The sequence below is a fragment of the Suricata suricatta genome, chromosome 6 (assembly GCF_006229205.1).
Source record: "Suricata suricatta isolate VVHF042 chromosome 6, meerkat_22Aug2017_6uvM2_HiC, whole genome shotgun sequence".
NCBI lineage: Eukaryota > Metazoa > Chordata > Mammalia > Carnivora > Herpestidae > Suricata > Suricata suricatta.
In genome coordinates this window covers 38,224,105-38,368,283 of record NC_043705.1, presented here as the reverse complement: position 1 = coordinate 38,368,283, position 144,179 = coordinate 38,224,105, and the positions used below count along the sequence as shown (strand labels likewise).

Here is a 144,179-nt window from a genome sequence, read left to right as displayed (position 1 = left end):
AAAGGAAAGAGGCTGCTGTCATGGACACAGAGGCCCATGTGGAGATGGCAGACCTTACCAGGGTGTGCCACACTCCCAACTACTAATGCTGTTTTAGGGACTCCTAATTCAGTATCTGCTGAGCAGCTCTAGGACATCTGGCCAGAAAATACACAATAAGCTTCTCCATGGTTCATGCACATGAGCCATATGTAACTACTAGGGAGCAGCACAAGCCAGTTTCCTTGGCAAGGGCCGGGTATATACCAGACACCAGAGGATGCATGCAGAAACAGACAGCCCTGCTGGCTGGAAGTGCATGCAGGATCGATGTGCCTTCTGTCCTCACATCGTGGGAAGTATGGGAAGCTCCAGAACTCCAGGTGGGAGAGGCTAGGCTATGTTTCAAGGGGAGAGAGTAACGTCTGGTGCCTACCTCCTGTCCTTTCCATGCTGCATTTGGGACACATTTCTGCTGTTTTGTGAATTGAAAAAGGGAGAATCTCAAGAGGAAGACGAAGAATAAATGCTTCAAATACATCCTTAAGATCATTCAGAAGCCCCTGAAAGTAAACTTCAGTCTTAATCTACTTACGGACATAAAAAGTACAAGACCTAAATGCCTCTCTGAGGACAAACATTGTCAAAGACAAATAGTGAGTAGGAAATGCAAAATAGTAAAAGAATGAACAAAACTCAGCCTCAACATGTGGAAATTTTGCTCTAAATTAGAGCAAAGTGTGCTAGTTGTAGAGTTGTTTCATCAGTTCTTTTAAGAATTGAAAACAGAAACAATCAGGCAAACCGAACTAAGAATCCTTTTGCCCAAAAACTAGCCAAAATGCTTAAAAATGCTAATGTCATAAACAGCTGAAGAGTATACTAAAGGAACCAAAGAGGCATGACAAATAAATGCAATATTTGATTCTGTGCTCACTCCTGGATTAAAAAAAAAGGAAGCTCCAGTATTATTAGGACAGTATTAGTACAGTATTAGGATGGGTGGAGAAATCTGCATATAGAATGAATAATAGATAATATTGTGTGGTGTTAAATTTCCTCCATGTGATATTTATAATGTAACTGTGTAGGAGATTGCCTTTGTTCCTAGGGAAATTCGTTGAAATATTTAAGGCCAAAATGTCACAATGCATGCAAATAATTCTCTAATGGTTCAGCAAAAAGTTAATATTGATGATGCTAAGACACATAGAGAACAAATTAAACGGATGTATAAAAATGAAGGTAAGTGAGTGTTCATTGCTTTTTGTTTGCAAATTTTCTTTGTTTCAAATATTTCCAAATAGAATAAGGGAGGAGAGGAAAGAGGAATTGTTACAGACTAAAACACACTTAAGAAACATAAAAATATGTAATGTCTAGGCCATATCTGAATCTTAACTGGAACAGACCAACTATAGAAAAGGATATTTTAAAAATAATCTTGGAAAATTGAACATGAATTAAGTATCAGATAATATTAAGGAATTGTTAATTCTGTTGGAGTTGATAATGGTATCTTGTGGCTATGGGAGAAGCAAAGTCTTTATTTGTTAAAGAAAGTAAACCTATCATCTTTTACAAGTGAGATGATACATTGTCTGGGATTTTCTCTCACATAGTCCAGAAAAGAAAAAAACATAGAGATAAGTGAGATGAAACAACCATGACAGAATGTGGATAATGGTTGAAGCTGGATAATGTATATATGGACGTTCTTTACACTATTAGCATCTCAGCTTCATGTCCCAAAATCTTCATAATAAAAAATGAAAATACATGCAAAGTGATACTATAAAATAAAACAATTCTTTCTAAAAGATAGGGACAAATGATTTATATAGATTTGTAAATTGCAGCTTTTATATCTTAGCTTTAAGAATTTGAGGGTTGGCATGCACATGCATGCACACACACATGTGCTTTTTTTAAATACCCAAAACACTGTTGTCCACATCCCAGCCCCAGAGGTAATGCTGTGATATGTAGACACTTCCCATTTGCCAACTTAGCTTTCCAAGTTCAATATTTTCTTAAATTTACTTTATGTTAGACTCTCTCTCTCTCTCTCTCTCATTCCAAAATCTTCTATCTCACCCACTCCTAAAAGCAAAATATAGACTATGTCTCCCCACAGCACTCCAGCAAAGGTGTTTTTCCTTTCTACTTAGTTAAGGCAGGATTATAGCACAGAGCGTAAGTTAGACAGGCTCACAGTAAGTCTGTGGTTGGACTAAGACTAGGACCTTGGACCTTAGACCTCTGCTCTAACCATTAGTCAACATGTCCTCTCTTGACCATCCATAATTAAGGTGGCTCTAGTCTCTATAGTAACCAATCTTCCTAAAATAGGAATTATGTGAGGAACAAAACGTTTAAAGCCAATTGGATCCATTCATAGTCAAACAATGTCTATTTAAAGGCTGTTACCCAAGTTTGTTAGCTTTTTTGAATGTTCTCCCACCGTGGGTTCAACGAAAGGAAGTGGAGGGGGACTCTGCATGCTCCATTCCATACAGAATCTCACATGCTGTTATCCCCTTTCCTCTTCAAACATTTCTTTATGTCCCCAAGTCATAAGCCCTTAAAACAAACTTTTTGTCAAGGCAGTTTTATGACCACAAGACTGAAACAAAAGTGGGAGTCTGAGAATCCTTTATGGGCAAAGAAAGCTTCCCAATGAAGAAATGGGACCAAGTCCAAATCCCTCACAGAAACCTGGCAACTTCATGCATTATTTTCCGTTTACAAGGTGGGGCTTTGAACACTTCTCCTACTGTGTCAGCTCCCCTGGGAGTCTTTGGGAAGGAAATGGAATACTGTTTGGGACCAGAGCTAACAGGGCACAAAACTGGAAAGTCAAAGAGTCCAGCGCCTTGCAGTGAGCACCTGCCTCATAGGGTTTGTTAGGATTCAGTGGGAATGCCCTGAGAGTGTGCTGGTATGTGTTCCATGTAACTAATATTATTTCTTCATCATCATCATCATCATCATCATTATCATCATCATCATTACTTCTGTATGTATATTAGGTATAACTTTTGGCTTTCACACTAGAAAGTACCTATTCATTCTGTCCCTATTTTTTCATGCCTCACTTTGGAACAGGTTTTGACTTCTGAAACACTGCTAGGTGCAGAAAGCACTATGACCTATATTAATCAAGTCACCCAAAGTTTTGTTACTGGTATTATTGTTGTTATTTTCTTAGTTGTCCTAAGTGGAAAAAGACAGACAAGCAGTGACATTTCTTTTTTTGCCTTTCTTCGTTTTCTTTATTCAAGAAGCATTTATAGAATGGGAGCCTGATGCCAGGACTGGAGTCTAGCTGCTTACTTAGATATAAGTGCCTTCAAAGAGCTCACAGGGCAAAGTAAGGAATAGACTTATACACAGTTGAATTACAGCACAGCTAGTCTTGCCATACTTTGCAAACGAACATCAGGATGCTCCATTGACTTTGAAATTCTGATAACTAACAAATAATTGTTCTGCAACAATGTATGAAACCTACATATAATAAAAATTATTTATTATTTATCTGAAATTCCAATGTAATATAGCATCATGTCTGATAAACTCAGTATGCACAACACAGCATTTGTTGTCAATGAATACAACAAGAAAGGGCTGTGGGAGCAAAAAGACCTGTCCCCTTCACAAAGGAGGTAACATAAAGGAGACTTTTAAATAAGGAAAAATGTTTGCAGGTACCAAAACCAGGGAGAACCCAAATCTACCAGTGGCCTGAAGGATAAGTCAGGTCACATGTGTGGGAAAATGTGAGAAGTTTATAAAAGCTGGAGCACAGGGCTCCATGTGGATAAGTGGCTTGAGGTCTGCTAGGTAGGTCCTGAGGGTCCTCAGAAAATTTTGTGCTGGGGAGGGACAGGGTCAGACTTGTTTTTATGGTGGGAAAGGATGAACCACAGGAAAAGGAAAAAGGTTAAAATGAGCAGTTAGACGGCTGTTACAGTCATTCAAGGAGAGTTCCCGATAAGGACTGAAACTAAGCCAGTGCCTCTGCAGATAAGAGAAGAAGGCAAATTGAAGAGACGATTAATCAGTGAAGCTTGTCAGAATTTGTTGATGGGCAAGGCAGTTGGCCATGACAAGCATGCCTCTGTGGTGTCTAGCTTGGGAGGTGGGGAGAATAACGATACTGTATTTGGCTACAGATTGATGTAAAAATGCAAGTTAACTGCAGTCTAGCAATTTAGCAGCAGTTGGTTAACATTCACAGTATCTAATGAGAACTATGCCCTTCAGAGGTAGTTAAAACATTTGAGAATGCCAATCAGGAATCAATACCTTTCAGAACTGTCACTTAGCACTTCCTATATTTTGTCTAAATCTACCCCAGTGGTTTGTTGCTTAGCATAAGGGAGGGAGAGCATTTAGGAGTAAGAATCTGTCATGCTCAGCATCAGATCTCAAGTCCCACTGTATCTTTTAACTTCATGAGGAGCATGACCCTATTACATACAGGGCTGGCCCATTCTGTCTTGGAAATATCTCTGTATTTTTTTCGTGGTTATGAATAAATATGAATATATCTGCCAAATTTTGATCCAAGACTCACTATCATTTTAACATAGCATGCTCTCTGGTAGTGAGGCTATCAATAAGGAATTATATACATCTCCCTATACCTACCTCTTGCCACTGAGTGATATAATAGCATTAATGTATATAAGAAGAACATAAGATAATTTGCTGATGATCAAACTGACTTAAGTCCATTCAAAATACATGCCATTGGAAATTGATTTTAGGTTGAAGTGAGGAATTACCTTTAAAAATCATGGATCTACTTGCACCCTTCCCTGCAGGTTTTAGATTCATCCAGAATATACTGTTTACTTCACACCTTATGTGAGGTTACCCCTTATCCAGCTCTCATGGAGTCACATTTAATCAATGAACTTCAGCTGAAGAAACGTGATCACACATGATTTTCACAAAAGTCTGGAAAGACTTAAAAATTAAAATAAAATGTACTCAGGCATCCCATCACAAATGTGGGCTCCAAATAGAAGATTTTATTGTAAACCTTCCAGACGTTCAGACTCCACTGTTATTTTTGAAAAGGCATTCCAATAACAGATGCCCCTTCAACTGGGGCATGGTTTGATACAAAGCAGCAGGCATTATTTAAAAGGAAAAAAATAGGTCTCTTGAGACGTCAAAACAAATTAGCTGTTATGCTAAAATTATTTCCTGTTGGGTTTAATAAAGTTAACAAGATAAGTAAAATGAAAAACAGCATTAGGAAGCAGGGAATAATTTCCTCTCAAGCATGGAGCTCTTGCAGACGTTGATAACAATAGATAAGAGACTTCATTTGTCTATTTTTATTTATCACAATGCCCTCATTCCATTTCTATTTTCCAAAATTTTCTTCAAGATTTCTTTTGAGATGAAGTTGTTTGTGATATTATGACTATTTTTAAACCTAGTTAGAAACCCATGGTTCAAGCATTTTGCTGGTTTTTTCATGTTCTGTTTCTACATTGAATGTAGTACTTCCAAAAAAATTTGATAGACAATGATTCAGGAAAAGGTTGAAGCTGTTATTTAAATAGACTTTGGGCGTTATATGTGCCTTTCATTTAGCCAAGTTTCCTTGGTCCCAATTAGCATAAGTAATTAAGTTTTGACATCAAGGTAAAGAGACATGGTGCCTTCTCCCAGTAATGATCTAAAAATAGGCTGCTCCAAAGACAATTTTCTCACTGTTTCTAACCATGATGCCCTTGATTTAGTGTAAAAAGTCTTAAGATTTGGGAAGACACATGGGTCATGAAGTCATCAGACTGGTTTCTAGTCAACACTTTCACTATTATTTCATCACTTTATCTCTCTGATCCTTAGCGTTACCATCTGAGAAGTGAAGGGATGGAATCCTTGATACTGATTAGCATTCACTGAACTTAATAAGTGTGAAGCCCCTGACTATGAACACTGCACACATCATCTAATCGTTGCTGGCAATAACTTTTAAAGGTATTACCTCTATTTTATAGATTGAAACTGAGGCACAGAGAAGTTAAATAACTTCCCAAAGGTCACTCAGCAAGCAAGAGACTAAGCCAGTATTCATATCCAGTTCCACTCAACTCCAAAGACCATATATCTGCTTTTAGCCACAATGCCTCCCATTATGAGTTACCACCTCTAGATCCTTTCCTGATCAAATGCCCAAGGTCCTGTGATTCTTTTAGTAAAGAAGAGAAAATACCTTTAGCAACATGGAGTATGATGGTACAATGGACAGAAATACAGAACATGATGGCATAAAAAGGAAAATTTTGAATTCCTTATTGATATGAATTTTATATTTTGGCGGATATATCCAACGTGTATTTGGAAATTTAGACTAGAGCAAAAGACGAAAGTCAGAGCTGAAGATAAAGAACTAAATCTCCTGCAAGAGAATACTGATAGAAACTATGCCAAAAAAAGAAAGTGTCAAGGGAGAAAGTGTGCAAAAAGAAAGGGGAGACTGCTAAGAGCAGGTCCTTGGGATCAACCACATGTGGGTGAAAAAGAAAAAGGCCAGAGAAGGAGTAGGGAAGCCTCAGGCTACATGTGGAAGGGGTGGCCTACCATGCTGGGTGCCGTTCTTCCCAAAGTCAAGAAGGTTAAGAACAGAGGCATCTGGGTGGCTTAGCTGGTTAAGCGTCCAACTCCTGATCACAGCTTAGGCCTTGATCTCAGGGTTTTGAGTTCAAGCTCACTTTGGGCCCTGTTCTGGGAATGAAACCTACTTTAAAAAAATTAAGAATAGATAAGAGGCATTCAGTTGGGCCATTTAGTGATCAATTTGGTGATGGAGAATCTAGAGTCAAGAAATATATGATTACATTAATTCTAGGCCCATACTTTTTTCTACCATACTACTTGCATATGAGTAAAGCCTTTTTTCAACTTTCTTTCAAATAGTTAACCCATGAGGTTTTGTGATAGGTATGGAGGAAGGGGGGATTTGTATTCATCTGACTTTGTGGAATGAATATTTCCATTTTCCTCATGATACATGCTGCTCATTATAATTTGCTTTACCATAACTTTGATAAGACCTTAAAGCCACAAGTTAGAAGCTTATTTAGGAAACAACTTGCTAAATGAATACAAGACAAGCTGGATCACTGGTCTTACAATCTCTGAATCTTCTTAAGCTAAAGAAATCTACTGACCTTCAGCTGCCCATCACATGGTAATACCCTAGGCTTAGTCATCACCTAAGTCATCACCTTCCCTCCTGAACCTCTGACTTTGCCCACTCATATCCTTATCCTGCCATACTTGCCCTTCCACTTGGATGGGGACCACAAATCCTTCATCTTCTATCTTTTTTCCCATCCATCAGCCTGATCTATTCTGAAATCTTCTCTCACAGGTTCCTAAGCTCCCTTGCTCTGTAGTCCTTCCACTGCACTTGCCTAAGAAAACCCACGAGCTCACCAGAAACACAACAGCCTGCCTTGGCCGCTCTTTTTACCCTGGCTGCTAATGCCCTGAAGTATCATGGTCTCCAGTGTTGCTCTATCCATCAGTCTTTGAATTTGTCTGTCATAAGCTCCTTCACCATCTCGAAGCTCCAGCTCAGTCTTCAGGTGCCTTCCTTCTCCTTCCCATTTGTCCTACCTGGCCTCCTACTTACTGGACAGAGAGTAATCAAGGTAATTAGGAAGGCTCTTCTTCAACTTCCCCTTCACTATAAATGTATTCATATGCACACTTATTCTTTTTCCCTTTTTGCTAGTTCGTAAAGCTGAGATTGCTCTCTTCTTGTTCAGAGTTTGACTTCTGCCATGAACCACATACTGTTCTTCTCACTCTTTCTGCTATTTCCCCGGCTACTTCCTCTCACTGGGCTACTTCCTCTGAGCTTCTAACTATGGGATCACTTCCATCCTGAAAGACCCAGCACTGCAGCAGAGGCTCCTCTAGCTCCTATCGAATCTCTTTCTTCCCCTTTACACCCAAACTTCTAAAAACTGTAGCCTACCCCCTTCTTCATGGACAGTTCCTAAGTCCACTGAAATATGCCTTCCGCCCTCCTTCCACAACTGAAATGGGTCTCCCAGGCCATGAATGACCTCCTGCCTGCCAACCCAAAGGTTACTTGCCCCTCTCTACCCAGCCAACCCTTCTGCTTTGGTACATGGATGATTACTCACTCCTCAAAACTCTTCTGTGATTCTACACTTTCATGATTCTCTTCCTAAATTTCACTCAGCCACTCATTCATTCCAAAACGCATTTATTTGGCACCTGCCATAGTAGGATTAATCCAGAGGATTTCAAGGATCTAGAAGTAAGGAAAACATGATGCCTACACTAATGGAGTGTACTGTCTGGTGAGAGAGAGACAATATAAACAGGCAAAAAAAAGCAAACATGGAGTCAGTTCTCGTGATTCATGGTCATGTTCTATAAAATCACTGTAAACACTGAATTAGCAACTATTAAGGCATTGCTCCTAAGGGAAATTCAGGGTCAGATTCCTACAAGCCTGTGGTCACATGTTTGCCAGCTGGTCAATACAGAGTCTTGTTTTATGTGTGTTTCTGTTTCAAGACGCCTTATTCAATAATTCAATTTATTTTTTTTACTAATAACAAATTCTATACTGTATTTCTTTAGAATAAGAAAAACTTAGAAGAGTTTAAGACTTTCTTGATTCTGGGTATTCCCTCCAGGCCAGAGTCTCTGTTCATTAAAATCATTTCCTAAGCTGCTGTCTCATTGTGCTCTAGCATTCAGGACACTAATGCTTTTATTAATGTGCTGAATGTGTTCCTCTCTCCCTCTCTCTCTCTCTCTCTCTCTCTCTCTCTCTCTCTCTCTCTCTCTCTCTCTCTCTCTCTCTCTCTCACACACACACACACACACACACACACACACACACACAGACTTAACATCTTTCAACTCAGGTCAAATTATCAGAGCTTATGTCTCATTCTACAAATTATCTTGACACATTTATTTTTGCTTCTCCAACTATAATTTATAAGATGCTGTGATTAAATTTGAACCTGACACATCAGATTTCCCTGAGTATCAAGATGACATTGCATCAGCCAAAGATGGTGGTGAAGATTACACTGGAGTCAATGAAGTGCTGAAGTGTGGAAACAAGAGTGAGCTCCAGACTCAGACAGACCTGAAGTAAATTATGACTGTCATTTGCTAACCAAGACTTCAGCTTAGGTACTTAACTCCTCTGAGCCTCAATTTTTTCATCCATAAAATGGGAGTAAAAGTATCTCAGAAGACTACTCTGAGGACTAAATCTACATTGCATGTAAATACCCTGCCTCAAAGTCAGGGCTTAATTTATGCCACTTTTTATTTCTTAAGATGTGTTTACTTTTCAGAACCATCTTGATGTTCACTCACCTGGGATGATTCCCTGGGCCCACTGGAGTACAATCTGGTATTAAGAGCATCCTATGGCATGGCAGAGGAGGAAATCTTCATGGCTTGACTACAGAGAAAGACTTAGAAGAGGAGGCAAGGATCTTGGGAAAGGATGATAAGGTACAGAGGTGCAACAAAACTGTCTTTAGCATCTTAGAAAGAGGAAGACGAGATGATGAAAAGCACTGTGATGGGAAGAAGAGGCTGGGAAAGAAGGACAGGAGTAGGCCTAGTAAGGCAATCAGCCAAAGTGGAGTAAGTGAATGGACTGTCCGCGTGTGAGTAACCATCCCTCGGCACCCAGGAGGAGCCAAGTGCCCTGAGATTCAACACCCAAGAAAATGAACACTGAGGAGGAAGGCCCAGGCAGACCTTATCAGGAGGCTCAGGATATGTGGTTTATTCCCATGACTGGGCTGTTGAACCCCAGGTGTGGAGAGAGATGGGGCAAAAGAGAGTATCTGGAGAATTGGGGACTCCAGCTACCAGGCCTGGCCGCAGCAGTTCTGACTCCATCTAATTTGAATACAAGGACCCAGATAAAAGTCAAAAGGACACCTCCTTCATGAAAGCACTTGAACTTATATTTAGTACACAAATACTGCTTAGTTCAAATGTAGATTTTTGAAGGCCACTTTCAACAATGTTGACAGTCTACTCAAAGATTTAGAGCCCCTGGTTCAGCATAAGGTGCAACTCCAAGAAAACCCCACACATCTTTTATAGCTCTCTCTTCTTCAGTTTTCCAGAGGGAGATTGGGTCACATCAATTCTTCTAAAGGAAAAGACTGTCTCCTCCCCTCTTCCTCTGTACCCCAAAATGGTGGAATCTGATCCTCATAATTACATTCTGGCTTCACTCAGTTTCATCTCATTCATTCCCCACCCCCATTCTTCCTTTTGCCAAACTCCTCTTCCTGATGAGTCAGGGATTTAAAATGCTTGGCATCCTTGCTGAGCAAATAGTATTTGTGCACAGTGATACTGGTCAGTGGTGAACTGCCTTTGCTCTGTGATGAGGAGTTCTAAGCACGCAATTAGCAAGCTGACTCTTTAGGACATGGCCAAGACAAGGCGCAGGATTGTGGTCCTCTATGGGCATCACACTCCTTATGTCCTTGGCTTTGCTTATACTCTGCTCTAACTGGACGGCTGGTACAGAAGAAGTACAGTGCAAGGGGAAACAGATATGCTGGTTTCATAAATCTTCTATCATTTGATCAGACCTGTAAAGCTGTTCTGATCGTTCCCATTTTACAGATCCAGAGAAATCAAATCACTTGTTAAACTTTCAAGTGTCAGAAAAGCTAGAATTTGAACTGTCGTTTTCTTAGTGGGAGCCTATTGTCCTTTCTACCACATCAGGCCATTGATGGAAGTGAGCAGGTAATTGACTGAAATTGATTCTGCCCACCTCGGGGCCTTTAGGAGATAGTCTGCCCCAGATATAATAGAAGTTGCAACGGGCATCAGACAGCATTTGCCTCTTACCCCTTGGCTTGGCGTCAGGCTGCCGCAGAGGGGATTTCTTGTGTTTTGGGGCATCTGCCGTGTTTTAGGCCTGTGGAAAAGGCACTTCCCCTGGAGTGGTGGATACTACAGCCTCCTGCTGCCCCTAAAGATCCCCCCAGGGTGGGGATGCGGTGAGGGGCGCAGCCATGGCAGGAATTTTTAACTTCCTTTAGCAGGTTCTGACCATCTCAGGTGGTCATATTAGCTCAATGTTCTCTGCCAAGTAGGCTTTTTGTATTTTTCTCATTTTTACATCTTCAGGCACCTTTTTGAATGCTCTTTAAGACTTAGAAACTGATGGGTCATTCACTCCTGAAGATTCCATTTGTATTCATGCCTAACAGTTAATGCACATGGTGACCAAAGTTCAAAGAAGGAAGTTCCTCAGGGTCACACAGCCAGTGAATGACAGAACCAGGCCAGAACCAAGACAACTATGATTTAGTGAGTCATTCAACAGAAATTCCTTGAGTGCTGCATATCCACTAGTATTAGGCACTGAGCTGGATGCTGGTGCCCAAGGTTTTAGTAGAAACATGCTGTGCTACTGTAGCTGGTGCTTCCGTGCTCCTCCCTTTGAGATGTTTTCCATTCCCAGCCCCAGTCTAACCCCAAGACTCCCAGGGCCACTCACCACGGCATTCCTAAAGACTTAGAAGAGGTGCCTTTGTGTGCTGACTTTTCCTCCAAGTCCCTGGAATGTGCATTACAGGACTTGCTGATTTATAGCCATGTTGCCTTTCAAAGAATTCCCTGGCCTGCGTTAAGTCAACAGATATGAGAAAAGGCTTGTTAAAAGTTCTGTCACGGGAGCCAGTTGCTCCTTGTGTTAGCAGGGTGCTTTCTTTAACCCGGGGCCCCTCGGGCCTGCAACAGCACACCCTGGTCCTACAATAAACTACCCAGAATCTACATGGAAGGCTTGGAAACTCCTTGGAATATAAAGGTATTCAATGCCATCTCCAACCTTGCTACTCTTTTCAAAAGCCCCATGCCTCTCTTCTCTTGTTTGCTGCTTTTTGTTTTATATTCGACTATCTTAAAGGTTTCTCTGTTCACACTGACCTATTTTCTATTTTTACACTCTTGTCATTTTGCTTGTCAACTGAGACTGGTGGACACATCCTGTCTGTGCATGCTGACCTTTTGCGAGAGGAATTCATTCATTCATTTGCTCATTCTTTCATTTACCCCCCCATCCAGTCAACAATTCCGGCCCTCTTCTGGGAGCTAGGGACACAGAAAGAGACAAAGATACTGCTCTAGTGGCTGCTGCTAGGGTGCACTGCCCAGGTCCCCCATTCAGGATCACTCTGCCCATTCCCCAGCTGCCAGGAGTGTTGCTGGCTGCTGACACATGACTGACTCCTCCTGGGAACTGCCCTTGGCCACAGGGAGCTGTGTTACCCAGGGCAATGCCTCTTCCCTGGTGCACCCTCTGTCCAATGACTGGCTGCTGTGGGGATACAAAGGCCCAGCCCCTTTGTCTCAGTTCAGAACAGGCCGAGGCACTACCCTACCTCCAGAGCTCCCCTTGGAATCAGCTGAGACCTGTGTTCAACTGCACTTCACTTTCTGCCCAGCCCTGTTCCCTCAGTCCCTTATGGCCTCTGTTCCTAGGCACATTAGCCACCCCAATAAGCATCCTGTGCACAAATGTCCACCTAAGAGTTTTTTCCCAGGGAACTTGTCCCACAGCACTTGTCATTGTGAAGTTTATATACTGAAGAAGGGAGATAGAAAAGAAACATAATAGTAACACAATATGTGAAAAGTGACATTGCTATGGGAGAAAATAGAGTGGGGTCAGGGGATCAGGAATATGAAATGGAGAGATAATTAACTTTAATTTTTTAACATTTATTTATTTACCTTGAGAGAGAGAAAGAACACAACCAACCAGGAAATGGGAGAGAGAGGGAGAGAGAGAATCCACATTGTCAGCACAGAGCCCAATGCAGGGCTTCCACCCACAAACTGTAAGATCATGACCTAAGCCAAAACCAACAGTCGGACACTTAACCAACTAAGCAACCCAGGTGCCTCTAATTTTTATTTTTTAATATGGTGATCAGGATAGGCCTCCCTGAGAATGTGGTATTTGAGCAAAGACAAAATTAGCAACCTGAAGGATCAAAAGCTTCTGAATTCAAAATTGTTATTGTTATCAAGCAGGATTTACCAGATAAACAGAGCTAATAGAGTGTGTGTGGGGGTGGGGGAGGGTATATGTGTGTGTGCACGCACGTGCGCGCAAGTGCATGCCCTCGCCTGCATGCACAAGCACCCTCTAAGGAGATTTGTTTCAAGGAAACGGCTCAATTTGGATTTGTTTGCAGCTTCTTCATGATTAAATTAAAGTGAGATTATGCATTGGGGGCAGGAATATCACAGATGGGTTGATATGGCAGCCCATAATATGACACATGATCTTGGTTTATCCTATTAGTGGTGAAATAAACTTTGCGCTCTTGTGTAGCATGGTGTCTACTAGGATTCTCCACTATAAGATTACTCTTTTTTTCCTTTGCAATTGATAAGGGTTTTGTGGGAAAATATTTTGAGGCTATGTAAATGCTCCATTCTTTACTCAACTGTTACCCACCAGTTTGGGGATATTTTTGATAATTTTTGCCTAAAATAATGATCATTATGGGTCTCAAACTGTGCTTTTCTAATTTCATAATTTTTGAATATTTATTAGCAGGTGTTGTACTATAGGGAAGATTATTCTTTTCCCCTTACATGTTAATTTACATATTAATATTAGGAAACACTAATGAATACCATTTTAGTTAATGGTACTTAATCTGATGCTATGATTTGATTTATGTCAAATCATTCCAAATTGGACCATTTGGCACCCCTTTTCACTGTCTTCTGGGTCCCTTAGACATGTCTCTGTCACTCTTTGGTTATCTTCTGGAATTATGAGATGTTCTAAGCATGTCACACTTTCCCTGTTCCAGCCCTGGAATCAGCACTGTTTCCTTTTAATGGAGGTTGGTGTTTAGAAACCAAGATCTGGGCTCTAGGAAGATTCTTTATTATTGGGGTTTCACTACCCCCAAGTTCTCTCAGGGATATTGGTAGGAAATATATATATTTATACATGTGGAATACACATGTATGCATATGCATACATATGAAGATATAGATAGATGTGTTTGCACACATACACAAAAATGTATATCACTATTTCTCTCTATATCTAACTCTACATATTGAGAACTCTAAGTTTGCACTGAACTTCCAATTCTAACTCTATGCCTCATGACTCATTCCAGCTTTCTCCCTTTCTATATTTATTACTCCCTTTTCTACTGAGGAACTTGGTTCTCATTGCTTTATTACATTCACTCATTTTCTAAAATCCTCTTTATCCTCTGCTTTTAATCTATCTCCCAAACCCAATGAGCTGCCATGCCTGTTCGGCCATCTTCATTAAGTTGCCAGGATCTTATCAGGCCAATACTCTCATTTAGACACTTGATTACAATGATAAAAATACAGACTATGAACTAATAACCTGGACACATGTCTTTTGTGGAAAATGCTACAAAAATTATGGTACAACAGACTTTCAATGTGTTTCTTCAGGGAATTTTGATGATTGGTGAAGTGAGAGTTAGTCCATACCTGTGAAAGAGTGTTTTATCTAAGAAAAGCTGACTAATTAGTGGGTTTAAATCTATGAATTATACAACAAATGTATAACATGAGCCATTGTTAAATGTCTCCTGGTGTGCCGCAAAAGAGAAAGGTGACCTCTGCTTTCTTCCAGATTGAAGCAAGAAAATGCATGTTACAGACATTCTAAGGAGGCTCACATTTTCCCCAAGGCCCAAAGTTAGAAAGAGAAAAAGCATACATGGGGTCATGGGTGGGCCTCTTGGCATTGCAATTTAACAGTTAAACATTATTTAGGAATATGTTATTTAATTTTCTCTTAGTCCTCGATAGGAAAGATATCTTTATGGAATTATTGACTGTGGTTTCAGGAATGGTTCATACTGAAAGATCCTCTAGGGTAATCAGATATTTTTCCTTTTTCTCTTTACTAGATGCATTCTGGTCTGTGCATGATAGATGATAGCGCTGAATGATTTACTCTTAAACCTGCCCTGGAATCATTACATGTTGAACGAACTCAGCTTTCTAGGAGAAAGAGCCCTGCCTTGCAGCATTTGCTCATTTCTGTAAATACTCTCACCATGACCATGTTAAGCTCCCAGCACAACACCACTTAATTAGGTGGTTAGAAGAAATGTACAAAATTGGCCCTCCTGAGTTTGCATAAGCACCTCCAGCCTGGATGCCTATGAAACCTACAAACCAGCTAGACCTATCCATCCACTTGAGCATTGTCTTTAAACTGCCACTGACTTACAAGGAAAAGTTTGAAGGGAAGTCCTATGCTTTGGAGAGATAAGGATGAGGGATGTAGACTAGAGTCCTTGCTTCAGTGTGTTTACATGCTTGACTCTGAGAAAGATGACTGCCCTGTGTCTACTAACCAGCAGAGGGTTCTTGCTGCAAGAATATAAAATAAGCAAATTACTTTGAAGTGAGAATTAATCTTTATGGTAAAGCATCTGAAGTCAGCCGCCTCCTATGTTTTCATGGTTCTTCTCTTCCTGAAGAGAAGTGTGGACTCACAGGGAGTTCCTGCTGAGTTCCTATTAGCAGGATTTGTCGATCTTGAGGTTAAAGGTGCCAAGCAGTAGACTGACTCAGCCTGGACTCTCTCTCAGACACAGACTACCTCTGACCCCCATTGGCTGCTGGCGTGTGTTGCACCGTGGGGATGGCAGGGCTTTTCCAAACACTGCCCTGTCCCTAACTGCTCGTGACTCCTCAGAGTTTGCCTGCCTGATTTATTTTCTGTTGTGTTGTCAGTATTTCCTGGGTCACGTCTACCATCTCTCACTGGTTTTCTTTAAAATTTTTAACCTCTTCATCTATTTCTCCTCTGGAGTAGTAGGTATATCTACTATCATTATTCTGTATATGGGTTTTATTTCATTTGATTAGAAAATAAACCAAAAGAAGGTTGTCGCATTTGTGGTTGGTTTTGGTTTCTCTTGCTCTGGCCCTTTGGGTGACAAACACCAGGTGTTTCTTCTTTGTTTATGAGAAGCCCTTCAGCTGGGTGGGCACCTGGGCCCATGATCACTTGTGGTCCCTGTGGTAGAGCAAAAGCACTGGCCACAGCAACAAAACAGGCACAGGCCAGGCCGTGAATCTCTGTAAGGAGCCAGAGCAAGGGCTGTTAATGAAAGCTTGGACCAGTGGGCCACAAAGCCCAGTCTATAATCAGAAAGCCCTGCCTCAAATATTGAGTATATTTGAGTGTCTGATTCCATCCATTCGTTTTGGTATTTCTATGGCATCTCTCACCATGATACCTTGGCAATCTGGTGCATGAGTTAAAACAAGCCCAGGGGCGCCTGGGTGGCTCAGTCGGTTAAGCCTCTGGCTTCGGCCTAGGTCAGATCTCATGTTCGTGGGTTCGAGCCCCGCATCAGGCTCTGTGCTGACAGCTAGCTCAGAGCCTGGAGCCTGCTTCAGATTCTGTGTCTCCTTCTCTCTCTGGCCCTCCCCCTCTCATGCTCTGTCTCTCTCTGTATCAAAAATAAAATAAAACATTAAAAAAATTAAAAAAAAAAAAAACAAGCCCAGAGAAAGGCAGAGTGTTATTCATTAAGGAGCATGCTTTCCAGTGGGTTTGCTCAAGCCAATTTAGCAACCTCTACTCATTTCTGACTCTGCCCTGAAAACATTACAGGTGTTCCCTATAGGAGATACTTTTTAGTACTGTGAATTAAATTAATTTCAGTTTTTGAACTGAGACCTGAATCTAGATGTTAATCCTCTTTTTAGAAGGATATTTGTATTGCTATTTCTAGCTTAGTCTTTTCTCCCCGTTTTATATTGTAACCCAAGTTGTGACGGCCCTGCTGAAGATGAAAATTCTTGGCGCTCTGTGTATTGTTTTCAAAGACAAAATTCAGGGTTCCTTATTCTGAAGAACCCTTTTTTGCTTGTTTCTCACCGCCAGCAGAGGGCCCCAGGGTAAGGCTCACATCCAATGTGAGATTAGGCTTCTCTAAAGTGGTGAAAGATCCTCTAACTCTCCAGAGAAGTGACATTTCACCCGAGGGTTTCCCAGCACACACACAAAAGGCTTGAGAAATAGAACTAAATCTCCTGGGACCACAGGTAAAATAATCTTTATTTGGGACTGAGAAGAGCTTTGCAACCACATCCACCTCTGGCATGGAGAGAGAAAGCAGGTTAGCCCTTCTTTGAGAATCATAAAAATGAAAGGGGAAAGCAGCAGAATCCTGGACCTGGGCCATTATTCACCATCATCATCGTCATCACACAACTCAGAGTTGGGGTGTAGAGCAGAGATATTTGGGAGATCAGGGACGGGCTCAAGCTCATTATGGTTGATGAACTTTATAATGTCCTATTTTTCATGGGTATTATTTTGTCACCTGTCACATTTTTTTCTGTTCTGTTTCTTCCTATCCTGTAGATAATCCCCAAACTGTATAAAAAGTAATCTTGGGGCACCTGGGTGGCTCAGTCAGTTAGGTGTCCCACTCTTGGTTTTGGCTCAGGTCTTGAGATCAAGCCCCACGTTGCGCTCCATGTTGGACATGGAGTCTGCTTAAGATACTCCTCGGCGCCTGGGGGCCCAGTCGGTTAATCGTCTGACTTCGGCTCAGGTCATGATCTCGTGGCTCGTGGGTTTGAGCCCTGTGTTGAACTCTGTGCTGACAGGCCTGGAGCCTGCTTCAGATTCTGTCTCCCCCTTCTCTCCTCCCGCCTCCCCTGCTCACCCTCTGTCTCTCTGTCTCCAAAATTAAATAAGCATTTTTAAAAAGTTATTTAAAAAAGATTCTCTTTCCCCCTTTGCCTCTGCTCATTCCCTGCATGCATGTACACATATTCACTCTCTTTCTCTTTCTCTCTCTCTCTCTCAAAAAAGTAATCTCTTTGACTTAATAAATTGTATGTTACAGTCATACATACTACTCTGTGAAATTTGAATGGCCAATTTCTAATAATCAGAAAACTGTGTACAGATTCCTGGCATGTTTCAAAGGCATCTTCAACCCGTGTCTGTGTGGCTTTGCTAAAAATTAACTTGAGGGTCAGTTTTATTTCTCAACACTAGGTAAAACTGAGCAATAAAAAGATGTGGTGTATTTATCATGATCAGAGAGGTCTTGAGACTATGCAAGAGTTACAGAGAAACATAAAGCATGGTCCTTGAATAGAAGAGGCTGACTGCCCTACTAGGAAGAGGTGGCAGAATGCCCTACTAAGAAGAGGTAGCATGATCCAAAAAAGCAATAAAGAATATCTATTTAATGTTAATAGTGGTAATAATAATAAAATACTGTGTATTGCGTGCTTACACTTTTCCAATCACTGTACTAAATGCTTTGTAAACATTTTCTCATTAAATCTTCAAAACATCTTTATGAGGTAGGTACTATTATTTTTTTTCATTTTAAGAATAAAGAAACTGAGGCACACAAAATTTAAATAACTTGCCCAGATGTGATTCCAGCCGTCTGACACCCAAAACCATGCCCTCTGATACCCAGTGATCTACACTGTCTCATGAGAGCAATGGGGGTTGTAAGGTAGGAGATCAGTATGGGCTAGAGGAGGCCTTTTTGGAAGAAGGGTCGAGGGATGAGTGTGGTTCAGGAGATAACATGGAGAAGGAGAGGGAGTGAGAGCATTCACACAGGCAGAGAACTGAAGGTGCTCAAGGCAGGTTGGGCTTCCAGGAAGCTGCTGCCTACTGTGGATGCTTTGTGCGTGTATGTGAATGAGTGGAAAATGGTCGCTTGGGAAAAGCAGACTGAAGAAAGGTCATGGAAGGACCTCCTTGAATAACACTTTTTGAAACTGGTGTTGAAAAAGGTAGCATTGGGGTCAAGACAAACAATAAGTAGAGCACTTCAGTGATTCTCCATACGAGGTGATAAAGGTAATACTTGAGCTGTGGGCAGGAAATGACAACCAGAGATGAGATGTCCCCAGCAGGATCTGGCTTAATTCTGGCCCCAGTCATTTGATGTTCTAACCCCTATCAGGGAGTGTCAACCATGAGTATATTTTGCAACTTTGGCACATTCACCTAAAAACTATCTCTAGCAGGTACTTTATTAAGTCCTTTTCATATGCCTGTCACTGTCACACTAAGGGGGCTTAGGAATTATCATCACCACCACTACCACAACCATCATCATCATCATCATTACCATCATGTTACTGATGGGAAAAGTGAGGCTCAGAGAGCACATAACTTACTAAGAACATCCCAAATAGCTCAAACCCAGGTCCTCCCTCTCCAAGACGCACTCTGCAAATGTCCACTGAGTAGTCACTATACACCTGTGTGTCTGGTATTGGGTGTCACAGCTTTAGGGAGCTCACAGCATTTAAGTGAATGAAACAATGCAGTTCATAACGATAGGTGAAAAAGTCTGTTGTAAGCGTCTCAACATTTGTTAAGTGGGATAAATGTGCATATAAAAGTGAGAGCACTTTTTAAAAGTAACAAAGTTGATTCACATGCAGTTTATCTCTCACTTCATGCACACGAGAGTAGCTGAAAAGAGCCAGCAGCCCTTCCTAGAGAGTGGGACCAAAAAGTGTTGAGTCTGATTTTTACAGTTTGCTAAGAAAGTCATTCTCACTTCAGTTGCTTGTGTAGTAGAGGAGGCAAGTGCTGACTGATACCAACCTGCCACCTGCTGGAACCAAACAGAATTACCCAAAGCTGCAGGGGACAGGCTGGTGTGAGATCTCACAAGACTCTGTTCTCTTCCGTAGAGTGTGAGTTGACACCCTGCAGTTAGTTGCTCCCAGCTACGCTTTTTTAATGGGTTAAGCTTGCATAAATAGGACCCTGAGGAGGCTTTCAGGAAAGTAAGTCATAAAGGATTTGCAAACTGTAGAATGAGACCTAAGCACGTATCTAACTTAGCCACTCACTTGCTATGTCACTTTGAATATATTAGTCAGCCTCTCTAAACCTACTTCATTGTCTGTAAAGTAAGATTACTGGCAATCAAATATATGTTGAATGAATGAAGAGAATGCATGAATACATTTTTGGTAATTGGTTTAGAAATTATATATGGCACTTATTGTAGCATATGACGTCAAGGTAAAAATAGGGGTGCCTGGATGGCTCAGTTGGTTAAGCATCCAACTCTTGGTTTCAGCACAGGTCATGACCTCATGGTTCATGAGATCAAGCCCCACATTGGTCTCTATGCTGACAGTTTGAAGTCTGCTTGGGATTTTCTCTCTCCCTCTCTCTCTGCCCCTCCCCTGCTCTCTCTCTCTCTCTCTCTCTCTCTCTCTCTCTCTCTCTCTCTCAAAATTAAATAAATAAAAGACAGGGGTGCCTAGGTTGCTCAGTCAGTTTAGTATCTGACTTCAGCTCAGGTCATGATCTTACAGCTCATGGGTTTGGGCCCCACATCAGACTCTGTGCTGACAGCTATATATTTTATTTTATTTATAAATAAATTAAGTGTATTTTTTATTTATACATAAAAATATTTTTTGAAGAAGACAAAAGTAAATGGTATCTGTGAAGAATTACCAATAGAATTGAAGTGTAACCAAACCCAAGTTATTATGCCTGACATGCAGCAAAGCCAATCACTGGGGCTTATATGCAGCAAAGAAAGAATTTTTCTGAGAGGCAACCAAATGAGGAGATAGAAGGGCAGGCCTCAGATCCACCTCCCCTAAGATTAGAACAAGTTTTACAATCATCGGGGTTGGGATTATATACAAAAGGCGTGGAAATTTAAGACTATTCATGAGGAAATTGCATCTCCATTGAGCAAACATATATGTAACATACATCCCATGGTCACTTTGGGTTGGAGACTTAACATTAAAATGAGGAAAAATTTGGCCCTTGACATCAGGAGGTGATCTGTTAGACAAGGAGAGGACTATGTACATGTTCCAAAAGTTGGTATAAACTGGATGGGGTCTAGAATTCCTTATCTCTGGGAAGGAATGCAGAGCCTAGCTTATTCATAGGCCAGAATTGTGTCAGTGACCTTCATGTGTGTCATTCCAGGCCTCTTTGGAGACAGACAGTGGATTTGTTAGTGGGCTCAGAAAAGAAACAATAACTGATTAGGGAGAAACAAGTCTCTGAAAAACAAGCTTTAAATTTTCTGTTAGTCTCAATCTTTAGCCCTGTGGGGCATGGCTTCAGAAGTTGTATAGGAATACAAGTCTAACAGGAATTTTTGGAGGAATAACCCATGGGGTCTTGCATTTAATCCTTTATAACAATCTTATAAGCCACATACTATTATTTCTTCATGTTGTAGACTCAGCAAATTGAAGTGTAGTATACACCATTGGTTATCTACCTAATAACCTTCCTTCCTTGTGGGCAGAGTTCACTTTTATTCTGATGCTCATCTCTCCCCAAGTGCCTCTGGCTTATATACAGATTCAGGAGATTGGTCACAGGAATCCCCTTCTCCTTACTAGAGATTGGCTTAGGCAGGAGCAAGGGACCTAGTTATGTTCAATACATCATGAAATGAGGTTTCTTCCTTCAAGTATTCTGTATAAATATGACTCAGGGAACCAAATAGCTAAAGACGATATCAATACATAAGATGGCAGAGTAGAAAGAACCTAGATTCTTGGTGATGTTATCAAGCAATTTAATTTACCAATCCTAAAAAAGTTCTATCTCAGACTCTAAGGTAGATTTGATATAATGAATTATTCTTTTTAAGCCTTTGAGACTTAGTTTCTATTACTTGGAATCAAAACCTTCTTGATAGAGGGATTAAGTAACTTGGTAAAATTCACACATTCAGCAAATAGCAGATCTACATGTTAATTTTTCCATCCCCAGCTGAGGTCCTTTGGACACACATGGGAGTGCAGGAACCCCCTCAGGACTCTGGTGCCTCTGAAGAATCACTGACTATAAGGGGAGGAGACATAGAAAACTGAATTGGATCATCCCTGGGATGATTCTTGTAGCCATTCTTGTTCCTTATACCAGTGCTCTTCCGGATCTGAGAAACTCTCCTTCTAAAAAACATCCTATCTAGTCTTTTCTTCTCTGCTTTACCCTTCACAATGCTTCACATTGCCTCTAAAAATTTCTTGCCATGGGGTGCCTGGGTTGCTCAGTCAGTTAAGCTTCTGACATTGACTCGGGTCATGATGTCACCATTCCCGAGTTTGAGCCCTGAGTTGGGCTCAGTACTAAAGCTCAGAGCCTGGAGCCTGCTTCAGATTCTGTGTCTCCCTCTCTCTCTCTTTCTCTCTACCCCTCCCCTGCTCATGCTCTGTCTCCCTCTCTTTCAAAAATAAATAAACATTTTAAAAAACTTTCTTGCTATGAATTCTTAAGAGTTGACTACTCTAAATTACTTTTATCACAAAGTTCTAGAACAATTATGGTTACAAATGCTTTTACTTTTGACCAGTGTTAAACACTGTGGATATGCCCAACTAAAAACATGACAAACTCATTTTTCAGGACAGTTTTCAGAGGAAAGTTGTGGAGCGATATATGGTTTCATCTTTTTTCCTTTGAAAATGAGTGTGAAGCAGCATGAGTTTTGATTCATTAAGTTATCATGGTTAGTCTTTTAAATATCATTTTCACAGGTTAGGTAGTCATTTATGCATTGTCTAAGCCCCATTTTCCAGTATTCCTGCATGAATAATGATTGATCTTTTCTTGTTTCTCCCTATATCCCACCCTGACCCCCAATCTTAGATGAGTTGAAGCCATCTGAGAAACTTAGCATAAGTTTTGTTTTGTTTTCCCACAAAAATAGTTCTGCATGACCCAGCCATCATGGAATAGTTGGCATCATACTAACACTGTCTTTGAAAACAACCTAAATATTGCACAGAATACCTAAAGCAATGAAAGATACACAATACACAATACTTTTACATTTAAAAACACAGAAATGGGGCGCTTGAATGGCTCAGTCAGTTGAGCATCTGACTTCACCTCAGGTCATCATCTCACGGTTTGTAGGTTCCAGCTCTGTGTCAGGCTTTATGCTGACAGCTCAGAGCCTGGAGCCTGCTTCAGATTCTGTGTTTCCCTCTCTCTCTCTCTGCCCCTCCCCTGCTGGTACTCTGTCTCTCTCTGTTTCTCAAAGATAAACATTAAAAAGAAAAAAAACCACAGAAATACAGTGAGAAAAGTAGAAGACCTAAATAAATGAAAGACTATACTATGAACATGGAATTCAAGGATGTAACATTGTTAAGATATCAGTTCTCTCCACATTCATCTCTAGACTCAGTGCAATCCCAATAAAAATCTTAGCAGCATTTTTAACTGGTGAAAATTGACAGGCTATTGGTAATATGTATATGGAAATACAAAGGATCTAGAATAACCAAGTCAATCTTGAAAGAGAAAAATAAAGCCAGATATCAAAGCTACAGTAATTAAAACAGGTGGTATTAATAGACAGTGGCTGATGGAATAGAATAGTAGAATAGAGCTTAACAGATCCACACCCATATGATGAGTCAATTCATTCATGACAATGACACAACAGAAGTTCAGTGGAAGAAGGATGGACAGTCTTTTCAATAAATAGTGCTGGATCAAATGGGAAAAAAAGGAAGCTTTGCCCTTACTTCAACCAATATACAAAAATTAATGCAAGATGGATCATATGCCCAAAAGTGCAAGTAAAACAACAAAACATGTAGGAAAAAACACTGGAAATACCTTCAGGACCTGAGGGAAGGCCACACTTTTTTAAACAGGACAAAGGCAATACTGATAATTTAGATTTAATTAAATCAATAAATTCCATTTAATAAATTACACTATTAAGAGAATGGAAAAGCATGCACACATACACAGACACCTAGAAATGATTTATATCCAAAATATCTTTTTAAAAATTATCTAACTCTGTAAGAAAACAATAGAAAGCACAATTTTTAAAATTGGACAAGAATCCTGAGCATGAACTTTGCAAAAGAGGTTATCAGAATGGTCAAATAGCAAATGAAAAAGGGTTCAGCATCATTACTCATGAAGAAAATGCAAATTAAAACCACATCTTGATACCATATGTTTCATGTAGTCCAGAAACAACACTGTTTTCTCCTTGAGAAAATGATTGCAAAACCACAGCTCTAAATTTACCAGAAAGTGAATTAAAATAGGTGTCAGTAATTATAAACAGCCTAGTTTAATTCAGAGTGAGGTTTCTGGTAAAAGTAAGTTACAGTGAAATTAATTTTAATTCCCCATTGTAATTACATAAGAAACTCTTGCCACCCTAGTACAAAAAGTGAAAAGCTATAACAGAAACTTCACTCTTGGAATTAAATGTCACTGTTTGCAATTATTGAAATCTACCCAAAGTCATTTCTTCATATTTAAAACTGTGGTTTTAAAATTGCTTTCTGATGAAGAAGCATTGGACAGACTTGGCTGCACAATCTTTTCAAATCCCTCTCTAAGGGCGTCTGGGTGGCTCAGTTGGTTGAGCGTCCAACTTCGGCGCAGGTCATGATCTCATGGTTCATGAATTTGAACTCTGTCAGGCTCTGCACTGACAGTTCAGAGCCTGGAGCCTGCTTCAGATTCTCTATCTCCTTCTCTCTCTGCCCCTTCCCCACTCACACTCTGTCTCTGTCTCTCAAAAGTAAATAAATGTTAAAAATTTTTTGAAAAAAATTCCATCTCTGAGATGTGGGAATTTAGTGTCAATAGATCCGTAGTATCAATAGATGTGATAGCCCTGCACGAATGTGCCTATTTAGTGAGTTGTGAGAAAACCAATTTATTACAAAACAATGATCAGAACTAGTACATGAAAATGCACAGCAGGATGAAAATAACTATACAGTCTACAGTCTCTGGGAATGAAGCATAGAGTTGGATGAGCTGCAGAGATATGAGAAGCAGTTTGGCCTCCATATCCACTTGGTTTCCCATAGCTCTGGCCCCTCAGTACCCTCTGCTTTCCTCTCCATGTTACTGGTTCTCAAAATGGTGATGTTTATGATGTGTTAATATAAAAGCTTATATACCACTATATTACAACATTTTAAAAATTTACTACATTGCTATGTAATTGGTTTGCTTTGCAATTCCATGCTTTTTATTTTATGCATTTATCCTGATAAGGAGTCCATAGGTTTGACCAGACTGCCATAGAAGTCCATGCCACACATGCACACACACAAAAAGATAAAGCTCCCACCCTAGCCTATTATTAACTTATTATTTATCATGTGTTATTCCATATGTCTTCAGATGTCAAGACACCTCATCTAGGCTAGAAGCCCCACCTTTCAAAGAGCCTTGCTGAATGGCTTGCATATGGTCAGTGCTCAAAATGTTTTTGTTGGCTTATAACAGTATGAGTCAGTGCTTAGGCCTGAAGTTAGACTACCTCAATTCAAAAATCTAGCTCAGGGACCTTGGCAAGTGACTTACCCTTTCCAAACCTTAATTTCTTATCTGCAAGTGGAACTATTAATACTGCCTGTCTCAAAGGGCTTCTGTGAGAATTAAATGAGAAAAAATACACATAAAGAGCCTGGCATAGCATCAGCCCCATAATAAACTCTTAATGCACATCATCTCTTAATTATGAATATAGTATTATCCATGAAAGTTTTCAGTAAAATACTGTGGCCAGATAGTAACTAGGGATCATGGGAGTTAAAGGGAATTATAAAGGTGGGGGAAGAGATGAGACTTTAGGTTAGGTCCTTCAAAGTGAATTCAGACTTAGCGGCCCAATGGGGCAATCAAGGCTAATAGGGCTAACTCACAGCTAGTAGGAATCATATCTTTGTGTTGAAAAGTGTGATAAATTATTCCTGCCCCTCCCATTACCCAGTTCTCAAAGTTGCAGGTCCTTGGCTGGGAGATCATCCCCAGAAGGTATAGTAAACACAGAGGACTTGTTCTGGAAAGTGGTCTATAGGGGTCATAATGTAAGACTCATGAGTCAGCAGAAGGGATAAGCTGTATACTTAGTTTATATCTACCTGTGCAGAGAAAATTGGACTAAAACGTACTTCTCCTGGCAGTACAGTAGGTGTGAGGATAGATAGCTGATTCATGAAGCATGTTGGGGTAGTGAATAAAGGCACCAAACATTAGTCCAGGTACTCAATGACTATGTTATACGTATTTCTTCATCAGTAGTCAATGAGTGGTCTCCTCTAATACATCATTCTATCTCAGCTATTTGGGTTTTTGCTCAGAAAAACTGAAGAATTTTTATTTGGATTCTCTCTCTCTCTCTCTCTCTCTCTCTCTCTCTCTCTATATATATATATATATATATATATATACAGTAAGCATAGTAAGTAACATACAGGAGTATGTTCTATGCAAACAGAATTACATGGATAGTATTTCAACAGGCTGATTTCCTCTTGTAGAGTCTATCATTGCCAGAAGGGGACTCAGAAATCATCATCTTTTTCCATCAATTCTTAATTGCCTGATGATGAAAATCACTTCTCCCACATCTCAGTATATCCAGCAAATAGCTAAAGCCTTTCCCTATATATTCTTTGTATCTTAAATTATAACAAAGGCAATATTATAATAAAATGACAACTATAGGGCCGCCTGGGTGGCTCAGTCAGTTGAGTGTCTGACTTCAGCTCAGGTCATAATCTCACAGCTCATGAGTTTGAGCCCGCATTGGGCTCTGTGTTGACAGCTCAGAGCCTGGAGCCTGTGTCAGATTCTGTGTCTCCCCCTCTCTCTGTTCCTCCCATGCTCACGCTCGGTCTCTCTCAGTTTGTCAATAATAAATAAATGTTAAAATTTTTTTTAAATGCCAACTATATTCCTCTGCCCATAGAATTTCAGTTTGTTTGTTTAGCTGGATGAAGGAAAACTTATACTTGTTACTGGAGATACAGAGATTGATTCAGGTTTTTGTTTCCTTATACCTTAGCATACCTAAAGTCTCATGCTGCAAACTAAGATCTCTTCCCCCACCCCCTATTTCTCAATTTAGATTTCAATAGAATTTCTTCCCATGAGGGAAAGAAGATGTCAGAATATAAGCTCTGGAAGCTTAAATCCTACAAATAGCTGAAATGTTCCATCAAGGAAAAGTTGCCTAAAGGCTGGTATATTGCTGCATGTGTAACTTCTTCAACACATCTCTCATTGACAAATAGCACAAATTAGGCCAAAGAAGGACTCAAGCATTGTTTCACCCAGAAACATGCAGCCTAGCTCTATATGATACTAAAAAGATTATTACTTTAGGGACTCAAAGCCTTGAAAACCAGTTGTTTAGTGTAACTTAGACCTAATAAGTTACATGACAATTTGGTTAAAAATTTAATTTTCTGCTTTGTAAGCTTAATATAAATCTGTTTGCCCCAACACTACTTCCAGTGGAGAAGAAAATAGATAGGTTTAAATTGTGTCTTACAAAAAGATTGGGAAATCATAAAAGGGATGATGGATGTCACTCAGCATTTCAAAACCCTTATCTGGCATAAGATAACATTTTTGGCTCATATGGAAACATCCTTTTGCATGATGTGTAATGGAAACCTTCAGACCCTTGATGTCATCAAATTGTTGATGCTGTATTCATGCAATGGGAGTGTCACCTCAACCTGCTGAGCAATAATCCAAACTTCCCTATTTTTCTTCCTAAAAATGAAAGAAAATTATTTTCTCTAATGAGTATTGGTTTAGTTATCAACTCTCTGGGTCTGTTTGTAAAATGAGGGTGGTTAAGATAACGTTTCGCTCTACTATGTTTTATGATTCTCTGAGCATTGGTAATTTTTCAACACATATGACAGGAGGACTTCAGGGGTTAAGATTCTTTTAAGAGGAAGAAGAGATTAGAGGCATAACTAGAAAGGGATAATATATATTATAGATGATATCAGAAAAAAAACCAGACTGATGTCAAGCAGGAGAGGATTTCATCTGAGCCCCCATTTCTTTATTTAAAAGGTGAGGTCTGAGTCCTGTGACCAGTTTCTTCTTCCTGCCATAATCTTTCTTCAGAGAGAAAATCCTTTCAAAGCCCTTGGGTTTCTTCACTCTTTTGCATAAGGGCCTGAGTTTAGGGTCAGACACATAACCTCCATTCAGCCAGAGTCAGACTCAACCTGGCTAACTGATACATGAACATAAAAATATGAAGGCAAGAGCCCTGAATGATTTGCTTGGAAATAATTCACTGCAGTTAAACAAATATCGGTTAAGCATTTACAATGACCTACAATGTTTAGAACAGAAAGAAAACTTGAGCCAAGTCTCGTGATAACAAAATTCACCAGTTTCCCCCACAATACCATGTTGTCAAGGCTAAATTGCCAAGGACCTGCCTCTATCCCCCAAATAATACTGGATGCTCTAGTGGTAGAAGCCCTGAGATGTGTGGAAAATATTTGAGCCTTTTCATAGCAGGCATTACCGATCAACTCCACCAGCCATATGTGTAATGAATCCTAACTTCCATCAGAACAAATGTCCTTCAGAGTACTGCATAATAGTGCCTGTACTGAGCAGCTGTAGAACTGAAATTGTGATGGACCAGGGAAAGATAGGGTGGTCAGGAAAGAAAGAACAAATGTAGACTTTTTTTCTCCCCCAAAAGCATGCTGGGAAAGGAAAAGCAAACTTGCCTGAAGAAACATCACAGTTTTGTTTTATAAATTGAAAGATGTGAGCATACACATAGGCTAAGGAAAGGGATCTTGAGGAAATAGGATAAAGTTGCAAAAGAGATGGAATAATTGATGGTGATAATAGTAAATGTATACTGTATACTTTACTGTATACTGTATCCTCTGAATTACTCTGTATAAGGCATTGCTTTTAAGAGCTTGACATATTTAAATCAATTTAATGCACTGAAAAAGCTTATGGGATGTCACTAATATGATTCTCACCTTACAGATGAGGAAAATAAGGCATAGCTTAAACAGTATCAAGTTGCAAGACTGGGGTTTGAATCTAGCCAGTCAGGCTTCAGTCATTGCTTTTAATGGTTGTGCCAATCTGCCTCACTGGGGCAAGTTTTTGTGTAGAATGAGGTGAACTAATGGTGGCCTAGCATTCTCAAGGAGAAAAGACATTCTTTCTTTGCAGCAGAAGGGATTGAGGCTAGGGGAAGGAATAGAGAAATTTAGATAAAAAGGAGAGGAGAGCTGAGGGGTTTTACATTAGATGGCCATGCTGATTCTTAGATCTAGTTGTCAGCATAAGTACACAGGGGGACATTACCTCCCTACTTGCTGTGGCAGGTGCCATTTTTGAATTAATCTACCAAGTACAATTATTTTGACAAATGTGTGAAAACTTATGACTGGGGCACAGACCTATCATAGCACTTATATATATTACTTTCTCCCTGTTCTGATTTTCACATTATCATTGAAAAAACTTTGGAGAGACATTACTATCTTGGGATCTGTCCTGAGATCATATAGGTTGGACTTCAATTCTTCCTGTAAAGGGAATAGGGCTTTTGGAGTAATGGATCCAAAAATTCTGTGGGGGTGCCTGGGTGGCTCAGTCGGTTAAGCGTCTGGCTTCACCTCAGGTCATGATCTCACAGTTCGTGGGTTCGAGCCCTGCATCAGGCTCTGTGCTGACAGCTAGCTGAGAGCCTGGAGCCTGTTTTCAGATCCTGTGTTTCCCTCTCTCTCTGACCCTCCCTTGCTCATGCTGTCTCTCTCTCTCTCTCTCTCTCTCAGAAATAAATAAAAACATTTTTAGAAATTCTGAAATTATGCTCAGTAGTCTCCTTTAAGAGGTCAAAAAGCAAGACATTGATCAATCATGGGATATGGCAGAATATGATCATACCTCTGCAGCCTCCAGTTTCAAATAACCCACTCTTGAGAAGACCCCTATTATAGAATTTATTGAAAAGGAAGTTGCTATAAAATTTCCAGTGCTAAATGATGTGTTTCAAACCACAAGTGCTGGAAGAATTCAGATAAGGTAACTAAGGTAGTATTCACAAGCTCTTTAGGCACTAGGTACTTTACACAAAGTGGTATGCTGGTAAATCAGCTCTCAAAATAACAAGAAAGAGCCCTTACCAGTAGCATTTGCTGTTTTCCATAGTGTAAATATTCCCACCATTGCCAATTTCAAGCTACCAACCACTTCACAAAATTCCTCAATATTTAACAGTCAGCTCTAGAGAACGTAGGTGCTGGCTTCAGTACACCACTGTTTTGTTATCCCTTTCCTCCTCACAGCTGCCTTTTAAGGTGAGTACCACCATTATCTCCAGTGTGCTTATTAGGAGAAGTAGAATTTACCCAAATGCACAGAAGTAGAATGGGGGCAGAGCTCCGAGGGATGCTCAGGCTATATGACCCTAATAACATCCCGCTATAGGCCTGTACTTCTTCTTTAACCTAAAAACAGCCACAGATATTCAAGGTGGTAATTGTTGCCAATCATTAACCACTTCCCACCTCTGGCTCACTTCTGTTACAGATACATTTTTTGTGGCCCCTTAGGGACTTAGGTAATATTTCTAGATCTTTACCATTCTATAGAGAATCTTGGTTTAAAAGCCTGGTAAGTGTATATTTTACTTAGTATTTGAAAAATATTCTGACCCCTTACTACATAAAGAGTGGACCAACTACCAGCATTGTCTGAGAACTTGGAAGAAATCTAGAATCTTTCTTACCCAGAACTACTAAATCAGAATCTGCCCTGTAAGATGATCCCAAGGTGATATGTATGCCCACTAAAATTTAAGAAGCATTGCTTTAGCCTACAACAATCATATTGGGGCTCTCATGTGCCAAGAATGTGCCATGTTGTATGTTGTTTTTGCATTTGGCAGTAACTGGCACTGACACGATATACTCTATCATATCCCATCCCCTTTGTAGCTGATAGTGGTACAGTCTGTGGTCACAAAACATAGCAACTCTACAGAGTGAGACTTGGCCTCATTAGCAACTATTCTGAGCAAACAGCCACAGGCTTCTCTTCCATTAACCTGCTTCATAACCTCAAATTTTGTTTTTCTTATTCTACAAGAAACTTGGGAGAGCCAATTCCAACTAGATTCCTCACAAGGATTTCCTCTCAGAAAAATTACTGCAAAGAAAAATAAGTTCTAAACACTTGAGAGTCCATCAAGAAGTGGTGGGGAGGAGTGAGCTTGTTGGAGCCAGAGCTCTCTGACATGCTAACTTAATTCAAACCACAGGACTTCATTTGAACTTGGCCAATCATTCCTGAGTTGAAAATAGAAGGAAAGGATCTGTGGGCAAACTTACAACTTTTAACAGCATTTTTTAGTTGTTCAGTAAATTCACCATCCACACAGACATGTAAAAGCATTGTGGACTGGGTGTCTATTATGCTTTGTTTTCTGTATTTTCCCAAACCATCAGGTTACTGAGGAATAACCATAGCCCAGATGCAGTTGAAGGTATACCCCCATGGTTTCTAGTTGAGATGGAAATTTAGAAATGAAATAAATACAATTCAGAGAAAGAAAATTTCAAAAAACATCTATTTGGCATTTTAAAATCATGGCCAAAATTATTCTGATCTGTGGACATCTTGTAATATTAGTGCTCAGGGTGAGAGACAGGGTGAAAAATCCCTTAGCATTTTTCATCTTGCCAAAGTAGGGTAGCAGACCTACCTACTGTAGAGCCAAAGAGCAGCATTATTCAGGAGCATAGAAGGATAGAAAGAAGAACATTCTGTCTGCCCAGGTATGGGGAGGGTTACTGTGTTCTAAGAGAAGGTGGTCATTCAGAGATATTTCTTTAAGTTTCTAGTGATTAAAGGACTCTGAGGTGCCAGGAGACCACAAAAGGTAGTCTCCTAAATCATCCCTAAATGGAAAGCTTCTTATGAATGGGGACCACATGCCTAGTTTGGTTACCCAGCACCAACACCATTGCCTGGTACATAATTAGTGTTCATTAAATGCTTATCATGTGATGGATGAATGGATAAAGCCATTGCTCCAGATTAACATGAGCATGTTAGAAATGCCTGAAAAATACTCACCAATTTCCCATCATGATATGCATGAAGGCAAAAGTTTACAGTAACCTAGAAAACTAAATAAAGGGAAAACATAGGGCAAAGTCAGACATGGGGATGTCTGCACCAAATAGGAATGGGATTGTGCAGACTGGGAAGGGGAGATGAGGGGCACCCACTGCAGAGTAGGAAGGCTCCATTATCTAACTCATCATTTTACTGAAAGTTGAATTTGTCCATTTGGGCATTTAACAGTTAGCATTTGACAAATCAGTATCTGTTACTGGTTGCTCTGAGCATAGCACTGTTTTAGCACTGTGGGAAATGAAAGACCTATCATTCAGCTCAAATGTTCTGGGGACTTAGAACTTAGTTGCGAATGTAAGTCTAACGTGATTATTTAACAAATTTTAAAAAACACAGTGCAAAATATCAGTAACTTATGATTAAGTGCCAGATAGGGTAATGAATGTTAAATGGTCAGACATCTTTGTGAAAGGAGATCTATTTTAACCTCTAAGAGTCCCTGGCACACAGTAAGCATTAAATGTTTGTGTAAATGAATGAGTGTTAAAAGGTACAAGTTATAAGATCAAAAAACATGAAAACTTTTAAGAATAATGTGTATATATATATATATAAAGTATACACCATAGTTTATAGGGAGAAAGTTCATATTGCTGCTTCATGAAGTGAGTATATACAGTATAAATAAATAGTTGGAGATCTGAAGTGACAAAAAGCATCGATTTTCAATTCTTCCAGAATTTCAGACAAGAATATATTACTGAGTATACACTGGCAACTCTTAGTTGTATGGGCTAAGCTTAGGAAAGGTCCAAATAAGCTATGGACAGTATCCCTTGATTTTAGAAGTTGTTTAGAAATCCCTTGACTCCAGGGATAGCAGCAAGAACTCTTTTGTCATGTGCCCAAAGTTCTTTTCCACAGTTGATAATATTCTTGAGCAGCACTGCTTCTTCATCTGTAGCTATGCTGGTTTATAGAAATACTTAATCAAGGGTCCTGCAGGGGAGTCACATCAAGGAGAGAAGTGGTGTGGGATGGGAAGGGATGACAGTCACAGAAGCATCTGGGAGTGATAAAGAGAAACACACATCACCAAGAAGCAACTTCAGTACCACAGGGACATAAGCTAAAGCAGCCTCTAGACTGATCCAATAGGAAGGTGATGCTTGAAGGGGTATATAACTCTTGTGTAATATAATGATAATGGTAATAATGAAAATGATAATGGTTTCTTGGGGCTCTTCAGTGTTCCATGTTCTTCAGTGTACCCATGTTTCCTTTCCTCTTCTATCCTCTTTCACACTGCACCATTGTTCCTGCTGGAAATCAGTGATGTGGCTGATAAACAGCTCAACAGCCTTTCCTTAAGATTATGCTGAGTCCTAGGGGTGCTGGGTTGTTCAATCAATTAAGCGTCTGACTTCAAATCAGGTCATCATCTCACAGTCTGTGAGGTCAAGGCCCCTGTTGGGCTTTGTGCTGACAGTTCAGACCCTGGAGCTTGCTTCAAATTCTGTATCTCCCTCTCTCCATGCTTCTCCCTCACTCATCCTTTGTCTTTCTGTCTCTCTCAAAAATAAACATTAAAAAAGTAAAAATAAATAAATAAAGATGCTGCAGATATCTATAAAATAAGTGTCCAGTAGAAATAAAATGCAAGCCACATATGTAATATTAATTTTTCCAGCAGACATATTCAAAAGTACGTAAAAAGAAACAGGTGAAATTAATTTTAATGATATATTTAGTTCAGTATGTGTAAAACATTATCACTATATATAATTTAATAGAAAAATTATTAAGGAGATTTTTCATATTATCTTTTTCATATACGTCTTCAAAATCCAGTATGTATTGTATATTTCCAACACATCTCACTTTGGACTAGCCACATTTCAAATGCTGAATAGCCACATATATTAGCTGATGGTCACCATATTGGACACAGAAACTCTAGAAGCTCTGAAATGACTACTTATATGGATCCCATTAAAGTCTAAAAAAAAAGTCTCTTAAGAGCACTAATCCTATTCCTAATGGCTCCACTCTCATGACCTAATCACGCCCCAGGGTTCCAGCCTCCAAATACCATGATGTTGAGCGTTAGGTTTTAACACATGAATTTGGTGCTAAAACAAACATTCATCTACAATGAGCACTGTGGAAATAATTATGAAAGAAACTTGAATTATTTAAGTCAGTATTAATTAAAATTATAATTGAAATTACACATCATGAATCATAATGGAAAGTACTTTGAAAATTCAGAGGGTTGGTTAGTTTCAGCCTCTAAGTAGACTTTAACAAGTTTCAAAAAAAATTATGTGTATATTACCATAAAATTTAAGTTTAATGTACACATAGGTGTCATATTGGCATTATAAAGTTGAGTCTGCTTCATAATGGGAGAAAGAGATATAGTATTTCAAGTTTTGTTTTAAAACATCCAAGGACTTTTGATTCTATAACACTTTATTCGTTATAAGAAACTACAGGATTTGGCAAGTTTGTGGTAGGGAAATATAATTGTTCACTTAAAGTTTTAATCATGTTTGTTTTGAGACATTGATTTTTCTCATGAGTCTTATGAATAATTAACCTACCAACTGATTTCTTTGGCCTACTTTTAATTAATTCAACCAGGAGAAAAAGACTGTGCATATTCTTTTACAATCAGAAACAAACCTAAAGGCATTTTTTAAATAATATAGATAAGTGACTTCTTTAGATAAATTTCTTTAGAACCAGAGCATAATCTCAATTTCCCACTGTAGCATTTTACATACATACATTATTGGGTCTTAATTCTTACAACAATGCTATGAATATTTTTTCCCTCATTTATAACTAGTTAAATGGTTTGCTTAGTATCACAAATATGCTAAAAATGTGCTTGAGCTGGGACCTCAACTTAAGGTGGCCTGAGCCCTGAGGTCCGATACACTGCCTGTGGTGCCACCATTACAGCGCTTGCTTCCTTAACCTGAGTGCATTGCAGGGAAAGCTCTGGTTTCACGTGAGTAAAATGTAGCACTACTTAAAATCATTTTGCGAGATCACCTTTGGTTTACAACACAATCAGAATATCATTAAAATGTGAAATTCTCAAATATATGATTTCTTGTTTATATGGGGAATTTTCATCAGAAGTTTTTACAGAAAGTACTTAATACAGAATTACCCCAAGAGTGAAGTTTAGTCGGGTTTCAATGGAAGGCCATCAGCTTTGGCAGGGAGAGTCATTCAGTGATGGTCTTCATTCTCAAAATAATTCAATGAAGTCCTTCATTCACTAAATATTTATCGAGCACTTTCTTTGTGCTTTGCTCTGTGCTAGAATGTAGGGACACAGAGTGGACAAAGCAGACAAGGGCCCTGTCCTTATGAAGTTTACCCTCTAGTGCAGAAGTGTCTTAATTTGGGTTTCCTTAGCAGCGGATCCTGGCACAATGATTCTAACATAAGTATCTTATTAAGAAGCGCAGGAAATACCACTAGGAAAGGGGGAAAGTGATACGGGGAGGGAACAGCAGCCCATAAAAAGCATATTCTTGAACCATTTATCACAGGTGGCAACAGAGATTTGTCCTGAAAGGGAAACTTAGGGAAATGTCATAAAACAGCATGCCTCAGAACCATTATATCCAAAGGGAAGGCAGCTGGTAGGTACAGACCAGCTTCCAAGAGTCACTGGTTGAGGGCTGCTATTGGTTTGGGGAGAGGGGGATTAAGCCGCTGGAACTTCTGACCTACCCCAAGAGCTGGCAGAGTAGCTGTCTGAATTCTGGAAAAATGCCCTCAGACCAAAATATAAATATGGGCATTTGAAAGTTAAAACGGAAGCACATTAAAAGTCATCTGGGGACTGACAGATTCAGGGTCAGGAAGACATAATGAAGATATAATGAAGATTAATTACAGATAGTTATAATTTTAAGAAGGGAAAAGGAGCACATGGTATTAATTGTAACTGGGATTGGGCGGCTGCTGCTTTAGGTGGAATACTGAAGTCAGCCTCTCTGAGCTGAGACCTTAGAGTAAGAAGAAGCCAGCTATGGAAGAGTCAAGGGCAGAGAGATTTTAAACCAGCCCCAGGTGAAGAAAGGGGCATGGCTAGTGCCAGTCCAGGAACTGCTTGTCATCATTTGGAGACCAGGTAAGTACAAAAATTGAGAGTACTTGTAAATGGTTACATTATTTACATTTATAAATATTACATTATTTACACTTGTAAATGGTGACATTGGTTACAGCAATTTGACATTGCCACAACCTCTAAGTCTGTGGTGATGGATTTGTCTCACATTGAATGTTGTGTGGATCTGGTTGGGTGTTGTCAAACTTGAGTAGAAAGTCATGCACTGAAGGATATTGTTAAATATGTGATGTTTTAAGGTTAGTTTGTCAACTATAACCTAAAAATGAATAAAAATCTGACATAAGCTCATTTATTTTTAAAACTTGCTATTTTCAGTTTAATTTTTCACAAGTTAGGATAACATTAGTAATTAAAGAGGTAAAATGTGTATTGTTGACTCTTGCTGTTTTATGGAGATACGATTTACATCATCACCCTTTTGAGGTGTTTGGTTATAGGAATTTGACAAGTGAATACAGGGTGTGCAACCATCATCTTGATCAAGATGAAGACCATTTCTATCACTCCAAAAATTCTCTCCATACCCTTTGTAGTCCCTTCCCTTCCCCTGGAAATCAAGCTTCTGATTTCTATCTCTCTAATTTTTGCAAGAATGTCTTATAAATGGAGTCATGCAGTGGGTAGCCTTTTTTGTCTGGCTTCTTTCCCACAGCATAATGCATTTAAGATTCATGTGTTGCCTGTATCAGTGCTTCTTTCCTTCTTGCTAAGGAGCATTCCATCATCACGTGTACCATGATCTGTTCATTTACCGGTTGATGAACATTTGGGTTATTTCCAGTTCTGGGTGGTAATAGAGCTGCTATAAACATGCATATATATTTGTGAACACAGATGTTTTCATTTTGTTTCCTTATTTTCCTTTCTTTTCTTTTCTTTTTTTTTTTTTTAGAGAGAATGCAAGTGGAGGAGGGGGCAGAAGGAAAGAGAAATTGAGAGATGGAGAATCTCAAGCAGGCTCTACACCCAGTGGGGAGCCCGACATGTGGCTTGATCTCAGGACCCTGAGATCATGACCTGTGCTGAAATTAAGAGTAGTACACTTAACTGACTGAGCCATCCAGGTGCCCTGTTTTCATTTTTCTTAAGTAAATGCTAAGGAGTTGGATCACCGGGCCATATTTATGTTTAAGTGGCTAATAAACTGCTGAACTGTTTTTCCTAAATGGGTGTGTCACTGGCCATCAGCAGTCTGTCAAAGATTCCCCATCCTTACCAGCACCCAGTGTGGTGTTAGCTGTTTTGTTTTGTTTTGTTTTGTTTTGTTTTGTTTTAGAGAGAGAGAAAGAGAGAGCACGGCAACTAGCTCATGCATGAGCAATGGGGAGGAGTAGAGGGAGAGAGAATCTTAGGCAGGCTCTACGCCCAGCACTGAGCCCAATGCAGGGCTTGGTCTCTTGGCCCTGGGATCATGACCTGAGCAGAAACTGAGTCAGATGCTTGACTGACTGAGTCACCCAGGTGCCCATGTTGTCATCTCTTTTTAAACCTGTTCCAGTTGGTGTGTGGTGCTATTTCATTGTGAATTTAATTATTAATTTTTTAAAAATACTTTTCTAATGATAATGCTGAGCACCTTGTCATGTGTTTATTTTCCATCTAGATCTTCTTTAGTGACATGTCTGTTTAAATGTTTGCCCTTTTTAAAATGGGGTTGTGTATTTTTTTGTTACTAAGTTTTGAGAATTCTTTGTATATTCTGGATACAAGTCCCTCATCAGATATATTTTACAAATATTTTCTCCCCCTCTCTGGGGTTTGTCTTTAATTTTCTTATGAGATTTCTGTAAGAGCAAAAGGTTTAATTATGACAAAACACAATCACAGTAGCCACTGTAACTTAGGGAATAAATTTTTAATTTTAATTTTAATTTTAAATAAATTTACATACCACATGTGGCTAGGGACTACATGTTGGACAGTACAGCCTATTAATGCCTAAATGTACTTTCAATGAACAATGTGTATATTTTATGTAATTGTTTTTTGTATTCTATGTTTTGATTATTTTTATTGGCCTATAACTTTATGCTTGCTGAATCTAATAATAAAAATTTGGGCTTGCATTCTATAAACTTTCCTTTTTTATGTTTCTATTATTAATTTTCATCATATTTTATTAATGTATCCGTCCATGATATTTTGGCAATTTTAAAACTTTGTCCTTTGCGACAGGTAGGACCTGAGAAACAGTGAGGTACACAGGTGTCATAGTATTGGCAGATGCCCAGTCTCCCTGAGAGTGGTATTTCTCAATGTAAATCTATGTAAATCCACGAAGTGGCATGCCAGAGAGGGAAGTGACTCGTGGGGTGAGGGACTGGAGGACTGTTTCAGATAATGTGGTCAGGGAAAACCTCTCTGAAGTGGGGGCATGTAAACTGGAGAAAGACATTCCAAATGGAGGGATAGAACAGCAAAGTTTGGTGGGGGTGGAAGAGAGCATGGCCTGTTCAGGGAACAGAAGGGAGAGCAGTGTGGCTAAATGTGAGGATTGGGGATGGAGGTGAGAGATGAGCTTCAGTGGAAGCCAAGAACCAGGTTTGTAATCACAGAGACCTCACCTCTCTTCCCCTCCTACGTTACAGGTAAGATTTAATGAACCACATATGTCTGAATGAGGGCCTTATTCAAAATGTACTTGGAGAAACAACCAAATGTTATCTTACACCTGGCTTTAGTTGTAGAACAAGAATTCTGTGTTCAAAGCCCAGGAGGTAGATGAACACTGATAATTCTTCTGGTGCCTGAGTGGCTCAGTAGGTTAAACGTCTGACTCTTGATTTTGACTCAGGTCAAGACCTCACATTCGTGAGTTTGAGCCCGCATGGGCTCTGTACTGACAGTTTGGAACCTACTTGAGATTCTCCTCTTTCTCTGCCTTCCCCCATTCACACTCTCTGTCTCTCTCAAAATAAACTTTTAAAAAATGGTAACTCTCACAAGAAGTTAGGGAGTGGAGTTTTCTTGTCACAGATTAAGACCCTTAGGCTCAAAAAGTTCTGTAATTTAACAGCTCATGAGAAACAAACTCAAGCCCATATCTTTTCCACTGTTTGACTGCCTTTCTTCAAAATGAGCCCCAAACAGCTCTTTTATAAACATAAACTTTTCTATATTTTAATTTGTTTTGGTAATGTTATAAATGGGCACAGAAATGGAACAATTATAGAGATTTTGCATTTATTTTGAGAGCACTGTGTTAATGTCTTGAAGCCACTGTGATAAATTAGCACAAATTTGGATGAAAACACAGAAATTATTCTCCCATCGTTTCTAGAGACCAGAAGTTCAAAATTAAGGGGGCAGATGTGTTTCACTCCCTCTGAAGTCTCCAGGGAATAATCTGGTTTTTTTGCCTCTTGCGGTTTCTAGTAGCTCCAAGTGTACCCAGCTTGTGTCTGCATCATTCTAATCTCTGGTCCTGGTCCCATGACCTCCACTTCTCTTTGTGTGCCTCTAATAAGAACCCTTGTATTGGACTCAGGGCCCTGCTCAGATAATCTAGGGTGATTTCTACTTAAGATCTATTAACTCTATTACATATGCAAAAGCCTCTTTTCCATATAAGGTCACCTTCCCAAATTCTGAGTCATCCACATCCTTTGGGGGCCCACCACTGAGCCCACACCCTCCCTGTGCTTCAGCCTGGAAACTCTAGGCAGTCAGGTGAGGACTCAGTTTCTGTTTCTCTTCTTCCAGGGATCACTGCCGCTATCTGAAAATGATTGTTTCAGATATTTTGCCCAGTTTTCTAGTTGTTTACCCAGGAAGTAAATCCAGTATCTGTGACTCCATGCATGGCCAGGAGCAGAGCTTGCAACCAAGAATGTTAAGTTCATTGAGTGTGGAGACCTTGCTCATGCCTGTGTCATCAGAGCCTACAGAGATGACTGGAGTGCAGTAATCCTTCCACAGAAATTGATGAATCAATGAGTAAATGAATTAAAAGGAAGTTAATCTAAATCTGAGGTAAGTCATTTGGGCAAGCATGAGCCAGCTTTCCTTAGCTAGTGTGAATCACTTTCTTCACCAATCCACTGAGCCTTCTTGCTTTGGCTTTCATGGCTAATGCAAAGAAAAAACAACAACAATAACAACAACATTGAGAAAGTTAAGAGACTTATATATGGAGAACATTTTGCATAATGACTTATAAGAAGTAGTTTCTGCCTGTGTTTTAAATAAAAAAAAAACACAGGGTATCTTGGGGAGAGGGACTGACATGGGAAAGGTAAATGAGTAGTGATATTGTCACAGAGAATTGAGACCAGACAATGTGTTTAATGGAAAATAAATGATGAGGCAGTGAGCAGCTATGAGAAGGAAGAGATAAGAAAGAACCTTTTCTATCGGGGTGCTTGGGTGGCTCAGTCAGTTAACTGTCCAACTCTTGATTTCAGCTCAGGTCATGATCTCACGGTTTGTGGGATCTAGTCTTGTGTAATGGCTCTGTAGGGATTCTTCTTGGGATTCTCTTACTCCCTCTCTCTACTTCTCCCCAGCTCCTGTGTTCTCTCTCTCAAAAATAAATAAATAAACATTTTAAAAAGAAACAAAAAGAAAGCTGATATCAAAAGCTGATATCATAAATCATATCAGTCTTTATAAAACAAACTCTGGTAATATATGAAGAAAAATGGCTTCTATTTTCATTTCCACATTCACACAAGGTTAAAAAGAAAACAGTACCATTTTCAACAGCATTGATGAGAGCATCTGCTATATGGCTGTGTGACTTACCCCAAAATCTGACTGAGTGTAGAGCTTTGTTAGTTTGCTTTGAATTATATAAAATTTATAATGACAAATATAAAAGTATAATAGACATTTATTATGATATGACTAAAATACAAAGGTAGATGGAATTAGAAATCTACTACTTTAATTGAATTCCTCTGAGGTAACCAATATTAATGGTTTGTTGGGTATCTTTCTATATCTTCCTTGATGTTCCCTAGAACATATATATATTTACATACACAGTGGATAGTTACTATATTTATAAAAATGTGAACAAATAAAATATATAACCTTTTCTTGATTTAACAATGAATTAGAGACCTCATACCAGATGAATATATAGAGAGATTTTTCTCACTTTTTGATATCTAGTGTATGAATTTACTACCATTTATTCAACTATTTCTCAAATGATGTACATTCTGGTATTATCAGGTTTTTTTCCACCACATAAAATACTACACTGAACACCCTTGTAATTGCAGACTGTTAATTTCACTGTCATGGATATATGAGCCTTGAAATCTCACCTTTAAGTGCCACTTGCTTCCCTTCATCCTCCCTGTCATTTGGAAGATGAAGCCGAAGAGAGACTGCAGATGAGCTATGAAAGCCGATAACCACTCCATACAGCACATGGCCAGCAGCTTCCTGCTACACTATTTACGTCCTATTCCATTGAGATGGCACTCTCCGCTCACATGACCCAAATGCAGCTCTCACTCCACCAAGAACACAGCTGAATCCAACTGCATTGGCAGCTCTGCACATGCTCCGTCTGGCCCTGTGAATCCTCACTCACCCATTGAGATTTCTTTTGGTTTAAAGCAACATTCCAGCTGCTGAAGCTCCGTTGACCTCCAGTGTTTTCCTGGCTCAGATCCAAGGCAGGTGGCCCTCTGCAAATAATATTTTTTTAGAGTTTGAGCTTTTTTGTTTTTTTGTTAGGGGATAGAAGGTGTATAATAATCACCCATAAGCATAGCCGATGAATGAAGCCAGAAGAAGTAACTCTTTTCCTGGCAGGTATCACAGGAATAACATTTACCTATTGCCATCATTTGCCTCGACAACAACCTGCAGCTCTAATGCACAATTAATTCTCAGACAGGGGTCTTGGCAAGTGATGCTGTAGCTGACTGATGTGTTGACTGTAACATGTGAGATGGTGGGTTTTTTTTTCTCTCTAGAAACCTGGATGCTTTTTGCCACTCTGATGGTAAATGATGAGACAGGCAACCATGGATTTCAGCACTCCTTCTGTGTTTGATCAGCAAAAAGGTAAAAATCCTTCTCTAATACCTCCTTTGGTTCTTCCTATCTTTAGTTCAGTGGTAGGGATTCTGCAATTCTGGGGGGAAAGAGCAGTGTGTGTGTGTGTGTGTGTGTGTGTGTGTGTGTGTGTGTAATATGAAAAGAGGATTTCATACAGAAAACAAACCGGTTCTAAATATTCAGTTCTTATTTGATAAGCATTTGGAAGGGAAAAATAAGCTTATGGTCTGTTTGTCTTGTTAAAGTATTCCTATGTACAAATTTTAAAAATTGGGTTTCAAGCACAACCTTTATTCTCATTAGTTTTTTTCACATCTTTAAAAAATATATTATAGTAACTAATATAAAAAGAATAAATCACATGTATCTTTTCGCTCTATAAACCCAATATCTCATTGCTACAGTTTCATAAATACTTTTTGATTTCCTATTAGGAATAGATGTTACCTAGATTTATACTATAGCTGATAGAATATCACAGTTGGGGTTGTGGTGTGACTGATCACTATGTTATTTGTAATGACAGGATATAGCTTTCCTACTCATAATTTGCAGAGTGGAGGTCATTTTCCACCTGAAAAGATTGCTATGGAACCGGCCCATCCTCATAAAAAGCATGTATCCAGCCATACAGTTTATGTGTATGCATTTTGCATATGAACTGTATACATATACACAATACCTTTGTGTAATTATGAATCTTTTCTATGTCTGCACAGGGAATTTCCACTCTGTAAATGTAATGAGTATTTTTTAGAATATTTTTAAAAAAGACCTGATATTTAAACCACTTTCTGTAGTCTGTGAATATTCTTCAGGACTTAAAGCCCTTTGGTCATTTACTAGTTTGGGCTACAACATGAAAGAGGTGATTTGTAAAAGCCTCAGTAAGAAAATTCATTGCTACTTTCTTTTTCCTTTTTCCTGCTGTAGGCCCTAGTATGTTTACTACCCTTTAAGCTGTATCTGATATCATGGGTGAATTATTTTAGCTCAGTGCTTTCTCAAATATGAGATTTACTTTTAGATCTCTGAGGAACTATATATAGTTGTATATATAACAGTTGTATATATAAAGAGAGAGAGATCTCCATGTCTTCACTCATTTGGAATTGCATGTGTGTGTCCCTTCAGAATATGCTGGTTCACACTGCATTTGATGATGAACACCATAGGGAAAGTGATTGTTAAAGCTGTGCCTACCACTATTCCCTCCCCTTGGTACATTTTATATAACTGAAGAGCATCAGCAAAAATGAAAGTCTGCCTAAATCCAAAGACCTCATACTGACTAAAAAATGATATTGTTATGCCATGCGATCCAAAGAGGAACACAATGAGTTTATTTTTTGAGACTAATCTGAGGAAGCTGGAATTGACTGTGAGGAGGTAAGCCCTTCATAATGAATTCATCTGTTCCAGTTTTGTGTCCCCTAATAGGCCTGAGCCCAAAGCAGAGTTAACTAGTTAACATATTAATTTGTCAAATTTATTTTCCTGTAGCACCTTTCATGTGAGTAGTTCATAGCATTTCCTCTACCCCACACCTGACTCTCCCTCGTGGAAGTTCACCTTCTCCCTGCCATCTCTATCTCCATTTCTCAGTCCTTCTTTCTAGAGGTGCTGAGGTATGGTCTCAGAAGCATGGGTTGGAATGGCAGATCTATTTCTTAGCTGTGTGACCTGAGAAAGTTACCTAACCTCTCTGGGCCTGCTTTTCCTCAGCAATAAAATGGAGGAAATAATGTTTGCCTATCAAGGTTGTTGTGAGAATATAAAATTACATGTAAAAAGTACCAGTCACATTGCCTAATGTGCCATAAGTACTTTAAAATTATGGCGGCTTTTATTATTGCTGTTTTAATTGCTGCCTTAGAGACTGAGTTCCTCAAATGTGAAAGGCTCTTCCTTCTCTATCTCCAGCTTGAATTTAGCAGTCTTCAGAACAAGCAAGAGCTTAGTTAATACTAGTTGACTAGAAAACATTATTTGTTTTTCAGAACTCCAGGGTACCATTTAAAGCAATCTCCTAGAATAATAATTAATTAAATGATACCTGAGTAGTTCCATTATCACATTAACCTTTCCACTCTCTTAAAAGCATGAAAGGCCATAGTGGTTTAGGCCATTATATATAGCTTTCAAATGCAAATATGGTATTGTTGGCAAACCACAGCAGAGTGATTTTCTCTCCAAAAGTTGAACGTGAGCTTTATTCAAGGGCTTTCCAAGAATTCTGAATATTTGAGGAATCAAAATTCTAGTAGCCACTGACTTTCTGTGGAGATATTGAGAAAAGAAATGATATCTGAAAGGCTTTCAGAAGTCATGTAATCCACTGGTTCTCAAACTCAGCCACACTTAAGAATCATGTGGACAACTTTTGAAAATTCTGATGCCTAGATCTCCCATATAATTTGTGTGGGAGGAGGCCTGACTAAAGCTCCAGGAAGATCTCAGGAACAATAAGGAATGAGAACCATTCATCCAGCCCATCCCCCTAACATCTCAGATGGAAAGAGTGAAGCACTGAGAGGTGAAAAGGCAGGACCTGTTTGTACTAATAACACGCAGCTAGCGAGAAATAGAGGGGCTTGAGACTCAGGTGTTCTCTATTCGGACAACAGAAGTGAGAAACTTGTTTTCAGGAATGGTCCCTGGCCTTAGTAGCTACTTTGGAGTGGTGGTAGGGCTCAGGCAGCTCTGGTTTGTGGTTTCCCAGGTAATGGTTAGCATTATGCACTTGGAAAAAATATGACACAGAATGACCCTCAGGGCTCAAATGATGTGGGTGTGTTAAGTCTGAATCCCTCTGGTGGCATTTTCTAGATTTCTCTTAGGTAGAGGTATCAAGGCATCCTTATGCTAGGGGCTCAGGGACATACGGAGCTTGCTCATGTTCTGTCTCAGTTTTCTTCCCATTTGCATGAACCTGGGCAAACTGATCTCCTTGTCTGTGAAATGTGCAGGGTTGCTGGGAGGCTTTAACACACAGTTATGAGAACTGTGTTCCTGGCTTGCTTTCTGAAATTGTGACGCAGGAAGCCTGGGTCTTCAGAGCTCCTGCTTTGTGCTTTTTGCTTTCACCATAGCAACACTGTTTCTGGTCCCACGTGCTCCTCCTGGCTGTCTTCCCTCTCAGAGCCCACATGCAGGAAACTACCTGTAGTAAAATCATTTACTACACAACACAAAGGTTCCTACTGCAGTGGAGATGTTACATAATGGAAGATATTTGCATATTAAGCTTTGTCTCTAACTGTGGAAAGAAAAGGTTTGCTCTGCCTGAAGCAGGAACCTAAGGCCTCAGAGAGGATGGGAGCTGGATGAGTGGTCCCAAGGGTCTCGCCCATACCCTGCCCTGCCCAGGGTCTGGACAGAAACGTGTTTCATGAGCAGTGTGTTTGTGGGCACCTTCGGGGAGTGCAGCCCACCCAGCAGGCTTTTTTTACTGGTAGAGTTGCTGAGAGAATAAGAGGAGGGCCCAGCCCTCCAGTGCAGATTGAATCACTGCAGTGGTGTCCTAGGCCTGCATTACAAAGTACCATAAACTGGGTGGCTTAAAACAACAGAAATGTATTGTCTCACAGTTCTGGAGGCCAGAAGTATGAAATCAAAATGTTGGCACCTGCTCCCTCTGGACTCCGCAGGGAAGAGTCCTTCCTTGCCTCTTCCAGCTCCTGGCTGTTTGTGGCCTCCACTCCAGCCTGTGCCCCTGTCTTCACATCTCCTTGTCCTCTGTGTATGTCTCATTTGTGTGTGTCTGTCCCAGATATCCCTATGCCTCTCTCTTATTGTTGTAATGCATGGGTTACCCACATAATCCATAATCTAAGGTAAACCACTCTCTCAACATCCTTTAACTTGATCATCACACCTTTTGACATATAGGGTGATATTCACCCTTTAGCCATACACAGTAAAATTTACCATACCCACCCAGGTTCCAGGGATTTACGACATGGATATATCTTTAGGGCCACCATTCATCCTGTTACATGGCATGAACAGATATCAAATCTCAAGTCCCTTGTCAGAAAGTATTGTGACTGGGGTTTTGGAAAACCGCATTCTTTTTTTAATAAATTTTTAAATATTTATTTATTTTTGAGAGAGAGACACACACAGAGTATGAGCAGGGAAGGGTCAGAGAGAGAGAGACAGAGAGACAGAATTCGAAGCAGGCTCCAGGCTCTGAGGTGTCAGCATAGAGGCTGACGTGGGGCTCAAACCCATGAACTGTGAGATCATGACCTGAGCTGAAGTCAGCTGCTTAGCTGACAGAGCCTCCCGGGTGCCCCTGGAAAACCCCATTCTTGTTGAAGCTATAGGGAAATTTTGCCTTTGGAAGGCATGATGGAAAGGGCATCTGTATGGTGCAGACTCTGTGCGGGCACTTTACATGGATTACATTTGATGAGAACAAATGTCTCTTGAGCACTTAGCAAAACCAGGCTCTGTGCCGTGGACTGTAATAGACTAGCTCAGTTAATCCTCACATCAGCCCCACTCTCATGTTCCCCTCTTACACCAGTGAGGGAATTTTCAAAAGTTATGACTGACTCAAGGTTACCACCAATAAAATGGCAATGCTAAGATTCAAGTTGCTCCACTTCAAAACCCATGTTTTATCTACAACAGTAATCTCCCTTCATCAACCGCAAATTTTAATAAAGAAGTAAGAGATTAATGAAAATTCAAGTTAATGGGGCACCTAGGTGGCTTAAGTTAAGCGTCTGGCTCTTGACTTCAGCTCAGGTCATGATCTCACAGTTCATGGGTTCCAGCCCCACACTGGGCTCTGCGCTGGCAGTGTGGATCCTGCTTGGGATTCTCTCTCTCTCCCTCTCTCTCTGCTCCTACCCTGCTCATGTGCTCTATCTCTCTCTCAAAATAAATAAATAAACTTTAAAATTTAAATTCAAATTAATGAAGTGTGTATTTTCACAGTCAAGCTGTTCTTTCACTGTGTTGGGGATTTTTAAAGCTCCCACACACAGATGTGAGGGTTTTAATTTCCTATGTTTCATCCAAAATGGGAGCACTAAACAAAAAGAATTTAGAGTGTAACAAATTTGCACTTTGCTGAAAAAGCAAAAATGAAAATTCTGCGTGACAACCAGATGCCTCCAAAGGAAGAAAAAGCACATTTTAAAAGAGGTTTGGGAAGAGAGCAAAGAAAGGCAGGCGAAGGAGACAAGACAGAGAGGAAATGGTTTGGGCTTAATTGACAATGTTAGGGTCAAAAATCTAAATGGGTACCTGGAATGAAACCCAAGAACACTGAAGAGAATTCTGTGATTCATTTTCAGATTAATTGTCCAGACAAAGGCAGATTAGCTGGCCAATCACCAATCCGCAGGCTTAGAAGCAGACTGCTGTTGCCTCTGGTTAATGCTTCGCCTTCTCGCCCATATGGTGAAGGAGGAGAGGAGGGAAAAAGAGATGAGGGAATTTTTTTTCCAGCCTTGTTGCCCATTCAAGGCCAAATTTTCTGGAAACCTGCTCCTCACCCTTCTCTGCTTTGTTGCTGTTTATTTAGCAAGGAACCTTCTTCCATCAACCAACTGCTGGGAAAGGTTGTGACAAACCCATTGACTCCTGGCTCCTCTTGTGAACCTAGCAAGAGGGAAGCCCTTGACTAATCATACCGGCACAATGACCATCACAGCTTTAAAAAGCCATGAAAATGCAAGTGATTCAATGGGTTGGGGATTAGAAGAGTGGTGTCCTTGTCAGTATCCTCTGCCACAGGACAGCCCTACTGTCCTGGAGAGTGGGGCCTCTTGCCCTAGTACGCATCCCAAGAGGGAGGATCCAGGAGTGGTAGCCAGAAGCAGTGAAGGTACACTGGTCCTGTAGGTCTCCTGCATCGACCCTGATGTTAGGTCCCACAGCTTAGCCAGATCAACCTCAGGAGACAAACTCTCCTTTCAGCCCCTTGTCCAAAAGTCAGCTGGGTCAACCACAGTGAGCTTTTCCTACCATTTCTATCCATTAACTCCCCATTTCCTTAAAATTATTAAGCAACTGTGTTGGGTAATGATATTCATGTATTTTCTCTCTGATGCAGCTATTTGGATGCAAGGATATTTTAATGCAATCTGAAAGAAAATTTGCTAATCATGTAGCTATTTTTATTACCCAACGAGTATGAAACAAAAATATTACCCATCCCCAAATATGAAACAAGGTGAGAAGAGGGTCTAAGGCACTTACATGCAAGATTGATGTAAAAGATGTGTAGGGATATATACCATCTTGCAGAAAGACCCCCTCTAACCGCAAGTCACATTTAGCACTTGTAACTATCAGGAAGGAAACCTGTCAATCAGTCAGTGCAAAATGATTGCTGATTCTGAGAATCAAGAATGATCTACATCTCAGCTTTTCTGATTTATCTCTTAAAATCATGGTGGTTTTACCTAACACTAACTTTCAAGTAATAAATAGATTTGTGTGCTTAATAAGGGCCTTTAGTTTGTTTTCTTGTGTAAAACTTAAAAAATGTAATTTGCTCATTGATGATTGTTTTATTGGCTCTGTTGTGGAGGAAGAAAAGGGAAGACTTTGCTTTCACACAGGAAATATTCCTATCTCTAAATGTTCCTCAGAATTTTAAAATACACATGTATAATATTTAATAGAATTCTAATCCTTTTTAAACTTTTTGCTTAAAAATAATTTCAAACTTAGATGTTGTAAAAATAGTATAAAAGAACACTTGACTATCTTTTACTCAAATTCATCTAACATTAATATTTTGCCCCATTTGCTTTATTGATGGCTTTCTTCTCTCTGTCTCTCTGTCCCACATCTCCCTGTCTCTGACTCTCTGTGTGTGTATGTTTATATATGCATGTGTGTGTGTGTGTACTTTTATCTAATCTGTCTGCATTCTGATTTTACCTAGTGAGCTAGTAACATCTTTTGTAGCATTTCCTCCAGTACTGGATCCAGTCTAGGATGAGGTTTTATATTTAGTTGTCATTCTCCTTTCTTCTGGAATGTTTCTGCATACTTTCTTTGTCTTTTATGGCATTGACATTTTGAAATTACAGTCTCTCTCTGTCTCTTTCAATACCGAGTTCCTCTTTCCAGGCATGTCTGTTGCTCCGTCATGACTACATTTAGACTATGTGCATTCCCAGCTAGAGTACCACGTAGGTGATGTCTTCATCTCAGGTTATCACAATATCATTTAAACCTTTTCAAATGATAATTTGAGGTGAACAGTGTTGTGTTATTAGATATCAACCAGTTCTTACGATGTTTTTTTAACATACTATTTTTTTCTTATTGTAAAATCAATACCACCTTTTTCAAAATAGTCAAGAAATACAAAAAAGATTTGAGCATAAAAAATGTTGTATTCTAGCAATATGAGTGCTGCATAACTAGCAAACGGCTCTGTTCTTCAGTCTGTGAGCCCAGCCTGTCCCCAGCTTTCCTCAGCCACCAAGATGGACTCATAGTAATTCACCCTCCATGCCAGGGCTGGGGAGTAGATTCCAAAGGGAAATAGAGGAGATCAGGCCTAGAATATTAGCCAGTATCACTAATCAGAAGAAGAGCAGTAACTGGTTTATTAAGCAGCTCTCACGTGCCAGGCCCTGTGCTACACTCTTTACTCCTATTATGTCACTTGGTCCTCAACACAGCCTATGAGATATGTTCCATCTCTAGCCTGTCTGAGGTCACATGACTTGCCAAGCCCACACAGGACAAGAGCAGGGCTGCCATTTTATCTCCAGCTTCTGACCCCCAAGCCCTCTTCACACTCCCCTTCACCATGAAGTTATACTTCGTGGGTTCTAATAGCCCACTGCATCTACCCCTTCATGATGCCTAGCACAAGAAGGAAAAGACAGGTAATGGCCCCTCAAGCAGGGCTGCTGGGAGCTGACAGCCATGAGCTGGCTCCCCAGCCTGGGCTTCCAGTTGCAATGAACTCTGCCCAGTGGGACAGCCTGACCTCTTCTAGGGCAGTTATGGATCAGTCTCCATGGCAGCCTTCCTTTGGAGGAGAGAAGGGCACCAGCATCCTAGGAGGAGGGGTCAGTGGTTAAAAGGTTGGAATTACATCAGAATGTGACCTGTGGGGCTAATGTGATAGAAGCTGGGTATCTGCAAAATCAGGGCTTGGGTTCCGTCACAGAAGCTTCAGAAGTCAGGTTCTTTATCATATTCCTATTCAGCCCATTTGTTCTGTGCACCGACCTGTTGATGTTTCTCTAAAAGACAGTTCAGGGAGCCCAGCCCTATAAACAAGGTGACACATACATAGCATATGATAAAAAGAAAAAAAGAACTATTTTAACATTGATATCCTATGCTGTGATAATAACCTTGAAACTATTTCTTTGTTCTCTAACTTACCACAGTAAATCAAAACACAGTCTGCAGTTTTATTTTTTTAAGTTTATTATTTATTTTGAGAGAGAGCACAAGCAGGGGAGGGGGAGGAAGAGCAGTAGAAAGATAAAGACTCCCAACCAGGCTTCATATTGTCAGCACAGAGTTTGAATCTCAGGAAACATGAGATCATGACCTGAACCGGAATCAATGGTTGGACACTTGACTGAGCCACCCAGGTGCTCCCAGTCTACTGTTTAAAAAAAAAAAATCTTATTTTTAAGAACCTGAAATTCATCTGAATTGACACTTTTATCCTTCTGATTACTTAGTACTATTCAAAAATGGCATTCTAGAGTTTTGGCCACAACTTGGCTGATCAGCTTTACCGCTGAATATAGAGAGGAGTAGAGACAGGCTGACAGGCATCTGGTTTCAGGTAGTCAGAGCAGAAACCAATTTCAGGATGGATCCTGGAAGTGTTTTGTCTGAGAATAGTAGTACTTTTGGAATTGGAAGGAACCTCACTTTTTATATATGAAGACTGAAACATAGAGGTAATGAGGGGATACAGTGTAATGCTATAATGGCCATTGGAGCCAAACTGAACAGTTCAAGGCCATTGCCACCACTTACAGTGTGACCCAGCCATTTAACATCTCTACAGCTCACTTTCCTGCCTTGTAAGCTAATATGAAGTTACTTCAGAGGCTTGCTTATATAGATTGAACTAATGAATCCATACAAAGCACCTGTAACCATACCTGGCTCACAGTAGGCATTCAGGGAGTGCTAGCATTGGTTATAGGACTGTTATAAAGATGATTACAAGGAAAGTTATAAATATTTAATGCAGTAATACATACAAAGCAGTTGGAACTATACATTGTCCAGAGTAATCACTAGGTGAGTGCTAATGGTTCTTAATAGATGACTCACATAAGGTCACGTGGACAACTGGTCTTCCCAGGTCAAGAGAACATCTTACCCTTCAAGTTGACTCCCCCTTGGTAATGAATACATGGCATAGCACCACTGATTTTTGTGGAAATTGGAAGAGACCACATCTTCTTGGGCAGAAGAAAACAAGAAGGAAATGAATTCTCCAGGAAAGCTCACTTAGTTTGGAATACTTCTACTTTCTCTGTCCTCTGTTTCTGGTGTTATATCCTCTAAGACTTGCCTTCCAGATAAAACTCTTCTCTTTGCTCAAAAGCCAGTCTACCTGTCAGCTTTCACTGTTTATGCTGGTGCCAGGCATGTTTCTGGGCTCTCTACATGGTTTTAGAAAATCTATCTAGCTTTGAGGCAGAGCCTCATTTGTTTAATAGTTTGATACAATGTTTTACTCTTTGATAGAGCAAAATTCCCTCGCTACTCTTCTTTTTTTCTGTTTTATTGGATATTCTTACTCATTTTTGTTGCCTTTTAAAAAATGTTTATTTATTTATGGGGGGACGCAGGGAGATTGGATAGAGAGAATCCCAAGTAGGCTCCGTACTGTCAGCACACAGCCAGATGCAGGGCTGGATCTCGTGAACTGTGAGATCATGACACGAGCCATAATCAAGAGTCGGACACTTAATCAACTGAACCACACAGGCGCTTCTTTGTTTCCTTTTATTGTTTTTGTATTTGGAAGATATTACATTCATATATGTTCAGGGTGTAAAACAATATCCAGTGAAAAATCTCCCACCCCTGCCAAACTCTCTAGCCATCCAATTCCCCTTGTGGGAAGCATATCAATGTAAGCAGTTTCTTATGAATTCTTCCAGAGACAGTCTATGTATAGATAAGCAAATAGTTAAACATGTTCTTTTTTTCTTCTTTAAAGCATAAACTTAATCCATTTGCTTTTACAAATGAAAAGTAGTAGTATTTCCCTGAACCCCATCCCCTAAAAACCTATTGAAACTTTAAAAAAAAGTTTTTTGTTCATTTATTTATTTTGAGAGAGACAGAGACAGTATAATTGGGTGAGGGGCTGATAGAGAGAGGGAAAGAGAGAGAGAATCCCAAGCAGACTGCCACACTACCAGCCCAGAGCCCGATGTGGGGCTCAAATCCACAAAGCCATAAGATCATGATCTGAACTGAAACTAAGAGTTGGACGCTTAACTGACTGAAACACTGAGGTACCCAAAAAAACTATTGAAACTTTTACTGAAATGACTTTCAGCTTACAAATGACTTTAATAATTAAAATTTATTATACTATTTAGTTGTCCTTTCTGGGAATATGGCATGTATCTCCATCAATTCAACTCTTCTGTTATTTCACTCAACAAAATTCTATAGTTTTCCTCAATTAGATTCTGAATGTTTACTCCTGGGCATTTTTTGTTTTCAGTGTAGTTATTTTCAGTGTAATGAGGAGTGATTTTCCTGTTTATATTAGTACAAATAACTATCTAGCTTTATATTTATTTTAAAATCGGGCTAACTTAATCAAACCTTATTACTTCTATTGCTTTGTCATTAATTTTCTTGTGCTGTCCTTGTGCAGAGGATGAAACCAGATAGACTGTTTTCAAATCCTGCTCTGCCACTTAACAGCTTTGCAACTATGGGGAAATTATTAAACTTCTCTATATTTCAATGTCCTCATCTGTAAATTGGGATACAGATACTATCTACTTCATAGAATTGTTGAAGCAAATAAATTGCTGAATATAAGGAAACTCTTAGGACAGTAGGGATTCCTGGGGGCTCAGTCAGTTAAGCATCTAACTTCAGCTCAGGTCATGATTTCACAGTTCATGGTTTCAGCACCGCATCGTGCTCTGTGCTGACAGCTTGCAGCCTGGAGCCTGCTCTGGATTCTGTCTCCCTCTCTCCCTGCCCCTCCTGCACTCATACTCTGTCTCTCTCTCTCAAAATTAAATAAACATTAAAATTTTTTTTAAAAAGAAACTCTTAGAACAGTACATGGAACATTAGTCATTTGTAAAAGTTAGCTATTATTAAAATTATGATAATCATTTTATCATATCTTTGTGATTATCATATCTTTTTTTGTTTCATACTTATTGCATTAGGTAAAATTTGTCTTCTTACTTCTCTATTGTGATATTTGGAGTTGATTAGAAATAAATGTACTTAATTTAGAATGTAAACTTTTACTCTTAGATAGTAAGCATTTTTTTAGGAACAGATATCAAATTTTATCGAATGCCTTTCTATTCTTTACTCACATTATTGTGTATTTCCCCTTTGTTCTAGTGGTGTGATATATTTTATTAATTGATAATAAGAATCAAAACATCTTTATAAATGATAAACTGCTTGAACATGGTGTATTGTTCTTTAAATATCCAATTGAATTTGATTTGGTAGAATTTAAAACCTATAATTATGTATGCACAAATTAAATTATTCTGTAGGTGCCTGTGGGGGGGGGGGTGTGACCAGTTTATGCTGGCCTTAAAAAATAAACTAGGGGGGTGCTTGCCTGGTCCAGTTGATAGAGCATCCCACTCTTGATCTTGGGGTTCTGGGTTCAAGCCCCATGTTGAGTGTAGAGACTACTTAAAAATTAAATGTTTCTAAAAAAGAAAAGAAATTAAACAAATTTCAATCACTTTTCTGTGTTTCACTATGAGAATTATTTGTTCCTTTGTCATGTTTATCTTAATATATTAAAAGAATTCAGTTGACCTCACTTTAGAATCTTTACACTATTACCACCAACTTTAGTTCTCTCCCTGGTGTACAAACAACTCTTCATAGATAACATTTCCAATTTTCAGTGAATGTGTAAATTGTACTTTTGCTATAAATGAGTATAAACTCTAGCAGGGTGATATCTGTCAGGCAGAATGCTAAGCCACACAGCTTGTGCAGCAGAGTGGAAAGCTGGACACAGGCTCTGTTAGAGAGAATGGAATGTGGAATGACCATCCAGCACCAAAGAAAGGTCACAAGTTCAGTAGGATATGTGAGAGCTTTGCCTCCTAAGTAAAAGGGCAGTTAGTGCACATGGGTCAGAGGGTGGAATCACCCTCAGCCTGAAGCCTTTTCTGAATTTCACCAGCTACCTATGTGACTTTGGGTAAATAACTTTCCCGCCCTAGGCCTCAGTTTCCCCATCTGTAAAATGGAAATAATTTGTAGCACCTAGTTCATAAGGTGAAAATTAAATGAGTTGATTTATAGAAAGGGTTAGTAAAGTGCCTGGTGCATAATAAGCATGATGCTGCTGTTAACCATCATTATGATTGTTCTTCAGACAGTGACAGAGACATGAAGAGCACAGTAACAGTGGATACTGTCATTGTGACTGGAGACATCATTGTGCTGTAGAAGTGACCGTATAATAGTTTTCACTAACTCTACAGTTGTTCCAAGTTTCTCAGTTCCTTCAAAGAAGCTTCCAAAAATTCTAGAATTCAAAACTCTGCTAGAAACCTTAAAAAATCTAAGAACCTTGACTGCAGACTGACCACAGAACTCTATGGAATGTGTCTGAAGTGCACTTTGGCTATCTCCCCAAGTTCATGGTGCGCCACTACAGAGAGGGCAGTTCTGGGGCCCTGCTTTCCAAGCCAGAGATCCACTGAATGGAAGGTAGGAAGGAGTTAATAAGGATTTAGTATATGATAAGGTTGCCACTGCAAATTAGCAAGGAAATGGAAAATTATCCAATAATTGGTTATTTGAGAAGACATTGTAGCATATATAAGGTTTGTAAATTCCATATTAATTATAGTTAAGTGCTAACTGTTAACATACAAATAAGTCTGAGGTCCCACAACTTCTGACCTCTCTAATTATTAAAGCAATGAAATAAATTTTTAAAATGCAATATCCATGAATTTTGAAGATGTTATTTTTCAAAAACATAGCATCTGAGAACTTAAGTGGCAAACAGGGTAAAATAACTGAAGCATAGAAAACAGGTGAAAAGCTAGTGTCCTTACTCTATATAAATATATTGCACATTAAGTAGATAAAGATAAATGCCTTGAAATAATAAGATATAAGGACACCATTACATAATTCATAAAATGGCCATAAACACATGAAAAAAACCCTTTTCTCAGGAAGAATAAATAAATTGCCATTGAAAATTATATATTATTTTTCATCTTTCACATCAACGTTTATTTTTTAAATAATAATGTACACTATCATTAAGAAAGATGAAGTGGTGTGCTCTCAAGCCTTGCTTGGGGAGGGTATGTTGGGTTAACCTATATGGAGGCCAATTTAATAAAGAGTCAAATGAATCGACTCCCACATTCACTTCTAGGAATATGTCCACATGAAATAACTATGGATGTGGAAAAAGATAGAAATTCAAGAATATTCTGGCATTATTTGGAATACAGAACTTATGATTCTCCAAAAAGAAAAAAATTTAAATGTCCTATAATAAGAAGAGGATCGAATCACTTATGCTAAGTTCAGTCAATGGGATTTATGCCACATTTTATAAATAACATTTTAAAATCTTACCTTAGGACCTGGGAATACATAATCAAATATTAAATGAAAAGGGACAAAAATAAAATTACATATATAGCATAATCTCACTTTGTAATGAATAAATCGATATATGTAACTGCAGCCCTGTGCTCAGAACTGTTAGTCATTGATTGTCACAATATTAAAATATCTATACCCTCTGATCATCCATCTTTCTGTACCAGTCATTCCCCAGGAACACATAATCCACAATTTAGCAGCTAAAAAGGTTATAGATCCCACTCTAGCTGTTAAGCCTGCTTCCATTCTGATGGAGGCTCTGATAAGCCAGTTCTTAGATCCTCTGAATACAGACCTCTTAAAGTAGATCCTTGACCTGGACCCTTATTGTGGAAGGGAAATTTGGGGTGGGAGGGGGAGATAGAGATTCACTTAGTAAATAAACAAAAAACATGCGCTTACTGTTAGCCAAACTCACACTATCTTAGAAAATCTTTTAGTCATTTTTTTCAGTTTCTATTATTGTTTGTATTCCAACCATGGGAAGATCACAGTATGAGAAATTGACAATATGCATCACTAGCTTGGTCAGCTAGTCCTGTCCCACCAGCAGCCACAGGCATGAAGTCACTGTCCTAACCCCTGAGGCTTAGTACCTCAGGGTGCTATAACACCTTCTAGGACTTGATCCCTCCTGTTTTTTTGCCTCCTGGCCTCACAGTTTTCTGGATCTTTTATCCCCTTTGCTTGCTCCTCAGGAACCTGCCTTCTCATTTATATAGGCTACCAGTTGGGTTACTACTCATTTTCAGTCATCCCCATTTTGAGTGCAGAATGAGGAGCAAGAGACAGTTGGGATTTTGAAGGAAAAGATGGAAAGAGCAGAGGCTTACAACTGCCCATTCTGAAGCAACCAGATCTTCTGCTCCTGCTAGCATTTCTCCATACACCTCATTACATTGTACAGGCAGGTAGAGGAACAGACTCATTGTGCCACATAAGGCAACCACATACAACACATCAACCTCTTAACAGTGATTATCTTTGAGGATGTAGTTTCTTCTTTTTATCTGTATTTTTTGTAATTGTTATAAAGCAAGAGAATATTATAAATAAAATAACATATAAAATCATAGATCAGTTGAGTCAAAATATCAGGGGATAGCATTTGGGCATCAATTTTTTTTAAGCTCCCGAGGTGACTCTAATATTTAGCCAGTGTTGAGATCCAGGGATATAGTCAATCTCTCATTTTACAAAATAGGCAGCTGAACCCAGATAGGTCCACAGTAATACTCTCGGCTAATGTGCTCATTGTTCAAAAAGAGGATTCTTTATGAGATTCAGATTTAAGTGAGAAGTCAAATCTCTTAGTTACTTAGAAGTCATTTCTGGTATGTAAAGTTCTGATAATCCAGCATAAACTAGCCTTACTTTAACCACATATCCATAATATTTGATAGTTGAGAGAAGCTGTAAATTCAACTCCACTTGAAATCATAGGGAAAAGCCTTATAAAATTGTTTAAAGGAGCAGAAGACTCCTTCTCCCATCACTCTTCCTAACTTCCTTCTTAAGGATTATGAAAAATGAGACTTCAGTTCTTATATCCACGCTCTTCAACTTGCCAATTGGAAAAGAATATGCTGGGGCACCTGGGTGGCTCAGTCAGTTAAGTGTCTGACTTTGGCTCAGGTCATGATCTCATGGTTCATGGGTTTGAGCCCCGTGTCGGGCTCTATGCGGACAGCTCAGAGCCTGGAGCCTGCCTCAGATTCTGTGTCTTCTTCTCTTTCCGTCTCCTGCTCGCACTCTGTCTCTCTCTCAAGAATAAGTAAACATTAAAAAAAATCTTTTAAAGAAACAAAAGAATATGCTGATGCAATCAATAAACACATAATTATCAAGTATCTACAATATATCCAACACTACTCCAGCTTCTACTGTCTACTGTTAGAGGTTTTTTTCCTGTAATAAAGGCAACACTACACTGCCAAAATACTAGTACAATCATATGAAGAGTGATTATTCAGTAGGTATGGTTTTATTCTCTTCCTTTTATAACACAGCAGTGAAAACCACTGCAAAAATAGACATCTTTAAAAACACATGAGACAGCCATTCAGGAATTTATTGTCAGCCTGTGACTATGGGGAGAAAGCAAGTATAGACATTTTCAGGGTCAATGCAAATTTAAATAAACTTTAAGTAAGTAAGAGATAATATTCAATCTTGGAATTAATTATTCAGAAAGAAGGAAAGAGCAAAGTCAAGACAATAAGGACATCCATGGAAGGCCAGATGACAGTATGTGTCTGCAACAAGGCTCCAGGAGCAATGCAAAGCAAAGAGATTACAGAGTGACGGACTTGTTCAATCTCTGACACTGGACCAAACTAAATTTGTTTTCTTAAACTGTTTTCAGGACATCAAGTCAGGCACCAGAAACATTTTTTAAGTGGCCACAGTAGAGGGCCACTTGGAAGATGTCTTTTAGAAGACCCAAGGAAGACCTTCTTCTCCAACCCCCTTTCAGCTCAATAGCCATTATTCATCAAAAATAGGTGATTTGTTATTTATTTCACCACAGACGTGAGAAAGACATGTAGACCCTCAATCATGAAAGGAACCTTAGAGGAACCTTCTATTCAGCACAGGTATCTAATCAACAGCATTCCAAGCTATGTTGGTCAGAACCCACTTAAACATGGGTAATGATGAGAAGCACACTAACTTACAAGATAAGCTCTTCAAGTTTTGAAAAGCTCTTATTATTTAAAGTCTCAATAAGTTCAATTTCTACCCACCAGGAACTACCCACTGCTAGTTCTCCCTGTGCATCTACAGAAAACAAATCTAAATCCTCTTCCAGTTTTCCAGTATTTGAAAATAGTGGTCGTGTCTTCCCCCAGGTAACAAGCCTTGCCTTTTTACCTATTTCTCACCTCCCAGAGTCCCCAAGAAAAATGACAAATACTTGATGTGGACGCCTTCCATTTTTTTGGAAAATGAAAAAGGTAGGTTGAGTGGTATATTTGATCCAGGAAAGAGGGAGATTGGAAGAAGGGTGGTTGAAATAACAGCATTTGGCTTCCTTTGTAATTTCCAAAGACCAACTAGGCTAGCATAGTCCTTTATAAAATTCATTTAAAATTTATATCTTCCTAATTTCCAGAGAATTTATTGACACAATATTTTAACATCAAGATGTCCACAAGACTCCAATGGCTGAGTAAATCAGTTGGAAATACATGCTAAATCATTCAATCAGTCCATTCATTGCACATGCACTCAAAGTCCTATGCTTTGAAAATTGAGATCTCACTTCTTAAGAATTAATATTATTAAAATGAATGTTTATTCTATGAGAATACATTCTAGAGAGGCATCATTACTGAAGTTCAACACAGACATGCTTCTCAAAATAGCAAATTTCATTTTCCAGCACCCCCAGCCCTCACCCACCTGTAGAGGTCCAGTGGAGATGCCAAGTGTAGAATGGCATTCACAGGTCAGAAGAAGCGCCCCAAGGAACACAGTGCTGCTGAGATTCAAGGAAACACAACATGTGCTGCATCACAAATCCAGTCATTAAGAAAGGTCTGATTGTGGCCAGATATTCATCCTTGAGATAATATTGTTGCAAGACTTCCTCCCCACAGAATGAAATCTCTTTTTCTCCTCCTAGGGCAAGAAAGTTGCTTTGAGTACTTGTTCTCTCAGCTGGCATACGCAAAAAGCCTGGAGCTATTTTTCTCTTTAAAATGTTCAAAAGAAATGCTTTTTCCTCCTCCCACATGACTGGTACTTTATGAAACACTCTTAAAGCTCCAGCCAATATACCCTGAGGCACTGTAGGAAAAAACAGGAGAAATAGCAAAATGTTTCAGTTCACAAGATCTCTGTAGCCTGCTCAGCAATGCATAGGGTGTCATTAAGGACAAAGAAGACAGAGAGTCCTATATACACCAAAGAAGTAGTATTAGTAATAATCGACATGGTTTGGATGCTTACTCTATGAAGGTGTTGCTCTAAGCACTTTATATGGATTAACTCATTTAGCTCTCCAAACAGCCTTACCAGGTAATTACTATTCTTATCTAATTTGACAAGGGAAGAATAGGTATAGAGAGGTTAAGCAATTCACCCAAGGTCACACAGCCAGCAGGTAAGTGGCAGTGCCAGGGTTCAAACTCTGGAGGTTGGGTCTATGCCCTTATGGTTTTTCTACATTGCCTCCAAGTATGTATGCAGTGTGTCGCATGATATATATGATCAGTTGTATGGAATTACTTTTGTTTCAGTGCCATTTATCAATGACTTTAGACTTGTTTCTGTCCTGCCAAAGACTTCCAGATTGGCTTTTAATTCTATCCAGCAGAACTGGCACCACCTGGTTCAGGGACCAGGTCAAGGCCCACAGAGACTCTTCATCACCAGTGGGTGGCAATATTGTCCCATGGAGCCCTCAGGTACAATGTAGGCCTGCCATCCTTCCTAAAATTAGAAAGGTCTCACCACCTTACAGATAAGTCATACCAGACAGCTCCCAAAATGCAAATTTCTCTACTATCCCTGAAACACCCAGGATAATCCTGCAGGAGGAGAGAGGATCTGAATTTGGAGAATGCCCAGGAAACTATTCATATAAGTTATTCTATCTCCATCTTGCCATATCCCTGGTATATCTCTGTTGTCAATTACACAATTACCTTCCTGCTAGGGCATGTCTTTCTTAAACACAGAGACTCTACAACCTTTGTTGCAGCAATTTCACCAGCCTAGAGTAGATGTTGAGTAAATGGATGAATGATTAAACTTTGGTTCCTCACAGGCAATCAGTTCCACTGTAAGGAACAGTCTAAGAAAGATCTACAAAGTCTTCTGTTGTTAGCCAATATGAATCCAGACTTCATGGTGATTCTAGGGTGAGTGATCCGCCCAAGGATCCTCAGAATAGAATGAACTAAAGAAAGCTTCTCAAGACCATTCTGCTTTGAACTCTTGAAACTGCAATACCCAATTTATCCTCACATTGACCTGACTCTTCCACAGCTTAAGCCAAACAAGTGTCAAGCTGACTTCTGGGTAAATTTCAACAAAACAGGCCAGTAACTGATGCAGGCAATGGCTTCCCCAAGCAACAACACAATAATAACTCAAGGACAGAACAATAGAAAAGGGGCCTACATTTGTGTGAAACCTGAGAAATTCTGAGGAAGGTCCTCTAATCCCAAACATTTCTGTTGTATGTCTGAAATCCCACTATTAAAGAGCTAGGCACTTGAGATTAGGTAGACAATTTATGATACCTCCAGAAAACTTCCAGGGTTTTTAACCATGAAAAATGAGGGAAATAGATCATTATAAAAATGTCTATCCTTCCAATTTTTAGGTAAAAATTAATACAATTTTAAAATATGTATCTGTTTTTTTAAGTTTATTTTGAGAGAGAGAGAGAGAGAGAGAGAGAGAGAGAGAGCACGAGCAGGGGAGGGGCTGAGAGAGAGAGAGCAAGAATCCCAAGCAAGATCCACACTGCCAGTGTACAGCCTGATATGGGGCTCGAACTCACAAACTATGAGATTACAACCTGAGCCAAATTCAGATGCTTAACCAAGTCACCCAGGTATCCCTGTACCTGTGGTTCTTTAATTTATTTTTGAGAGACAGAGACAGTGTGAGCAGGGGAGGGTCAGAGAGAGAGGGAGATAAAGAATCTGAAGCAGGTTCCTACTAGTTTAGCACACTGTTCATTCCTACAAAGCAAACCATGAAGCTGAAACCTAAGTTCTTTACTGATGTGCCACTGCTAAAACTTTTAGCTGTTAGAACTCTGTCAGTGATGAAAAGGAAAAACAAATAACACAAACTATGCAAACTGACAAAAAAGGAATTTATTGGCACATTTAAATTTAATGGTGGGGACTTTAGGCGTGGCTTGATTCAGGAGTTTAAATGATGTCTCCAGGTCTCAATTATTTCCCTCTTTTCATCTAACTCTACTTTGCTCCTTGTGTTTTCTTTATTCTTAGACAGCTTCTATGCCCATAAGATGCCTCCCAGTCTCTCCCAAGTTCATGGGTGGTGGAATAAAGCAACAGTATTGCTCCTAGCAATTTTGATCATATATATTGCCATTCATGGCCTCTGATTGGGTTATGTTTCTGAACCAATCTCTGTGGGCAGAATAATGCTGGTGCTGAGTGGCTTATTTCCAGCTCATGTGTTCTGCCCCTGACCAGGGATGCCAACTCCACTGAATCAGCCCATGGGCCAAAGATGGAGAAGAGCTGGTCCCTAGAGAATGCTCAGGTTATGGTCACCTGTATGGTGAGGAAGTTTTGAGCAACAATAATTGTGAGTTCAGCCACCCTTTAATAAGTCCAACTGAGTGTTTTAAAACTAGGATACATTGCCCTCTCTTTATCCTTATTAAATACAATCTTATTAGAATCCTCTAGGAAAGTTATTTGGGGAATTCTAATTCTATCAAACAGCATATTCCTTGTTTCTCTCAACTCTATATGCTCAACAGTGTGATGAGTGTGCCTTATAAATTTGATTGCACTCAGTATTGAACAGATTATAATTGTGTTTATATATGTCATATAAACATGTTCTATAAGATATAAACATGCTGTTAACACAGAGCTTAGCCCAACACCAAGATCTTCTTTCTGAGGTGACATTACCAGCGTCTTTGGATGTGGTCATATAACCAGATACCAGTAAACCAGTAAACCAGATTTATGCAATGTGTGGATTCTTTATCTATCCATCAGCAAAAAGAGGCCTTCTTCTCTAGGTGTTCCAGATTTCTCATATTTCCCAAACACACACACACACACACACACACACACACACACACGTGCAAAACAACAAAAGTAGTAGAAAAGTATATATAGTGTCTACTACCTGCTATTTTCTGTTCTTTTAGAACAAAGAATTAAATATATTAAATCATTTATTCCAGACAACAACTGTATAACAAAGGTGATTGTTGTCATCATCATCTCCATTTTAGAAACAAGGAAACAGACCCAGAGAGGGTAATTTCTCAAATTCACAGAGCAAGTTAGTATAAACGAGGACTTGAACCCAAGCTGTGTGGCTCCAGAGCCCTTATGACAGAGCGTCATTTGACCTTGACATCTCTCACCTCCTATTTCCAGCACCTAGGCAAATGCACAGGCGACCCTGCTCTAAAAACACCACCACCTACGATAAATTTACTGTGGGTAAATTAGGGAACCACTCACTTTACAAAGCAGCTTGTTGTCGTAAGTGAACCGTTTTCAATAACAAGCTCCATCTGGGACAGGTCAACTGGTTAAAAAATCACTAACAGTTCCCAGGAGTATGGGGCAGAGAAACCCAGCCAATAGGTTAGGATAATTGCTAACTAAACATCTATTAGAACTGTAAAGTATTTCTGGTGCAATGTCCACATTCATAGAAAAAAACCACATTTTTAAAAACTTTCCTTACACACATATATTTTCCCTGAATAATGGTTATGTATGGGGGGAAATTGTAAACGTAGAAGGTCACTAGAGCTCCCAGCCCTTACTGTGCTCCCCAAGGGTCACTTGACCCACCGTTCTGTTGTCACCTTTCAGAGTACTATTATTTGGTTCAATTGGTTCAATTTTGCACAAAGGTATAGTACAGGTGGCTACCAAATTCAAAGGAGTTGCATACAGGTCTCCTTTTTCTGGAAATACCATCTCATGTAATCCCAGCTGATTCAAATGAAGGAGTTTCATGAAAAGACTACATACAGAGATGCGGCAGGATGGAGAGACTGGTGTTTGTTACCAAAGGGAGCCCACTAAGAGCTGGTTCTGGGGAGGAGGAACCTCCTGGTGGCAGAGCAGCAGCTACAATTAGACACTACACTAGGGAAACGCAGGAAGAAATTCCCTACCTCTTTCCCTTCTCCCTACCCGTTTCTTGCCAGTGTCTCCTGTGGGTAAGCCAGAGAGGGAGGGTATCTGGGTGACTTAGTCAAAAAGTGTCAGCTCCCAGAGAACAAAGCTGGGGATAACAGAGTGGAGCATACATCAAAAGAACAGAAAATAATGCAATATCTCTGTCAGAGGTGGGTAAACTGAGTCACTGAGTTTGACAAGTTTAACGTGTTTCAGATCAAAAGGGGAAACTAGAACCAACATGAGGGTCCCATTTCCCTCTCTAGTCTCACTGATTTTGAGAAGACCTGAAGGCCTAGAAAGAGACATAATATCTCAGAGGACATCTTATCCCTCACTCCTTCCCAATGAGGGGAGTTGTGAGGATGAGGACTCAGCCTCCTGCCCAGATTCATTAAAGAAACTTTCATGAAGCACTCGTATGTGTGATGTTGGGGGTGTTGTTATTCTTTCAGTGAATTTGGTACACACACTAAGTGTATCTCTTTTTGCTTCATGAAGGTGACTCATCTGAGGAAGTTGACCTGACCATGGTTTATCAGGCAGCTTCTAATGGGGATGTCAATGCTCTGACTTCAGTAATTCGGGAAGACCCTTCTATCCTAGAATGCTGTGACAGTGAAGGTGAGTTATTTATGCATTTTTTGAATCCTGCAGGATGTTCTGCTCTATTCTTTCAGAGGTGGTCTTCGAAAGTGAGCAGTGTTAATAAAATTACATCTAACAGGCCATTTGATACTGGAGGGACAAGGAGTATCCTGCCTGTGGCTACAGGTCCCTTAGTAGTTCTTTAAATGATGGCCTTAGACACAAATCTTCCAATTTTTTTACACCACTTTGTATAATGAATCCAGTTGGGTTAGATTTATTTTCAACTTCTTTATATGAATGACTGAAGTAGATAGGCCAAGTAGTTAAAAAAAGGAATGTGGAAGGAGGGCTATTTGGGATAGCAGTGGATGTTGGGAAAGTATGGCTGTTAAAACCAGAAGCAAAGACCTGCTTCTCAGAAGATGGAGTAGATATGCTTTTTTCTCTATTCCTCCTGCTAAATATAACTACAAATTCTGGATGTTGTATATAATACAAACATAAGAACTCTCCAGAAGGTGGAGAGAAAATGATAGACTGGCTAGGACCATGGGACTTAAGGAATAACATCATGGTAAATTTCTTGGGTTTTCTTTTTTGCCTTTTATATCCCAGACTTGGAGTTGAAGAATCCAACAGCTCAGAAAGGCCAACAGTCACAGACCCAAAAAAGCCCCATCAAAAGCTTGCCCTCTAGCCAAAGAACCAGGAAAGGGACCACATAGCAAGACAGAAAAGTTGTAGACAATAATGTATCTACTCCAACCAAGCAGCACACAAAAAACAAACAGACAAATGAAAACCTGTGGCCTTAGGCTCACTATTCCAGCAAAGATCAATTAGAGATCTTGGACCTCCAGCCCAACTAGTGAGGTTCCCCCTGCACCCAGTAAAGAAGAGTCTTTTCCCTCAAATGTCAATGGAAGCCAAATAGGGAACTTGGATTTCTAATTCCACCTGACAGTAATGAGGTCACACACACACACTTTCTTCCCCCTTGGAGCAGTGTCAGGGAAAGCCAGCTAAAATAGAGGGTTTAAGTAAAATTAGGCATATTCCCAATGTCCCGATTTTAATAAAAAAACATTTGTCATATCAAGAAACAGAAATACCTCAAACTGAATGAAAAAGATAATCAATAGATACAATACTGAGATAATAGATGTTAGGATTACCTGACAGATTTTGAAGAGGCCATTAAAAAAAAATACTTCAATGAGCAATTACAAATGTGCTTGAAACAAATGAAAAAATAGGAAGCTTCAACAAAGAAATAGCAGATACTAAATGAAAAAATTTTTAACTGAAAAATACAATAATCACGATTAAAACCTCCATAGGTAAACTCAGTAGCAGAACAAGGAAGCAGAGGGAAAGGATCAACAAACTGAAAAATAGAATGATAGAAATGAGCCAATCTGAACAACTGAAAGAAAATAGGCTTAAAAAAAAGGGGGGAGCATCAAGGACTTGTGGGACTATAACAAAAGTGGGTTTTTTTTTTAATGTTTATTTATTTTTGAGAGACAGGTCAAGTGGCGAAGGGGCAGAGAGAGAGGGAGATAGAGGACCCAAAGCAGGCTCTGAAAGGTCAGAAAGGGAGAACAGAACTATCTGCTGGAGGGAGGGAGTTGTGCATGGAAAGGGCAGAGAAACAAGCTCTTGCATCAAGGTGATCACATGAAGAAGACTGATCCCCATGATGTCTTTTCTTTAAAAGCCAGAGGGGCTAAATTCTGTGAGTTTTTGAAAACAGTGGGACTTGGAGCCTGGAGCTTTAAAGGTCAGCTGACTCAGCTCTAGGTGAGCTGAGAAGATAAGTGATAGCTGGGTCACCACCCTTAAAGAGATAGCGGACGACATGGAGAGGCAACAAAAAACCAGGAATTTACATAACTCCAGGACACATGAGAGAGAGATCTGTTCACACTGGTTTCTAAGCCTGTTGGGGGACTTCTCTGGAAATAAGGGAACTGTCAGGCACCATTTTCTTCCCCTACCTGTCAGCATAAACACAGAGCCACCTGGGGGAGGTGGGGCTGCACAGACATTTATAGCCTTGACCCAGGGCTCAAGGCAAATTTTGTTAAAGGTATAGGCATGCCCCACCCAGCCACCAGGTGAACAACTGTTACCTTGAGCCCCACCCAGCCACAGCACAGCACCCAGCCACATGCCCCCTGCCATGTAGGGCACAGCTTCCAGCCACCATAGCACTTCAGGCAATCCAGCATAGGCCTAGTGGCCCAACACAAATTTTGCTAATACTGCCACCCTGCTCCCAAGTTCCCCAGTGGACCCCTGGGTCCACTAACACCACAGAGAGCTACCACAGTCCACAGCAGACAGTCAGTGCAGACAACTGCACTGAAAGGAAAAGTGACTCAGATGCAACAGCAAGGCATAAGCAGCACACATAGGATACTCTTCTGAAGTGCCAGGTCCTGATTAATAGGGGACACTACACTGCAGGGCACTCCAGGACCTCCTTTTCATAAAGTCACTACTTTCAATAACAAAAGACGTAGCTGACATTCTTAAGACACAGAAATAGACACAGAGAAGCTGACAAAATAAGGAAATAGAGAAACTCATCCCAACTGAAAGAACAGAACAAGGCCAGAGCCAGAAATCTAAATGAAACATATTTAAGTAACAATTCCTGATAGAGAATTTAAAGCAATGATCATAAGAATACTCACTGAACTTGAGAAAAGAGTGTGAGACATGACAGAGACTCTTAAGATAAGGTAAGTGAGACCCTTAGGTCTCCCTAGGGAGATAACATAGGGAATAACATAGCAGAGATAAAGGGATCAATAAACAAAATGAGAAACACTCTTGATGGAATGAATAGCAGGATGGAAGAAACAGAGGAATGGATTAATGATCTAGAAGACATAGTAATGGAAGGCAATCAGCTGGATAAGAGAGAGAAAAAAGAATTACACAAAATGAGATAGGCTTACAAAACTCAGTGGCTCCATTACACATAGTAACATTTGTATTACAGGCTTCCCAGAAGAAGAAGAGAGAGAAAAGGGGGCAGAAATTTTCTTTGAGGAAATAATAGCTGACAACTTTCCTAACCTGTGAAGGAAAGAGATATCTAGATCTAGGAGGCATAGAGAATTCCCATCAAAATCAACAAACCAAGATGTATTACAAATAAATTTATAAAATATAGTGATAAAGAAAAAATCTTAAAAGCAGCAAGACAAAAGAAGTCAGTAACTTACAAGGAAAAGCCCAAAAGGCTCACAGAAGATTTCTCAACAAAAAACTGCAAAACAGAAGGGAGTGGCATAATAATATTCAAAGTGCTGAATGGGAAAAATATGCAGTCTACAAAACTCTATCCAGCAAGGCTATCATTCAGAATAGAAGAAGAGATAAAGTGTTTCCGATACAAACAAAAACTTCCATAATCACTAAACCATCCCTGCAAGGACTATCAAAGGTGACTCTGAATGGGAAAGAAAGACCAAAAGTGACAGTATAAAGGCAGGAAACACAAAAGCAGTAAAAATAAATATTTCTGTTAAAAAGTCATGAACCTCACAAAAAAAGGATATAAAATATAATAACATATCTAAAAAGGCGAAGGAGAGGAGAAAAGAATGGGTTCAAACTTAAATGACCATCAAATTAATATAGACTGCTATAGGATATGCAGAAGAGATTATATATAAACCTATATACTAAACCATATATCAAAAGTCATTAATAAACATGCAAAGGATAAAGAGAAAGAAATCCAGATATATCACCAAAGAAAATCAGCAAAATATGAGAGAAAAGCAAGAAAAGGTAAAAGAAAATCTTCAGAAACAACCACAAAATAAGAAATAAAAAGGCAATAAATACATATCTATCAGTAATTGCTTTGAATGTAAATGGACTAAACACTTCAATCAAAAGACATAGGGCAATGGAGTGTATTAAAAAAAAAAACAAGACCCATCTATATGCTGCCTACCGGAGACTCATTTCAGACCTAAAGATACCCACAGAGTGGAAAATGAGGAGATAGAGAAACATCCATCATGCAAATGGATGTCAAAAGGAAGCCAGAGTAGTAATACATATATCAGACAAACTAGACTTTAAAACAATGATTGGAGCACCTGGGTGGCTCAGTCAGTTAAGCATCCAACTTCAGCTCAGGTCATGATCTCAGAATTCATGGATTTGAGCCCCACATTGGCGTTTGTGCTACAGCTCAGGACCTGGAGTCTGCTGTGGATTCTGTGTCTCCTTATCTGTTTCCCCCTCCCCTACTCACACACTGTCTCTCTTCCTGTCTCTCAAAAACATTAAAAAATAAAAGAAATTATTTAATTAAATAAATCAAAGACTGTAACAACAGATAAAGAAAGATACTATATAATAATAAAAGGGGCAATCCAACAAGAAGATAAAACAATTATAAATATGTATACACCCAACATAGAAGCACCCAAATACATAAAACAATTACTAACAAACAGAAAGGAACTGATTGATTATAATACAGTAATAGTAGGGATGTTAACCCCACTTGCATCAATGGACAGATCATCTAAACAGAAAATAGGAAGTAATGGCTTTGAATACACTGGACCAGATTCATCTAACAGATATATTTAGAACATTACATTCTAAAACAGCAGAATACCCATTCTATTCTCCAGTATAGATCACATATTAGGCCAGAAAACAAGTCTCAACAAATTCAAGAAAACCAAAGTCATACCATATGTATTTTCTGACCCCAGTGCTATGAAACTAGAAATCAACCACAAGAAAAAATCTGGAAGGACCAGAAATACATGAAGGTTAAATAACATGATATTTTTTATAAAAATAGCATGCTATTAATGAATGGGTCAACCAAGAAATATGAGAAGAAATTTAAAAGTACATGGATACAAATGAAAGTGAAAACACAATGGTCCAAAACCTTTGGGATGCAGCAAAAATGGTTGCTATAAGTAGCAACACAGGTCTACCTCAAGAAGCCAGAAAAATCTCAAATAAACAACCTAACCCTACACCTAAACAAGCTAGGAAAAGAATAACAAACAAAACCTAAAGCCACTAGAAGGAAGGAGGAGATAATAATAAAGATTAGAGAAGAAATAAGTGATATAGGAACTGAAAAAAAAAAACCCATAGAACAAATCAATAAAACCAGGAGTTGATTCTTTGAAAAAATAATCAATAAAATTGATAAACCTCTAGTCAGACTTATCAAGAAAAAAATGAGAAAATAGTCAAATGAAATTATAAATAAGAGAAGAGAAATAGCAAACCTAAGAAATATGAACAATTGTAAGAGAATATTATGAAAAACTGTATGTCGACAAATTAAACAACACAGAAGAAATGGATAAATTTCTAGAAACACATAAATTACCAAAACTGTAATGGAAAGAAACAGAAAATTTGAACAAACCAATTACAAGCAAAGAAATTAAATCAGTAATCAAAAAATTCCCAACAAACAAAAAATCTAAGACCAGATGGCTTCACAGATGATTTCTACCAAACATTTAAAAAAAAATTAATACCTATTCTTCTCAAACTATTCCCAAAAAAGTAAAGGAAAGAAAACTTCCAAATTCATTCTATGAAGCCAGCATTATCCTGATACCAAAACCAGATAAGGACACCATTAAAAAAAAGAACTACAGGCCCATATCCCACATGAACATAGATGCAAAAATCCTTAATAAAGTACTAGCAAACCTAATTCAATAATACATTTAAAAAACCATCCACAATCAAGTAGATTTATTCCTGGGTTGTAAGGATGGTTCAATATTCACATATTAATCAACATGACATATCGCATCCAATAAGAGAAAGGATTAGAACTACATGTAGGATCAACAGGATGCAAGAAAAGCATTTGACAAAGTACAACACCCATTTGTGATTTTAAAAAAATGAAACAAACAAACAAACAAAAAACCTCAACAAAGTAGGTTTAGAGCAAGGCTGGGAGCATCACAATTCCAGAGATGTGGATTAAGGAATACACTCCTTGTGATGAGCACCGGGGCATGTATGGAAGTGTTGAATCACTATATCATACACCTGAAAGTAATATTACACTGTATGTTAAGTAACTTGGATTAAAAACATTAGAAAAAAAACAGCAGTAAACTGGGAGAAATCAGTCCTCCAAAATTTAAGATCCATTATGTGGCTACAGAAATCAATACTATGTGGTAACGGCTGAGGGACAAACACATAGATTAATGGAAAAGAACAAAGAATTTAGAAATAGTCTCACACAAATATACTCAACTGATTTTTGACAAAGATACAAATGTAATTCAGTAGAAGAAAGCCTCTTCAACAAATGGTGCTAGAGGAATTCAATACCCATAAACAAAGAAAGAGTGAGAGGGAGGGAGGGATGGAAGGAAGGAAGGAGGGAAGGAAGGAGAGAAGAGAGGAAGAAATAAAGAAGGAACTGTTGCCACTATTTAAAACATAGTGTTTCATTGCTGCTTTTACCCAAAGAGTCTTAGAAGGGAGAGATTTGTAAAGAAGCTGGGCTGTCAGCTGCAGTCTTGCAGTGAGAACAGCAGCCCGCAATTTGTCCATTTTCAGGCATCTTTTAGGGTCATAACTTGCCGCATATTCCAAGAAGATGTCGCCAATGAAAAACACATAAACAAGTCACAGCTTGGCAAGGGATTGTGTCTGAGATTTGTTTTCTTCACCTGAAGAGTGTGAAGCGCCTGGATTCTGCCTCAGCAGGCTGGAATATTCCAGCAGGCCTACGAGTTAATCAGAATGTGTAATTTCATCTCCAGTTTTCTTCAGAAAGAAAACCCACAAAGAACCAGATGCCTTGGCCTATATTACTAACCAAAACAGAAGTATTTCAATAAAGTGGACCCTTTTCTTAAGAATATGTGCAACCTAAGGCTAGGCAACTATCACTGCCCTTTATCATCTACCACCTCTAATGAAAGTATTCTGGACCTGTGGCTGGAGTTGCCTTCCAGACACATCCAGATTCTACATTGTTCAAGCCAAGTTAGGAAAAACCTGCCTGTCATGTCCTAACTTGTGCTGATTCTCATGGTGGTAATGAGGAATTTTTAATCATTGGCACAACTTGTTTTAATCAATCCATTACTGCAAAATTTCAGAAGATTTAATAAAGCCGGGAAAAAAAATTCATAGTTAACATAAATGTAGCAACAATCATCTTCATTTCTCTTCAGTCTCAACAGCTGAGTTTGTGTTGTGGGCAGTTCATTTAATTACAAAGAACATAATAAGTGAATAGGCAAAATCTGCTCATAAATTTCACAAGTCAAATATTTTTAAAGGCTGTTGAAATGTCTTGTTCCAGGATGTACACCCTTGATGCATGCAGTTTCTGGACGTCAAGTGGACACAGTGAAGCTGTTGTTGAAGATGGGGGCCAATATTAACATGCAGGACGCTTATGGCCGCACGAGTTTATGCCTGGCAACATATCTGGTACTGATTGTGTCTGTGGTGGCTGTCAAAGAATGGGGAGGGCTTAGTATTTTGTTATGAGGTCCCCTTGCAGAAGAGTATTCTTGGATTTATGCCAATGGAAATAAAGCTTGATGCTTTGCTCCAATCATCTCTGACATTTATAGCACCACTAAAAGCTGTAGTCTAAGTCATTTTGGATCTTCCTAACAATCCTCCAAGATAGAGGTGATTTTGCCATTAGAAAGATATTGAGGTACCTGGGTGGCCCAGTCAGTTAGACATCTGACTCTTGATATCAACTCAGGTCAAGATCTCACAGTTCATGGAATCAAGCCTCACATCTGGCTCCATGCTGACATTACAGAGTCTGCTTGGGATTCTCTCTCTCCTCTCTCTCTCTGCCATCCCCCCCATTTTTCTCCCTCCATCTCTCTCAAAATAAAAATTAAAAAAAAATAAAAATATTGTTTTCGATTTTAACCACATCAGAATTTGCCTTGGGACATTTCTGGACATTCTTGTTACTCTTTTTAAGAACACACTCACTCCATTAATACCCTGAATGGGTGGTAGCACTTGAAGCTGCAGGTAGCATTGTGGGGTAAGAACAGCTAAATGGAAGCTAGAGGATGAGGAATATGGGGAACACTGAGAACCGGGAAAAGTCAAGGGTAGGAGTAGGGGGAAAATACCAGGCTATTAAGGGACAATGCCAAGCATAAGACTCAACCCACAATCAGTACTCAATTTAAAAGTTGTATAGCACCAGTCCTCATCAAGAGATTTCAGTTCAGTATTTTCCAACATTAGGTAAGCTTGGTAAGCCTTACTAAAAACCTTCAAGCCTCTCTTTTTTCAAATCCTCCCTGCATTCCTTCTAGGAAACCCCAGAGCTACCTTGAGTCTATGTCAAGCAAGTTCTTCTTAGTGCCACATGAGTCATCATTCTCTTTCACCTCTAATGAGGCTCCCAGAAATCTTCACCATAACCACTGTTGCAGCCAAAGCAGATTCTTGGATTTGCTACTGCTGCCCACTGACAGTGGTGAATTCACCCTGGGTAAGCCCCACAGTGTCCTGAGACTGCCCTGCTGAAGTAGGACTTTTCTCTTTCCCAAATACCACACCTTCCTGTCATGAATCTAACATATATTGCATGAGGCATTGCCCAATTATCACCGAGATTTTCTTTAGCAACTACTTTTCCTTTTTCTATGTGCATGCCCTCTTTCTCTAGGACTTAAGACATGAAACTGGAAAGAATTTTTTAAAGTGTTGGAATACTTGTTTCAAATGCACTTTTTAGGAGTACCCTTTAGACCTCCTGAGTCAGGCTATGAGAGCAGACAAGGTAGTGGGTGGGAAGGAGATATCTATGCAGACAAACCTCTTGGCAGTATTTATGCTCACTCAAGTTTAAAAACCATTGGTCTATGATTGTAGGTGAAGTGTCATATCTCAGAGAGACATAAGAATGCCCTCCCAGGCCCCTTCCCTTCTAGCACATGTCTTAATAATTGCTCCTGCTATGGATTTTTACAGGAAGCATCTTATAGATCATAGTGAGCCGAGAGGTGCCACTTTTGCAGGCAACTCTTTCTAGGAATGCATTCAGAGAAGCTACATGAAGGAAGTATGGCTGCATGACAGCATGTGGCATAACCTCTTAATGATGCCCCCTCTTCTTTGTGGTAACCCAAGAAAGGACTCCTCCCTAGTCTTTTTGAGGCTCCCTGAGAAGAGAGTGGGTGATCCTGGGGATTGCACTGTGGAGCCCACCAACCCAACATTCTGGCAAAGTTTGAATTCAGATATTAAAGAGAAACTTGGCAAAGGGCGTACTTAGCAGTTAAGTGTCCATCACAGCTCCAAACTCAGTATACAAATATACTAACCATGGATGTGTAACCTTAGACAAATCACTTCACCATTTTGTGCCTCCTTCCTCATTTGTAAAATGTACTGGAAATAATATCCTACATTTATCACAACTGAAAAAGAAATACATGCAGAACCATCGAGCACATAGTAAATAAAAATGTACTTGTTGGTTCTGAAGAGTGACCACTGGTTTCAAGTGTATTTAGTGATTTTCTGATTTCTTTTCTGAAGAAAAAAAGAAAACCACATACACATAGTTCCAGGAAATGTTGCAAGATGATAAAAATGTTTCAAACCCTCCCCCATGAGAAGATTTTTCAATAACTGTAAAACTTGGGCAACTCTAAAATTTGTCCAGCATGCCTTTCTTTTGGGTTTCTTTGTCATATTTTTTCATTTTAATCAGAGATCTTGATGACTTGGACATTAGAAACTAAAACCAGATTTAATACATTAGTAAATTATAACTTAAGAGTGAAAAACATTTGCTTCTACTTAGGACTTATATATTATTGGTCAATTCAAAACCATATTTAATATTACAACCTTTGAATGTGCTTTTATTAAAAGATTTTTTCCAGACTTTGCTGAACCAAAAAGTTATTTTCTTATTATCTTTCTTCTCCGTTCATTTAGTAACATTTTGATTTTCATTGCTTCCAGTATTGTGAGAGAAAATCTTCAGTCATTTTTCTCTTTTGACAGAGTAGTCTTGAAGTTCAGCTATAAACGAATGGAAGAACGCAGGAAAGACAGTTATCATATATATTATACTTTGTAATAATTGTTTTATCTACTTATAATTGAAGGAGTAACCCCAATGGTTCTGGATGAATGTAGGAAACATTCTCCTTGGCCAAACTTGGTTATCAGTAGGATTGGGTCAGTTTCTTAAAGGAGTGTATAACAGAAAGGAAGGAGGACTAGCCTGCAATTTTATCTGCCCTTTGAAATGCGAGATAGTGGGGAAATGATCCAGCTGTAAGTGCTAACCAAGAAGGCGACAACATGAGATGTAGCAATATCACTCTCAGTCTGGAGAATCAGTGATCGGCAGGGAGTTTCCACAACGTTTCTTGGGGAATTCACAGTGGGTAAAACCCAGCAATAGGGAACCCTTAAAGGATCCTGGTGATACCCTCATTTCAGCATCAAACACATCAATCAACAAGATGGCAGGGTCCCAGCCATTTGATTTTTGGCTCAGGTTAGGATCCTAGACATTGGGAGGAGACTGACTAGAATAAGCAAAATACTATCCTTGTGGTTACTAGAAAGGGAACTAGGAAAAAAGGGCCAAAACCTGTTTATCAGATATAGATGGAGATACAGATATAGAGGCACAGAATGGAGGGTGGGACTCAAGAATGATATAGGAGTCCAATTTTTGGAATTGTTCCTTGGCATCCAGGTCAGACCATTGACAAGCATGATTTGGAACTAAGCCTACAGAATAAGAGGGTAGAACTGCCACATGCCACATTTAGCCCTAGGAACTGCATGTAAAAGTGGAATGTCAGCAAGTAAGAAATGGGGAATGGAAGACAGAAAAGAGAATCTAGGAATCCATCCATACCTGATACAGGGTAAAGGTCCTCCAGAATACTTAGGAATCCACACCTCAAGGCCTTCAGCTTTCTGACGAAGTGCCTAAATTGAAGTTGTGACCCTTAACCACTTCAAATCAAGCAAAACATATTTTTAGCCACACCAAAGAAGAAAGAGAAAGAAAACTGGAGAAGTTTGTTGGTCTGTTATACCAGGCTGTGTTATATAATGACACAGTTGCTCTTGTATTTCAGGGTTGGCTAGAAGGTTGTGTGAGTCTGCTCAGAAATGGTGCCAAGCACAATATTCCCGATAAAAATGGCCGTCTGCCACTGCACGCTGCCACGGCTGAGCCTGATGTGAGGTAAGTAGCCAGGGTCACACAATCCTCACATTCGGAGGGACTTAACTTGGATTAGAAGGGCACCTAATCAGCCCTCTGAGGTGAATAAAGACAAAGCCTATCCGTTTTTTTAAGTTGCAGCAGACAGGACCTCATCTCAATGAATCAAAATATCCCGGAAGAATGTTAAACGCTAATCTCATGCCTCTCCTACTTCAATAAAACCCTTTTCTCCTACACTCTGATTTAAGAAATGCTAGTTTTCATCATCTGAATTCACATATTCAGTCAGTCAGTTATTGATTCAGTAACTGTCGAGTGCTTAATCATGGACCAAGTACATGGACCTAGTGGTGTCAGTAAGCATGAGAGTGTCTCTGACCTCACAGAGCTTACATTCTAGTGAAGGAATAAACAAACAGGGTAATTTCTAAATAAATAGGATGATTTCAAATAGTGGGAAGGGGAGTGGAAGAACACTGAGTGGGCAGAAGATTGATGTCTCAAATCAGAGTCACGCCAACATTTATGTGTTGGAAGGAAGCAAGGAACTCAGCAAAGGAGAGAGACAGGGAAACCAGTGGATTAGAAGGAAAATGAGGCCTGTAAGTTTCTGGGAGCTCTGTAAAGAAATATGCACAAGTAAGTTGGGTGATCCAGAAGGTCACATTTTTGTAAGACAATTGAGCAACAAAGGAACAAGTTTTGTCCAGACCAAGTGTAGCTTCCCCAGTCCTCTATGTCTAAAAGGCTTTAGTCTCCAATCTTTTGAAAGCCCCTTGGAGCAGCTGATAATAGCATTTCCCAGTGTGGAATCAGCAATACTCTGGGCGCTTCCTTAATCTCCATAGCACAGAACATGTCTTTGACAGGGATTTAGCATCCCCCAGATCTCGGAGCAGGCCAGCACTGCAGGGGGTGCCTCAGCCTCCCGGAGCCTTATCCTCTAGACCCTGCATTCAGAACTAAAATTAAGGCTCTGTGGGGGTTCATGAGACCAGGCCTCTTCCAGGTTGAGAGTTAACAGGCTTTCTTCATTTCATTCTGTTTTATACCAAAAGAGTTTAGGAAATTCCAGAACTATTCCCAACCAAGCATTGCCTCTTATTATCATTGGATTATATCCAGGAATAATAGAAAACTAGGATTTAGTCAAAGCCCAACAAAACAAGGAAGTTTAGAAAAGAAACAGCAAGCTCAGAGCTAACAATCAATAGACATCAGAAAGGGATGACTCTCTTTTGATGAATTGGGAAAAAGAAAGAATGACTTTTCTAGACAACCCATAAAAATATTTGGTCACAAAATCATACTGTTTTCCCAAGAATAATCTTTCAAAAATATGTACCTTCAAGACTATTCTACCTTGATTTACTCTACTTGGTGTACCAGCCTCACTGAGTGGTCATTTCAAAATCTGCCTGATTCTGGAAGATAAATGCCTGCTTTTGTTATGGTGATTATAACTTTTGTAACAAATAAAACCCAAAGCTTCAGTGCTTTAACACAATAAAAGCTTTGTCCCAGTTAGAGGTTCCTGGATTAGGGGTGACTCCCCTCTGTATGGTATCTCAGAGACCTAAGTTTCTTCCGTCTTGTGGCTCCTCTTTGTTCTGCCTGGGGATGGGGAAAGAGTGTGTGGAAAAAGTCCCCCCACCTTATTTCTTTAAAATCTCAGCTTTGATTCAATTCGCTTTTCACATTCTTTTAATAAGGACTAGTCATTTACCACACGGGCCAGGTACCACCCCAGTGTGTAAGGAGCACTTGGGAATGTAGAATCCACCTCCCAACTATGACTCCAGTCTAAAAGGAGTTCATGAATTCTGGTGAAAAGCTGTCTCTGTCACCCCCACAGGCCATTGCACCTGAGGGGTGAGCTAAGACTTGTCAGTCAAAATCACCCCTCAGTGTTAATCTGGTCAGTTGATTAGGCTCATCATCTCAAATCACTACGGTAGTAAATAAAAAACCAATCCAATTGTACTTCCTCTTTTGTGGACATATTAGTCTATTTCTTATTATGCCCAGCAGTGTCTTTAGACTCTCTAGGATCTACATTACATCACTATAACTGAGATAAATGCAGAGTTGTGGTTTCCCCTTTTACTTGAAATTATACCTAATGACCCAACCACCACCTTCGGAAAAGCTAAAGCCAGAAAAATAAACATCCTTCTGTGTGCTGATGATATGGTTTTATTGTCCTAAATGGACATTTAGCTGATTCTGGAAAATAAAATCCTGCTTTAGTTATGATAGTACTAGCTGTGGTAACTAGAGAAACCCACAGATTAAGATTAACTATTCCAAAAGCAAAATCAACATTTCTGGTAAATGTTCTCCAAAACTGAATTGGGTGAAACCTCAACAACCCATAGAGCAAAGTAAATGGCTTTGTTACCTAGAGAACATTTAGAAAGTAGCTTGCCTTAAAAAATTTACTGCGACATTACATTGCTTAAAATTAGATATTTTATCATTGTTTTTGTGAGAAAGTGTATGGCCATGGGAGTGTTTGATAACATCTGCATTCAGTGTTTCAAGCAGAAAGTAGCCAAACCATGTCCTTCAGCGCAAAAGTTGGCCTTCTATCATCCATTTGTTTGTGTATCAGCATGAACTCATGATTGTTTTTCTGGGGAAAAAATATATATATTATATATATGTGCGTGTGTGTGTGTGTGTGTGTGTGTATACACAGATAGATAGATAGATAGATAGATAGATAGATAGATAGACAGACAGACAGATCTGGCTTGTGTATACTTCCTTATCCCACAACCATAATGCAGGAGTGACCTTCCATTCGGCCATGCAAACCTGTTTTTCTTATTTTTCCCAAGTGCGCACAACTGTATGCTGGTTTGGCTAACCATGAAGCCTATAGGTCTGCACTTATCATGACGAGGAAAGGGAAGACAAGCAGCACTGATTATTTACCATGTTCTGAGCAAAGTTCTGAGTGCTTTCCATGTACTATCTCATCTAATCTTGACCACACCTTTATGTGATAGGTAATATTTCTCTCCCCCTTTTATAGATAAGAAAGCTGAGGCACTAAAAAGATAATTAATTGCCTAGTGCATGTGTAAGGCTAAGTAACCTGCCCGTGTGTCTACTATGCTCCTAGGATCCACTGTTGTGGACACTGTAGGATGTATTTAAATGGCCACATTCTGTCATTAAGCCCCATGTTAAGAAGCTTTACAGAACTCCTTATTGTTTCATTGTCAGGAAATACTTTGTTATAGCATCTAAAAAATGAGAAACCACAAAAAAAATTCTACTAAATGGAAGAATTGCTGTGCTTCTCCTGATAAATTATTTATTTTTGCTCTGCTGATACTGTGATTTATGATTATGTTTTTCTCTCTGTATGTTTAAAAAATTCAAGTTTGTGTCCCACATCTGGCACACTTGTCGGACCATAACTGTATCTTCTTCACCCTGTCTTTGTTTTCTCTTTGCCTAGTTTCTTCCCTTGTAATCTTGTTTTACTATATGTATCTAAAAAACACCTAACATCCTTTTTGGATTGAGGTAAAGGATGGCCAGGACTGCCAGCTCTGGAGTCAGACTGACCAGGTTTGAATCTGGTCCATCTCTTAGTAATCATGTTATCTTGGACAAAGTTAACTTGTCAAGACTCAGCTAGCTTTCTTTCCTAGAAAGTAGGAATAATCCATATTTATCTCATGGTTAATAGGCAGAAATAAATGAGAAAATATGTGAAAAGCACTGAACACTGTCAGTCGTCAGTGTTCAGTAAGTGTTGGTGATTGTGATGACAGTGGTGATGATCATGATGGGAGATAGAAAGAAAGAAATACCATAGATCAGTGCTAAAGAATGAATCCCTGCTAGTGCCACCCCACCAGCTCTCACCTCAGCCTTCTTCACCTTAGCACACACAGGTCCACATAAAACATGTTCACATACATACAGGTGTGTTGGGGAGGAAGGATTTCCTCTGTCCTTCAAGGTCCTTCTAACTGGACTAAGAATCAACTTGACATGAGACAGATTCACAGAAAAAAAATCAAATTTAGTAGCATATGTACCAGGAATCCACACAGACATGGAAATTCCAGAGACAGTCAGTCAACATGAGGCTTGTATAAGCTAAGGAAAGGTATAGGGGTTGGAGCATACAAAGGGGAGGAAGGCCATTAGGAGGAAGTGAAGAGGAAGTGTTTGGAAAACAAAGATTACCCTATTGTTCAGTTAAGTTTCTTAAGTAAAAGGGAAACTATTAATAGATGTCTTCCAGGTACCAGCAAACAATTGAGGGGGAGCTAAAGAGTTTTCTCTGAATCTACTGGTTGGGGTTTTTTTGTTTTTTTTTTTTTAATGTTTATGTTTGAGAGAGAGACAGAGTATGAGCAGGAAAGGGGCAGAGAGAGGGAGGCACAGGATCGGAACCAGGCTTCCGGCTCTGAGCTGTCAGCACAGAACCCAATGCAGGGCTCAAATCCGTGAACATTGAGATCATGACCTGAGCCGGAAGTCAGATGCTTAACCAACTCAGCTACCCAGGTGCCCCTGAATCTACTAGGTTTTGATTACATTTAACTCAAAGTAATGTCCATGCCAATGGCCCAGCTTAGGGTGGCCTGCCCTTAGCCCCTATAAGAGCATTACTAGACTTTAGAATCCACTGAGCATCAAATTCAACCATTCAGCTCGCCTGAAATTCCCTTTTTTACCTTTGTTAGTGCACATTCATATCTATTTGTCCCCTAACCCTAAACAGGGATATCAGGGATGCTTTTTGTAGTGGTATCATGTGCGCTCTTTTCTCATTTTGACTACCCATCGTCATTCAGGGATAACTCATCACTATTCATATGGGGATTTGAAAAATACTATTTGGCTTCTTTGAACGTCCAAATAGTCTTGATTCCAGTGCTTTTTGTTTTTGTTTTTGTTTTGTTTTTGTTTTTTTGAGGGGAAAAAGGAGGAGAAAAGCAGGAGTGATGTCATTTCTTTTTCACATATTCTAATTATAAAAGCAAATAAAGGTAGGTCATATTGTGGCATATTAATGCATTAGAGTTAATCTAGAACCCCTGTAGCTTTTTGATGTGTTTTTTTTAACATTTCACACCATTTATTAATGCAGTATACATTAGATCCAAAATCTGCAGTTTCTAAGCATACCATGTTTTGATCTTTCAGATCTTCTGCAGTTTTAGGTTATGTCTACAGACGTACCCTTAAGTGGATGAGCAACACATTCTATAATTATTGAAAATATAGTACAGAGTGAAATGATTTAAATATAATTTAGGCACATATTGATTATGAAAATAGATATCTCTCAATACAATACTTCTCTGTCTTGGTTAAAATAATAAAGCAAAGAAAATAATTCATTTCTGAAGTTGCTTTCCCTCTCCTGTAAAGGTCCGATCTCTCACTATGCATATGTACCCTTTACCATCAAGGAAAGCTTTGCATATGTATATATAGAAGAATAAGCTACGTAAATGTTGAACACATGTCATTCTCCCAAAGGAGACAAAGTGGTTTTGAATGATTCATTGCTTCAAACTGATAAGTCTGTAGAATTCAGAACCTATTTGGACACAGCTTACATCCCTGCTCTTGGGACAGACATTAGGACGCGGGTTACTGGTAAGGAAGTACAGGCCCTCTCTCTGCTATTGCAGACATAAGAACTCAAGAAAACAGGCTAGAATTTAAACAAAACCAGAAAACAGAAGTAGAAGAACCACAGGTGCTGATTGGTATTACATCCTGGACCAGTCCAACGCCTTTATTTTTGGCTTTATTTATTTGGCTAAGGGCTCTTGTTCAGAGATGGCCCCCATTCTGAGAGAGCAGCCTTGTGGCTGTGCAGATTGTTAAGTGCTGGGCTTCTACTGATGGCCTCACCCCAGGAGAGAGCACTGGGCATTGAGAAACAGTGAAGCAAAATATCATTGGAACCAGGTCCTGATCTTAACCTGTGCACACAGACCTCGCTTTGCTCCTGGGTTAACAGAATCCAAGCAGTTACTCAGAGCTTCAAAATGCCTTGCAGGGGAAGGGCTCCTGTGGAGTTTCCATTCGCGAATAGGGGATCACAACTTTCTAGGAGTTGTCTTGGTGGTGGTGGTTCTGGACCAGTGGGTCTCACACTTGGGCACGCAGAGTCGCCCAGAGGGCTTGTCAGAATGGTGCGAGGCCCATGCCTGGAGTTTCTGGTTCTGCAGGTCTGAGGGGGCCTTGAGAATTTGCACTTGCAGCAAGTTCCCAACTGATGCTGCGGGTCTGGGGACCCCACTTGGACAATCACTTGTCCCGTGTCCCATGTCCCTGCTGTCCAGTACATAGTCGTTAGCCACAGATGTCATGGAGCACGTGAAATGCAGCAAGCCCAACTGTGGGGTTGGATTCTTAGTTTTATTTAACTTAAAGGCTGTTAACTTTACTTCTTAGAAAATTCTTCAGTACATTAGGAACCTCGACATGAGTCTGAGTTTTCAGTTGTGAATTTTAAATATAGCTCAGGTCTTCCTCATGAAAACTTCATGTCCAAATTGAGAATCTAAAACACACGAACTTTGAAGACCGTACGAAAAAAATGTAAAATACATCATCGTTAAAAATATTATTCACATGTTGAAATGATAATAATTTTGGATGTGATGGATCAGATTAAGCCATAAAGTTAATTTTACCTGCTTTAAAAAAAAAAGCTCTGTTTTTTTTTCAGAAATCAGCTGCCAGATTTATTAATTTATCTGAAACTAAAAACACAAGCAAACAAAAAGTAGAATAAAAACAGAACTTAAAAAAAAAGAGAGAACTTTAGATACATTTCCCAAAAGAGTTTATAATGCAACACTTGAATCCTGTATTGGAAATATTCTTAATGTTGGCCAATTACTCATTTTGTTTTGTGAGTCACTACCTTAAGCAGAAAAATAGTTTGTCCTTAAATATTATATAATTAATACCAGTTCTTTCGTTGATCCATTAAGATAACTCATAGCCCAATTCTTCCCCAATGGGAAATTAGAACTAGAATATTAAAAGGAAAAAAGGAAATAAAGGAAGAGAGAAAAAAAGAAAAAGAATCCTCAATACAATTTCATTTAGGTGCTATTTTAAATACCCACTTTTAATTTCTCCAAATATGTTAATACTCTTTCCAATAAATCTTTAGCTGAATATTTTAAAATTTGTTTTTATTCTAAGTGCTATAAATGGCCACATGAGCACAGTAGGGGGGGAAATTCTCATTTTTAAGGCATATTTATTAACCCATCATGGGCCTAATGATATATAATGTATATGCAGAACAATCATTGAAATCACAGGTTACATACATACTTTGAAATTAAAATAGATTTTTTTGTAGGATTAAACATGAGTAGTTTGGATTACGGTATGTGGGCTTCCCAATTACTGTTCAATTTAGATATATGAGCTGTGATGTGCGTCATTTTGGAAAATGGGTACCCAAGAAATCATCTTTCAACAATCGTTCCTGTGCTCATCAAGAAATGCTTTTATAGGTTCATTTTGGCTTTGTGTATGGACCACATTGCATCCTTGTACTCAGGTATTTATATTCACTTTAAAATCTACTAACACTTCGATTTCCAAATCTAAGCATGCTCCTTCCACTCAGTGCTCAACTAGAAGTTGAATGAAGCCTCAGACTGTAGCTGCTTGTAAAGCCAAGGGGACATCTCACTTAGCCCTCCATCAAGGTTCTGTGATGCAAACAACTCATGAACAAGCCAGCCAGTTCCAATGTACAGTCTTAGCTAAGCTGCAGCTCAGTGAGGATTTAAGCTTATGCAAGAATAAGGGATTTATAATTATAAACACAATAGCAAGTTGGATGGACAAAAGCAAAAGAATGCAGGTCATCTCACAATTCCCTTTCCTGCTTTGAACCTGAGCTTCTCAGGATGTCCAAGCTTTCTCCATTTCAGCTCCCTATGGCTTTTCTTGCTTCCTTAGCTAGGACATTCAGAGGGTGCCAGTGTGAAAGAGAGGGCATGATCATTAAGACAAAGCTCCAAAGAGAAAGGAGTTGTGTTTGTACAAGCTGCACATGCTAGCGTTGGAAGGCAAGCAGCGATTTCCTCTGAAAGCAGCCACAGGGCTCTCTGGAGATCTTTTTCATGGTCTCCATGGTTACTGGCAGATTTTTATTTTTCCACTGCCAGAGTGCCAACAGCTCTCCCTCTTTTCATGGCTCTTGATGACAGATAGAGAGAGGAAGGAAATTATTTCTTTGGGGTCCTGTTCTCTCATTACTAGGTAATGCAGTCTAAACTGTAGGGGGATGATCGATTACAGGATACTCTTACATCAGCAGCTTCAGGAATGGGAGAGCAGGCAGCGGGCTTAGGGACCCTTTTCCCCAACCATCACTGTGCTGGCCAGATCCAAGGCTGTGAGCCCCAGGGGCCAGCAAAACAGAGAAGCCACTGAAACAAGCTGTCCCTGGCATACATCTAGCTGATCTCTCTCTGGTTTACCAGTCACCTCATGGAGATCAGGGGTTCCCAAAATATAAAGAGTAGGAGCTTTTAAAAATTATTGTATTGTAGAAACAGAACATTCAATGGCATGTAAATGTCATTCTAAGTGCTTCATAGGCATTGACTCATTTAAAGTCACAACAGATCTTTAAGAAGTTAAATGTTAATATCATTTCTATTTCACAGATGAGAAAATATGGGTACTGAGAGTTTCCTAACCTGCATAAGATTACTGGGTGGTTGGTAATGGAATAAGGATTCTAATGGAGGCAGTCTGGGCCCAGCATCTGTTGTCTTACCACTCACCATGCTGCCTGTCTGGGAACACCCCTGCTGGGCCTCTGTGCCTGATCCTGCTACCTAGTATCCTGCTACTTGTGCAGCTCCATAGAGAGCTGAGAACAAGACAGAGCTCGTGTTGATAGGAGACTGGGCTGGGGGTCTTGGCAGGAATACTTCTGAGATGCCTTAGCACAGAACAAGGGCTCTGAGAAAACAAAACTAAGGGGTCTGCAAGTCTGGCAGTTAAGACAGATGTGGGACAAGCATGGAAGCCCCAGGCTGGAAACCAAACGCTTGCTTTCTAGTCTGGTCTGGATCACCACCAGGGCAATATATGATGGCCCTGCAAGCAAGATCATTTGTTCTCACAAAAGCAGAGAGAGAGAGAGAGAAAATACTTATCTATAAGTTTGTTTCCATCTTTGGAGATCAATGAATCTAAGACACTTAGGCATCAAATGGAATCAAGCAATGTAGGTTGGCATGTATCAATCAGGATCACAACAGGGAAGTCATAGAATATTAAAAGGTAACTGAAGAAAGTTTAATGGAAGCTATTTAAAATTAAGTAACAAGAGATGGTGACATAATTCTCCATCTCCACTTCCCCCCAAAAAGCAGGAAAATGTTCCACCACTAGGCCAAAAGGATCAAGAAAGGGAGCTGTTACTGGAACCTGCTACAGCTCTGGCTGTAGAAGAGGACCCACCGGGCAGGGGCTGTGGCCTTTGGCAAAGAGGAAAAGTCATTGTCAGAAAGGGAAGTGGCTTCTCTCCTTTCTCCTGCCAGTTCTTCTGGCCAAACCCAGTAGGAAGTCAGAGGGCAAGGGAACTTGGATGATAAAGTTATTGCAGGTCAACCTCAGAGCCGGACATTGCAGGGCAGCAAATGGATTTGAGAGGCAAATAGAAAAATATCCAGGTACAGGATTCATCCCATGACCTTTGGAACACCCTCCCCACCACCAGGATGTGACAAGAGGTCATGCTCTCCCCTCCCTCATTCCCATCAAGTCAAAGCCTGACTTCCTTCAGTGTGATCACCGCTCTGCAGCAGTCCCAAAAGATCCTGTCTGGCTACGTATGATCTCAGTCTGCTCAGGGTTGGCTGAGGATAACCAGATTGGACCACAGCTGACCTCTTGCCTTTCTTTCCCACTCTCTCCCCACACCTCGGACCAAACGAACCCTAGAGATTAAACAATGGCAGTAATGAGAGCGAGAAAAAAGTCAGTCAACAGTTGCCCTCCAGCCTCCTAAAGCAATTATAAGGGAAAAACCCAGGAGTGAAATATAGTTACAAAGATAGAAAGTGTTATCCAAAAATGCAATTATCATTATTATTATTATAGCCTCTTCCCACTAGGTGGAGAAATTTTAGAAGTCAGAAAGCTTGCATTCAGTGCCACGGTTCTTTTAAAGTCTGTCCTAGGAGCTTTACACATATTATGTTATTCAGTCCTTACCACCACCACTGTTATTATCCTGATGATAAACGTGAGGCTACCGAAGCACAGAGAGGTCAGGCAGCAGTGAGGACAGAATTAAAACACAGCATTATCCTGGCTCCCCAAAACAGATAAGACTGGATTTAAACCTTAGACTTCCTAGCTATTTCACCTCCACAGCAAATAACTAGAAATGCATCCTTATTTAAGGTCTGTCTGTGTTACATTTACCACTAATGCAACAGGATCAGTCCCACTTTGTTTTATCTGATTGTACGTAGCAATTTAAGACTCAAGACTAAGTGTCATCTAAAATAAGAGACAATGAAAATATGACTGGGGAGAAAGCTAAACCATTTCATTTCTTCAAATAATTCTTCCAAAAATAATTTCTGAATTCCCCTCCCCATCTCCCCTTACAGTCCTTTATCATTTTTATGAGTGCATGAGTTTGCTAGGGCTGCCGTAACCAAATACCCACAGACTGGGTGGCTTAAGCAACAGAATTTTTTTCTTTTTTCGAGTTTCTGAAGGGTGGACATTCACAAGCAAGGTGGCAGCAGGTGGTTTCTTCTGAGGCTTCTGTCCTTGGTTGGCAGATGGCCACCCCCTTGCTGCCTTTTTACATGGCCCTCCTCTGCAAGCCATGCCACTGGTGGGCCCTAATCTCTTCTGAGAACATCAGTCATATTAGATTAGGGCCTGCCCTGATGGCTACATTTTAATTTAATTACCTCTTCAAAGGCTCAATCTCCAAATATAGTCATGTTATCAGGCACTAGAGGGTAAAGCTGAATGAATTTGGGGGCAGGAGGAACACAATTCACTTCATCACAATGAGTATCAATTGGTTTATTTATTCCGTACCTTTCTGAGTGGTTTTCAGACCTATTTACCAGAATTTCCTGAATAACTCTTTTAAACTGTGAAAGCTTAGCTTCTCTCTGGACCTACTGAGTCAGAGACACTGAATACAGAATCCAGGTCCTTGTGGTTTTAAAAAATTTCCCCTGGGGATTCTGAGATTGACCCAAAGTTTAAAATTTCTAGGGTTAAGTGTTCTAGGAATAACACTTGATGTGTTCCAGTCATGCTATAAATGCTGTATGCATTATCTCATTTAATCCTCACAATGAGTTATAAGGTAGGCACTTTTTATTACCCCATTTTACAGATGAGGAAGCTTAGGCACAGAAAGCTTAAGTTACTTGCCTTCAGTCGTAGAGCTGGTCAGAAGCAGGGCTGGGACGTGAACCCAGGCGGTGTGGGTCCAGATTCTGGGTCACTACCCACTACAATCAACTGCTCTCCCACAGTGTTGACCTCAGTCAATCAAGTGTGGGACCCAAGTCAGATAAAAACTTGAACCTGAGAATCACTGGTAGTTGTTTCACATTGATTGCTGTCATTTCATGCTTAGATATTTGCATGTTTTACAAAAAATAAGCAAAGTTGTAAATGCTGACAGTCTCCTAGCATAATCTGTACATTTAAAAGGCATGACAACATGTACCAAATGGTGAAGCGATTTGAAACCACTGTATATGGTTATGTAAAAGAATGAAGAGTAAGTGCTAGAGGAATTTAGTTCTTAAAGTGCACCCATAAGGACACAGATCTGGTGACTTAAGATAAGCCTAAAGATCTACTTTCTCCATTCCCTTTGTCCCTGTCCCACTCTCCAGCGGCACCAAAATGGAGAGGATCTGGGATGAGAAGAGACAGAGGAATCCCTTCAGGTACCTTCTTACCAATCACACTGTCTTCTTTTCTATGAATCTTTCCCCCTATATAAACAGGGCTCATCTTTACTTGGAGGCCTTCAATGGACTGTACTTGTAATGTAATGTTCTCATACACATTCTGTTCTTTTGAGCCTCTTCTATTTTTCTTCACAGGCTCCTAACAGTCTTGGTGCAACAGTCAAATCTCAGCGAGATTAATCACCAGGACAATGAGGTGAGTCTGCCCTCTCAAGGAACAGTTGGCCATTGTGCATTTTAGGATGACAGGAAGGGCTTTTCTGAACCAGTGCTTCCTGTCATAAAGGTTCAAGGAGGGGATGGAGCACATGCTGGGGAGCCTATCCTGAGAGGGGAGCTTGTGTCTTTACTGTTAACCCTCGGGCAGAAATTTCTCACCACCATGGTATAGCTTCTACTGGGGAAGAATTTCTTGCATTAAGTACTTAAGCATTTATCATACCACTGAAATTTTGTAATTTCCCTCTGGACATTGAGAAATAAATATTGCTCTTTCCTGTCTTCTTGAGTCTCAGAAACTTCAATGGCAAGCCGTGGCTGCCAATTTTCTCTCTTTGAGTGAAAGATGACAGATAGATGATAATTCCAGGCCCGGAGGCTGCGTTATTAACACCAGTGATCACAATTTCCTTTATGTTGCAGAGACAACATAAGGCTTCTAAGAAGACAATGCAGCACTGTCACGCAAAATTCCTGCCAGAGAGTTATCAGACACCAGGCAGAGCTGCCCCAGAGTAGCCTAGGGTCTTATTCTAACTGCTTAACTCTTTTAAAAAACAGGACTGATTTTTCATTGCCCCACCTGTTTTCTTTAATAAGCTTCTTTAAACTGATTTTATTTTATTTTTCTTTAATATAACATGTGCTTTGTTTGGCTATGCTGTACTCAGAATGTCTAATAACATTAAGAAAGTCTGATAATATTGAAAATGCATATGCCTCCAAGTACCAAATTGCACTGTTTTCAAGGAAGCCAGGTGGCCATACACAGCAGTAATGGGAGGAAGTGCCATAACAGGGGCTGGGTCTGTAGTCTTTCTTGAACTTTCTGATTACAGACTTCTTCCCAGCTGGCTTGGCATGAATGACCACACCAAAAAGCCCCTGCTTCCCAACTGAGTTCTGAATTTGGACACCACCCTGACTCAGTGGTCACATGCCACTTTTACCCTCCATGTCTTTAGGGGTTGAAAGCAAAACCCTAAGAGAGGGAAGACTGCACTGTTTTAAACTTCTGCTTTTAAAATGAGAACCAGAGATGAGAAAGCACACGTTGATCACTCTGCCCATGGTGTGAAAGCAGGGAACTTGAGTGGTGCAGTTTACGTCGGCTAATCAGAGCTTCTAGAGCTTGGGAACGTTGACTACCACTTCTCCCACTTCCAGCTCCTACCCTCACTCACCAAAACTTGGAGCTTCTTAAAAAGGAGGCAGATTCAGTCATTCATACCCTAACGTTTAACTCCTCTTATAGACCTCCCCCTCTGTCCAGCCTTCAGCTGTAAGAACATCCTCCAGCTAAGTGATAGTTCCTTCAAACAGCATTAATTGTTATACTTTGTGGATAATGTGTGCTAAATATTGAAATGCCTACAGTTCCTTCTCATACAGAGTGACCTCTAGAGGAGAGTCCTTCTACTGTTACACCAGCGTTGTGACTCAGTGGCTTTTATGTGCAAAGAGAAGGGACCTCATAAAGAACACTTCCATCTATGTTGCAGCTTCCTCTTTGGACCATGTCACAGCATGTCTGAAACCCATCTAAGCCAACTGCTAATCCTTGCCTGTGTTTTGTTGCTGGTATGGCCAATCCATATAAATTTATAAGGTCTAGAAGCTTTTACCACTGGGAAATAAGGACAGATCTGAGATGGAAAGAACATCACCTTGGTAGATTTCCTGCATTTGGCTTCTCAAAGCTGTGAACAAGCAGTGGCCTTCTCTCCCTCTCCCTCAGTCACTTTGCCAGTGAGCTCCAAGCACAATGTAGTCTTAATTGTATTTGAGGGGACAACTATTAAAGTATAGGCACGTACATACCCTGCATCTGCTAAATAACAGGAAGGAAAAAAGATCAAAGTCAAAATAAATAAGAGAAGAGGTAAGTTAATGCTGCTAGTGAAGCATTATGGTTTTCTAATACAAGAGGCAAGAGCAAGGCGTACCTCAACAGAGTCCAAATGAAATTATTTTCCAAGAATAACTGTAGGATTCCCAAGCTTATCACAATAAGTGATTGAAGACTGAAGAATCAATTAGTAGAAATCTAACTTCATTAAGAGATCATTTAGATTATAAGCTGAAACTAAAGAACTGAGAGAGGAAGAAAGCAAGCCTCTCCTATAACTGTTCCAGTAAAACAAAACGTAATAGTACTTTATATCAGAGAAGGGATTCGCACTGTAGCAGCTGTCCTGATCTGAGCTCAGTGACTTAAAACAATTTTTATATTATTAGTTTTTACTTGTATAAGTAATATATGAACATATTTGCTTTTGTAAAATTTAAATATTCCAAGTAATGGTAGGAAATCCTTGATTACTTCCACCCTATCATCTTAGCCTCCAGATAATCACTGATGTGTCTCTTTCCCAATGTGTTTTATATATATTCACAGATGTGGCTGTAACATAAAGAGTATCACACTCTGTATGTTGTTCTACAACTTTGTTTTCTTCACCGAAGAGCTCTGTCCATGTTGATACATGCAGATCTGCCTCATTCCTTTTAATGGCTTCATGATGTTCCACACTAGGAAAATACCTCCATTTAATTTGCTACTTCCCTATGAAGGTATACTTAGGTTGTCTCCAATTTTTCACCATAACAAACACTCTTGTAGAGTGTTCTTGAACAAGCTTTTTTGAGTATTTTACACAGTCATTTCTCCAGGAGAATAATTGTTGGGCACTACGGTGTCATGTTTTTTTAATACACATGCCTGGTGCTTCTCCAAGATGTCTGTGTCACTTCATCATTCCGTCTACAGCTATTAATAGGGTCCGTGTCATGTTTTCTTGTTGTCTTAATTTGCATTTCCTTGATAACTAATGAGATTGAGTACCATTTCATACGTATAATGGTCCTTTTTATATCTTCTTTTGTGACTTGCCTATTTATATCTTTTCCCCACTCATCTGTTGGGTTACTTTGTCATTTTTGTATGGATTCATAGTTTATTTTCTATTCTGAACGTTAATCCTTTGTCTGCTGTTGGATTGCAAATAGTTTTTCATAACCTGTTGCTCATTTTAGAACTGTTTGTTATGTCTTTTCTAGTACAGAAATTTTGTAGTATGATATAATCAAAGTGATCATTCTTGTTCATTACTGCTTTTGCTTTTGATGTATTTTTAAAGAAGGCTCTCAAGACATAACCCCTAAGCCCTGTAAGGCCCTAACCCCACAAGACATAAGTACATTATGCTAACTTTTCTTTTCATTGTTCTGTGCTAGTGATCTGTTTGTTTTTCATGTTTCATTAACCACAGAGCTTAATTGTAAAGTGACTTATTTAGAAGCTATCCACAGAGCAGAGTTTCACACCGCAGGGAAAGTGAAATGGGCCAGATTGTCCTTTGTGCCTTTGTCCTTCGGGACCTCAGAGGAACCACTAATGTAGAGAGAGGCTGTCTACTGCAGTTATAGGGAGATAACAAATTGCTAAACTCCTGGAATCTAACCTCTCTTGCTCTCATATTAGCTGTGACAAGAACAACACACCATTAAAAGGGGCAATGAACTAATGACATCTAGGTTAGAGCTTTAAATGCATTCATCCAGAGAAGGACTGTTTTGCATTGTATTTAGGATCCAATGTTGATCCTATATTGAATGCAAATTCTGATCTAAGTACATTTTTGTGAGCAGCCAGACAATCCAAACTTTCATTATAACTGTACTCTGAGAAAATAAATCCAAGTTACAAAAACAGATGTGACCTTTGGATGTATTTCTTAGAACTAAATTCACTTACAACATTCCTAAGGCATAATCATAAGCAGAGATTGTGCATTATAAAGGCAAAATAAAAAATAAAAAGAACAGTGCCTGACTCTAGAAATCATTTTACTTTACAGTTAGCAAAAGGTAAAAATAATAACATAAATTTTTTAAAATGCTCTAAAATTTTTGTTCCAAAAATTAACCACTTATAAAAATAAGAGTAGAGTCAATGAGTAGAGTTACAAACCATCACTTTCCCCTTTCCCCATAAAAGTCTAAAGTAAGGCCATGTCTTTTTTATCCTGGGATCCCTAGAATCTAGCTCAGTAACTTGCACATAGCAGGGCCCTCACCCCAAATATATATTTATGTATATATGTACATATGTATTATAGATGGAAAATTATTCAATTTAAGGGAAAGTCTTATTTTATTGACCTTTTCTCTTTATTTTGTTGACCCAAAGCAGTTGCCCATTTTATTTGCCAGACTTGACTCTTCAGGTGACTTTTAATTATTTCCAAAATCTACTTTCAGAAAAAGATTTTATATCATTTAGGATCTCCAAGAAAATGTACTCTAGACTCTAGGCCAGGAGTCCTTGTTCGAGTATGCCAGTGTGCTGGTGAAGCCTTTGGATACTCCATAGAAAAATGTTTGAAATTACATAAAATAAAAAACATAGGGTTACAAAAGAAACCAATTATATGGAACAAGTTGCTAAAATATTATAAAGATCAAATCTCTGTAATGGTACTATGTAAGCTTGTTTGTTAATGCATTTATTAAGATTTAGTGGTGGGACCAATAACTACTGTACTAGTGATACATACAAAGCATATTTTGAGATACCTGAACTAACTAATGCAATATAAAAGTATCTGTGATTTATATATTTGGCAAAGCCACAGGTATTATTAACAGTATTGTGGCTTGTTGCCTATATTCATATTTAAAGAAGATGCTGGTTTCAATTTAAAGTTAATGACAATAAAGATGTAATTTATTTCTCTGATCTGAGCTCACACAAAGCCTGATTCCTGTCCTTGGGTAGAACCCTTGTTGTGGTCTCCCAAAAACGTTGTTGATCAACAAGTGTAATAATTGTAGGCCTCCCAAGGTGATCTGCTTGGAATGGGAAAATGGTCATTTTATTTGCTCAAAAATAGTACCTACCTTGTCTCATGTAGGCTTGATTCCTGCTTTAATGGTTAACAATTTAGTGCAGAATGTGGATGTTCTGTTTAGTTGAAAAATACATATAACAACTTAGGTCTCTGTTCTGAAGGCTTTGTTTTATAAATTTGTTCTCGTTGGAATTTGCTCTTTCACTTCCATGACTTAAGTTAATCTATGTTGTTCCTCTTATGTTAATGCCTCATGTAAATTATAACAATCTCCATCCTAAAGGTTTTTATATTTTTGTTGGAAACATTGTTTTTGTCATTATTATAGAGAGAAGTGAGTGCTTTTGAAGAATACCATTATTAGTAGCCATTCATACTGTCCTAAAACCCAACATCTTATTATTTTTAGTTATCAGTTATAATCTGTGGCTATTATGATGTCCACTGCTTATCCAGATTAGAAAACTCTAGGGGGTGTCTGCGTGGCTCAGTCAGTTAAGTGTCGGACTTTGGCTCAGGTCATGATTTCATAGTTTGGTAGTTCTAGCCCTGCATCGGGCTCTGTGCTGACAGCTAAGAGCCCTGGAGCCTGCTTCAGATTCTGTGTCTCCTTCTCTCTCTGCTCCTCCCCCACTCATGCTTTACCTCTCTCAAAAATAAACATTTTAAAAATTTTACAAAAAGAGAACTCTAAAACAAAGATAATAAAATAATTTACTGATCTTTGTGGTCTATATTATAAAATGTTTTCAAAATAAAATTGAAGAAAATGACTTTCATTCCTGCACTTAGAACCATCTATTTTTTAAAAATCTTTTAAAGCACACACAAGTTATTGTTGTGTCCTGTAGACAAAAAGTAGGAATGAATGATGCATTTATACCTATGGTTTGTCTACAGGAGACAACTTTTGTGAAGAGTAGTCACATGTGATTGGGAGATTAATAGTACGTGAATTTTAAAGTGTCAGCCAGAGCCAAGCTGGACTTCTGTGAAATCCTAGCTCCTTTAGAAAATCTAGATCCTCTGAAGGATCTAGAATTGTTTGGCTGACTCCTCAGCCCTTGCTATAATTTTACCACCACCCCCACCCCCACCCCAGGGCACCAAGACAAAAGATATAGCAAACACCATGCCATATCACACATTTCTCTCTCTGTGCCTTTCAGTATCTGCTGGAGCTGGTCTAAAGGTGCAATCTTGAGCACTTAATCACATTTCTGGTTCAGAAAATACAGAAGTTGCAGTGGTTTGGATAAAAAACAAAAAAGAAAAAAGTTCTGAAACACTGATAGGACTTGTAAGCCCTTAAATAAAATCTCAGTGGTACAGGCTCAAGGCACAGAATTACTCATCTGCATAGGAGCACTGTCCCAGAGCAACCCTGCTACCATCCAACAGTTAGGACATTCATTCAGTCCTATCAGCAGTCTCAGAATGGATTCTAAGCCAACTGAAACTTAACATTTCTCTTCAAAGCATTCTGGAGAGCTGTGCTCTTATCTGAATGTGAATTACTTTTCAGATATTGAGCCAAGATTTTCTGTTTTTCAAAAGAATGAGGTTCTCCTGTCACCAGGGCCATCTGGGAATTTGTTGCAACATGTCTGCAAGTGACTCCTAGCTTTTCAGCTCCTAGATGCTTCCAAGGCTGACTGAGACCTCAGTGAAATTCCAGAGAGCAGCTGGTAGAAAAGGTCTCCATAGTTTGGACACAGGTGGATGATTGGCATTCAACAAACTGGTATTTTATGCTCTCCAGTCCAAGGGAGCCTTGATAACCAGTAATCCTCGAATTCTTCCTGTGAATATTTCTTCAACACTTACCGTGTGCTTGGTGCTGTGGGCATACCACATCAAATGAGCCTTGGCCTCTGCCTTTAAATGCATCACAGCTGGACCGTGACCTGTCACCGCTCAGTGCAGATACTAGGCTCTGAGCATAAAGTCAACCCCTTAAATGGGCCACCAGTCACAACTGTGATGCCTGCTGGCTCAACAAAAGCTGGAGGAAAGAGGAGGAGACAGTTGTAAGAAAAAAGTATACTTTCCTAAACAAAGTATGTTGTGTAATACCACGAGCTGCTCTGAAGCTGATTTTGAAAGTTTTGGTTTTCATATTACTAATAAGAGGATTTATTTTTGTTTCTCATTAGCCCAGTTGAAAAAAAAATAGCAACAGAAGAGTTCCCGTGACTTGACTGAATGTTTGCAACCTGTTATATCGTGTAATATAAACGGTGTGTGTGTGTGTGTGTGTGTGTGTGTGTGTGTGTGTAATTGTTATTATTTCAAGAAAGAATTAAATGATTCTAGTCTTGATTTAGGGTCATTCAGATGATCACCAGTATACCCAAATTCTAGGGGTGGGAGGAGAAAATATATAGTTTAATACCTTACCAAAATAAATACTTTCCAGCTGTATATTTAGTAAGAGCCTAGAGGCAATGTCAAATGAAGCAAATAATAATACAGTATGGCAACACTTACTCTAATGAAAACCACCATTCCAGGAAACTAGAAGACCCTGAATTGTGTTAAAATCACAAAGAAAAGAATTTTCAACACTTGTGCTCATTTCCTAAATCAAAGCCTACCAGCATGATGTGTGGAAAGAATGCTATTCTCCAGTGTTAGAGAGACCTGGATTTGAATCTCAGCTATGACATATATCCATGGCCTTGGACAAATTACTTAACCTGTGTTTTGGGTTCCTCACCTGTAAAATGGGCCAAAAAATATTTACCCCTTAGGGTTGTGTATGTATGTAAATATTCAATGGCGTTATATATATATACGTTTCTTGACAGGAAGTATGTATACAGAAAATGGTGGTGCTCCTCCCCACCCTGCCACTTTACCAAAACATGCAGAAGTTGGGCATTTAAGGGTTTTTTCGGTAGGAAGGTGAGGTTGTTTTAAGGAAATAACTCCTGAAGCTTAGCAGTTCTGTTTAGGAGGTAATGACTAGCAGTGCATGATCACAATTTAATTCATGACCACATTTTCATACTGAGTTCTCATATAACTAAATCATATCTATACATACAGTGATTGCCATCTACCTATTTGGAGGATCAAAAATCCTGCCAGGTTTCAGTTTGAAAAGTTGGCAACAATGACCATATTAGAAACGTTGATTTTTTTCTATAAAGGAGAAGTCATGTTTTGCCTTTTTTAAAATGTATATAATTTTTAAAGGCATAGCTAGATTTTACAAAAACAAAAAGTTCAATCAAGGGCAATTAAGACCTTCATTTTGAACAGTTGCTTACTATTTACTACCTACGATGTTCCTGACACTGTTCTAAGCTCCAGGGATAAGTGGATAAGGGCCTACCCTCATGAAATTTACACTCCATTGACTTCAAATTTTCTTTGATGTCTTTAATGCTGGATACTGATAGCCCTTCACGATAAACCGATGACTCTGAAGCAAATGGGAATCAGCACTGGGAAAGGGAAACCCATGCATAATAAAAATAATCTGATTCCCTTGAGTCCAGATTTTATAATGAAGAGAACTTTTTTGAAATGCCTCTAGTTGTTCTGAATCCCAAGCAAATACTCAGCTGTCAGAATAAGAACAAGAAGTTCTTCGGCTTTAGTATCACCCTTCTTTTCCATTTAGAACCAATTTCTTGAATTATCCTCAAGAATATACCTGGAGGCTCACTTGTATGTCACCTATAACTTGAAAGCAGACTGTAATATAATGATTTAGAATTTTCAAACTGCTCAAAGGGATTAGTGTTTTAATGCCAGCACCCCACAAAGCTCAAACCCTAGATTCAGTTCTGTGCTCACAGAACTTGGGAAGTTCACAGACTTGAGAACTTCTCCAGAACTCAGCTTCCTCTTCTGTAAAATGAGAAGAATGGTGGTACCTTTCGTAATTGGTCAACTGCTATAGCAATTAACTCAAAGAACTCAGTAGTCTAACACAGTAAAAGCTTACTTCTTTTTTGTTTTTAAGTCTATTTCTTTATTTTGAGAAGGAGAGAGAGAATGCATGGGCAGGGGCAGAGAGAGAGGGGGACAGAGGATACGAAGCATTCTCTGTGCTGACAGCAGACAGCCCCACATGGGGCTCATGTAAGAGATCATGACCTGAGCTGAAGTTGGGCGCTTAACCAACTGAGCCACTCAGTTGCCACAAAAGCTTATTTCTTTAGAATCATAGTCCAATACTGGTCAACAAGGTAGGCTTATTCCCCCTCATCAGTAAGGGTCCTGGGCTTCATAATTAACATGGTTCTAACATCTTCTCCAGTCTTATTCTCTGCATTCATTTGTTGGATGAGGAAGGAGAGAAGGTATGGAAGACCATATGGGTTTTGTTTTCTATGCAGGCCTGGTAGGTGTCCACCCCTTCTGTCCACATTGCAATGATCAGGACTCAGTCTGATGGCCATGTCTATCTGCTGGGAGGCTGTGGTATGTACTCAGTGTGCCCCTCAGGGAGAGGAAAGTTTGGTGAACATACAGCAGACTTCACCATAGTACTTAGTTCAGAATGTTGTTAATTAAGTAAAATAATATACATAAGAACTCACAAAAGTCTTTGGATCAATAAACATTAGACTCTATCTTTAGGTTATCTTAAGAAATGACTATAAAAAGAACTTTAAAGTTGCCCATACTCCTTACCTCCTTTACCAGGCATCTTAATCTAGCATCATTTTAGATATATTTTGTGTAATTGAAAGGTGTGGGGAAGGTGAACAGGCCATCTTTTCACAGTATACTCCCAAACAATAGTGGTTCCTCTTGGTTACCATTTCCCAGCATAAGCTCATTTTTTATTAAATGAAGCCCAAAGTATGTGACCTTAAACTCTAAAAGAAACTGGGATTCACCAGATGGACTCATCTAAACTACCACAGAGTGGTTTCTTCTGAACAATGTAGATCAGATCATGTCAACATAAGTTTAAAACCCTTCACTGTCTTTCCAATGGCTTAAGAATAAACTCTGAACGCTTTATTCAGAGTGGGTGTCCCCATTCCACATTCCCAGGATCAGCCTTGCCTCCCTCTCCAGACTCAGCTCACATGGCTCTCTCTCCCACTCCATTTCTTTTTTTATTCAACAGCTATTTATCTAGTCTCTGTTGTAGCCACTGGGGATACTGCAGTAAAATCCCTCGTGGTGGGATATGGCAGGTTAGTGTGACCCCAGTTACAAGCGGTTGCCTCTGCGGCTTGGCACTTGCTGTTCGGCTCCCGCAGCCTGGCTCATAGAGGCTCCCGTAGAATAGTCACTAACTCCACAGTTACTCTCTCACAGCATCCCACCTGCAGGCTTTACAGCATTGCACAATCTGGAAAAGCCTTTTGCTCATTTATATTTGTTGTCTGTCTTCCTCTACCACACTGCAGTTCCCGTGAGGGCAAGGATCTTCTTTGTCGAATTCACTACAGTATTTTCAACACTTATTTCCCTGGCACAAAACAGAAACTCAGTAAATATCTGTTAATTGAAAGGCTTAAGGAATAAACTGATAGGCAGCAACCAGCTTATGTGGCAATGGTCCTTGGGCCTGGGGAGAAAGTGTGAGTTCCATTTCCCTTCCTGACAGGCTCTGCTCACCTCTCCCCTTTCTGACTGGTTTTGTAGGGAATGACACCACTTCACTGGGCAGCTTTCCACAACCGGCCTCAACATACCCAAGTGCTGCTGAAGAAGGGAGCAGACCCCACTCTTGTGGATAAAGACTTTAAAACAGCTCTACACTGGGCAGTCCAGGTGAGAAATTGGCCAGCAAACTTGTCTTAAGTTTAGATGGTATAAAGCAATGTTAACAGTTCTCTGAGTATGTTGTAACTGAGAGATGGAATTAACAAAAGGTGCAGCCGCTGCAGTGATATGGAGGTTGTTTGTGTGCTAGAGCAAGTAAGATTCTCTGCCCTCCTCCTGTCCCTTCATATCCAGAGGGGCAACAGCAAACCTGTCTATTTGGAAGATGTGAGCGCATTAGTTGTGGAGAAGAAACGCTGCCAAGATACAGAGGAGGAAGAGAGCCTGCTTTGGATGTTTTACACACACACACACACACACACACGTGCACGTGCGCACATGTGCACATACAAACATACACATTTAAAAGACACATAACATCTCCCTCACTTGCTCTCTTGCTCTCTCCATCCACATGCTTCCTTAGTAGCTGACAGCATACCAGGAAAAACCTTCAAAGGTTTATTAGGAAAATCTCTTCGAAGTCTTTGGACCAAACTCTCTTCTTCCTTCCAAATCACCCAAAGCAGAGTTATTCCAGATGAACCTGAATTCTATGCTGAGCAATGAAAATCATGTCTCATAATGCTATGCCGTGATCATAAAAGGGAGTCTTTAGTGACCAAAGAAATCAAAATAGGCCCAAGAAATCTATAGCCCAATGAGGGGGAAAGTGAGAATAAAGTGAAAGAATGATCATAACTAACATTTATTGACGTGCTTTCTATTTGCAAGAGGAATGATTAACTAAGAGTCTTCTCCTCCATCCTTTAGAGGAGAGCGGTATTATGCATCATTTCAACAAACTTGCTAGCCTTTTCTGTCTTATGATACCCAAGCATAGACACCTCCACTGTTTATCTTCATCAGCTCAGTAAGGCACCCTTGCCATATTGCTGCCAGGATCCTTGTAAGAGGGGTTTCTGCCTGCCTTGATGGTGGTTTCATTCGGTTGTTTCACGTGCCAAGCATACCAGAGATGGGCACCTGGCACTTTCAGGCCGGAAGGAAGAGGCAAACAGAAGTGATTTGGAAACTGCTCTGGTTTTGTCCCTCCAACTCTGCATCAGTTACTGTACCAGGACCAACCCTGAGCAAAACTGTGAATTGAACAAAACTTATTTTGTCATCCCCACCTGCCCATAGCATCCTCCTACACACTTTCAGTACCTAATCTCCCACCCTGCCCCCTGAGGGGCTATCCTCTGGCTGGGCAACCATGTGTGCTGGTGCTCAGCTGATGTGAGAGTGACAGCCAAATCAGCATTTCCTGTATTCACCCTCATCACCCTTGCATTTTAATCCATCAGATTTCTGATAGGGCTCACTCTCTGCTCCCTCTTCCTCCACCCCACCCCCAATTAGAGCTGGGGCTCTAGTCCTGCACATGCAATGGAATCATCAGCAGTGCTTGGAAAATGATTGGTACCCAGACCCCACTTCACACCTTCTAATTTGGACTCTCCAGGGGTGGGAACCCTTGCTCTTACCCTCAAAGAGGCAGTTTGGCAAAATAAAGTCAGAAAATATGTTTGTATTGATGGATGTGGTTTTGATCTGAGAAAAATCACCAATACCTTCTTGGTTTAACTATCAGTGTATTTTTGGGGTATGAATGAGATTGCGCATATGACACCGCTATGTAATGTGCTAGGTAATTAGAATAGATAACCATTTTTATTATGGTTCCTGATTTCTTCCTGACAACAGCTTAGTTATCATACCCAAATCATCATATTCTACTAGATGATAAGCTTTTAACCTGCTACATTGATTTCAGGCCTGTCTGCCCGGTAAAATCATCTGAAGAGAATTTAAGCAATATTGGATACGGAAGCCCCACATCCTTAGATTTTTGTGTCCGTGGTTCCGGAGTAGAGCCCAGGCATCCATATTTTTTTTTTAAAGCTTTCCTTCATCGCAGGAGACTCAAATATGCACCTAGGGTTGAAAACTGATGAGGGAGCATAAGGCACACTGATGCCTCACAAACCACCTCCCACCTCACCCACCCCCCAGGTGGGGTATGTGTGAAGTTCCTCAAGCACTGCTGGCTGCCCAAGAGCAAAGGAAAGGACTGAGAACAAATAGTTGAACTAATAGAGATCACAGGACCTGAGCCTTCATCAGTTTACAAATATCTTAGTAAATTACTAGAAAAAAAAACAATCTTATCAATAGTCAGGAACTCCCTACTATTAATTATAATGATTTGCTAGAGGGAAAAAACAACCTGAGCTGGACCACAGGTAGGCTTCCAGTATCCCGTGAGTCTTCTTTAGCACTTGGAAATCCCTTTAAGAAACTTCCTCTTGACTTTATCTCCCCCAACTCCATGGCATATAAGCAGTCATTCTTCACAACCCCAGTGCAGCTCCTTCTGCCCATGGGTCCTGTCCCTGTGCTGTAATAAAATCATGTTTTTGCACCAAAGACATCTCAAGAATTCTTTCTTGGCCATCAGCTCCAGACCCCCATCTCTCCCAAACCCCATCAAAAACACTATGATAAATGAATTCATTAATGGGTACTAAAACTGTATCTACTCCTATCTGAGATATTTGCATTTTTGACCATGATTTTTGTATAAGCATATTGTGTCACTCATTTATTTACTAATTGCCTAATATATATTTCTTGAGCACCTACTATGTATCTGGCATTGGGTGTAAAAAGCTTAACAAGGCAGGTTCCTTCTAACCCCCCTCCAACTGTATGAAATACGCTGTGTGTGAGTGTGGGAGTAGGTTAGCGTACTTTTTCTGAGGAAGGCATCCATGACTTTCTTCACTTCCTCAGTGAGGATCAGTGACTACCCACCAAAAGGTTAAGAATCACAATTGTGGGAGAACTGTGCACCCTCTGTCTGCTTGTGGTTAGCAGTGAAATTCAGAAGTGGTGTGTCCTGGCCTTTACTTGGCAAAGAAGGCTAAGCGTAATTCCAAATGTCAGCTGAAACCACAGTTACACTTGCCTCCTTTAGACTTCGTGTTCATTTATGGTACAGGACCAGCATTGTGCTTCTTTTACAGTTTTTCCACATGAATGAGTCTATTTCCCTTTGTCATTTATTCCTTTCCCTGAACTTGCTGCTCTTCTCTTTGGCCGTATGGACCACATTTAAAGCTATAGCCACTTTGGAATAATAAAGCCTCTGTATTAGACCTAGACAACCAAGGCAGGAAAGAATGGACACATTAAGCTCGTCTGGAGTTGCGCTTCTGCCCCATCTCTCAGGTCCGTTGGTAACTGGTGGTGCCTTCCTGTGGGCCCACTGCCCTCATTCACCTCCTCTGTCTTCCCAGGAGACCTTGCCACTTGGCTCTGTCTGGGTTAACACTGAGCAGAGCCCTGACCCCATCCAATCTCCCTTGATGGCACCTCAGTCCCTTCCCGGCATGTTGTTGCCTATCTGTGAGGAGACATGGGTGTCTCTCCTCCACAAAGCAGAAATTCAGTTCCCAGTCCTTTTCTCACTTTCTTCCCCAGAAAGCCCGGTCACTTCAGCTATCATTCCCGTCAGAAGGTTCTCATCAGTTTCAGTATTTGTATTCCTACTTTCAGCCCTTTTCTTCTCCATTTTGTTCTCACATTGCCACCAAGTGCTCTTTCTACAAATCCCAAAGAAATGTACAAATACAACGGTTATTCCACCAAAACAGTTATGGTCACTATTGGTCCTTGGCTAAAAAAACTTCAGTGAGTTCCATTTCTCATACAGAACAAACTCCCTGCGCTAGCACCTACTGTGGTGAACAACCACTCCCCACCCTCCACCCACTCCCTGACCTCTCTTCTTTAGGCTTTACTCCAATCATACTGAAATATGAGCAATCCCTTTGATACTTTAGAGAGATTCATTCTGTTGCCACCTTAATCACGTTCTTCTCTTGGTGAAACCCTTCTTCTTGGACTCCTAACATCATCCCTTCCACTTGAAGAATTTCTGCATATTCTTTCTTATTCCTGAAGGCCCAACTAAATGCCACCTTCTTTGTTAAGCTCCCTTTCAAAATTGTTCTCTCTAAGTTGTGCAGCTAGTACTTTCTTAAATATCTAGGACTGGTTTCGCAGGCAGTGGGATGCTGATTCTTTCCTTCTGGACTGTGTGCTTAAAGGCAATGTGCCTTATTCAGGTAGATGTCTCTCAAGATCCAGAGCAGATCTTTGTGAATTTTAGGTCCTCCAAGAGGTGTTCACTGAATCCAGTCCAATAAACTCACCCATCTCAAATCAATGAAATTAATGGCTTATTAGGTTCTTTATTTAGAACACCATTTGTTAGCTTAACTGAACCTTGCAGGAGTGTAATAGTCTTAATACCAGGGATGTTTTTCTAATGGTAGGAACTAGGATAGATATGATATAAGATCAGTGAGGGGGGCAAGTATCTACTACCCCTCAAATCTCACCACTAGCTCCCTCCTCTGCTTACTAGAAGATATGTTTATTTGGAATCTTCCTCAGAAGTACTTTTCCTTCAGTGCATTTTTCAAGGGAGAGTAGAAAGAAAAGAATTACAATAATAAAAAACTATTTCATGTTTGTTCATTCAGTATGTGGTTATGTGGTTAAGGAAATTAAACACACACACACTCTCTCTCTAATAGCTCTTTAATATAACCTTTAACCCTCTAGTGCTTGAGACTGGTTTGGTTCAGTTGGTCAATATGGAATTCTCCTTCCTGTAGTGAAGACCTGTGGTCAACCTTCTGGATTATATCAAAGTCTTATAAATATACTTTTACTCTAAATATATTCAGAATAACAATGGATAAGTGTCATATACCAGTGACCACCATAACGTGGAAGAATCTTAGAGCTGCAAGGGACCACAGCAAATCATGTAGTGCCACTATGCAGTTCACAGGTAAAGAAACTAGTGCACAAGGAGGTTGTCATTTGACCAAATACACCCAGCACCCACATAGGCATCCAGGCCATATGACTCCCAGGAGGACTTACAAAACCACTAAGCCCAAAGTAAACAAAGAAAAAAATGCAAAATCCATCTCTCTAGGCGCAAAGGCCAACCTGCTTAGGAAACTGTAGTCTTGAAGGGCAACCTAAGTTTAAGTGGCCGTGTGTCAGCTCCCCGGTGCTTAGTTACAGAGAGGAAGGGATGCAGCAAAAGGAGAAGATGACAAGGACTCATCTAGGAGTAAACACAAGTAAAAAAAGAAGTGAAAAAAGTAAAAGGAGGAAGATAATGAGGAAAAGAGAGAGAAGCTAAAAAGGATGAGTATTCTGTTTGGCTTTGGTTGTAGTTTGTAAGGCTTGTTTTACTCATTTATTTATTTTTTGCTCAGTAAATATTTATTGAGTATTACTCTCTGCTAGGCTTCATTTCAGCAGAAAGATTCCCAGTCATAACATTTCACAGGGACAGGGTAGAGATATCCTGGAGACCTTCATCTTGTTGGACAACCACAAGTGGGATTTAACCCCTTTCTCCACATTAACAGAGCAATAAAGAGTTTTGTTTTTTGTTTATTTCTTAATTTCCTATTCTATAGTAGTTTGTTTTCCTATAGTTTTGTTTTGTTTTTTGATTGATTGTTTTCCAAAGTAACAGAAACCCTATGAAATAAAGAGCTGAGGGTCACCATGCCTCATGCCCCATCCCTCCAATTTCTGTGTTGTGCTAGCTCTCCAGGGGAGTCAGCCCCAGGCTTTGGGGTATAGTGGCCTCTGGAGTCAGGCCAAACAGATAAAGCCTGTGTCCAAAGGGGCTAACCACGAAGATAGTTCAGACTTTGAGCTAGGCTAGTAGGCAACTTTTTTATCTAGTTAGCCCTAAACCCTCAGCTCTCAAATGTTCACCTCATGTAGATAAGTAGATCTTTCCTTGGAGCTTCATTCCCAGCCCGAAGCATCTGGCTCTAGCTTAACTGATGGGTTAATTCTTCTCACCTTTAAAAGGGCTGTGTTATCTACAACCCTAGCCTCCCATTTATCCACTTCCAAAAGAAGAAAGGAGGTTGGAGTGCCGTCCAAGATGAAGCCACCACAGAACTAATTCCCTAGACATTGTTAACAAATAACCAACTAGTCCTAAATATCCCACTAATACTCTTTGGAAGGTCACCTAGAATAAAAAGAATCTATAATCAGAGTATTATAATGTCTTTTTTAGCAATCTTCCTATTGCAAAATTCTTTTTATAATGTTTAATTTTGAGAGAGAGAGAGAAAGAGAGCATGAGTAAGGGAGGTACAGAGAGAGAAAGGTGAGACTCAGAATCTGAAGCAGGTTCTTGGCTCTAAGCTGTCAGCACAGAGCCTGACTCAGGGCTTGAACCCACAAACCATGAGATCATGATGTGAGCCAAAGTCGGAAGCCTAAATGACTGAGCCACCCAGCCCCTGCCTGTAGCAAAATTATTATACACTAACTTAACTTCCTTTGTGGCAAGGTATTTAAGGGTGTTTAAGGATTCAGCTCAATTGTGACACTATCTCTCTGGAGATAGCATCAGACTTCACGGGTTAAGCGTTCAGTCCCACAAGGCTGCCCGTCACTTCCCACTTCAGGTGCCAGTCTCAAGCCCTAGGCTGCTACCTATGATTCTGAGTTACCAGCTACAGATTGGAAGTTTCACTGGCGTCCTGCTTAGATTTGATTAACTTGCTTAAGCAGCTCACAGAACTCAAGGAAACACTAACATTTACCATTTTATTAAAGGATATGATAAAGCATAGGAATTGATAGCCAGTTGAAGAGATACATAGGATGAGGTCCCAAAGAAAGGAACTTCTGTCCTCATGGACCTTGGGCCTGACCCTGTAGCACATGGAAGGCTTTTTGTTCCCCAAGTGTGGAAGCTATCTGAAAAAGAAACTAAAAAATTTCCCTCTTGGGTTTTTATGGAGGTTTTATTACATTGTCATGATTAACTAAGTCACGGGTCATCGACTGATTGAATGTCTCGCCCCTCTCCCCTCTCTGGAGGTTTTAGGGTGGGGATACTGATAGTTCCAACCCTCTAATCGCATAGCTGGTGCTTCTGGCAACCAGCCCCACCCTTGGGTGGGGTACAAAAGTCACCTTCATTAATAACAGGACACCCATTTCACCTTTATAGTTCTGAAACATTTTTAGGAATCTGAGAAATATATTTTGCTCATCTGAATGACTATATATGCATTTCTTATAAATCATTATATTACACAAAATCTCTTATGAAACCTCCCTCATGAGGTGTAAAGTGAAAATGACTAGCGCTCACTAGTTCCCAGCAGTTTTCAGAGTATGGTAACTGTATGGATTTTCCATGGACAGAAAGAAAACAAATAAAACAGAAAACAAATAGAAACAAATCCACAATCCGTATCTGCCCCTCAGTGCAGAATTCCAGAGCTCTATAAGAATAGGATCTGTATAGTATTGTTACTTCCATTGTTTAATGACATTTCTCCCAAATGGAATCCCACTCTCCACTCTTCCTGAGGGCTCTTCTAAGCACCACCCCATTCTTTCTATCCTGGTGCTTCTTGGTCACTGTGACCCTTTCTGGCCTCCCAGGCCTGAAGCCTACCTTTGGCCGACATGGCCAGCTTGCCAAGAAGGAAATGCTGTTACCAGGAAACCACTGAGCGGGAGCCTCAACTCAAAGACTAGTGCTCTCTTGGGCCTCTCAAATTCCTGTGAGGGTGCACCATGGCAACCCTCTGAGCAGAGGCTTTTAAATCACCTCATGTTTCACTCTGTAAAAGGTCTCATTGGGCCAGGCACACATCACTGCTACTGACGTTGCAGTCTAAACAGGCGTTTTTACTTTTGTTTCCCCAGTATGAACATGCAGGATCAAATAAACAAACCGTTCCTTTTCTCAGGGACAGAGTGGTGTGGTGGTGAAGTGCAAGGGCTCTGCAGACAGGCTGTCCATCCTGGCCATGTCCCTTCTTGTCTGTCACCCTGGGCAAGTTGCTTGATCCCCGTGCGCCTGCATATTCTGCTCTACAACATGGGGATCAGAGGAGTACCTGCCTCACAGAGTTCTTATCAGGATTAAACGAGCTGGCATGTGACAATGCTTAGAACAGTGCCGGACACACAATGTCTACTCAGTAAAGTACCTTCTCAAAGAAAAGGAAATATAGTGACAGTGTTGTAGAAGTGAGAGCAAGGTATAGAGGGAAAGGAGTTGCCTGGAAAATTCAGGATAGAAGACATTTTGGAGGAAAAGGATAAGAGGTTAGAGTCCTCATCTAGAGAAGCTGTGTGACATGTCAGTCCTCAGCAACACTGCTGACTGGGCCCGGCTGGTCGGGGTCCAGAAGAGGCTGGTGCGGAGTCTGGGGAAGCAGCCCGGGTTCCAGTGTCACTTCCAAAAATGGCTGCTCTGAGGATCAGGCGAGGAGGGAGGAAGACACTGGGTGAAGAGATGGGTTTTGTGTTTTCTATCTGTGCTTGACTCTACCCCTTTCACACAAAGAGAGAACTGTGACAGGGCACTTTCCCCTTTGAATCACCTTGGCAACCTGAATTCTTTTGCTGTTCCAGGAAATTATAAACAAAATAAACACATTGAACTGACACTGTTTGCTTCTGTTTTCCTTCTCAAATGGTATTTTTTCAAAAGGTGTACATGTTGGGGATGAGGTGCTCTTGATTGTTTTAAATGTATTTTAAATTCCTTCAAAATATGTTTAGGTAACATCAGATGAAAGAATCTTAGGTCAATAAAGCAGGCACAAAAGCTTGGATGTATTCAATGTGCCAACTTCTGGTAACCACGCATGCCATAGAACTTCACCAATTGATCCAAATAACGTAAAAGTTGTTGTTACACAGGAACGATGGAGGGAGCAAGAAGATGTAAGAGGGAAGATGAGAGGAAGAGAAGGAAGAAACTTGTGGGTAGGGACCACTTTATGGGCGTGTGACCAGTACAGCCCAAGCAGGACCCGTGCTCAAAAGGGAGCCCTGTGCTTGGGGTATAATGCTCTGTGGTCACCATCTGAAAATTCTCATCAATTTTATCTTTGAATTTTTGTCTGGTAAGTGAAGTCAGATAGGACACTGGCGCCATGGCTCACACAGTCCTGCTGCCCCACCTCTCTGCGACAAGCTCTCAGCCTCCTGACAAAGGGTCTGGACACAGACTTGAGGAGGGTCAGGATCAAGCATGTGCTGGGCTGCAGGAGGAAGGCCTGTGAGGGTGTGCTCTAGTAGTAAGACTCTCCAGCCCAAAGGAGCACAACACAAAATAGCAAATAAAAATCACTGTGCCATGTCAAGAAAGACACCAAGAAGAAAGGACTGAACTTCTTCGCTGCCATATAAACAGGTGGCTCCACATTTTCATTTTGCTCTGAGCCCCACAATTATATATCTGACCCTGGTTGCAGCATTTAACACCCACTCAGCCCTCCTCCTGTACCTCAAAGTTGAGAACTGTGAGGGCCCCCATCCCTTGTCCTACAAGAGGTTTTAGAACTCGTGTCAGCTGCTGCCCCTCATGCAGTGGAAGCACATTCCAGGGTTAATGGTGTCACAACCATTGTAAGCCAGCAACAAGCTGAGTAATGGGAAATCCCGAGCGTCAAGTGTGTAGAGACAAGGGAGGGAAGGAAAGGAAGAGGAAAGGTGAAGTGAATGAGTTCTGTTCCATGGAAATGTAAAAACTGACTCCAACCCAGGGGTCAAATAAACAGGGTAACACAGTGAGAAGACCAACAGGAAATTTTATGTGGAAAAATGTATCAGGAGGTAGCCATTGAGCAGCATTTGAAGAATATCAAAATAGCAGCTTTTTAAAAATCCAATTCTATTTATTGCCCAGGTCTCTGTCCCTAGCATGTGGTCCAGCTCTGGGCTTCCAGAACTACACCCTTCCCCTCCTATTTCCTTAACCTGCTCTTCATGCCTCCTAGGGACCTCTATTCTACCCATAAGTCCTAGTGCATGGAGTTACAGGGTCTGTCTATGGATTCAATCAGAAAATTAAAATGCTAATGAGTTATTTGGATTGTTTTATAATCTTTCCGGAGATATCAGAAGAATCTAAAAGATAAGACTTTCTATTGTATCATATAAAATGAGAATCTCTTTCATCGGCCAATGAAGATTTATTGTCATCCAAAATTGCAAATCCTCATACAATGTTTTTATTGATTTTTCAGGTCAATGAAAGGTATTCAACACCAGTAATATGCACAGATTTTACTAACCTGTTTGTGCAAGTTGAAGAGATATAGGACACTCTTAAGGAAGAATTGGTAGCTTTTAAGACTGGGACAGGTTACTTAAAAACGTGTAGAAGAGCCTCCTTTCAGAGATAGGATGAAAAGTTTATTTTAGATCTACATAGAGATGGATCCAATTTAGATGGTCGTCTGAAGTTCTTTCTTTCTCAGATTTGTTGATTTCTTACTGATTATGATCCATTTCCTTTCACCAAGGATTAAATTTGATCATTACTGGATCATCTTGGTCATCATTATGACACCAGTGAGTACTCATCATGGTCATTTTGTTAACATGAAAATTCACTCTAGGGTGCCTGGGTGGCTCAGTCTGTTAAGCATCCAACCTCAGCTCAGGTCATGATCTCAGGGTTTGTGGGTTTGAGCCCCTCGTTGGGCTCTGTGCTGACAGTGTGGAGCCTGCTTTAGATTCTCTGCTTCTTTCTCTCTGCCTCTCTCTTTCACTTTCTCTCTCTCTCTCAAAAAATGAATAAATAAATAAACAAACAAACAAACATTAAAAATATTATAATTGCTTAAAAATTTTTTCACTCTTCTGGTTTCTCAGGGGTCAACCTCTGCTGTAGTTGGGGAAAAAAATAAATACATTTGATGAATTAGTTATTTTCTAGGTAGCCCCCCAGAATGTCAATCACGCTTTTATTTAATTTAAGTTCTTCTTAGTTGGCTAATGATGGAAGACAATTTAGCTCATATGGGAAACAAAAATCCTCCCAGTGACAAGAGGCAAGTGGGAATTTGTTGGAGGGTTTGACAAAATGTGTTTACTTCCATTTTTAGTTTTCCCTTTCTCTCTTTTTCTTTGTTGCATTTTTAAATTTGTATTTTATCTTAATATAGATAAACTGGGAAGAGCACTGGATGATACATAATGAGCTTCCTTTGACTCTCTCCTCCAGAGCGGAAATAGAATTTTGTGTTCCATCATCCTGAGCCACCACCAGGGCCCGTCCATAATCAACTACGACGACGAGAGTGGGAAGACGTGCGTGCACATCGCCGCAGCAGCGGGCTTCAGTGACATTATTAACGAACTGGCGAGAGTGCCTGAGTGCAACCTCCAGGCTCTGGATGTGGACGACAGGTATTTGTGGCAACTCAGAGTGCTGAGAACTAACAGTTGTCTTCGAATGTTAATCTTAAAGAACATGGTTAAGGGGCTATCCTATATGACTATATCCTTGACTGCCAGTAATATTCACACATGTGCTTCTGACAATAAAAATTGCTCTATATTAGTCAGGGCAGGAAAAATCATTGTTATGGAGAGAAATGCTGTGACTGTACAGTATTGTCAGATTTTCCACTTTTTGCTGAATGTTCTCAGAAGGCTTTCTGTATGTCAGCTTCCTGCTATATATGCACTTTTATTCTTAACAGTAAGTCTTATTTTTTTTCATTTCTGGATTATGTCATAAAGTCTAAAAGTTCTTTTTATCCAGACAAGAGCATAGAAAAAGTGTTGTATTCAGAGCTAAATGTGACTTTTTCAGGTTTTTCTTTTTTTCCCCAACCATTCAGAATACATTGGCAAAGAAAAGGAAGCACGATCCAGAAAAGGAAAGAGACTTATCCCAGAGGTAGTTAGCAATGAAAAGAAGACTTGTACCCTTCTCTTCCAAACATGGAACTTTTCATCCATAACCAACGATTAGAGGTTTTCAATTACACTGCTTATCTAATCTTTGTTTTGGTTAGGCATTGATTCAGTGGAAATACAAGAATAACATAACAACAAACAAGATTATTGAAAATAAGTTAAAGTCTTACACACTGTGTATGGGTGTTTTGGCCTCTTCTGTTGAAGTGCAAAATTAGCCACCTATTTATCCTGATTTCAGATAAACCCCAAGAAGCACCTCCTACTTCCTGATACCTGAAATTCTGATAACACATGGGGAAAATTCTTGAGTTGCACATGAGTCTCAGGATTTGGAGATGGTTAACATGATGACTTTAATTAAAATTAAAGTGTAGATCACTGAAAAGAGACCTTTTCCCAAGGGCAGATATTGATCTTGAGCAGGTAAGACCATAGCAAGACTAAAGTTACAGGAAGAGAAAAGGCAAATGAGCCAAAAAAAAAAAAAAAAAAAGAAGGAGAAGGAGAAGAAAGAAGAAGAAGAAGAAGAAGAAGAAGAAGAAGAAGAAGAAGAAGAAGAAGGAGGAGAAAAAGGAGAAGAAGAAGAAAGCAACACATTTAAGAAAGGAGGGCTGGAGAAAAATTTGCCTACTTCAAAATACTTTCAGAACCAGTTCCAAATAGGATATTTTTCATTTTGCATTATCATACACTTAGCAAAGGAAATCCAGTTCCCCAGGCCTCAGGGAAGAAAGTAAAACCAAGGGCAGGTAAAAAGTACAAAAGATGAGATCCTATGTGAATTCAAAGAGAAGTAAAATCTCCAGGAGACTCTATTTCCTGATCCAAAGCTCAACTCACATGTTGCTAAACTGGCCAAATCCTGCCCTCTGTTTTGTTTTATTTTCTGCAACCTGCAGCTGTGTCTCCACACTGAAACTGTGAGCTTGTCTTAGAAGTAGAATTTTTTCAAAAGTTTTCTAGGTGTAAGTCCTTTAACCTTTTGTAGGAATTGTGACTTCCCTATACTTCTTCTCGTAGTAGGGAGAAAGTGTTTGAAGCAAAGGGAAGAAAAATAAGGCAGTGATTTGAAATGAGAGACAGTGGTGCCTCAGTTGGCTGGGCGTCCAACTTTGGCTCAGGTCATGATCTATGGTTCGTGGGTTCGAGCCCTGTGGTGGCCTCTGTGCTGATGACTCTGAGCCTGCTTCTGATTCTGTGTCTACCTCTCGTTCTGCCCCTCCCCTGCTTGTACTCTGTCTCCCTCAAAATGAATAAATACTAAAAAAATTTTTTTAAATTAAAAAATTAGAAAAGAGAGAGAGGGAAAATATGCAGGCACTAGCCCTCCTAGATATTAAAGTACTTTCTAGATATGTAATATTTATTTTTTTAAAGTTTGCTTGTATATTTTGAGAGAGAGAAGAGAGAGAGCAGAGGAAGGGCAGAGAGAGAGGAGAGAGACAGAGAATCCCAAGCAGGTTCTGTGCTGTCAGTGTGGAGCCTATTTTGGGGCCTGATCTCAGGAACTACAAGATTATGACCTCAGCCGAAATCAAGAGTGGGAAGCTTAACCAACTGAGCCACCCAGGTGCCCAGATCTATGATATTTGAAACATGGTATAATTAGCCTAAGATTGATGGCACAGAACACATACCTCAGAAGTAGCTCATGTGGCATAAATGTCTCAAGTTTCATCAACCCATGTTTAATATCCAACCCATTTATCTTCAAGAAAGATAGTCCTTTATCAAGGGCTCCCTACATGCTTCTGGGAATTCTTTAGGGAATGCTTACATGTCCTATAAATCATCCCTTAACTACTGACATCTCAACCAAGGTTGCATGCTCATGCCGATCATTTCCTGCCCTTCAGACACTACCTCATCAACCGCCTCTAATGAATTTCTTCTGAACCATGGGCCCTGTCCCTCCACCTTCACATTTTGATAGTTTCAGCTATCACAGTGTGAAGGTGTGTTTGTGTGCTGTGTTTTCAGGAAATTTGGAGATAAGAAAGGAATTACAGATTAGATAACCTGATATTGGATACTGCATATTGCCCACAAAGGCTCTGTTTCTCTGCAGAATAATTTATGTTTTCTGCCTGTTCTTCTGGACCTCTTTTTCCATGTTGCTGAGCAGAAGAATTAAAACACTCAGTCTTCACAGTTGTTGTGAAGAAATATATCACACTGCTCCAAAGTGAGTTGTCATGTGTCCATGAACCTGATGAGATTGATGCCCAACCCTTTATCTACTGAATTTATTGGCAATGCATCCTCTAAACAGGAAGGCGTAATCTGGCTGGGGCCTCCTCCCTGTCATAATAGATATTGTCTGGAGACCTCTCTCAAGTAGAATGGAATCAGTCTCATCTGCCACATATTCATATAAGCAGGGTGATTGATCATTATATTGAAAAGAAATACGGGCCTCTTAAGTGTTCTCACGTTGCTGGCGTAGTTTGAGGAGGAGGATGCTTGATTGACAGAAAACACAATCCACGCATGGGGATCTTGGCCACGCTGAGGTCAAGGCTACTCTCCCAACTACTGAGACCCGTGCACCTTCATAGAGAGCTCCAACTGAGCCCTTCTCCTTCTAGCCCCTCGGCTGCCTCCACGTGTGAGAGACTGCTTGGCCACCCTCTGCCCAGTGTTCCGGCCACACCACAAAGCCAAGGGGGAAGCTTTCCATCCTTCCTTTCCTGCCTCAGGATTGAGCCTTTCCCAGGGCAATTTAAAAATTATAATATTTTCTTCTAGCCTCTTGCTTTTTATTTTCCTAAGAAAATACTGGTTTTACAATTTAATAGAGGTCTAAATACTGAGGAATATGTATCTACCCTTTGGCTGATGAAGGACTTTCTAAGTATAAAAATCTAAAAGAAACAAAAGTGACGAGATACCTAAATCTGATTATTTTAAAATATTTTGTGGAAAATCACTATAAAAATTATAAGTCAAGTAACAAATTAGAGAAAATGTTTGCAAAAAGATCAATATCTTTAATGTATATGGAGCCTACATAAATTAGTAAGAAAAACTAACAATCTAACAGAAAAAAATGGCCAAGAGGCATTAAGGGTCATTTCAGTGAGAAGACTCAAACGACAAAAAAAATGTGTTTCAAAATTTCAACCTCACTATTAAAGAAACACAAAAGAAAACAACACTGAGGTATTATTTTGCCTACCAAATTGGCAAAGATTTTTAAAGGTGATGATAACACTCAGTTTAGGGAAAGAATAGGGACGCAGCTGGTAGGGGGAGAAATTGAGTCCATGTTCTTGAAAGACAGTTTGCACTATGTATAAAGAGCCTTAAAATTGCCCATAGCCTTTGACTCACAACGTCCTCTTCCAGGACATTGTCAGAAAGGCCAGAGAAGGGTACAGGCCCCAGAATGCATAGAGCTAGAGGACAGTTTCCATCATCCTGAAGCCCATATAATACTTAACTTACCATTTCCACACTGTAAACAACTACACATTTTTCATACCACATCCGGACTTTGAGAAGCTGTCACCAGCTAAGCACCCTGTGCCATTTCTGTGCTCTGACCCTTGTGCCGTTCCCATGTGGTCCTCCAGGACACCGCTGCACTGGGCTGCAGCTGCAGGCAAGGCAGACTGTGTACAGTCACTGCTGGAGCTGGGCATGGACAGCAACCTGCGAGACACCAAGGAGAGCACACCCCTGGCCTACGCCCTGTACTGCGGCCACGCGGCCTGTGTCCGACTCCTCTCCCAGGAGAGCAGGTGAGTGCACCCCAGGGCGGCGGGGGGGGGGGTGCACTCTTGTTTTGTTCTTCTCAAACATTTATAAAATTGAATGAAACTTTTTCACTTGCCGATGCACAAAACCAGCAATAAGTTAATATTGTGCTTGCCATTTGTAATGTATCGTGACATGTTCTCTACTCTGTGGAGCAAAATTATAGTAGTGAACCCAAATCCACCAGCCTAACATCCACTAGACTTTCATTCCTTCTTCCCTTTTTCTCCCTTTCTTCTTCCCTGTATGCCATGTTCTCATCATCTTTTTTCCGTAATCAACAATTCTCAAACTTTTTGTTCTCAGGACCCTTTTCCACTTTAAAAATGGGGAACCCCAAGGAGGTTTTCTTTATAGGAGTTACACCTGTCTGTATTTATGGCATTAGAAACTAAAACTATTTTTTAATAAAATATGTAGTTATTCATTTAAAGCAATAATAACCCCATTACATTTATGTGTTGACATAAATACCATATTTATAGTTAAAAATAACCTTTTCTCCAAAACCAAAAAAAAAAAAGTTGTAATGAGAAGAACAGCAGAGCTCTGCAATGTTTTGCAAATCTCTTGGATATTTTAATAGAAGTATAATGGAATACAGCTATATTCCCACATCTGCTCCTATATTCAATCTGTTGCAGTACATTGTTTTGATTGAAGTGTCCGAAAAAAAATCTGGCTTTGCATAAATACGCAGTTGGAGAAGAGAATATTTCAGTAGCATTTTCAGATAATTGAGGATACTTTTCCTTTGCTATTACACCCAAATTTGACAAATGTTAGTTGCAATGTGGACTATCAGCATATTGATGAACTTTTTATATGCTGTTGTATTAAAATCCATTAGTCTGTCTTGCACTTTAAATGGGTCTTATACCTATACAGGATTTTATAGTATATTGTTTTGCTCATTTGGGAAATATTGGTTTGCTTAGTTAGGAATATTTTCCAAATGACACATTGTATTATACAGTATTAAAAAATCACATTTGTTAATATCACCACTGATCTTATTGGAAGAGACTTTATGCATCAGGAAGCTGTCAAGCATACAATGTGCACACAAGTTTTTCAAAATTCTAAGTTTTGCTTGAAAACTAGACTTTTGTCGTTGGAAGCAATTACTATCAATTGTTTACCTTGAAATAACAGGCTTATTTTATTCATTTTTGAGAAACTTTCAGCAAATACTCAATTGCAAGATTGTTTGTGAGTCATAAAAATGGTGTTCCCTGAGAAAATGTATCTAGGTTAGCTGGCAACTCAATCAATTATACAAGTGTTTTACCTCAAGGCAACCATCATACTTCATTATACAGTTGAACTGCTTATGGGTACTTCCTGTTTGGTCAAAAAAATGTATATTGAGAGGTCAATTTTATTAATGTTAATTTTATTTTTGAGAGAGAGAGAGAGAAAGCATGAGTTGGGGAAGGGACAGAGAGAGAGACACACACACACAGAATCTGAAGCAGGCTCCAGGCTCCAAGCTGTCAGCACAGAGCCCAATGCAGGGCTCCAACTCACAAACCATGAGATCATGACCTGAGCTGAACTCAGCGCTTAGCTGGCTGAGCCACCCAGGCACCCCACAAAGGTCAATATTTAATAAAATTAATAACTTTTACTAGACATTAATAAGTTAAATGGCAATTTTTTCAATGTAAGTCCATTGATGCTACTGTCTTGATTTGTATTATGGACCTCATACTTTGATCCACTATCTCAGTTGTACTTTTGGCATCAAAAGCACCACAGTGAAAAGGGCATATTGATATAATGAATATAGTTTTAGCCTCATAGAACCCCTGAAGACTGTTGGGGACCCACCCACAGGGTTTAGGGACCACACTTTATGACCCCACTGGCCTAAATCACAATCTGTAGCAGAAAGAGGAAAGATTATAGAAGATACTAAAGTAGGATTAATTTGCACAGGGGCGTATTCTTTCGAGGTCAGCTTGGAAGAATGTTAGAGCTCTCTTGGGGTGACCTCAGGGTCCAGACGGTGTGTTCAATAGCTCACAAAGCCCATTGGAAGGTGAAAGAATGAAGGTATAAAGTGCATTGTGGAAATAAAGATTCAATTACACACTGTGTGACCTGTAAAGAAAAACACTAATCATATGCAGTCGAGTGGTGATGTTTTGCAAATTACAAATTACAGCATCTCACTCCAAAGAATAATGTTGCAATCTGGCTTTTAGGGCACGCACATGGGTCAGGTTTCATCATTAACTCGTACCACAGAAAGCACTAAGTCAATTGTGGCCTCAAAATAACAGAATTTTCCAAGTAACAAAAACAAATGGTGCCTCAGGGAAACTCTCCACATAAGAAGAGCCAGCCGGACAACTGCTGACCTTTTTTTCTTTGGAATCATTTGCCTGCTCATTGGGCATTGCTCACTTTTCTTCTGCTGCCACACCCGATCGCTGGCACACACACTTCCTCTTGTGCAGCTGAAACCCAGACAAAAGCTTCTTCCCTCGGTCTCCTTTTTTAAAAAGTATTTTTCAATAGGAAATTTAGTAAAAACTGAAAGGGAAACAAAGAACATTCAAATAGCATAAAATGGGCAGGCTTCCTGAGGTAGATAATGTCCAAGCTGTGCCCAGATCTTCTGAGATTTGTTTTAGAGAAAGCCTGAAACCGTTCTTCTCCCACCTCTACAAGCTCCCCCTGCTTTGACTAGTTGAAGCCTGAACTCACCTTTAGCCTTCATCTCTGGGACTTAAAACTTATACTCCTACTGACTGTGTTTGAGAAGTGAGAACAGTAATGCTTTAAGCTATTTTCGGCTTAGTTGATCTCTTAGTGAAAATAGATGATCTAGAGATAAATTTTGAGAGGACAACTCCTCAGGGACTAAGAGGAATCTAAGAAATAGTCTAACTATAGCAAGGAGGGGAGTTACAAAGGGTTTTGTAAGTTCTTCCACATCACCTTTGACTGGAAAGTGCTTTGGGGGTCTTTGGATTACCTAAGACAAGCGTCTCAAGCAGATGGTATAGAGGGAGGTAGTTTTTTGGTTGGGGGATTGTGTTCACTTCCTATCCTCTCACAGAGTCCTTGTTATTGTATATTCCCATAGAACAGAGCCTACTCGACCCCTTCCTTCCCAGAGCAGTAGACCCCAGAAGAAGGAGGGACGATTCAGCATGCTCAACCAAATCTTCTGCAAAAACAAAAAAGAAGAGCAGAGAGCCTATCAGAAGGATCACAGCAGGGATCGACAGATGGGGGAGCACACCTCGGAAGTTGATGACATCATCACCACCTTTGACAGCATCGTAGATACCAACTGCCAAGAAGGGCCAGGCAATCAGGTGGCTATGATTGACTTTAAGAAGCAGACCTCAGAGAATTCAAAATATCTCTTGCCAGAAAAGAAGCCTCTGGGCCCCAAGGGGCTTCCACCAATCAGAACACAGAGTCTCCCACCCATCACCCTGGGCAATCACTTCCTGACAGCTTCCCAGGGGGCCACTTCCCATGCTGGCCTGAGCTCTGGTAGTCATCATATGGCCCAGCGATCTCAGAAAAGCCGGAGTGAGCAGGACTTACTGCATAACAGAACTGGTTGCCAGGTTTTGCTAGATAACCCCTGGAAAGGTGATTCTAACCAGGTGTTCTGTAAGGCCGGGACTGTGCCTTCTTCTGATAAGCGGCTGGACAGATTGCTCACCAGTGGCTCTGGTCACCAGGAGGTCCTTGGGCTGCCACATCTTCCTCATCTACATAATCCTTCATCAGGTATTACCCTTGCCTCCCTCTTCCTCATTCCTAGCACATTCTCTCCAAGAAGTGTTTCATATCATTCTGGGCTAGAAACTAGGGTGACAGTAGCCTAGATGGCAGGGCCAGAACAAAATGGATGATCCTTGAATCCACTGGAGTCAAGATCTTTAGGCTATGGAAACATTCTGCTTTCCTCCCCTGAGGGCAATCATCAAGTTAAAGTATGTGCCTTCTTATATTCCCAGCAGATACGTGTAGTGACTGTCAGATTAAAGCAGAAATAGTATTATTTCCAGTAGCTAACATTCTTAACCAGGGGTAGTGGCAATATCAGTTATGAGGGACTGATTTGTTTGTATAATGGCTTGCCTTTAAATCAGGTGTTCAATCCCTACTTCAGACCTACAGGAGCAAAATTTTGGTAAAGGAGGAGGGAAAATGTCAATACCCTCTAGGTCTACAGGAAGAAAGGAAACATATTCACACATTAATAGTTCAAGTTTCCACACATACCAAAGGCTTTCATTGTAATTCTCCCTCTCATCTCTTCCTCTAGCCACCCAGGGCCACTCATCCAAAGCCACCAATATTATTTGTTGTTGTTTATTCTTCCAGAGATATTTTATACACATGCATACACACACACACACACACACACACACACACACAGTATGTATAAGTAAGTATATATCCCCCTTTAAATAAACGTATCACCCTAAAGAATTTCTTTTTACACACATACAAGAAATATATATAAAAATTATTTTTTAAATAGACCACAGGCGATTCTGATGCACACTAGAGAAAGGGAAACATTGTTCTAAAGCAGAGGCTGTAAACAGCTTCCAAAATTAGTTCATTGCCACGATATCTTGTTTTGATTTCAAGTGAATTAATTGCTAATATTTAAAAATCATGAGGTATTACATTAAAAATGGAAAATTCTAGCTTGTCTTGAGAAATTAAAAGGTCTGGCAACACTGAACCCAAATTCCAGTTGGTAATAAGGGGCCGAATATGAATACCCACAGTCCCCTTGGACACCAGCTGGACATCACTGTCCCGAGTTCAACCCAGTCCACAACACTAGTATTTCTCCAAGGAGTGTCAGTGTTCTTCATCAATGTGTTTCTGTTGTTTTTTTCATAGTAGGATTAGGAGAAAAAAATGATGTATCTTGAACCCACATTTCTGTTGAACATAGAAGAATGAAAGACTGAGAGCTACTGTATTGTAAGAAGTGGAGGAGGGAGGGGGCATCTCCGTGGCTCAGTCGGTTGAACGTCCAACTCTTGGTTTCGGCTCAGGTCAGGATCTCGCGGTTTGTGGGTTTGAGCTTCATGTCAGGGCTCTGAGCTGACAGTGCAGAGCCTGCCTGGGATTCTCTCTCTCCCCCTCTCTCTGCCCCTCCCTTACTCACGCTCACTCACTCTCTCTCTCTCTCTCTCTCTCTCTGAAAATAAAGAAATAAACTTAAAAAAAAAGAAGTGGAGGAATACATATATTTGGAAATGAGAAATAGTCCTTCCTGTTTACTATGCAGCATGAGCCTGGCTCTCTCCCCTCATTTTTGTGTGCCTTGTGTCTAAAACAAGTAAGGTAGAGTATGGCTCCCCTCATACATATTTACATGTATGTGTGAGAAACAGACATCCTGGTGTCTGATAAAAACTCCACCCAACATTTTATTTCCTCCACAAAGCACTGAAGTATGTGGTTAGTGGCATAGGTAATGTTGCTTTTGTTCTACAGAAGGATCAGGAAGCAAAGATGTTAGTCGTCTTCTTTTGATACTTTAGTGGCATGCAGGGCCTCAATCTTTCCTCCTTTGTGGAGTCTGTCCTGTCCTGGCTAATACCTCCTCTTTTGAAAAGCTTTTGAAATTTGTGAAAATCTTGTTCTTTTTCTGTTCCCAAGAGAGCCTCTGTCTTTTCTATCAATTAGGTTCGGGCTCAGCTACCTGTAACAGAAACCAAAGCAACAATGGCTTAAACAACATAGAAGCTTATTGCTCTCATACGAAAGAAGTCTGAAGTTCCCGGGTGCTTGATAGCTCCATGATCACCAAAATCCTAGGCTCCTTCCTTCTGTGTGCTCCACAGCTCACCATATGACTTCCATTCTTCAGGTTATTTCACAGTCCAGTACGGCTAACAGAAAAGGAGGAAAGGAGGACAGAGAGGGGAAACATGGATTTTCCCAACCGAATCAGCTCCCATTAAGACATCATTGCCCATAAGTCCACACCTCTGTTTACATCGCATTAGCCAGAACTTTAGTCACATGGTGACACCTATTGGCAAGGAAGATTGGGAATTGCAGTCTTTTGTCTCAGGACATGGCTGTCCCTTAAAAATTGGGTTTTTGTTTCTAGGAGAAAAGGGAGATTGGATATTAGATAAAGAACTAGTAGATTATGGCATTTGTGCCATCTAAAACTCTCTATATTATTGGAAATAAAATGAAATTCAATAAACTCGGTTTGAAAATTTGCTTCATTTGCCAGTGAAGTGACTTGAAAAGTCCTGATGTGGCAGACCAGCAGAGAAGAAGCAGAATTCACCAAGGGGATCTTAAATAATAGCTGTGGCTACATCAAAGCGTTTATTTTTTCAACCAATGTTTTTAAGCACTGATAATAACTTGGAGCCATTCGAGGCAACTGAGTTGTGATAAGATAAATCTCCCAAGAATGTCCGGCCTATAAATGAGTTTTAAAAGATACAGATTTGCTAAAATGATTATACAACTGACTTCAAGTTCATTTCTCATCATGTTTAGATACAAGATCATAGGGTTTTGAAATGGAAAGGACCTTACTCATTCATGAAATGGTTAGAGGGTCTGTCATTCTAATTTGTCAAGAGGCAAACTACTAAAAGGCTTAAGACTTCTGGTTTCAAGTTCTGGCTCTGTCACTTACATGCTGTTACGTAATCCCTCTGGGCTTTTGTTTCTTCACCTGAAAAGAATGGGAGAAAATACCTAACCATAGGGTTGTGTGTTGCTGTTAAATTAAAAGAGGTGATACATGTAAAATACTTAGAACAGCGATTTGAACACAGTATTTTACACACACAAACATATTTGGGCTTTTTTAAAACTACGTGCCAGGCCCTATACTAAGCACTATGCTTTAGTTACAAGCTAGAAATGACCTTGTTTTAAGATGATGAAACTTAAATAAATGTGCTAGTCAACTGCCTGATTGCTCTCACCTCTAGTTTTTTCCTCCAATTCTATTCTGTCTCTCAGGGAATGACACTTCCCAGTATTACTTGCAGCTGCTTCTAGGTATTTTTGGCCAAGTACCAGGAGGCACTAGCCAAAGAGGAAGAGCAGGAGGAGGGAAAACAGTGTAGTTGTCCACAACATCCCTCTTCTTCTTCTGGAAGCCCCCACAGAGGTTCGACCTCCTCCTCGTGCTCCCTCCCCACAGCTCCACACTCTGTAGCTCTGGTCCCGCTTAGCTTCGAGGCCTGGGTAATAACATCCTTTCCCCTCATCTCTCTAGCCTAGAGATGCTTTCATTTTTTTGCAGTGGCTGATCTCTGGGTTGTCCTTCTACTCTCTCTTCTGTTTGGCTTCTTAGATTTTTTATCAGCAATAGAACCAACTTTCTATATGAAATTCCCTCTGTTTCAAAGACCAGGACAGGTCTCTATTTCCCTGATGAGCCCCGACTGATTAAGCAAGACGTCATCTCTCTGAGCCACAGTTTCTTACTCACCCAGAGGCTGGGACCACTATCCCTGATCAGTTTTCAGTTATAATTCACATGGTCTAGAAGAGTTAGAATAGATTCCTCCAAGTTTTACGACTAATTGATGACATATTTTGTACTTGAACCCATAACTCCCAAATAGGAAGGTGTCACCATGGCAATGTACTTCTCTCAAGTCCAGTTGGATAGTAAGCTTACCACTTACCCGCAGTGTACTTGCCTCAGAAATGACATTGTCCTCCCCAAAACAAGAAAGATTTTCCTGCCTTATGGATTTTCGTTTTGTGGACATTTTTAACTCAATTTGAAATGTTTTTAGAACTACTGAGGCTTCTGGACTACAGTTAGGAGGGTTCACTTAAGCAGTTTTAGTGTTAGTCAAGGCAGGTTGAAACAGCAGGTTTCTACATTGAGCTCCCATATTTGATATGAAAGTCTAATACATTAAAGCAATTGGATACTGTAAGTCATACCACTGCACCACTGATTTGAACTTGGATAGTCCCTTAGCATAGGATTTTCTCTTTTCCTGCCCTGGATTTAGTAGAAATAATAAGGGCTAGCTAACACTGCCACTGTTTGAATTCCTGGCAGCCATTAACCTGTGCTTGCATCAGCAACCCTGGACATTTAGCTGTAATGATTATTGCTTAATATTCATTGAGACCTGTCAGTGGGCTAGATGGAGAGAGATGGGTGATGAGGCACTTAACCTAATGAGGAAATTTGGAGCACATCAGCTTAATTCACTGCAAACAGCTTTCAGAGAAAATGGAACAGAAAGCTCTGCGGTGTTTGCTACCAGCCTGGTTATTTACAAGCCATCACACAGAAAGCAAGAAAGCACTGGCTTCCCTTCTCCCTCAAGAGAGAACTTTCTTTTCCGTAATTTTCTAAACTATCCTAGCAACAATGCAGTCTCCTCCTAGTGTAAGCCTGATCAAGTGATACCACCCCCCCCCCCGCCCCGCCCCCGTTTGACCTCAGTCTTTTCCATGACAAAGGCCAGATTCTTGAGCTGGTAAACAAAATCCTCCCAGCGTGGCAGGACCTCACTTCCTGTTGTACGCTTCTGTGCTTCACATGGCTAATCCTTTCCCCCATCCCCCTGAACAGTTCCTTGAACATCTCTCAGTTCCCTGAAAACCCGTACCTTTCACTCTATGACATCAGTGCCTATGTTATTTGTACCTTCTGTCCACTTGTTTGCTTGACAGACTTGTACAGTCTTTTAAGAACCTGTTCAGAACTTCTCTGGAAGTCACCCTGACCTCTGTAGGAGGTGTGGCTCTTTCTTACTGTGACTCATAGAAGAATAGCTCTACCTTGTTGAGCCTCCTGGCGGGGCAGATGGCAGACTGAACTGTGTGCTTCCCCTCTGATAACACTGCAGAAGAGGAGTCTTTAATCCCTATTCTGGAAATGAGGAAATTGAGGCATAGAGAGGTTAGTGCACCTGCTAGGCTAGGTCACAGAGCTAGATAGGAAGTGACTGAGCAGACATTTAAATGAGCTCTGTGGGAGTTCAGATACCTCCACCTCTCTGGACCCCTCTTTCCTACGTGATGCCCTCACAGCACTGCTCATGGGCTCCAAAAGTATCCATTAACCTGTTTTTCTTCCAATATACACTGTGATCTCCTGAGCATCTTACCTTCTCCTCTTTGTACTCTAGGCTCAGGAATACTGAGTGAGCACACAACAAAGGAGTGTTGAACTGATTCAGTTGTTAAATAAAGGAATTTAGTTGAAAATCTCTCCTGCCTTTTAAGTCTAGGACAGTGGTTCTCAACCCTGTCCCCACAGGCTGGAGTTCCTCTGTGGTGTCTGCAGCACAGATGGAATCTGCACAGCTACACCTTGTCCTTCAAAACTAAGCCAAATGCCAGCGCAGAATGAAGTTGAGCTCTCCTTTCACTTCCCAAATCACTGTCACACCCTGATTCTACCCACTTCTCTCATCCTGCCAAAATTGCTTTAGCTGCTAGGGAGGCAGGCTGGGCTTTAGGTAAGAAAAACCTAGGTTGGAGCCCAGCCTCTGTCACTGTCCATCATATGACCTTGAGCACTTTGGAGAACTCCTCCAAGCCATAGTACCCTCTGGGATGATAACATTATCTATGTCACAAGAGAAAGTGATTGTCAGGATTAAATGAGATTATGCATATAGCATTTAGCCCATTCCCTGACAATAGCCCAATAAACATTAACCATAATTATCATTATCTCATTTTTTGGTTTTGCAAATTTCTGCTCAAATTCATGGATAAATAAGGTATGAGTTGATAAGGGTACTTACTTACTTACTTACTTACTTACTTACTTACTTACTTACTGTTACTCTACCTACTCAGGAATGTTTGCTTTTTAAGTAATAGCTTGTGAAGTTATTTGACCTTTAGGATAGAAAGGAATGAAAATATAATATCCACCAGAGAGACTGGAAGTTTTGCTCAGTCTTCAAATGGCAGTGCTCAGATTACTGCCCCTACAGTGTGCCATTGGACTCACCTAAGCAGATGGACAGTGGACCTTGGCTAATGCTTCTTCTCTTTCCCCTTATCTAAGGACAACTTGGTCCACACAGAAGAATCAAACCTACAAGCAGTGCTGTAGTTCTGATTCTTACAAGAGTACTAGGCAACAAATCAAATGAATACATTCCCCACTCTCCCGGAGATCATGTTTAACACTTTACAGAATAAAAATGTAATAATTGCTAATGTTTACCTTGTAAGCTAAATGCTTTACATTTGTTCTCCTACTTTATTTTTAGGGCAAGTGAAAAAGACAGATACAATTATTTTCACCATTTTGTATATGAGGAAATTTTAGAGAGGGAGCATCTCTTGTCCAAGCTGGCAAACAAGTCTGATCCTGTCCCATTTTGTCCGCTATTTATAAGGACCTAAATAACTTGGTATATCTTTCTATTTTCAGATATTTAGATCTATCTCCTATAATCAGTCGTGTGTTGACAAATGTTTAAAGGCTGGCTCTCTGGGAGAAAAATCAGTGCTTGCTGATTTCTTTGGTATAAATACTTCCACCAGGGCCAATGTTGAGCCACCACTGTGATGTCAACCAGCTCACTAAATTCCTGAAATTTTAACCATTGGTTCCCAAGAGCCAGTACACATGGCTCCAGCACAACACTACTTATGGTCTAAATTAGAGAATAGAGTCTCCCAGGTGACTTCACCCAGATCCTTCTTCTAGGTCAGTGACGCTCATTCCTACCACACACTAGAATCCCTTGGGAACCAATAAAAATCTGATGCCCTGTCCCAGCCCCAGAGATTCTTTCCTAATTGATCTGGGGTTTGCCTGGGGCAACAGTATGTTTTTAAACTACGCAGACAATTCTTATGTGTAGTCAGAATTTGGAAACCATGATCTAGAAGAATATCTCCTCATCTGTATCATTCAGCACAGATTTGACTGATAGGTTGTACTTTATACCCTATTTTGCTTTTACAAACTTTCAAGTTTGGCCACTCTACAATGAAGTTTTATTTAAATTTATTTATTCAAGAAATGATTTCTGATGCCTTTTTCTTTCATCTAACTAGTGACTGGCATATAATAAAAACTCAATGAGCTGTAGCTATTATTATATTTTAGTTGTTATTGGCATCTTAAGTTTAGTGATCTCTAACAATTTTATGATTATCTTATCCATTGGATTTTACAATTTGCACTTGGTTGCATCTCCAATTATTGATACAATTATGTTTGTCCCCAGGACAAAATTTTCAGCATCTTTCCCCAAAGAGACCCCAAATCAGGGATCTTCCTTTCACCCGGAACAACCTAGCTCCTCTACCAGACCAAAAATGTAAGTATTATGGACCTTCTTCAGCTTCCTTTGCAAGTGTTCACATGTCTAAACACAACTAATTGTTATTCCAGTTTACTTTCATTTTTCAAGGGACCATCAGGCGCCAAAACTTGTAAATTACAGGAAAATAGAATAGAGACAGTCTTTAAAACTTCATCCAACTTGGTAATGCTTGTTTAAAATAAAAAATACTTCCCTCCCTTGAGGAATTTTTATGTTTGGATTATAAAAACAATGACAGAAGTTTATTTTGCTATGTACTATTTAATGTGTTTAAGAAGGTGCTTTAAAAATTCTTAAGATTGGTCTCTTGACATTGGTTTCCCTATTATGATGAACAGTTGGAAATATGTATCATCTCTATACTCAGAGGCTACATATAATCAGATAGATGCCATTCACCCATAGTACTTCTGACATTGTTTATTTATTTTATAATATTTTGTATAAAAATTTCTCACAATATAAAATATTAAATATATTCTATTCAGCCAGTGATCTTCAAGTTTTGGGTGTACTTAAGTATTACCTGGGGTACTTGTTATAAAGTAGATTTCTGGGCCCCACACCCAGAAATTCTGAGTTTGTATATCCTCATATCTGTACAATGAGACAGGTTCTATTATTATCCTCACTGTGGAGATGAGAAAATGGGTTCAGAGAGGTTACGTGATTTGCCCAACATTATGCAGGTATTAAGTAGCAGAGCCGGGAGCAAAACTATAGGACAATGAGTTAGCCGCCTCATAAAAACACAGTTCGTACTGGATTCTAATTTCCTTCCTTCCTTTTCTTTCTATCCCGGCCCACTCATTTATAACATGTATGCAGGCACGCAGTGTGTTGTCTCTCCCTCTCTCTCTCTCTCTCTCTCCCTCTCACCATAACTTCTTAATTTCAGAGGTTGGATGATATATGAGCTACCCTGTTCAGACAAGTTTCTTAACCTTCAATTTCCTCCCTTAGCCTTTAAGAGTAGTGCCAGCCTGAATGGTTGTGGGGAGGATTACATGAGATAACATACGGAAAATGCTGGCAATTCTTTGCAAAGAAATAATATCCAATGTGTCTTTTCTGCCCCAGGCTGTAGTTTGGAAGGGACCACTCAAGAGCTCTAGGATTCCTTAGGTAAAATCAGTAAACCACGGGGTCTTAGTATAACCCTGTCCTTTTGCAGAGAAGGAGAGGGAGAGGTGGAGATACATGTCCAAATTCACACAGTCAGTAGCAGAAACCAAAATCCATTCCTCTGCTTTTACTGATTTGTGTAAAGCGAGAGTTTTGGATGGTGTGAATTCAATCACTGGATGAAATTCAAGCCTGACCTTGTCTTTAAACAGAAATGTACTCACAAAGACATCTAATTAAGTAGCCAGTCAGCCTCCAATCCTGGTGCGGCTTGGAGAAGCCAGAGGGGATTTTCTTCAGAGGAGCCCAGGAGCTTTGCTCTTCACAGTTGAGTTTAAGGAAGGAAGGAAGGAAAAGAGGAGATAAAGACTTTGATCAAGTGTAGCTCTGTGAGAAAGAAATGGACAGCTACACAGTGCTTTTCCTAACAGAAACCCGAGAACGTTTTGAGGCTCGCCGAAAAGTGCAATACAGATGTCTTGGGGCTCATTTAGAGCGTTGTGCTGACTTGGCCATCAACAGCTGCTCCACCCTAGGAAAAGAGAGCTCTGCCAGGAACGTACAGCCCCATTGTGTTTTGATCAAACTTGGCCCTGTCTTGTATTTGTGCACATTTCACATCCCTGATGGCACGTGGTGAGCTTGAATAGATATAGACACACAACTTTGTCCTGCAGCCAGGCTTTCACCGAGACAAGCTCTGTAGAAATGCCCACACTCCTTAAGACAACATTGTTCTCCCACCACCGTTCCTGCTGAGACTCTCAGAGACGCAGACCTTGAAAGTCTCTCCTTCTATTCTTTCTCCCCAGTTCTATCTGGAGACTCTCTGAGGACAAACCGAGTACTGCCTGCTATTCCAAGCCAACGGGGACACGGCATACCAGCCAAAGAAAGTGAAAACTTTGCCAATCCCACCAATGATGAGAATTAGCTGTGGTTCACTGACTGTAAAAATAGAGATTATATATATTTTCAACTGTCAAGGGATGAGATTACTCTAGTTTGTGAGAGCAAAGACTGATTTAGTAAATTACATTCTAGAAGCCATTCACAATTTTACAACTCCTTCTTCCAATAACATTTCCCAAATAAGCACTTGGAATCTTTGATTGCATATATATTTTAACTCTGTGAGTTGCTCTGACCTCTACATGCCAAAACTAGAAGTCCGCATATGTTATCAGCAGGGAAACTTAGCTATGTTTGGTTTGCATTGTGATATCAGCAGAAATTTTTTTTTCCTGAATGATTTTATGTTTTAAAAATGTATGCTTTGCTGAATAAAAAAAAAACAACAGAAAAGCATATTCCATAGTTTTCCTTCACATTCATTGCAATTCTACCTTAGGTTGATGAAACTTAATTAGAATTAAAGTAGCAAATTCCTTTAATCACAGTTTAGTCACAGCGTATGGCTTTTAAATGTGTAAGCTTCTGTAAAATATTTTCTAACATCTGATCCTGGCAACAGCCCAAATCCTTTCCCAGTGTTTATGTATCTTCTTTGTCATTTGATTATTTCCACCTATTGTCACTTTCAGATGGGATTGTTCTAATAGTGAGAAGCTCATGTGAGTTGGAAGGGTCCACATCCTGGCCTAATAGAATGAAATCGGCACTTCTCATACATTCCTCAAATACTCTATGTATTTAATCATTCTTTTTTCTGTTTCAAAATAATAGTCTCTGCCTACTCAAGACATTCCCAAACTTATGACTTAGTGAAGTGTAAAAGGCTACTACTAAATGTAGATCTTACTAAGATGTTTGTTTGTTGTTGAGACTGATCTGCATCTCAAGGCCTAGCCATGTAAGATCATAGTCATTCCATGTTATTTCTGAGCCCACATGTTATTCTCTAAATATCTCAAGTACAACACTTACCCTTTTATATTAGCATTATTTGTTTAGAGAGGTCAGGCTGTGCCATTAACTAAATAGAAGCTCCTCTGAAGCTAAATCATAGTTCTTTGGCTTTGAACTTCTAAAAATGTATACGGTGCTCGGCACATCGTAGGCACTCAGTGTTTTTTTTTTTTTCCATAAAAGAAAGAAAGGAAGGAAGTTGGGATGTAGAGGGGGAGGTGGCAAGATTGAGAGATGTAGAAAGTGATAATAAAGAGGTTATGATGTCCACAATCTCGTTTTTACAATGATAGTAGTCTGAATTAGGGATTATAGAAGAGAGCCTGTGACCAGTCTATCACCCCAGCTAGACAGTGACCGATAGGGAGGGCACATCCTGGTGCCAATGGAAGAGCTCTCAGGACATCAACTCAGAAGGGTTTCTACTGTTTTGTTTTGTCTGTGGGCTGCATCTTTGAAGAATCATTTTCTGGTAAGTGCCTACTGTGTCACCTGTTTACTTCTGAATCTGTGTTCATCCACAGTAGACACGACACCTGGTCCTGTCCTGCTTCGCTTAGTCGGCATAGGCTCACCTCTGCTTCAATAATCAACAACACCAAAATCTCATTGACTGACAGTTTTTTTTTCCCCATTCATAAAACATGCCCCATACCAGGTGGCAGAGTTGGCTGATGTAGATTCTACTTAAGCATGCACCTCCTTGGTGACAAAAACAGTGGAAATGCGAGGTCAGTCTTATTACCTCCTCTCACATTTCATTTATCAGATCAAGTCACAGACATGCCTAACTATAAATGGGGCAAGGAAATGCCGTCCTTCCATGGGTCAGGAAAGGGGAGAATTGGAATATTTATAAATTATCCAAATAAGACTGTTTTCTTATTTTACCACTTATATTTCCTTTCATTGCTAAGATACATGTATTTACACACATAAACATCATAACTTTGCATACATTATTTCATTGGGATCATGATATCAAATCAACTATATTGTCCAAGTTGGACAAGGAATCCAAGGCAAAGAAAGAAGTTAATTTGCCCAAAGTCACACACCTAAGAGCAGAACAGGGCTTAGCAGTGGAGTCTTTCTAGTCCCAAGTCCACATACATAATTCCCAAATCATCATTTTCCTGTTCCAGAAATTTCCGTGGTGTGGTACATCTTTCACAAAGCCTCCCTTTCTGAATTTACTTATTTAGCTTTTATGCTGTACAGGCATAGTTGAGCTAAGGTTAATATATGTGGAAAGAGCAGACCAATTCAGTAATTTGTGCTAACCAATCACAATTGTTAGAAGCTAGGGTTTCACCCAATTTTTCTTATTCCCCTTTGGTAAGCACTTTGTTCCTTCTCCCAGTAAGTACTAAATTCTAAGGTTCTTGTCTTCATAGAATTCAGCCAATATATACAGCTTTTTGTGACTCCAGCTTATTCTTTCCAACTCTGTTAAATCACAGCTTGATACACAATTTTAGAAAACCTCATCAAGTGACTGATTAGAAATATTGTGTTTGCTTCCCAGAAACACAAACATAACCATTGATTTTGCTTTTGCCCTTACTCTTTGAAATTTTCCAATGCATGTCTCTAAGCATCCTGGCATTTTAAAGGTGGTCTTTCCCAAAGAACCATTTGGAATTCACCCTAGGGATTATATGGGGTAATTAACAAGGAGCATCTTTGACCTTAGCATGAAATATGACACTCGAGTTAAAAACTAAATTAATAAGGGACGCCTGGGTGGCTCAGTCGAGCATTCAACTTCAGCTCAGGTCATGATCTCACAGTTTGTGAGTTCAAGCCCTGTATCAGGCTCACTGCTGTTAGTACAGAGGCTGTTTTGGATCCTCTGTCCCCAACCTCTTTCTACTCCTCCCCTGATCATGCTCTGTCTCTCAAACACACACACACACACACACACACACACACACACATACACACAGAACAAAAACAAAAACAGAAACAAAACTAATTAAAAAACCATGGTAGCACCTCTCACATCTAGTAGCTAGCCTCTCATATTGCCTTCAGGGAAAATGATATATTTTTGATAATGCTTACTATGAGAAAATGATCTTTTAAAATCAGAAAACTCTATCAGATTCAATTTCCTAGACACTGGCATAGAAACAATACTGGTAGATGAAGACTGTCAACAAATGGTTTGTTCCTATCAAAACTAGTATGTTTTCAAAGAAAATGCCTTCTGATTCTGACCTCTATTTTAGTCCAATCTTGGTCTTTTAGGCAGCTGAATTCCAAGAAATCCCCAAAGGCCAAATATGAAAAGTCAATGAAAAAATTGTATCAAAAGCTCACTGGGCACCTGGTGGTTCACTTGGTTAACATTTGCTTGATTTCAGCTCAGGTCATGATCTCAAAGTGTGAGTTTGAGCCCCACGTTGGGCTCTGTGCTGACAGTCTGGAGCCTACTTAGGATTCTTTCTCTCCCTCTCTCTCTCAAAGTAAATAATAAACTTTAAAAAAACTTAAAAGTTTTCAGTCAGCATGCACAACTGTCATCAGAAGGACAAAGGTAGTTTTCACACTAATGTGTGAAAAACAGGAAATAGCTTGTTAATTATTAAGTCCCTGGTAAAAATTGTATTTATAGTAAATGTAAGTCACCTTGCAACTGCTAGTGGTCCACAACTAGGAAAAATGAGAGCAAAAGAAAGACTGCCAGTTCCCTCAGGGGGACAAGGTAAAATCTAACATGTTAACTTTAATGCTGGGAAGCTGGAGTTTGGAGATTTGGAGATGTGGGACCAGCTGTAAGGAGAGAAGGTGGAGTGGACAGTGTAGGAGACTGTAGTTGGCTGCACATTGGCAAAGAAGGGAAGAGCTGAGCCCAGATACAGATGACCATGAACATCTTTGGTGCACTGAAGGCAAATAGCAGTGAGTGACATTAAGGAATGAAGGAAGGAAATCATTTCCATCATTTCCATTAATGTGATATATAAAAGTACTCCAAAAAAGCTTTTAAAGAGAAACCAATTATATTTACTGTTAGTGATAATAAAAAGACAGTTTATGAGGAAGCAAAGCCACATCTTAGAGCCCAAAGAATTGTTCTCTGCAATAAACAAATCAAGGACTGACCTCACTCTCAGAAGATGACACTCATTTGCTTTACTAACACTTAAGACATTGCCCGAAAATGTCTCAGGACGTAATGGTATTTCTTCTACCTCATCAGGGCTCAAAAGTCAGATTTAATTGAATCCTACCTATCGATGAGACACAGAGCTACAAGCATTATGCTCTAACAGGCTAAAAAGGAAGCTGAAGACCCTAAAAATGGACTCCAGGGAGAAGTTACCACAGGAGTTTTCTCAAAATCTCTGTGACAAAGCCAAGCAAACCTTTGAATTCAAGAAAAGGTAAAAACCAAGACAATGTTCAGGGTGCCTGGGTGTCTCAATCATTTAAGCACCCGACTTCTACTCAAGTCATGATCTCACAGTTGGTGAGTTTGAGCCCCATGTCGGAGTCCATGCTGACAGCCTGGAGTCTGCTTCAGATTCTGTGTCTCCCTCTCTCTGCTCCTCCTCCACTTACAATGTCTCTCTCTCTCTAAATAAATAAACATTAAAAAAAAATTTTAAAAACAAATAGTCCAGTGAAGAAATGGGCAGAAGACATAAACAGACACTTCTCCAAAGAGGACATCCAGATGGCCTACAGACACATGAAACAATGCTCAACATCACTCATCATCAGGGAAACACAAATCAAAACCACTCTGAGATACCACCTCACGCCAGTCAGAGTGGCTAAAATGAACAAATCAGGAGACTATAGATGCTGGCGAGGGTGTGGAGAGACAGGCACCCTCTACACTGTTGGTGGGAATGTAAACTGGTGCAGCCACTCTGGAAAACAGTGTGGAGGTTCCTCAAAAAACTATCCATAGAACTCCCTTATGACCCAGCAATAGCCCTGCTAGGGATTTACCCAACGGCTACAGAAGTGCTGATGCATAGAAGCACATGTACCCCAATATTCATAGCGGCACTGTCAACAATAGCCAAATCATGGAAAGAACCTAAATGTCCATCACCTCATAAGTGGATCAAGAAGATGTGGTGTATATATATACAATGGAGTATTACATGGCAATGAGAATGAAATCTGGCCATTTGTAGCAAAGTGGATGGACCTCGAGGGTGTCATGCTAAGTGAAATAAGTCAGGGAGAGAAGGACAGAAACCATATGTTTCCACTCATAGGTCTAACAGGAGAACAGGAGAAACCTAATGGAGGACCAGGGGGAAGGGAAGAGGGAAAGAGAGTTGGGGAGAGAGAGGGATGCAAAACTTGAGAGACTATTGAATACTGAAAATGAACTGAGGGTTGAAGGGGAAGGGGGAGGGGGGAAAAGAGGTGGTGGTGATGGAGGAAGGCACTTGTGGAGAAGAGCACTGGGTGTTATATGGAAACCAATCTGACAATAAACTATTAAAAAAAATAAAAGCTAAAAAAAATATTATCCTGCCTTAAAATAAAAAAAGACAAGGCAGTGTTCTCATGTGTCAAAGTAGCTCACTCTAAGATATCTTAAGATATCTACCCCAGTGTTCTCTGAACAAGTGACTTCGGAGGAGGGAAAAATAAAAATGCAAATTTAAAAAGGAAAAGATTTAAGGAATCTCCCCTCCTTTGAATTTCTAGTTCCTGAGAGCTAGCCCATTCAATCTCCATAGTATGGATATTAGGGCGCTCCACCTCACCTTTGCCACATTCTGCCAGGGCAGGATGAAGAGTCAAAGTTCCATCAAGCCCTTTGTACTATTCTAACAAAGGCTTACACAGTGAGTAAGATTTTGCTTCCTTGGATGTGCTGGAGCCTACTCTTTCTGGCCACCATCGGTGGCTTGAAATTGGCATGGTGGGAACATTTACATCATGGAAACTGGAAAATACTACAGACCAAGGTTTTCTTTGATTTGAGATCTGGTTTTCCACCATACCACTGGGTATAACATTTTGGGGGGTAATCTTTCAGATTTAAGAGCCCTTTAAATTAATTTTATCTTCTGCAAAAAGCTTTATTGTTTCCCTTTGGTCAATGGCTTGGGGCAGGGCTCCAGGGTGGTTGAAGAGCTGCCTGGTGGCCTCAGGAGGAGGCCCAGGCAGAAGCCCTCACACCAGGAAGGAGCCGGGGGTCCCTGGGAGAAAGGCGGTGAGCTGGGGAGGCTCCCCATGGAGCTTGAGCAGGAGCCAGGTGAGGACATGCCCCTGCCCCGCCGGCGGGCGGGCCCACGGGGTCTGGCAGGTGGTGTCCATCTTCGCCATGGGCGGCACATGCGCAGCCAGCGAGGTCCGGCAGGTGGTCGCCGGCCGGAGGTGGGTGGGCGCGGGCAGAGGCCCGGTCCGCGGGCGCACAGGAGCCGTCTTCAGGTTCCTCCCGGGCCGGGCCTCCTGGGCGTTCAGGGTTCGACCCCGCTCACGGCGCGCTTTCTGCACGTCCTGGAAGCAGCGCTGCGGCCCCGCCTGGGTGACACGTTCCTGCCACGCCGGGGACCCCGGAGCCTCTCACCAGCTCGCGGCCGGCGCCCACAGAGCCTCGTCCTCCCGCTGGAAACAGCCGCCCAGACAGAGGTGAGTGCGGGCGGCGCGCAGAGGCAGGTGGACCGGGCGGTGGACGCGGCCACCACCCTGGGGGGCATGATTCTAACGAATGTGGGAGCTCCGACCGGTGGGCAGGAGAGCCAAGAAGTGCGGAAATTGGTGTTGGCTCTTCGGGGAGGCACAGGATGGTGGAGGAGATGGCTCCGAAGGTTGCGGCTGGAAAAGAGGTTGCAGGGTGGTGAGAGGCTGGAGGAAGCAGCGTCCTGGGTCTGTCTGTCCCTTCCAAACACTGTTGAAGCAAGAGACAGATACTCGAAACTATGCAGCAGATTGCAATATTGTTACTACATATCCTTTTGCAAATCACTGATGCGGAGCACAGGAATCATGCCTAGGTTCGACTGTATTGTGATATTTCATGGGATAGAGCATAATCCAAGGGTTCAGGAAACCCATGTGATACGTGCATGCATGACTCAGCCCTGTAGTCAGAATGGGATTTCCCCTTAGAGCCCCCATGAGCCGATCACACCTTAATGAGTATTCCTGGATGAACACTGTTTCTCCTTGTTACCTTTTGAGCCTATTAACAGCTCACAGGTCAGTTTTTCTGTTCAAGGTAGGTATCCTGGTGCTAATGCAGGCAGTAAGTATTCTTTGTAACTTCATTCCTGATCTTGTAGTTACCCCTACATCCTATAACACTCAAGAAATGTATGTTTGCCCCCTTAACTGCCCTCCTAGTTAAAAGATAAATACTAATCATGGTAGGCAGAAAATGGATAGGACAGTGCCTTTCCTCAGGCCAACGCTTCTAGGATCAAGGGGATATTGTCCTTATATTTATGAACCAGGCAAAGTATGTATCTTTTATACAGAAATGGATGTGTTGCATAACCAATCACTGTTTGTTGGTAAAGAAAAAGGTTAGTTTAAATCATGTGACCCAAGAACTCAGACAACACTCAAGCATAAAGGCCTCTTAAGTATTCAGTTCTAGTGTCTAGATATGGAAATTATTTCCATTTCTAGCACCTTTTTCCGTTCTTGCCTAAGTGTGTTCTGGATCTGAAGCATTTGATTATAATGCTTTCACACTGTGGTTCATGGTCTCAGCAAACATGTTTTGACTCTTTGCCCTGTGGTAGGAAAAATAATGTTTAAAATATTAAGGGTAAACAAATTTATATGAGGTTAAATTATGACAGTTTTTCCATATTAGAAGGAAAAAAGTCACTTAAAAGGTGTGCTCTCTGTTTTGGTCATTTTTAAAATTTGAAGCCAATAAATTATCTCTTAATATGTGAAGCTTAAAAATAAACTAGCCAGTTAACCAGCAAAAGGAGTTTATTTGGGAATAGAAGAATTGCAATTCCAGACATGCAAACTATGGCAACCATAGGCAAGTCCGGAGAACTATGGAGAGGAGTGTCCTTTTATGGGGAAAGAAGGGTGTTGGGAAGGGCTGTTGGGAACAGAAGTCCATTGGAAGAAGAAAAGAGCTGGGGGTGTGACAATTTCTCATTGGCTGATTGCTGCAGCTGTCATTGGCTGGATTGTTCCTGGGGAAGGAGAAAACTCGCTACCGCTGCGGCTGGTAAAGTAAACTCCTTCCTACTGGGAAATTTGAGCTGTGCTTCTTGGTGGGCTCAACAAACAGGGGCACTTAGTGTGTGAAAGCTCCCCCGTCAGGGTTTCCTGACTACCCTTTAAATGAGGTTTCCTTTATTTATTTTTACAAGTAAAACCAAATGTTTACTCTTAAATTAGTTTTCCACTTTTATTTTTTAAATTAATAAATAGCATTTTATTGCTTTAAAAAACCTCATTTTCATAAAATACATTTTCACACTAGAGATTCCACAGTGGGAAAAATACTTTATTACTTGCGGTGTTATATTTGGTAGACAGAGTTTTTAGGACAAGTAAAATAAATATATTTGAGGATTAAATCACCATGTAGAATCTGTAATTCTTTGAGACATCTGTAAGGGGGAAATTCCCTACATGGAATGTCTCTACACTCAAAAGCTCTCCAGGCTCTTCTTCCGAGAAGTTAGAAATTAATGTGGGGTGCCTGGGTGGCTCAGTCAGTTAGGCATCTGCCTTCAGCTCAGGTCCTGATCTCACAGTTCATGAGTTTGAGTCCCATTATTGGGTGAACATGAGCCCTCCTTCAGGTGAACCCCGTTTCTCTCTCTCCCTCCCACTCTTTCTCTCCGCCCTCCCTCACTTGTACCCTCACTCCATCTTTCCTCTCTGTTGCACCCTCTCTCTCTCTCAAGAATAAAAAAGAAAGAAATTAGTAATGTGAGATATCAGTATATCCTATTTTTTCCTTTTATTTTAAAATGTTTTATGTTTATTTACTTTTGAGAGACAGAGACAGAGATTGAGCAGGGAGAGAGAAGGGCAAAGAGAGGGAGACACAGAATCCAAAGCAGACTCCAGGCTGTGAGGTGTTATCACAGAACCTGATGTGGGGCTGGAACCCAGGAATCGGGAGATTGTGACCAGAGCATAAGTTAGATGCTTAACTGACTGGACCACCCAGGTACCCCAGGATATCCTAATTTTTAAAGTTTCCATAGGACCTGTAACCATTAGTTACTGGTTGGTATTGAATGAACAGAAAGGGAAGTTTTCAAAGATAGAACACTGACGAATTTTTGCGAAGTCTTTACTTAAGAAGTAATAGCCTTTGGGATGCCTGGGTGGCTCAGTGGGTTAAACATATGGCTCTTGATTTTGGCTCAGGTCACAATCTCACAATTTGTGAGATGGAGCCCCACGTTGGGCTCTGCACTGACAGCACAGAGCCTGCTTAGGATTCTCCATCTCCCTCCCCTCCCCCTCAAAACAAATTAAAAACACTTTTTAAAAAAGTAACAGTTTTTCCCCTTCTCCATCATTCCCGGGACAAACTCAGAAGTTTGATCAGGTACTGATAGAACAACCGAATTCCCTGTAAGATTTTGATAAACTAAAAGGCAAAAGCTCACGGATAATGCTTAGTTATAAAATGAATCTTCTGAGAAGCTGGGAGACAACGCATAAGTTCACCAGAGTAAAGCACTCAGTCTCCAGATTTCTTGGATACAATTCCTCTCAAACCTTTTCCTCAAAGACTAAATTCTAAAAATAACCAGGTGATGAGAGAGATTTGTTGCACCAGTGGACTTATCTGTTATTTCCTCCTTATTGTGAGTTCAACGGCTTAACAGAGCAGAGGCACAGAGGTGTACAGTACAGTCTATTCTCAAGGTATTAAGTCGAAAAGGTCAGAGCTTCCACAACATGACATTAGCTTTGCGATGCCACATCATGAAATAACAAAGCCCAGCAAGGGTTAAAGCCAACAACGCCGAAACCCCTGCCTTGGCAGCTTTCCGCAAAGCATCCCCTCAGACATAGTCAGTAACCACTTGTCCAAGGCCCAGTGACTATGGAGAGTGAGGGCTGCAGGCAGGGAGTATTCCATCACAGAGCCACAGGCCAAATCAGCAGCTGGAATTAAGCCCAGGTGCAAAACACGGCCAACCCCCGCGAGATGAAGCCGAGGAACCACAGTGGCGGCTGGGTGACAGGTGCATGTGCTGTGTTTCCTACCATCCCGGGGCAGGGCAGACCTGGAGAACGGCTAACACATGAGCAGGTCTGACCACTGGCTTCTGTAGAAACAGAGCTCTGCCTCATTGGGCACTGCACAGGACAGCCTCTGGAGACTTGTCCCTCTCTCTCTTGAAGCTACTTTTATTCATCCACACTGTTACAGAATCCCCAGAGTCACAGTCTCAGAACTTAAAAACATAACAAAACAAACAAACAAAAACTCTAGACACGAACAAACTTGAACTCAAATTGAAATGATCACCCAGAGTATTGACATTGTACCTCTTCAAGATCCTGAAGATGAAAACCAGGGTCTTTTTGTAGCTGGCACAGGGTCAGAGTATGAGGAAATCTGGACTGGTTCTTATAAAATGGTAACCGTTAAGGCAGAAGAAAAAAACCAATTTACATATTTGACAAAGATGCCCCATTCTCAAAAGTGTTAGCATTGCTGAGTATTTCTTTCTCAAAATGATACTTCATACTAATTTGACCATATTTCCTCATCAGTGAATCTAGTCAGGAAAGGAGAGCCAACTTCTGTGACTCCGTAGGAAGTGTGAAGATGATGGGGGAGGAGGGGACATGGAAACTAATGCTTTCACCAGAAAGCCCCTGCCATTCTCAGCCCAACCCAGGGGCCAAGCTGAGAGTTTCTCAGGGTGGAGGGACAGGAGGATCAAAGGTACTTAATGCAGCAAAAGGTAGAGAGGTGTTTCTGGTGTTCCTTAGGCACAGCTCTTTTAATGGATTATCTATTACCTTCTCTCTTCACACAACCCTTTGCAACACAGCTGCTCAAAGGAAGCAAAACAAACTGATTTCCATGATCCCATTTCTCTTAACCTATCTGTGGGTATGCTTATGAACTCTGGAAGAATGAGAAGGAAGGAAAGAGGCCTGGAGGACCCATCAACTTTTTCACAGCCGTCCTCAGTTAATAGAGAGTTGGCTTTGAGGAGCACAGCCCCAGACATGCGCACACGCAGACATTAAGCATAAAGTTAAAAATCCTCGGTCTCTTCTGTGTTTTCAATGTCATGCTGGTTCTTATGAGAAGAGAAGCTTAGAACAAAATGTCAGGAAGCTTCTCACATGTGTATTATCTTCAACATTTGAAAGGTATCTGTAACAACCATTTTAAAATCAGGTTTAGCTTAACAGAATATAATGCTTTGCCCTGAGTTTATTACCTTAAAATTTCACTGGCAAGAACATATGGGTAATTGCCTTTTTTCAATTAAACTGAATCTGGACGGGTGTCTTATTAATGGTTTTTCAGAGAAAATAATGTGATGAAGAAGAATGGCCACCTAGATCCTAAGACCAACATTTTCCTGAAATGTGCTAGCCCTTCGAACACTGCAAACTTACTTTTTGATTCTTAGAAGTATACTTCTTCATAATGGCTTTAAGCTTATAATTAGAAATTCCATAAAAAGTTGTGGTAGAGAATACCAGAAGAAACTAAGTAGTCTTTAATAAATGCTCCCTTGTTTTCTTTACCACTTTCTGCTGTTAACTATCCCTTCTCCAGATGAAGATTAATTTAGCAAAAAAGTTGTGAACACCCGTTATGTACATTGTTCCAGGCTGAGGAAGCTACAGTTTGAATAAAACAAAATGCCTCCTTTTTAAAGCTCATTGTTGATGAGGATGCCAATCAGAATTCTCCAGGTTGAATTACGTGGGTAAAGCAGTGACAGAGACTGTTAATTATCTGGGGTTCTATTTTCTGACTTTGTCCCATCGGTATCCAAGAAACTCCATAAAATCTGCTTGCCAGTTACTGACATTGCTACTGCTAATAGCTCTGTTTCTCCTGGGTCTTATTTCCTGTGAGAATTGATAAACTATACAGGGAGAAAAGTAGAAAACCAGAAGGGACCATGCCACTTAATTTAAAAAGAATCTTTAAATGGGCAATAAAGACAAGGTTTCATTAAGAGGAAGTTTTCAGGAGGTATTTGATGGTGGGGAAGGAGCTGGAGGCCACAGGACAGAGCATAAACAAAGGAGACTTTTGTAGCCAGAGTGTGCATGATGGAGGAAATAAAAATCCGGAACAGAAATACCCATTCCAAGCTGAGGCAAAGAAGAGAACAGGAAAGAAAAGGAGAAGCAGGTGGAGGTCAGTGAAGGACCTCAAGCATTAGAAAATAATATTTTTAGTTGAGACCATAAATAAGAGAAAGGAGAAACAGCAGCTAATATTTTTTTTGTCAGACCTGGCCCAAGTGCTTTCCATTCAAAAATAGCTACTATTCCTCAGCTGTTTACTAAGAGCAGCCATCGTCCTAAATTTAGAACCTTTAAGAGTCCTCTTGTGTAACCTCACAACAGTCCTACAAGGTAAGGACCACCACCGTGCCTTACAGCTCTTCATGCTGGGGCCAGGCTCCCTGACACGCTGTTTGGGGCATAGTCCCTGCACACACTGATCCCCCACAGGGATACCTGATGCTGCTGAGACCACAGGTGGCCACCAACACCCTGATGTCCTTTTTTCCTGGGCACAGCAGAACTACATTTCCCAGGCTCCTACAGCAGGTGAGCATGGGCAGATTCTGAATGTGAGTGGCTGTGATGTGTCTGACCTCCCTAAAACCTCTCCTAGAGCCATTCATGCTCTCTCTGTTCCTTCACCAAGAGTAAGATGCAGAGGCCCCAGTGGAGAACTCTGAGGTCCTTGAAGATGATGGGACCACTACCTGTAGGTTCACATGGTGGTTCATGAGTGGTACAAAAACTCAGAAGGAATGAGATTAATGGACTATGATCATTGCCTGATTTTCTGTTTTCCTGCATGGAGATCTTTGAACCATCCTTCTACCTTTGCTTCTGCCATTTGAGGTGAGGTAAAAGCTCAGAGATACAGCACCAAGGTTCTGTGGAAAGACTGACATCGTGTAAGCCTGCAAGCCTAAATCTCTGGACAGGTAGGACTCAACGGTTCTCTGAAGGTGAATAGAAATGATCTCATCTAAAGCAAAGGCACATCTCACTCTGTTTTGGGACTTCCAGGCTTGGCTCTTGGTCAAATATTGCAGTTATTTAGACCCCCCCATCTATTAAAAAAAAAAAAAAAGCGAGCATCCTTGTGTCTCCAGCAGAAGCAGTGAACCAACTGGTACTCAGAGTGCCTCTCTGACATCACAGGTTACTTTGCTCAGTTTTAAGAGACGAATGCCTATCGATTAGAGAAAAGTGTGGTTTATTTCAATATCTTCTATGAGCAGCTGTCAATATTGCAAAATCATAGAACTTTGGAACTGAAAGAGATTTTAAAGAAACTGAGTTTTCCTCATTTGTGAAATGAGTATGATGGACTAGAACATCCTTAAGTATCCTTCCAACTGTTAAGAGTCTACGATTCTGTATGTATGATATATGTGTACGTATGTACCCACATACACGAAAAAGAAGCCATAAAGTATGAAACTGAATTCCTTTTTAGCAAACATTGCAAAATGTATATGTGACGCATTTCTTTTAAGAAGTCAGTCTCAACAAACTGTGCACATGAAAGCAACTTTAATGTTGCCCATTACTGCATGGGAAGCAGAGATGATTTTTCCGGGTCCTAGATAAAATCTCAGGCAGGTCCCATAGCTTTTCAGGCCCAAGAACAGTCTGTCATTTTAAAAGTGCAGAACAGTTTAACTTCTTAACCCCAATATAATTCTCCTCTAAACTTCTAGCTTACATTGGCTTCAGGCTTGGAGCCTGCCATGAAGTGTCAGTAGCTTCCTCTCTCCTCTTTTATCTACCTCTTCTCCAACTTCCTGGCACATGTGTTACCCTCTCCACTCTATGGAGAGAGGGGATGAGGGAGCAAAGATGCATTCTCAAGGCTGATAGTGTGTGCTCTGGCCTCTGCCCACATCCCCCATCTGTGGTCTGCCTTGCTGAGAACAGCTCTCCACTGGCCAGGTGCTGTATCTTCCCACTGGCCCCATGATGCTAACTGCCCACCTTTCTTTTGGGGTCTTAGTCTGTTCAGACTGAGAAAGTGTAAGAAATAGAAGCCACCCAGTCTATCATACTTGGTATAGTGGCCCAAGTGGACTAAGGCAGCACCTGTCCTGCCCAGTCACAAAAAGGTCATGAAAATGCTACAATTTCTTCTTTGTGAAGGAAAAATGGAATAACTTAATCCTGGAATGTCTGGCTCTTCCTATTAGTTCATTGCAAACTCTTTGGTAACAAATGTGGGCAAAGTCTCTGGGGATGGCAATGGCAAATGTCAGATACATAAGTTACAGTATTATTTATAGCCTCTGCAGATATGCTCAAAATGTCAGACATATAAACATCTGTTTGCTCTAGAAGATCGTCAAAAATTCCACTAACTCAGAAATAGTGACTTCATTGTGCCCTACAGTGACCTCCTTTTCTCATATTAGCAATTAATATTAGCATGTCATCTTAACAATTCCATTTCTACAAGCAAACCAAAAGATGGCTTTAGTTTATTTAATTATGGGAATTAAATTGAAATGAGAAATATGTGGTCTAGTTCAACCAGTTGAAAAACAGTCCCTAAACAAGTATGTTTTTAAACATTTCTAGGTGTCTAATGAATGATTAGATGCATATGGTCAAAATAAAGCATGGATAACTAAGAAATCTACCCCCTGAGGTCACTGTTGCTTAAGGCCAATGATTAGTTCTTGGGGCTTTTATACAACAGCCCCTACAAGAATGATCTCAGTTTTAATCACTACTGAAATAGAAGAAAAATGAAAGTGACTTTATTTAAATAACATTTCAATGGAATAATTAAGGAAGTGGTCTGGCCTTTTTCCCCTACCCTTGGAACACAGCATGGCACACAGTGAGCACTCAATGAATATTATTCTTGATGATGAAAGGAGCATGAGGACAATAATGTTAGTGAGCTCAGAACAGCCCATTGTCACTGAACCATTCTTGCCCACAAGCATTAGTTGGAATCACTATCATTTATTCAACAAGTATTTGGGCCAGCACTGTGTATGGCATTGGAAACGATGTTGTTAACCAGAGATGATCTACCTTCAAAGTGCTTATAACTACCAGGGAAACAGACAAGGAGACAGGCACTGACTCTAGTATAGTAAGACTTTGGAGGGAGGTACTCTATTGACTCTAGAGGCACCTAAAAATCAGAAAAGGCTTTAATGCGGGATTCGTATCTCTAACCTAGGATCTAATTATTAGCTAGAGTTGGCCAGGAATAGGAAGGAAAAAGAGTCCATGGAACTACACAGACAGGACACTGCCAATAGTTTAGTGGGATGGGTGGTAGTAGAGATGATCGGAGACAAAAGAAGCAAGCAGAGAACTCAAGATGAAAGTCCTTGAAAGCCATGTGGAGAAATTTGGACTTTGTCCAAAGGGTAGTGAGGCACAATGAGGGGATGTTTGCTCTGATGTGAATGCATAGAAAGATCACTGGCTGCAATGAGAAGAATGGAAAGAAGGGGACAAAAATGGGGGCAGGGAGACTAGTTAGGAGATTGTTGAATTAACCAGGTGAGAGGTAAAATAACTTGAACTAAACGTCAGGATAATGAGGATAGAGAGAAAGAAATTGATTTGAAATAAAAGCGATAAGTAGAAGAAGTAAAAGTTATAGGCCTTACTGACTGCCTGGATGTGGGGAATGTGGCAGCGAGAGGAGCTGGGGACACCATCAGGATTCTGACTAGGGCACCTACCGGGATGGATGACAGTGCCATTCACAGAGAAAATACAGCAGGGGAGTGGGCTTGGGCTGGAGATGTGATCTGAATTTAGGAAATCCCATACTAGCCTGGGTGGTTTAGTTGGTTAAGCTCCTGACTTCCGTTCAGGTCATGATCTCACAGTTCGTGAGTTCAAGCCCCACATTGGACTCTGTGCTGACAACTCAGAGCCTGGAGCCTGCTTCAGATGCTGTCTCTCTGTCTCTCTCTGCCCCTCCCCCACTCACGTTCTGTTTTTCTGTCTCAAAAATAAATATTTTTAAAACCTTCTAAAATGCTGGTGGATGTCCATGTGGAGATGACAGGTGTACTGTTGAATTTTCTATGGATTCTGCAATGAACAAATAAACTGAAATGGAACCTACAAAAGATTCTTAGAGGTAGTGGTGAAACAGAGATCACTAAAGCCTAAGGAAGTCAGTTCCATAAGCACAAGGGTTACCAAGTATGAGATGCTGCTTAGAGCTTAAATCAAATAATGCTGGAAAAGCCACCTAAATTTCAGCAACAAGATCACTCATGATCTTGACAGAAGCAGTGTTAGAGGAATATCGGGAAAGAAGCCAAATTTCAGGAGACCACTGTCACTGAAAACATAGTTTATTACAGTTCACTAGAGGAGGGGCACACCAGGTCACACAGGGCCACATGAGGGAAACACCGGGGTCGGTCAGCAAGGAGAGAGAGATGGGCGGAAACGTGGGCAGAAGACTTTATTTTGGTTTTTACAGGAAGGCAAGGCAGTGTGAGCAGTTTTAGGACCTCCTGGCAGGAATAACTCCAGCAGGCTCTGGAAGCAGAGGGCCTGTCT

General features: G+C 40.2%; 1 protein-coding gene across 1 annotated transcript; it reads left to right on the top strand.

The window, feature by feature from the left end:
* The first annotated feature begins 41,735 nt into the window (after nt 1-41,735).
* ANKRD55 (ankyrin repeat domain 55) lies at nt 41,736-127,866 on the top strand. Its single transcript, XM_029941353.1, has 12 exons — nt 41,736-41,812; nt 42,116-42,206; nt 64,421-64,543; nt 71,868-71,998; nt 75,664-75,773; nt 87,890-87,950; nt 98,446-98,574; nt 109,676-109,860; nt 113,955-114,122; nt 117,236-117,897; nt 125,352-125,444; nt 127,388-127,866. The coding sequence occupies exons 2-12, from the start codon at nt 42,149-42,151 to the stop codon at nt 127,507-127,509; spliced, it is 1,842 nt and encodes a 613-aa protein (XP_029797213.1). The 5' UTR covers nt 41,736-41,812; nt 42,116-42,148; the 3' UTR covers nt 127,510-127,866.
* The last annotated feature ends 16,313 nt before the right edge of the window (nt 127,867-144,179 follow it).

What these genes read in the sequence shown, in the direction of transcription:
- ANKRD55 (XM_029941353.1), top strand. Translation starts at nt 42,149, where the DNA reads ATGATGAGACAGGCAACCATGGATTTCAGCACTCCTTCTGTGTTTGAT. An exon ending in TATGCCTGGCAACATATCTG is followed by an intron (nt 71,999 to 75,663) that starts GTACTGATTGTG and finishes CTTGTATTTCAG; the next exon opens with GGTTGGCTAGAAGGTTGTGT. An exon ending in ACGGCTGAGCCTGATGTGAG is followed by an intron (nt 75,774 to 87,889) that starts GTAAGTAGCCAG and finishes TTTTCTTCACAG; the next exon opens with GCTCCTAACAGTCTTGGTGC.